Genomic DNA, 143,769 nt, shown 5'->3' with positions numbered 1-143,769 from the left:
TAATATCAAGTAATTCTGAGTCCTTGCTGTTACCAAATTGAGAATCAAAATGGAAATCAACTTTACTCTAGCAGAAAAATAATTATCCAGAGACCCCCATATTATAGAGATTATCATACTTTATTCTAAAGAAAAACAAAAGCCTTGAACTTGTCATTTCTATTAAAGTGTTCAAATTAAAAAGAACAAAATCAAACTTTTCCCAAAAAATGTATGAATAATTAACTTTGCTTACTTCTAGTCATATATTCTTGATTTTGGAAATCCTGATAAGAATTGGTAAAATTTATACTAAAATTTTATTAATGAAATGAAATCAAACTGAATATATGTTTAATATGCATGATTACTAACTAGAAAGATTCTTCACATATTTTTGCATCTGAAAATGTGTTGATTTGTTCTTTATTGATACACATTCACATGTCCGCATACAGACATGTATCTTTACATCTCTGCATATTTGTATATTGTACTACTATAGGCAAAAATTCAACTATAAGAAGGAACATATTTGAAGGAGCACATAACTTTTAGTTTCTGAAGTCACAATCAAGTTTGCAACAAACTGGAAATAATCAGCAAATAGATCTGCTCTGGAATGGAAACCAGCAATAATAAAGTTAACTATCATTTTATTAAAGGCCATCATATATTGGTCACAGTTCTGGGGACTTTAGTCATTCATTCACTTTTTTACCTATTTATTCATTTACCCACAGAATATTTGTTGAATCTCTCTGAGCCAAGAGTTATTCTAGGGCTCAGGACATATGGGGAAGAGTCTATCAGTCTTGTTAGTGCTGAGAACTGGAAGAAAAAATATAATAAACACTATGGTAAAAAAAATAGTATAACAGGGCAGAATATATAACTGGAATGTCTGACTCAGTATGTAGTAGGAGTGGATCAGTCTGTAGCAGTATGTGGTCAGCAAAGGATTCCCTGAGGAAGAAATGCTTGCACCAAGGTTTGAAAGATAAGGAAGAGGTATTAATAGAAAGGAGACCACAGATCCAGATGACTTTGAAACATGGCTTTTGTTGGTTGTGTAAGATCTGTACATAGGAAAAAATGAGATAGATTGACTATGAGTCATAAACTGGAAACTATTTGGACATCAGTTCCTAATCCACCAGTTTTGTGGATTCCCTTCTATACATGAGAATAAGCCAAGATCCTCCAACATCGCCAGAAACCTTTTGGGAAGCACTGGAATTGACAAGGTTAAAAAAAAAAAAAAAAACTTAAAAGGGATAAAAACAATAATATACATTTGAAATGTAATTCAGGTATGTACATTTTGAACATAAGAAATGGTAAATTAGGAAATAGATTCAAATGTATTTTTTGAAAATAAGGGACATCCCAGGATATATGAAGGAATACATCTGAAAGGAGAGCCAAGAAGAAAGCAAATCACAGAATGACGCTGAGGAAGGATATTTTTTAAGTTCTGAGACACTGTAAACAGCAAGTGATCTATAATAGGTTATGAATGCCATGTCTTTTCTCCTCAGTCATATACAGTTACACTTGGAAAGACATTTCGTCAGAATGCAAGTTGACAAAATGAAAAAAATATTGCATAAATATTCATCCAATTTCTTCAGAGTAGAGATATTTGAGCCTTTTAAGTCACAAATTATAAAATGTATCATAATTTTATGTCGGTAAATGTTATGTCTTTCAAGACAGGGTACGAGGATTCTGTGGGTCATAAGTTTAGCCTTGGTCTGTCTGTCCACAGGGAAGCTTGGAGCAGAGGCTGCCATGTGAGCAGAATGGATAGCCCTGCGCTCCAGCAGGTGCTGTCCTGGAAACACGGGATATAGTACTCGCGAGCAGAGATGAAAAGAACTTTAAGGATTCACTCAAGCATGCTCTCCCGCTCCCTGGCTGTAAGCCATGACTGGGACTGGCTGGGAAACAGCTGCTGGTAACAGACCTGTCTGGCAAACAGTTGAGAGATGCTTTTTTTGAGCAAAAGCTTCAAGCCACTGATATCTCTAATAGACATTGATACAAGTCCAGTTTTATTTGCTCAGTTGTGTCCAACTCTTTGTGATCTCATGGACTGTAGCCCACCAGGTTCATCTGTCCATGGAATTCTCTGGGCAAGAATACCAGAGTGGGTAGCCATTCCCTTCTCCAGGGGATCTTCCCAACCCAGGGATCAAACCCAGATCTCCTGCACTGCAGGCAGATTCTTTACCATCTGAGACACCAGGGAAGCTCTTTAGTCTCTAAAGATCCTGGCAAACGGCCTTTTACCTGGAGTAAATGAATTTGCTCTGACTTAAGTAGTGCATAAGTGTTCCAGTTCCCAACCCTAACCTCTCAATTTAACAGTAATAATAGCCTACTATAATTCTAGACACTGTTATAAATGGCTTACATACATTAAATCACTTAATCCTCACAAACCATAAGTGATAAGTATGATTGTTATCATCACCATTTTATAGATAAGGAAACTGAAGCAGGCAAAAATTAACAAATTTGCCCAAGGTCAGTTCGTCAGCTTTGATTTCCAGGACCCATACTTTGAATTCCCACATTTCATGATTCAGGTTTTCTTCTGCCTGTCTGTTGGGTGAAAAGGGGTACCTCATTGTAGTGTTTGTTTGCATTTCTCAGATAATGAGTAAGATTGACATTCTTTATATAAGAGTTGGCAGTTCTTTTTTTCTGCAAATTGACTATTCTTTTCATTAGTCCCCTTTTCTACTGGGTTGTTGATCTTTTCCTTACTGATCCATCGTATAGTCAAGATCATTTGACTTTACTTATGACTCTTGATTATGATTTTTTCCCAAGCAACATATTATTTTATGTAGTCATATTTATTGATCTTTCATAATTTCAGAATTTTATATCACACAACAAATCTTCCTTCTAAGCTTTCTTTTTTTAATTCTCCAGTGGTATCCTAGTAAGGTTTTCATTTAAGTTTTTGCATTTCGCTTTTTGACCCATCTGAAATTTATTTTGGTATGAGATATAGATTCTACTTTTCAAATGTCTACCTACTTTTTTTCCAGAACCATTTATTGAATACTCTATTTTCCCCCTATCTATTCTAGGTACCATTGCTGCTTAATAAACCATCCCTAAATTAGTTGTGTAACTAAAAAGCTGCTATATTGTGCTCACAGATTGTTTGAGTTAAGAATTCAGAAATATCAGAGCAAGAAAGGCTAATCTTTGCTCCATAATGTTTGAGGCCTCAGCTGGAAAGATGTGAGGGCTGGGGTGACTAGACAGCTGGGGCCTGGAATCATCTGAAAGTACTCTCACACATCAGTTATTAGCTGGCCATTAGCTGGGACATCAGCTGAGCTACTGGCCAAAATGCCTGTTTGTACTCTCTCCACGTGGGGACCTGGGCTTCTTCAGAATATTGTGGCTGAGTTTTGAGAACAAACTTCCTAGAAAAGCCAACTGACAGTTACTGAATTTTATGACCTGGCTTCTAAATCATGTAATGTCACTTCCACATTAGGCACAAAGCCTACTCCATGTACTGCCTAAGAAGTTAATACAAAGTTGCCCCTCTGTCTAATACAAAGGTGTATTCCTAGAGGAAATAACCCCCAAATGAAACAGGGAGTGGCAAAAACAGACCTTTGTAAAACTGTCAGTGTTCAAAAGCAGAATGAATGAAATCTAATGGACAATCAAAAAAAAAAATAGGTTCAAGGAACAGAAACACAGACTTCACCTCAGAAGTAAGGTGTCGATCACATTACACACACACACACACACACACACACACGATTGCTCCTAGTGCCTAGTGATAAGAGCACTAAGAGTATCTCTTGTTGTTTTAATACTTGGTCATTGATCCTGGGCCAGAGACAAGGTTCCCAAAACCCTAGTAAATTCCAAAGGGATAAGAATACTAGGAGTGTCTTTTGTTCTAAACAGTTAACTCTGAGTAAACTCCTGGATGGGGGCTTATCATCAGAAGGACCAAGCTGTGATTAGAAGCTTGAAATTTTCAGCCCTCCCCTCCTCACTTCTTCAGAAGGGAGAAGAGCTAGAAATGAAGTTAATAATTGATCATGGCTAATGTAAGGAAGCTGCCATAAAAATCCCAATAGTACAAAGTTTAGGGAGCTTCTAGGTGAGTGAACTCATCCATTTTTCAGATGGCACCCCACCTCTATGGGGACAGAAGTGCTCAGGATCCTCTCAGACCTCACCTTATGTATCGCTTCATCTGGTTGGCTATATGTATCTTTTATCCTATTTTTGACTAACTGGAAAACCTAAGTAAATGTTTTCCCAAGTTCTGTGAATTGATGTAGCAAATTAATCTAACCCGAGGAGGGGGCCGTGGAATCTCCAGTTCATAGCTAAGTCAGACAGAGTTTGTGGATAACCTGGGGACCAATTACTTGCAATTGACATCAAGAGTTGGGTGGATTGAGTCTTGTGGGACTGAGTCCTTAACCTGTGGGACCTGACACAGTCTCCAAATAGATAAAGTCAAAAGTTAGCTAAACTGTAGGAGACCCAGCTGGTGTCACAGAATTGTATGATACCAGAAAAGCCCATATACAACTGGCGTCATAAGTCTTGTGAGTGCAGTAGTAGTGTGAATGTAGAGGAAAAACCTAGGAGGGTGAGTGTAGGCTTTTCCTACATGAACATACAGCAGAGAAGAAGACACAGAGGGAAGACCATCATGTAAAGATGGAGGTTGGGGTTACACACCTTGAAGCCAGGGAACACCAACGATTGCCAGAAGCTTGGAAGAGGCAAGGAACATCCTTCTCTAGAGCTTTCAAAGACAGCATAGAGCTGACAATGATTGCAGACTTCTAGCCTCCCAGAACCACAAGAGAGCACATTCTTATTGTTCTACATGCCAAGTAGCTTCAGTAGTCATGTCCAACTCTTTGAAACCCCGCGGACTATAACCTGTCCATTGGATTCTCCAGGCAAAGAATACTGGAGTGGGTTACAATTCCCTTCTCCAGATCTTCCAACCCAGGGATTGATCCCACATCTCTTATGTCTCCTGCATTGGCAGGTGGTATTCCTTACCACTAGCACCACCTGGGAAGTCTCCCAAGCCATCTAGTTTATGGAACTTTGTTACAGCAGCCCAGGAAACAAACACAGCAGTTTAGACCCTATATCTAGGTTTCTGAGCATTAACGCTCACAACATCAGAGAAAAGATACAATCATTCATCCACCACCTTCAACTTTAGCTGGATCCTTATCAATCAATGTACTTGAAGACATCTCTGGTGTATCAACTCCCTGCAGACCTCCTAAAGCATCCCTCCACTGCTCACTACCACATATAAACAGCAGCTGTAGTTGCAGTTATATAGTTACAACTTGGTTATGTTTGCAGTTGCCCAATGTCATCCGCCAGGCTCTTTCTGGCTTATGTAGGGGCCATCCTTTTAATTGGTCAGTAAATTAAATGTAGGCATGATAGAGACCACTACCTAGGAATCCTTTACGTCTCTAAGGGTCACACAAATTTCTGCCATTTCTCTAGCGATGTGAAATTGTTTTACGTTCACTGTTTTGGCCAGCAGAGGCACTTTTAGAGGCTTCGGTTTAGCCTTCCCACTATGCGATAGCTCTTACCAACCGGCCAAGGAATCCAAAGGAGCATTCAGACAAATGCCAAATCTGTCCACTCCAATTATACTTTCAGGGCCTGAGGAACTAAGCACTTTGTCAATCCATAGGCCCCACACAAGACAGGCATGAGCCAGAACTCTGTTTACTGCTGGGCCAACACATGCCCCTAATTTAACTAGAGAGATCAGCATGAAGCCTCAGGTCTTTGACTTCAATATCAAGTCAGGTATTAGATTCAACAGTTCTCAGAATGTCTGGGTGTATCCTTTTTCCCAGAGTATAATTACCTAGTAAATGGCTATAGACCCCTTTCGGAAGAGAACTGGAAAGAATCATCAATGCCTCCACCTGCTGTGGTATGGCAGTGGTCCATCCTCATGGGGACACAGCCTGCCCTTGACTCTGTATAGGTCTGAAAACCAGCTCAGTTCTAGAAACTAGGCTAAGGATTGTGACATTTTATTGGGCTGTTGGCCCTCACCCTCCTAATTATCTATCCTGATTTTTTTTGTAGGTTATGTCGGACAATGCCCTTGTTGTCTGCCCAGCTATCTTCCCCTAGGAACATCATGCTCCATTAACCTTCTTCATAGCTCTTGGTGGTTCAGGCTCTTCTACTTGCTACTCCTACAATGCTCTTCATTATGATAATCACATCTCCTTCACTTCGGAAGGTTAAATTCCATCACCTGGCTTCTGTTATCTCCACGACTTTCAGGGAGTCCAGTTCTGTAGAGCTACTCCTAACCTCTAGCCCTGGCCTTCAGAAGACAACATCATTGAGCCCCACAATAACACTGGTGCCCCCTCATCAGTGCACCTATTGTGGGCTTGGTAAACTACATTCTTTTGGGCTCTCCCACAGCTGGTAGGCTTTCTGGCCTTATATAGCATTCTGGCATGCCCTCTTCTGTAAGCCTCTTGACGCCCTGCTTAACCACTTACCAGGGAGTTTTGGAATTTTTACTTCAATAAGAGTGAGCCATTATTTCCCCAAGTTTCTGAAGTCAATCCAGCAATATATTAGCATCATCCTCAGTGGACCCTCAGTGAACTGAGGTTCAGTTCAGTCGCTCAGTCGTGTCTGACTCTTTGTGACCCCATGAATTGCAGCATGCCAGGCCTCCCTGTCCATCACCAACTCCCGGAGTTCACTCAGACTCATGTCCATCGAGCCAGTGATGCCATCTAGCCATCTCATCCTTGTCATCCCCTTTTCCTCCTGCCACCAATCCCTCCCAGCATCAGAGTCTTTTCCAATGAGTCAACTCTTTGCACGAGGTGGCCAAAATACTGGGGTTTCAGCTTTAGCATCAGTCCTTCCAAAGAACACCCAGGACTGATCTCCTTTAGAATGTACTGGTTGGATCTCCTTGCAGTGCAAGGGACTTTCAAGAGTCTCCTCCAACACCACAGTTCAAAAGCGTCAATTCTTCGGTGCTCAGCTTTCTTCACAGTCCAACTCTCACATCCATACATGACCACTGGAAGAACCATAGCCTTGACTAGAAGGACCTTTGTTTTCAAAGTCATGTCTCTGCTATTGAATATGCTATTTAGGTTGGTCATAACTTTCCTTTCAAGGAGTAAGTGTCTTTTAATTTCATGGCTGCAATCACCATCTGCAGTGATTTTGGACCCAGCGTTAAATCCTGTGTCAAGAGAGGGGGATCCCTGTATTGATAAACTTATATTTTATTATATCAAATATCATACATTATATTCCATTTCACTTGATCTGGCACACTCCCAGCAGTTCTCTGCTAGAGATTGCCTGCATGCATTGACTAGATTCTATATCTCATCTGTTCAGTCCCTGTCCTTCCCTAGTGGGTCCAGCACCTCCCCAGCTGGATATCATTGTCCCCAAGTCATGACTAGTTATTGGTCTCACAGGCAGATAGCAGAGGAAGTGACTTCCTGGGGTGGACTTGTGTTTTCTCTCAAGGCCCTGATCAGCATCATCCTCAAAGTGGGAGTACTAGCCTTTAAAAAGAAAGAGTAAGGCGAATGTGATAGGGAGTTTGGGAAGGTCATGTGCACACTGCTATATTTAAAATGGATAACTAACAAGGACCTACTGGATAGCACATGGGACTCTACTCAATGTTATGTGCCAGCCTGGATGGATGTAAGGTTTGGGGGAGAATGGATTCATGTATATGTATGGCCGAGTCACTTCCCTGTTCACCTGAAACTATCACAACATTGTTAACTGGCTATACCCCAATACAAAATAAAAAGTCCAAGGTTTGCAAAAAAAAAAAAAAGGAAGAGTGAGATCATTCTGTAGTCCTGTTTTCCATCAGAGAACAAGTAGTTTTGAAAGGTAGAAAGATAAATTCTTTTGGAGTGACAGGCATGGACCCAAAGCAGAATGTAGACATATCATGTCAAAAAATTGTTATTTAATCATTCTGATTATCTCTGGGAAGAGCATGAAGCTACACTCATCACATTTTGAAGAAACAGAAGGAAAAGTCATTGCTGAGTCAGGATGCTTGTACTGTTGTCTAATTCCTAAGTCCCCTTCGCTGTTGTCTGACTCTTTTTCAACCCCATGGACAGCCCAACAGCCTCCTCTGTCTGTGGAATTTTCCAGGCAAGAATACTGGAGTGGGTTGCCATTTCCTTCTCCAGTGGATCTTCCTGACCCAGAGATTGAACACTGGTCTCCTGCATTGGCAGGCAGATTCTTTTCCACTGAGTCACCAGGGAAGCCCATGCCTGTATTACTGCTTCAGTATTGCACATACTTTTTCATGATACCATTTCTACAATGTGCTAAAGACATGCTAGGTACTTAGTTATCCATCTGTTTATGTGGAGCCCAGAGTAGTCACACAAGCTATTAAAAATAGTTGTTTCTCAGGATTTAACCTGTTTGGAAAATCTGCTTCCTAGATATATTTACTCATACAACTTCCTCTGTTAGTTGCAGATATTTTATTAGAAGATTTTTGTCTAGAGAAAGGGAAGGGGACATGTATGATTAGATTGTGCCCAATATCCATGGATCCCAAGCAGACTGCACTCAAATATGATTGTTTTGAAGGGTCTGCAGCTGTTTTTAAAGGTGGTTCACATCATTTCGTGGTGAGAAAAGGCTTTGGAATCAGAATACCTTTGTTGAAGTCCTCATTTCTCTAGTTAATGACTGGATGACCCTAGCGAAGTTATTTAACTTCTATTTGTTCTGGCTTCCACATTTTAAGAATAAGGGTAATAATACTATCTGATAATCTCAAAAAATGCTGTTTGAAATATTAATTGATTCTGAACCTGAAACACTGTAAATTTTTTTAATATAAATTTATTTATTTTACTTGGAGGTTAATTACTTTACAACATTGTATTGGTTTTGCCATACATCAACATGAATCCACCACAGGCATACATGTGTTCCCCATCCTGAACTCCCAACACTTTGTAAGTTTTAAGGGACCTCTAGGGCTGGTGATACTGTTTCTGTTGTAATTACTATGGAGTAGTTACAAACCAAAGGTGAACTGTTTATTCCTAAAGGGTGAATTTGTCTCTTTAGGGTTGGTAGTTTGTATCCTCTAAAATTCCTAGGATTTTACTTTTTAGTTTCAAACTAAATAAGTATTGGCAAACATAACTTGTAAATATTGTATGTTTTAAATTAATGTTCATTTCTAATTTCATACCATGACTCTTTGAAAACAGGCTTTTTTACTCTGAAAAAATATCTACGGGTTATAACCCCAGAGAAGGCAAACCGGTTTTTCTTAATTGTTTCAAAGGACATTCTATCCCGAGGTGATAAAGTGTAAATTTGTAGACATGTTTGAGGATCCAAAGTAAATTTCTAAATATATAGAACTGTATGCAAAAAAAATGTCCTTTTATTTCAAAGTAAAATTTGAGTTTAAATGTAAAAGTCACTGTGATTTAAAAAAAAAATAAGGTCTGTGGTGAGATAAATAGACATGCCTTTCCTCTGCCCTCCCCCAACTATAAAGAAGTTCACTTCTTTAATCACATAAGACTTGTTTGCTGCTTAATATTACTTCTTTTTGACCCATTGTGGACTATTCTTACTCCCTTGAGTCTGTAATTCCAAGATGACATCAGTTTTCAGGTAATAAGCAACATGCAAATATCCTTTCATAAGGAAGATTGTGGATATTCCCTGATCCTCTTTTCCCTAACTTGATCCCCTATTGCCTTCTTTCCAAGGATGTTTTGTTATTTTATGATATATAATTAGGCATAATAATACAAAGATATTATTATCATGAATACCTAAAGATTTTGCTGACTTTCAGCTATTCTTTGGCTGAAAGAAGTAGTAGAAAGAAGTCTCTGAAAGCTATCATCCTGTTAAAGAAACAGCTGTAATGATTCTCCTACATGTATAATCAGCTTACAATGGGAAATAAGCTCATTAAAAAATAATCACCTGGCTTGCAAAGCGTTCTGTGTTTCTAAATTTTCCACCAGTATTAGAACCGATCTATGCACAAGCTTCAAACTTGGAAACCATCCACTTTATTCCAAAAATAGCAGGCAAACTAGAATGGAAGAAAGAAAATATGCTTATCAAATGGAATTATTCCAGTTGACTGTTCCCCTTAATCAAGTCATTGGGATAGCTGCCAAATTCATTCCCTTGGATAGATCCTACACACTCCTAGTAGAACCAAAATGTCAGGAGGTTTTATAAAGTTGAACCCTCTGTAGAAAAGGAAAGTGGACAATTCCAGTAAGTCTCTACCCACCAATCCCCACCTCCAAGCCTCAGGATAACCCCTGGCAAAATCACCCATACTTCAGACCAGAAATCTTCCATGGATTATATAAGACTACTTAGATATAATTTTACACTTGGAAAATCAAATAAAAATGATTATTCTGAAATTTTAAGTTATGTTTTATTCATTTTATTCATTGGAAGGACTGATGCTGAAGCTGAAGCTCCAATACTTTGGCCACCTGATGTGAACAAACTCATTGGAAAAGACCCTGATGCTAGGAAAGATTGAAGGCAGAAGTAGAAGGGAATGACAGAGGATGAGCTGGTTGGATGGCATCACCGACTCAATGGACATGAATTTGAGCACACTCCAGGAGATGGTCATGGATAGGGAAGCCTGGTGTGCTGTAGTCCATGGGGTCTCAAAGAGTCAGACACGACTAAGTGACTGAACAACAACAATTGTTTACTTAAGGGTTTCCCTGGTGTCTCAGTGGTAAAGTATCTGCCTGCCAATAAATGCAAGAGATGCAGGTTCGATCCCTGGAGTAGGAAATGGCAATGCACTCCAGTATACTTGACTTGGAAATTCCATGGATGGAGAAGCCTGGCAGGCTACAGTCCATGGAGTCACATAAGAGTCAGACCACTTAGCAACTAAACAACAACAACTTTGTTCATTTGTTTTTCAAGAGGGACACAAATTTTAAAATGTTGAAACACTGTCCAGACTTTTTCCTCTTTTCTGTTGTTTGTGAAAATTTGCATGACTCTCATGCCAGAGCTAAGATTTGTACTGACAGTAGGTGTCAAGGAGACCACTAGCTTCCCAAAGGGCAAGAAAGAGAAATCCAGCCTCTATCACTGCTCTAGCCCAAGGCACAAATGCCTATATCTGTCCCCAGCCGCCCCTTCCCCAGTCAGCCTTCCTGTAGAAACTGCAAACCCAATACCCAAGGATCACACATGAAGCTTGAGTCGTGTGCCTGGAGAGTGAGCTGATGGAGCTCTGGGTGAGAGTTTGAACACAAGGAAGGTTGCTATCCCGGGTAGAGCAATTTTCTCTACACCAATCTCCTGGGAGAGAAGTAGGGTGGAAGAGGAGAAGGGGAAGCCTGCCCCACATTTATCAATATAGGCTTGCTTATTGCTTTTTGCTAAGTAACCAAAGAAACCAGACTTCATTACTACAACTGGAAAGTATTTTTCATGATTAATGCTTGTTAGTCTCCAACTCTTGGAATACAGCTCTGCTGGTGAGAGTGCACTAATAGTTCTCAGAAAAGCCATGAGCAAATTTGAAATCACATGTGCTGGAACAATCAAGAAATGTTAACATATACAAGTTGTGATGCTGACCTTTTCTTATGGAGAAATAAAGATGAAAATCAGTTTACCACACAGAGTAACCAGTGGGAACTGGCCCCCAAAATGATGAGTTGGCTAGCTTTCTACACCTAAGATTTACTGAATATTTACATTTCTTCTTGATCAGTGATGATTCCAGAAGGGTGAAATCTCAAGATTGTATGGTCTCTATATTCTCTAATTAAAAGTGAAATACCTACTCTACATGGATCAATCTTTCCAGGACCCTGAAGGTCCTCAGCCTTAGGAAGCAAAGATCTGGAGGTGTAAGCAAGGCTGACTGCACCTCATCTTTGTGTTCACTGACAAAGACTCTGATTTCAGAAACCAAAGCCTCCAGGTGCCAGTATCCACTACCAACCAGAAATGCTGAAATTACATATTGTGTTAGGAATGCCTTTGATTGGCTCTTATTTACCTATGTGTGTGCATGCATGCATGCATAGCCGCTTCAGTCATATCCGACTCTTTGCAACACTAGGAACTGTAGCCTGTCAGGCTCCTCTGTCCATGGAATTTTCCAAGCAAGAATACTGGGATGTGTTGCCATGCCCTCCTCCAGGGGATCTTACCAACCCAGGGATTGAACTTGAACCTCCCGTGTCTCCTGTATTCCAGTTCAGTTCAGTTCAGTTCAGTCGCTCAGTCGTGTCCGACTCTGCGACCTCATGAACCAGGAAGTCCTTATTTACCTATATCCGTATTTTATTTATCAAAATGAAAATATGATTGAGAAGGATAACAGAATATGTTTTATTAACTTTTATATCTTAATGGAGAAAGACCTATGACACTTCAGGAACTGGTTCTGATAGAAAAGGAAGCCAAAGAAGATGAGGGTTGCTGCCGCTAAGTCGTTTCAGTCGTGCGACCCCATGGACTGCAGCCTACCAGGCTCCTCCGTCCACGGGCTTTTCCAGGCAAGAGTACTGGAGTGGGGTGCCATTGCCTTCTCCAAGATGAGGGCACTGAGCATCTAAAATGACTGTGGCAAATGAGGGTGCACACAGAAGGCACTATGGACTCTGAAATCAGTTTTTGTATTTATTTGCAAGCCTCATTCTATTGAACCTATCCCTGCCAGCATTCTCCCTTCAGGATAGTATTATCCTAGATATCCAGATATTATCTGGATAAAAAAAAGACAGAAACTAATGAGTTAGGTAAACCAAATTCCTGCATCTGATGAGGCAAGTGGAACAATTTCAAACATCCCTTGGTCAACAGGAACAAAAAACTCCAGTGTAAGTAGCCAGGCATACCTGGAAAAGGTGTTATGGAATGCACACGTGGAAAAGCTCTAAGAATACACACAGCCTTGGCTTAAAATGATGATTATAGTACCAAAGTATGCAGGTTGCCCTGGTTTCTGCTGCCTTTTAGTGTTCTCTCTGCTCTCCTGAAGGCTTCCCTGGTGGCTCAGACGGTAAAGCGTCTCTCTGTAATGCAGGAGACCTGGGTTCGATCCCTGGGTTGGGAAGATCCCCTGGAGAAGGAAATGGCAGCCCACTTCAGTATTCTTGCCTGGAAAATCCCACTGACGGCGGAGCCTGGTAGACTACTGTCCACGGAGTCGCAAAGAGTTGGACACGACTGAACAACTTCACTTCACTTCACTTCTGCTCTCCTACCATCCTAGGTTATCATGCCCACACTCTGACAGCCTGTCATATCCTCCAACCCCATGACCCTTGGGTTCCTGTATTGTTTTCAGGGTTCTGTTTGCAAAAAACTGTTCTCTTACTTAATATCAGTGACAAGTTAGCCCAGGAGTTGTCACTAGACATCTAATCTACTTCTAATGTAGAATTAGGAGGTCAGAAATGTGTTTAATCTCACCAGGCCCATCAGACCATCTCAGTCCCTTATTCTTCCCACCTCATGGTCCATCATCCCACTTTGCTACCTATTTGAATCTCTCTGAATCTCTAATTTTACCATCACCACCACCATCAAGATCCTTACACCCTTTTGTATGGACACCCATTCATGTATTCCCTGGTGACTCAGAGGTTAAAGCATCTGCCTGCAATGCGGGAGACCTGGGTTCGATCCCTGGGTCAGGAAGATACCCTGGAGAAGGAAATGGCAACCCACACCAGTATTCTTGCCTGGAGAATCCCATGGACGGAGGAGCCTAGTGGGCTACAGTCCACGGGGTCGCAAAGAGTCGGACACGACTGAGTGACTTCACTTTCACTATCCATGTATCAGACAAAGAGATATTGGGGGCTTGCTACATGGCTGGCACTGGGAATGTAGCAGTGACTGAAAGTGAGACAAATCCCTGCCTTCCTGTCACTTACAGTTTCATGGAGGGAGGCTGGCAGCACAGAAAATAAATACAACATCTAGTATATTAGTAAGTGGTCAAAACTATAGATAAAAATAAGCAAGGAGAGAGATGTGGCTGCAGTTTTAACCACAGGGGCCAGGAAAGTCCTCACAAAGAAGGTGACAATTCAGTAAAGACTTGAAGGAGGAGAGGAAGAATACTTGAGGATGATTGTTGCAGGAAGCAACACGGCTACAGAAGTTGGTTGGGATTTGTTTGCTGTGGAGTTTTTAGTCAATTCATTCAAGATCAAAGGAAGTATACTGGAGGGCTCACAATCAGAGGCAGAGGCATTTTTCAGCCGTGTCACTAAGAATATTGAGGTGAGATAATGACCCACAGAATATGGGAAAGGCAATGATGAATTCTAAAAGGACACAGCTGGCTCACATCCACAGCTAGGTGTCCCCAGTGTCTAAATCACATCTCAGTAATATTGCATACAATTTCTCTGTACTAAAAGCAACTATTTAGAATACTTATTCTTTATGAGATGCTGTGACAAGTAACTGTTCCTTATATGTATTACTCCATAAAAATTTCTGATACAATCTAGTGTTATGCCATTTTATAGACGAAAAATTTGATGCTTGGAAAGTTTCACTGTGTTGCTATGTGTCACTGCCAAAGGCACAGATTTTTACTCACTCTGCAGAGGAAAGCATGGAGAACTAGTAAAATATACTCCCATCTTAGGAAGCAATATGTAGGCTAGTGTCCTTAGATCTATCTATCTGTGATATTTAATCTAGTTTATTCCCCAATAGATATCTCTGATAGATGAGGGATATACTCCTTTAAGAGCTGGGTGTAGGTCAGGGAAACTGTAGGAAATCTTGGCCTGTTCAGATTTTACAGCCCCACCAACTGGCCTGAAACCCTTGTAAAAATAGATACAGACAGGCTATCTCACTTTTTCCATATCTGAGTCCAGTTTCAACCAAGAATGTCAAAATGGTGTGCTCCAGGAAAAATCATGGAAATAAGCTAAACGAACTGGGATACTCCCAGGTACCCCGTTGTCCTGCCAGAGCTCATGCAGCCCTGCTCTTCTGGGATTTAACTTCATCTTCCTCATCTCAGGATGATAAATTCAGAAAGGTCTCCAAGAGATGCGGCAACAAGGAGAAATTCCTTTCTGCAACCTCATCAGAAAGAAGCGTGGCTCTGAGACTCCAGAAAAAGCTCCCTTGAGGATATTGGTGAATCCAAGGACACGTTGTTTACTTTCCTCGTGGCTGTGTCTCTCAGGAGCACACAGAGTGCCAAGTATCCAAACTCCCATGGTTTTTGCATAAAGATTCTCCACCTATTTCTCCCCCACTGTTTCCCTATTCTCTTATTTCATTGCCAACTACTTGAATCCATCACATTTAAATAAAGTAAATCTTTACAAGCTTGTACAATCTAGAATAGTTCTGATTTACTTATTTGCAATTTTTATGAATCTTATTAATGTTTTTTGCTTGGAATACACTGTCATTTCAGACATGTCATCTCACTTGAAGAGAAAAACATGATCATATACATGTATTTTTTAATTATATACTTAGATATGTAAGCATTTAATATTCATGTATCATTATATAAGCTATACTAATAGTCACATAGCCTGATGCCTCAAACTGTTTGAAATCTCACATTTAAGACAAATACAGTTTCAGATAAGATTATTTTTTTAAACTTGAATGAAAGTTGTGGATACAGCTGGTAAAATAGCACAGTAGTAAGATTTGAAAATTTTAAAAAAATGTTTTTTCTTTTATTTCCAAATATTTGCAGATCAAAATCCCTCTCCCAAATTCATTCTTTTAACAAATATCAATTCATTCAGCAAATACTTACTGGGTGGTTGAAATTTGCCTTGAAACCTATCACCTGCCGGGCACTAGGCTAAGCTATGGAAATAGCATGAGTAAATGAGCACCAACAAAGGTGATACCTGCCCTCCTGGAGTTTAGAGTCTAATGAAGGTGCTAATCAATTAATCACACCAACGGCATAAGTAAAAGCACATAAAGATTATGAGGGAAAGATATCCAGAGTTCACCAACAATTCAAATCATTTATATGGTAAATAACTTTTATTAATGAACTGTGCTATGATGTATATAAAGTGACTGAGAAGTACCCAAAGGGTTACTCGACTACTGCATTTAGCTGTCTAATCAACATATAAAACTCAAGGTCAAAACTAAGCTCCTTGTCTTCTCCCTAACCTTTTCTGTTTCAGTTAATGTCAACATTATCCTTTCAGTTGCTTGGGACAAATACTTTGGTGTCATCTTGACTTTTCTTTCTACTTCAATCCTTGTATCTAACCCTTTGGCAGATCTGTGCCTCTATTTTCAGAGTATTAATACATGCAGAATATGACCACTTATTCCCTCAACTGATCCCACTGACATCCAGACTGTCAGAATACAAGTGATAGTAAATCAAGCAATACCTCCTAAATGGCCTGTCTTCTACGTTTTCCTCATAAACAGTCTATTCTCAATGTGGATGATATAAAGACCCTGATCAAAGTTAAGGCAGAATGTACCCTGCTTCTGCTTAAAACATTCAAATGCCTCCTACACTCACCCATTAAATTCACAGCCCTACGTGGATCCTTGTCTCCCCTCTGACCTAACCTCCTGTGCCTCTGCTCCTCACTCCCTACACTTGAACATCCTGAGCTCCTCGCCTGTCCTCAGATGGCCAGACACATCCCTCTTCTCTCACTGCTCCCCCTGCTTGGTAATCCCCTCCTTGGAGATTTGCATGGTTCCCTCATCCCTCACCTTCCAATCTTGGCTCAAACGCCACATTTCCAGTGAGATTCACTTGCTATTCACTCTCTGTTTTACCTGGCAACCTGCCCTGGCCCACACTGCCTGTAATTCCTGATTCCTCTGAATCTGCCTCCTTTTTTTTTGTCCCAGAACTTAGCACTTGTTAACATGGATATAACTTTATTTGAAATTATACTGTTTCTTTTGTCTGTCTCTCCCATTGGAATCTAAAACTCAAAAGGGAGGGAAGTTTTGTCTTTATTCACTGATCTATCCTGAGTGGGGCTTCCCAGATAAGCTCAGTGGTAAAGAAACCTCTAATGCAAGAGACTTGAGAGACATGGGTTCAATCCTGGGTCAGGAAGATCTCCTGGAGGAGGGCATGGCAACTCACTCCAGTATTCTTGCCTGGAGAATCCCATGGATGGAGGAGCCTGGCAGGCTACAGTCCGTAGGGTCTCAAAAGTTGGATGTGACTAAGTGACTGAGCATACACATATCCTAAGTATTTAGAACTGTGCCTGGCATCTGGTACATACACTCAATAAATATTTTTCAAATAGATAAATGGAAGTCAGTAGGCAGGGTCATGTAGTTGAAGAGTGGAGGCACTGAGGAAGCAAATCTGAGTTCTAATGCTGACTACATTTTCTGGTTAAATGAGTTACTACTTACTCTGAAGGTTCAGTTCCTCTTACTATAATAATGTAAAAATAGTGTCAATATAAAAATTATGCATGAAGCACTCAGTGTGGCATGGGTTTTATAGGTGTAATAATGACTCAGATGTTCAAGCTGGATTTAGAAAAGGCAGAGGAACCAGAGATCAAATTGCCAACATCTGTTGGATCTTTGAAAAAGCAAGAGAGTTCTAGAAAAATATCTACTTCTGCTTTATTGACTAAGCCAAAGCCTTTGACTGTGTGGATCACAACAAACTGGAAAATTCTTAAAGAGATGAGAATACCAGACCACCTGACCTGTCTCTTGAGAAATCTGTATGCAGGTCAGGAAGCAACAGTAAGAACTGGACATGGAACAACAGACTGTTCAACACTCTGTTGAACAGACAGCAGGTTCCAAACAACAACAAGTTCCAAACAGGGAAAGGAGTACATCAAGGCTGTATATTGTCACCCTGCTTATTTAACTTATATGCAAAGAACATCATGAGAACGTTGGGCTGGATGAAGCACAAACTGGAATCAAGATTGCTGGGAAAAATATCAATAACCTCAGACATGCAGATGACACCACCCTTATAGCAGAAAGTGAAGAAGAACTAGAGAGCCTCTTAATGAAAGAGGAGAGTGAAAAAGTTGGCGTAAAACTCAGCATTCAGAAAACTAAGATCATGGCATCTGGCCCCATCCCTTTATGGCAAATAGATGGGGAAACAGTGGAAACAGTGACAGACTTTATTTTGGGGAGCTTCAAAATCACTGCAGATGGTGACTGCCGCCATGAAATTAAAAGACACTTACTCCTTGGAAGAAAATGACCAACCTAGACAATACATTAAAAAGCAGAGACGTTACTTTGCCAACAAAGGTCCGTCTAGTCAAAGCTATGGTTTTTCTAGTAGTCATATATGGATGTGAGAGTTGGACTATAAAGAAAGCAGAGCACCAAAGAATGGATGCTTTTGAACTGTGGTGTTGGAGAAAACTCTTGAGAGTCCTTTGCACTGCAAGGAGATCCAACCAGTCCATCCTAAAGGAAATCAGTCCTGAATATTCATTGGAAGGACTGATGTTGAAGCTGAAACTCCAATACTTTGGCCACTTCATGCGAAGAGCTGACTCATTTGCAAAGACCCTGATGCTGGGAAAGATTGAAGGCAGGAGGGGAAGGCGATGCCAGAGGATGAGATGGTTGGATGGCATCACTGACTCGAGGGACATGAGTTTGAGTGAACTCTGGGAGTTGGTGATGCACAGGGAGGCCTGGGGTGCTGCAGTCCATGAGGCAGCAAAGAGTTGGACACAACTGAGTGACTGAACTGACTGAATGAATGAATGACTGATTACAATATTTTTATTTGAAAACAATCAAGGCCCAAAGACTTAGGAAAAAACTCTGACTTTCCCCAAACTGCCTAATGTTGCTAGAGGACCTATTCCAGGAAGGGGGTTGTCACCATACCATACTGTAGTCTGAACTAGGTGTGGCAGACAGGGAAGATGTAGCAAAGCCTGTTTGTTAACTCTCTCTCTGTGGCTCACTGTCTCTGTAGGCCCAGCAAACATTTGTTTACCAAACATTTACTTCTCTATCTCCATGTGAATTTTCTTCTTCCCCTTTCTTTAAGGCCCCAAAACACTATCCCAGTATCTTCTTTTGTCCTTAGCTGAAGGCTTTCCTGGTGGCTCAGATGGTAAAGAATCTACCTATAATGCAGAAGACCTGGGTTCAATGCCTGGGTCGGGAAGATCTCTTGGAGAAGGAAGTGGCAACCCACTCCAGTATTCTTACCTGGAGAATTCCATGGACAGAGGAGCCTGATGGGTTACAGTCCATGGGGTCACAAAGAGTTGGACACAACTGAGCAACTAACACACACACATTTATTACAGGGCTTTACCATTCTGGCAAACAAATTTGGTGGGTTTTTGTCTGTCTCTCCCAATATGCATGTTATTAAACTTTTGTTTGATTTTCTCCTGTTAATCTGTCTCATATCAATTTAATTCTTAGAATAGCCAGAAGAAATTAGAAGAGTAGAGGAAAGTTTTTTCCATCCCAACCTAGATAACAACAGCAGAAAGACACACAGCGTTTCTTAAGCCATAGACACCTAAGGACAATATAATAGTCTCATGAATAGTATTCAAAGTTAAAAAACTAGAGAAAACACACCTGTTTCTCATGGCACATAGTGAAATGTTAACGAATTATAGAGAGAAAGCAGGAACAAAAATTTGTTTGATTTTGTTTTTTGGCTTTTTGGGGGGGAAAGAATGAACTTCAGACCAAGTTGTGGAACAGTGAGAAGACATAGACGCCTAAGACATGTGAGATTGTGAAATAAAAAGGAACGGTTCCCTGAGCCAGTTTATCCCCAAAGTAAAGTTTCTCCAGGGAAACTGCTTTCAAGATTTCTGAGCCACTTCAAACAAGTTGAAACATATTTTCTGAGAGACAGAAGAGGACAATAAAGCTGCTTTAGTTGTGTGCATGCTCAGTTGCTCTGTTGTGTCTGAATTTGTGACCCCTTGGCCTATAGCCTGCCAGGCTCCTCCGTCCATGGGATTCTCCAGGCAAGAATACTGGAGTGGGTTGCCATTTCCTTCTCCAGGGGATCTTCCCAATCCAGGAATTGAACCCGTGTCTCCTGCACTGGCAGGCAAATTCTTTACCACTGTGCCACCTGGGAGTAAATCGCATAAATAAAATTGTATAAGTTTGACTTGGTAACATATATGTTAAAAATCAGTCTGAAGGAGTAACGTAAGCCAAAATAATTCATGAACTACAAATTCATTCATTCATTTACTCTAAAGTCACTTACTAAGTGTTTACCATGGTCTGGGCCCTCAATAAATGTCTTTTGAATGAAAAAAAGAAAAATCCCCACCCTCATAATAAAACAACACTATTCTTTTTTGGAAGCTGCTGAATAAAGGCAATGCCATAATCAGAGCACAGCTGGATCTCCAAAAAGCATTTGACAGAGTCTTTCATAGGACACTAACAGTGGACTGAAGGGTGGAGTGTGTAGGGAGCCTCCGGGACATGATGCGGTTCAGTAGCACACTGAGTGAGCCAGGAAACTGACTTTGATCTGTCTTGTGAGAGAAATCATGCTCAGAGGGCATAGAAAGGCCACCTCCTGTGGCAGTCACCTTAGCTGGGTACTGAGTTCATTTTCAGCCACCACAACTGAAATGGAAGGAAATTCTTAATCCAAGGAAACTACAAAGATATTGAGGCGGGGGTATGTGTGCTGTGCTTAGTCACTCAGTCACGTTTAACTCTTTGAGACCCCATGGACTATATATAGCCTGCCAGGCTCCTGTGTCCATGGGGATTCTCCAGGCAAGAATACTGGAGTGGATTGCCATGCCCTCCTCCAGGGGATCTTCCCAAGCCAGGGATCTAACCCAGGTTTCCTGCATTTCAGGCGGATTCTTTACTGTCTGAGCCACCAGGAAAGCCCCAAAATACTGGAGTGCATAGCCTGTCCCTTCTCCAGGGGAACTTCCTGACCCAGGAATTCAACCGGGGCCTCCTGCTTTGCAGGTGGATACTTTACCAGCTGAGCAACCAGGGCACAGCAACTGATATCTATAAGAGCAACTGAAAAGAAAATTTCAGGTGTTTGCCCTGAGAGAAAAGAGTATTCAGGCACACATAATAGCTGCTTCTGTCTTAGAGAGGGTGCTGCAGGGTGAATGGAATTGGAGGGGAAAAGCAGAACATTTGTAGCCCATCTCTGAGTCAGGCATTTCCCCGGGGCCTTATTCACTTAATCTTCACATTTAGCATGAAAGTGCCTGATCCCTGAGGCACACACGCAACTAGCTTCTCTTCCCAAGCATGTTGGGAACACGGAAAGTCATCACTTCTGTACATCCAGTCTCATCTTCCGGGGCTTTGAGTTACTGCTTTTGTAGTAACAGATTCTCTTCGTCTGTAAAAGTTCCAAGCAGCTAAAGTCAGTGAAGATTCTAAACAGGGAACAAAAAAAAAAAAGCAAGCAAAAATAGCATTTTAGCCTGAAGGGCAAATGCTTAACCGAGAAGAGCTTCCCTGGGGGCTCAGTGGCAAAGAATCTGCTTGCCAATGCAAGAGACCTAGGTGTGATTCCCAGGTGGGGAAGATCCCCTGGAGCAGGTAACAGCAACCCACTCCAGTACTTTTGCCTGGGAAATCCCATGGACAGAGGAGCTTGGTGGGCTACAGTCCATGGGGTAGCAAAGAATTGGACATGACTGAGCTATTAAACAAAACCAGCAAAGGTAGAGAAACCACTCTAGCCATCAGAAGTGACTTTGGAATCTGAAAGAACAGAGGTTTTGTGTGCAGCTTAAAACATAACGGTAGCAGCCCAATCTCACAGAAAACTATAGACAGGTAGCCATGAGCCTGTGCCCAGGGAACTGTTGGCAGATTTCCTAAATGGGACTTTAAAACATGGAATCTGGTTTGAAAATGAGAAAAATCAGTATGCCTGGATGGGAAAATCAGCTGAATTTCTCCAGTTCAATAAACATTTATTTCTGAATCAGGCTTCTATTCCTTTAAAAACCTTGCTTACCTTCAAATTCATTTTTGTTTATAGAAACCCTCCTAAATAGCAATGTTCACAGAGAAAGGAATCCTTTCAGGGAAAGCTCAGAAAATATATGAAAAGGTTCTTTGAAAGCTATCACATTTTGAAACTGACTTGCAATGAACTGCTGCCAGGTGCAGCGATCAGGTTAAGCAGATTCAATGCTTTTTCTTTATTTTTAGTATTTAATAGTTCATTTTTTCCTGCTATCTCAAATAACCTAAATATTCTGAGCTCTCTGGTATTCCCTTTACCAGGAAACTGACAGCATTAGAAGAAATATTCTTTTTCCCTGGTAATGTTCCCAGCAGATTTCTGCACCTCTGAAGTTCTGTGGTTAAAGAACATAGATTTATAAGCATACATTTTAAGAACTACTCAAGAAAACAGACATCCAAAACATCACCTTCAGGCAACAGTAGTGCTGTTTGAAAGAGGATGGTTTGGGGTTTGGGAATAGAAAGAAGTACTTTTACCTGAAGAAATAACTGCCTAGAAGGCTCCACTGGAGGAGGTGGGATGGTCACGTTCCCCAGCGAGAAGGATTCTGGTCATAAACTCACTCCAGTCTGACCTTCTATCACCTCTCAAACCAGAATCAGGACAATCCTGAACTCCCTCACAACTGTTCTTTGCTAATGCTGAGTTTATTAAATCCTCATATGCCAGGCATTTAAGGACACAATTGAATTTAACCCTCTTGGTCTTCCCTGGTGGCTCAGATGGTAAAGAATCTGTCTGCTTTGTAGGGGACCCTGAATTCCTGGATCAGGAAGATCCCCCTGAAGAAGGGATAGTCTACCCACTCCAGTATTCTTGGGCTTCCCTGGTGGTTCAGATGGTAAAAAATTTGCCTGCAATGTGGAAGACTTGGGTTCGATCCCTGGGTTGGGAAGATCCCCTGGAGAAGGGCATGGCAACTCACTCCAGTATTCTTGCCTGGAGAATCCCCGTGGACAGAGGAGCCTGGCGGGTTCGACAGTGCATGGGGTCAAAAAGAGTCAGACACAACTGAGTGACTAAGTACAGCACAGTGACCTCTTGAAATAAGTTTTGTTTTTACTCCCATTTCAGAGAATGAGGCTTAGAAACTCTGCTTAAACAACTGGCTGATCAGTGGTAATAGGCTCAGAGCCCTAGTCCTTGACTGTTACCCTAAAATGCCTCTCTCTGACTAGTTTCTTCCATGTATGCTGGGTCTTTGGATGCCTGAATCTAATCAGCAGTGTTCTAATGAAAAGGAAAATCCCAGCCAGGCAGTGAGTTAATGGAGCCTAGAATCTCTGGCCATTAGAATCAAAAAGAACCCCTTGGCAAGAGTACCAGAGAATATCACATGTATGATCAATTATTCCAGTGGGTTCACCCCCAGCCTTGGCTTGGGAGAAGAGTTCCAGGATGGCTGCCTAAACCCCGAGAAAAAGAATCAAGTCTTCTTCTGTTCATTTTTATTTTTACTTTTTTAGGTTTCTAGGCTTTGGGAATCTGCCAGAAAAAGCTTGTGAACAGCCTTAGGAGACCTGTTTGCAGCCCCCCTGGGAGTTGTTAGCCAAGTCTCCAAATCCGCTCCTCATCAGTGAGACCTGTCCATTGGGAGTAGCTCAAAGATACTCTTTCAACCAAGATAATTAGCTTAGCAAAAGGGAGGCATTGTGGCTTGGAGAGCTCACCATTGATTACAGGTTGAGATAAAGATTGTTCTCTCCTTTTTCCCCCCTGAGACCTTGGATGGTAAAGCACTTTTGACCTTGTGCAATAGAGATCATCTTTCCCACTGAGAATACTGTAGGGAGGAATGAGAGGGAGGTAGGGAGAAGTATGTGTCCATTGTACCACTTCTTGGCTCCTCTGTTTTCCCCATCAGCCTTCACATAACCCACAGGCATGTGGCCCTCAACAGTTGCATCAGGGGAAAAATATGGCCTTCCTAAGGCCAATGATGGCCCTGAAGGGGTTCAGAATATGCCACCTCAAGGCATGCCTCTTTGACATACTGATGATTTTGAGTTGAAAGTACTTGAGAAGCAGCAGGTACAGATGAGGCCCTCTGATCTTCTCTTTCTGTCTAAAAGCACAGCATAAAATTTCCCATGATGGAGGTGCCCACCCTGCCCCAGGATGAGAACAGGCTCATCATCAGAGACCGGTATATCAACCAAACCTACTGAATTAACCTTTAGCTTCCATTAGCTCCCCCATATATTTTTGCATCCCCTGATCAGGGATTAAACCTGCATCCCCTGCTGTAGAAGTGCAGAGTCTTAACTGCTGGACTGCCAGGGAAGTCCCTGTCATTTTCCTTTTGAAGACACTCATGAACACATGAAAATATTAAATAAAAATTTTCTGCTTTTCTCCTGTGACTCTGTCTTTTATCAGTTTCAGTCCACAGACCCTAAGATGATAGAATAAAGCTTTTCCTCCCCTACAGCCCTCATGGAATGCATGGAAACATTTTCCCCCAAGTAATTTGATGATATAAGCTAATCAAAGTGATAAAATGCCTCTTTGAAGTATTTTTTATCCTTTTCTGCCTTTATGCATTCTATTCATGATCACTGAAGAAAGTTTAGATATATAGGTCAACAAAAAGAAAATAAGTAAAGTCACTCAAAATACCACTATCCAGAGATAATTATCATTAATAATTTTGTGCTGATTCTTCCAAGTCTTTTCTATTCAATATAGACATATACAAGTTAACTTTTTAAGAAAAATGAATCAAATTCTGCACATGGTTTTGTAACTTGCTTTTAGTTTAGCAACAGATCATTTCATATAAAAATTAAAATTTCTCTTATTTTACTGTCCTCCATATAGTTGAATAGACTTCCCAGGTGGCTCAGTGATAAAGAATCCGCTTGCCAGTACAAGAGACTCAGGAGACATAGGTTTGGTCCCTGAGTTGGAAAGAACCCCTGGAGGAGGAAATACTCCAGTATTCTTGCCTGGAGAATCCCATGGACAGAGGAGCCTGGTGGGCTACAGGCCATGGAGTCGGAAAGAGTCAGATGGGACCAAGCGACTAACACTTTCACACTTCACAATCCCAAAACAACCACTTAGGAAGGTGCTGAGGCTTAGGAAGCCTAAGCGACTTTTTCTGGGTACTCAGCCAGATAAACAGCAGGGGCAGAGCATAGGGCATAGTTTCTGCTTTCCTCCTCCACCCTAGCCACATGCCCCCAGACACTGGCAACAGACACTGAGTCTAAGGAAGATGTAAGGGAGTGTGCTGCTACGTTAAAAGTTACAGATTGCTGTATAGATAGATAAACATTTAGACCCACATAAACACAGGCTTATACCACGATATTTAATGTATTTTGAATTCAACCGTCTGGTGAACTCAGCTTTGAAACTCAAAACCTGCCTCCCTATGTGTCTATCTGTCCATTTATTTGGTTTCTACCACTCAGATCTATTTCTTAAATTTCACCGCATCACAAATCTTCTGGCTTCTTTTCTCTCTGTAGTCCACAGTGAAAGCTAAGGCCACCTTTCATTCATTTGTATGTATATTCACCTATGTAAGTGAACCTGCTTGATGCCTTCTGCATGACTTACCAGAACACCCTCAGTCTCAGCAGAAACACGCACACACATAGGAGCGCATGTGCATACATGCACACACTTGCACTCTGAGATCTTTTTCATTCCCTCTGGCTTCTCCAGCTTACAGATGATATCTCAATTTTTTCACTTATTCACTAACACATTATATTAAGACATTTCAAGCATACACCAGGCCCCATATCCTAACCACCTAGCTTTGACAAATCTTAACAACTTTACCTTATTTTTTTTCACTTTATTAAAGAATACAACACTAAAAATATCATGGAAGCTCCTACATATCTCTCCTTGACCCTTTCTCTCTCCCTCACTAGAAGTAACCACTAGTATGGACTACATTAAATGTGGATTACTGCTTTTATTACTTATACATATATCAGTGCTCTTTAATCTTTTGTATTATTAAAATTTCCTTCAAATGGAATTCTGGAGTATTATTCTGAAGCATTCTTTGTTCTTTCAACATTGCTTTTGAGATTTTTCTATGCTGATCCGTGTAGTCATACCTCACTGTAACTGCATTTTAGTAGGATACTGTTGTATTATACACATGTTACTATTAGTTTATACTTGCCTTTTTATGAATATCTATGTCATTTAAAAAAATTTTAATTACAAGATCTCATCTCCTGCTCCTTCAGGAAAGCTAAGCCCCTTACCTTAAGATGGGTAAACTGCCCCAGGGCTGCTGCAGCACCAGCTCACACCCTCACCACTCAGGTGTTGAGTTGTCTCTTATGTTTGGGCCCTAGGGATACATCTCTTAATTTTTGCAAGTCTGGCTACATATTTAAAGCATGTTTAGGGAATTTCCTGGCAATCCAGTGGCTAGGATTCCACGCTTTCACTGCTGAGAGCCAAGGTCCAATCACTGGTCAAGGAACTAAGAACCTGCAAGCTTCACAGCATGGCCAAAAAAAAAAAAAAAAAACCACACAGACTAAAACAAAGCATGTTTGTTGTAACTTATTCAACACATAGGTGTTACTTAGCAATGATGCTGTCTGGTTAGCTTGTCCTTATTGCCTAAAAGGAGAAGTCACATCTTTTCTCTATGATTCTCCACATTCTATTGCATGTCTTCCTCTCTGCTCCTCTTCCCCTTAAACATTCTGACCTCTTTATCACTCTAATGCATGATCATTTCCACAGATAAAATTGAAAACAATGGGCTGATGACTCACAAATCAGGAACCCAGAGTTCTCTTCTTGAGTTCCAGATCTTTATATCCAATTTTGGTTTTGTTCACTCACTCAGTTGTGTCCAACTCTTTGCAACCCCATGGACTGCAGCACACCAAGCTTCCCTATCCATAGAATTCCAAGTCCCATGTACATTTTATAAAGAAACGCTTCAAGTATGGCTGTATGTGTTAGTTGCTCAGTCATGTCCGATTCTCTTTGCCACCCCATGGACTGTAGCCCGCCAGGCTTCTCTGTCCATGGAATTCTCCAGGCCATAATACTGGAGTGGGTAGCCATTCCCTTCTTCTGAAGGGGATCTTCCTGACCCAGGGATCAAATTCAGGTCTCCTGCATTGCAGGCAGATTCTTAACTGTCTGAGAGACCAGGGAAGCCCTTCAGGTATGGTTAAGTGGTTTTAAATAGTGCTTCTTAAAGGCAAACTTCCAGGCACTTGAAAAAAAATTAGCTACGTAAAAAGATTTAGCCCCCCAGTGATCCCATTGCTTTTTGATAACCTCCATCTCAAAGTAAATTATCACAGATCATAGAGCAGAAATGTAAAAAAGCAAAAGATTAAAAAAATGGGTGAAAATACCAAGAATATATATTCAGAGGAGAAACCCATATGTGTAAAATAAGACCCATTCTACTCTTTAATTGTTATTCTTGCTCTTAGCTTCTCTTCTTTGCCGCCCACCTTCGAGAACATCTGCTTGAAGATTCACATCCTGGAAGAGTGAATCACCACATGTACAGAAACTCAGGATTGTTAGTTTCTTGGAAGTCTGGCAGGTGACTCACATTTCATAGAGTTTGCTTTAACAATTTCATTTGGAAAAAAGTTTTCATGTTTCCCCAATGCACAGACTGTTATGAAATTTAAACATAGTAAAAGAATGCATTGCTTGCTAAAGCTAAAAAGTGTCATATACTTTTTGTAGCATGAGATATTTTCCCCAAATTATGTTGTCTCTAAATTCATCATCAAGTTGTCGCTATATTCATTTCTTAACCATGACTATCTCAGCCATACGATTGCATTGATTATGGCAATGCTGTTTTAACAAATATCTCAAAACATATACAAGGTTCAAACACACCGACCTGAGTATTTGGGATGGCTAAGCTTCTCCTTTGGAAATTCTAACACTTTCATATTTGAAAATGAATCAAGTATGAGGCAAGGAGAGAGAAGAAAGCCTTCCTCAGTGATCAGTGCAAAGAAATAGAGGAAAACAATAGAAAGGGAAAGACTAGAGATCTCAAAGAAAATTAGAGACACCAAGGGAACATTTCATGCAAAGATGGGCTCAATAAAGGACAGAAATGGTAGGGACTTAACAGAAGCAGAAGATATTAAGAAGAGGTGGCAAGAATACACAGAAGAACTGTATGAAAAAGATCTTCACGACTCAGATAATCACGATGGTGTGATCACTCACTTAGAGCCAGACATCCTGGGATGTGAAATCAAGTGGACCTTAGGAAGCATCACTACGAACAAAGGTAGTGGAGGTGATGGAATTCCAGTTGAGCTATTTCAAATCCTGAAAGATGATGCTGTGAAAGTGCTGCACTAAATATACCAGCAAATTTGGAAAACTCAGCAGTGGCCACAGGACTGGAAAAGGTCAGTTTTCATTCCAATCCCAAAGAAAGGCAATGCCAAAGAATGCTCAAACTACTGCACAATTGCACTCATCTCACATGCTAGTAAAGTAATGCTCAAAATTCTCCAAGCCAGGCTTCAGCAATATGTAAACCATGAACTTTCAGATGTTCAAGCTGGTTTTAGAAAAGGCAGAGGATCCAGAGATCAAATGGCCAACATTCACTGGATCATCAAAAAATCAAGAGAGTTCCAGAAAAACATCTATTTCTGCTTTATTGACTATGCCAAAGCCTTTCACTGTGTGGATCACGATAAACTGTGGGAAATTCTGAAAGAGATGGGAATACCAGATCACCTGACCTGCCTCTTGAGAAACCTGTATGCAAGTCAGGAAGCAACAGTTATAAGTGGACATGGAACGACAGACAGGTTCCAAATATGACAAGGAGTACGTCAAGGCTGTATATTGTCACCCTGCTTATTTAACTTCTCTGCAGAGTACATCATGAGAAACGCTGGGCTGGAGGGAGCACAAGCTGGAATCAAGATTGCCAGGAGAAATAACAATAACTTCAGATATGCAGATGACACGACCCTTATGGCAGAAAGTGAAGAAGAACTACAGAGCCTCTTGATGAAAGTGAAAGAGGAGAGTGAAAAAGTTGGCTTAAAACTCAACGTTCAGAAAATGAAGATCATGGCATCTGGTCCCATCACTTCATGGGAAATAGATGGGGAAACAGTAGAAACAGTGTCAGACTTTTTTTTTTTTTTTGGCTCCAAAATCACTGCAGATGCTGACTGCAGCCATGAAATTAAAAGACACTTACTCCTTGGAAGGAAAGTTATGACCAACCTAGACAGCATACTGAAAGGCAGAGACATTACTTTGCCAACAAAGGTCCGTCTAGTCAAGGTTATGGTTTTTCCAGTGGTCATGTATGGATGTGAGAGTTGGACTATAAAGAAAGCTGAGCACTGAACAGTTGATGCTTTTGAACTGTGGTGTTGGAGAAGACTCTTGAGAGTCCCTTGGACTGCAAGGAGATCCAGCCAGTCCATCCGAAAGGAAATCAGTCCTGGGTGTTCATTGGTAGGACTGATGTTGAAGCTGAAACTCCAATACTTTGTCCACCTGATGCAAAGAGCTGACTCATTTGCAAAGACCCTAATGCTGGGAAAAATTGAGGGCAGGAGAAGGAGATGACAGAGGATGAGATGGTTGGATGGTATCACCGACTCAATGGCCATGGGTTTGGGTGGACTCCGGGAGTTGGTGATGGACAGGGAGGCCTGGCGTGCTACAATTCATGGGGTCACAAAGAGTTGGACGCGACTGAGCGACTGAACTGAATGAAGATATTATTATATATTACAGTCCCAATTAACAAAGAGAGAATTCTTTGTATGTTGAATACTCCTGAATTCTCAGTGAATTGGGAGGTTTGGTTTTGTCTGAATTTCTTTGTATTCCTGAAGTCTCCGAGTGGAATTCTTTGACTTAGGCCATTTTCTGGGCAGCGAGGGTTATGGTGAGCACTGCAACACAGTGACAAGTAAGCTTACCTATTTAATGTCCCAGAGGCCATAAATAATTAGACTGCTCTTTGGAAAACTTCCAAAGGGATTGCTTTCTACCCCTTAGAAGAGTCAAATGTTTCCACTGTGTAAAATCACATTTATTTCATAGTATACAAAGAGAAGTAATAAAACATTGTATGTAGAGCACTCAGCTCGCATACAATAGGAGACAAATAATCAATACACAGAATAGAGCCTAATACAAGCAGCACTAGAAGGATATGCAACCAGATAATAGGAGCCGTTTGCTCTGCTTGGTAAAATTGCATGTATTATCTCTTCTACCTTATTTATTTAATATTGGAGTATAGCTGATTAACAATGTTGTGATAGTTTCGGGTGAACAGCAAAGGGACTCAGCCATACATATATGTGGATCCATTCTCCCTCAAACTTCCCTCCCATCCAAGCTGCCACATAACACTGAGCAGAGTTTCCTATGCTATACATAGGTTCTTGTTGGTTATCTTTTCTAAATATAGCAGTATCATGCATTATTTCTTTTCTTTGTCTGCATTTCTTTGTTTACAGTAAGCATTTATAGATTTATAACAAGTAAAATTAGTCATTTTTAGTTTTTAAGATAATATTTTAAATTCAGTGTAAGTGTTTATTAATTCATCTCTCTTTACACCTGGGGTCGCACAGAGTCAGACACAACTGAAATGACTTAGCAGCAGCAGCAGCTTTACACCTGAAGTTTTCCTGTTAACTGGATGGTCCAAAATACCCATTTGCAAAATGGCTCCTAATTCTCCACTCAGAGTTTAACAAGTGTTTAAATTTTTATTAGTGACATGCAGATAGATTCACAAAGCATATACGAAAGAATATACTTTCTCACCTAAGAAAGTAGTCCTTCTTTGCTTCAACATTCTAAGTTGAAGGAAAAGTATTAATAGCAGATAACCTAATAGTCATAATAACATTTTCAATTAAGAGATGACTCACTGCCTGAAAGTCTAAGTAACCCAGATATGCCTCAAATTCTGTGATGGCTTCTGTTCTCACCCTGGGCCTACTCTAAAACTCAACTCAACTCTTTACTGCATTCCCCCAAAAATTCAACACTAAATTTCAATCATAAGTAATGTTAATTTTAATGAAGATTTTTAGGGGAAATGAAGAAAGGAAATTACATCACATATCATCAAAAAAAACTTGGCAAAATTTTATCTTCACTGTTTGCCCCCAACACTCCCTCCTGTCAATCAAAAAAATCCACTCTACTGTCTTAAATCCAGCTTTTGGGTTGTTCCAAGCAATACCCTGCACCATCAATAGCCCTTCCCACTGCAATAAAAAAATAGCAATAGTTACTTAGCACCAGTTAAGTCCAGTTTGTGAGTGTTTTATGTTCCATTTCAGGCAGTTTATCAAAATATTCACCCAATAAACAAGTATGTATGTGTAGTGGTGGTGAAGGTAGTGAAATTTTGTAGCTAAGAGAATATTTCTACCAGATGGATAAATATACAAAATCTTTATATATCCATAATCACATATGAATAAATATACAATATGAAAGTCAATTCTGCTCTCAGCCTGTCCTTGTCCCAAGCTTTGGCTTCTGACAAGAAAGAGCCAGCCAACGCTGGAGCCCTTGGTGACAGGACTGGGGCTCCTTGACTAAGTTCCCTCCCTCTACATGGGAGCCTTCTGTGTACCCTCTCAGAAAGCACATTTCAGTGGTTTCTGAGAACACACGGAGTCTCCCAATGTGAAGTGTTTTGTAAGAAAACTTTTTTAGAAACCTAAAAAAGTTTTTTGTCTATACTTGTATAACACACTTGGCTAATCAAGATGCATTTTTAATTGGAAACACACAGCAAACTTTGACTTTCCTTCGACATTCACGTGTCCTATTAGTGTATAAGCTATATATAGCATGAAGTTAGGCCGACATGCCTTGATAGCTGTCATAAATCCAAATTCAAACTTTTTCCAACTATTTACACCGTCACTCAGCAACCATTTAGTAGTCGTCCAATTACTGTTTCCAAGTATGTGGGCTCTGGCTTGTAAAGTCAGAGTGGGGAAAGAGGAAAACGCAGCCTACAAAGTTTCCATCAAAGAAGTCTAAACTCCAGACGCGTCTTGAGTCACTCTGACTCTACTTGGTTAATGAAATTCTATGGAAAGTTTTTCTACTCGCTGGCAATACTAAAACCTCCAGACCACTGGTTTCCAGCCTTATGGTACGCTGTGCTGTTTTTCCCTAATTGCTTTTTGAAACATAAGCTTGTAATTCTTCCACTTTCGTCCTTGCTGTTTTGGGTGGTTTCAAGTTTTATGCTCACATGTTATGTAAGTTATTCTTATTTTCAAATAAAGACAATTACTACTTTAGGTTTTAATAGCTGACTTTATCATTTGCTGCTGAGTCTCAAAATCTGCGTGACCCACTCTGTCTGTGGTGGCCACAGTCCATGGTTACTCCAGACATACCTAATGAATACAACTTTCCTGTAACATATCTGTGAAGGAGGAGAGCATCTTAGCCCTGGATAGCCTTCAACTCTCCCTTTGCTTGTCCTCCCCCTATCCCTGTTATCATCAACATCTTATCCTCCAAACTTTACCCACATCTCAATCATCTATCATTTCTTGAGATATTAGAAAAAAATAAAAAATTGAGTGAGCTAATCTCTTAGGAATACATACAATTCAAAAGGGGCACAAAGATTTCAGGTGAATTTAGCAAATCTCTGATTGGACTAGTTCAGATCCCAGAAGGAAAACATTTCCGGGCAGGGCCCTTAAAACCAGTTGGTTTCATCCTGTTGGCTACCATATGCTCTTCCGAGGGGACGTCACACTGGACTGAGGGCAGCACTCCAAATTCTCTGAACCTCACTTGCTTCATCTGTACCTTCTCTCAGAGTTAAACAGAAGAATAGGATTGTGTAAATATAAATAAGTAATGTTTTATGAGTGCATGTGAGAACTGGTGAAATCTGAATAAGATCAGTGGGCTAGTTAACAGTATCATACAATGGCATTTTCTAGTCATACAAGATGTTACCACTGGGGGAAGCTGAGTAAAGATATACTGGACTCCTGTACTATTTTTTGAACTTCTTGTGAGTCTATAATTATTTCAAAATTAGTTTTGTGTGTGTGAAAAAAGTGAGAAAGGATTTTAAAGTCTTCCTAGAAAGGTACAATATATTCAAGGAATATTTAACTTTTACTTGTCTCATTTCCAGTATCTTTTATGTTCCTAAGTGCTGTGTGCATCATTTTAAAGTAGTAACTGAGGGGAACCCTCCTACACTGTTGGTGGGAATGCAAACTAGTACAGCCACTATGGAGAACAGTGTGGAGATTCCTTAAAAAATTGCAAATAGAACTACCTTATGACCCAGCAATCCCATTGCTGGGCATACACACCAAGGAAACCAGAATTGAAAGAGACACATGTACCCCAATGTTCATCGCAGCATTGTTTATAATAGCCAGGACATGGAAACAACCTAGATGTCCATCAGCAGATGATTGGATAAGAAAGCTGTGGTACATATACACAATGGAGTATTACTCAGCCATTAAAAAGAATACATTTGAATCAGTTCTGATGAGATGGATGAAACTGGAGCCAATTATACAGAGTGAAGTAAGCCAGAAAGAAAAACACCAATACAGTATACTAACACATATATATGGAATTTAGAAAGATGGCAATGATGACCCTGTATGCAGGATAGCAAAAAAGACACAGATGTGTATAACGGACTTTTGGACTCAGTGGGAGAGGGAGAGGGTGAGATGACTTGGGAGAATGGCATTGAAACATGATAATATCATGTAAGAATCGAATTGCCAGTCTATGTCCGATGCAGGATATGGCACGCTTGGGGCTGGTACGCGGGGATGACTCAGAGAGATGTTGTGGGGAGGGGGGGTGCGAGGGGGGTTCAGGTTTGGGAATGCATGTACACCCGTGGTGGATTCATGTCAATGTATGGCAAAACCAATACAGAATTGTAAAGTAAAATAAAAAATAAATAAATTTTTTAAAAAAATAAATAAAAAATCAATATATAAAAAAATAAAATAAAAGTATTGTACCACCAAAAAAAATAAATAAATAAATAAAATAAAGTAGTAACTACCTCCCCCATAAAACTCATTTAGCAAGAAATATCTTTAATTCCCCCCCAATTTTTTTTAACAAGCATTAATGTGATTTTTCTCTTTTGCTTATTCTGAGCACAAGCCATGGTCTTGATTTGCCCAAATGTGGATACAGATGAAGTGGAGAAATTAATGTTTTGCCTTCTTTTATCAAATACCAAAAGAAAGACTGGTGTTTTGATATTCAAATATAGGACTTTGCACAAAGACAACTAGACTTTTCCCACAGATTATTATTTGAGGAAACAATTATCTAAATTCCTTGATCTCCTCTTTAACATATTCAGGGATTGGCTTGACTGCCAAAACATAGAGTTTTCACTGGGGAAGTTTCAAAAGGAGAGAAGATGCTCCTTCTTGGTCTCAGTGGAATGCAGAAAGGAGGAGAAAAAGAAAGAGTAGAAGGAGCAGATGTATCAGTTTTTATATCTCTGGCAGCCCAAAACATATTATGTTCATGAGGAAATAACATGGGGTAAAGGCATGGTCTTGCATTTTGAACTTGGGGAAGAAGCTTTCCTGAGCCAATGTAGGGCTCAGTATAGACACTGAGCAGAGTAGTAGGCAGATGGAACCCCTCAGGGCTAACCATGTGGGAGAGGAAATCCCACAATGGGGTAGAAGACGATTTCAGGGCCAGCCAGATAGGAGGGTGTGGTGAAAGACTCGGAGGCTGAGGTGTCTACGCCAAATTAATGGACCTTGAGTTCACCACTGGTAGATTTCCAGTTTGGAGACCAATAGGTCAGTTTCATGAAAGGCAGAAAGGAATTTACTGCCAAGGCCAGAAGTTGCCAGCCAGCACACTCTCACAGAAATAGGAGGTCAGGAATCTCTTCCCACCAGGTCACAAATTCCACTTCTTCTTTTAAATCTGGACATCAACCAAGAGAGAAAAAGAGGGAAGATGCTATATGAGAGCTAAATATTTTCATCCCAGAGTGTCTGAACACTGGGTTTCCCAGGTGGGCCTAGTGGTGAAGAATCTGCCTGCCAGTGCAGGAGACACAAGGGACATAGGTTCGATCTCTGGGTAGGAAGATCCCCTGGAGTAGGAAAAGGCTACCTACTCCGGTATTTTTGTCTGGAAAATCTCATGGACAGAGGAGCCTGGCAGATTACAGTCCATGGGATTGCAAAGAGCTGGACACTACTGAGCACACAGGCTTTAAACAGGATTAGACTGTGGGTTAATTTTTTTTTTCCCTATCAGCCAGCATATGATGACTCGTCTGCACACCTGAATATAATATAGTTAGTTGTGAGTTAAATTTTTTTAGTCTATTGTCCATGTGTCTTGTAAGCTACAGACACTTTACGGGGTACCTGGGAAGCTAGAGAAAAGAAGAAAGATTAAAAGTGAGCAGAATTTGTCCTCTCTCAGATTCAGATATATGGCAGGACAAATCAAATTATTATACCCTTACTTCTAAAGTCTGAGTATAGTTTAGTGTAGCCAAAGCTCTTAGTGTTTTTCTAGCACAAGCTTAAAAGGGCCAGAGAAGTTTAACTTAGCATTGATTGAGCCCTTATCAATCAAACACATTGGTTGTTACTGGCACAAAGATGAGTAAGATCCATTTTCTTAAATTGCTAACAAACATATAAGTAAATCATTGTGATAAATATATACACTAAAATTGCTTTAAAGATGATGCCAACAGAAGTTTTGAAGTTAAGATCTATCAGAACAGAGCAAAGATCCTTTAGCCAGTCTTTCACCAACACTCTAGTTGACAATGTAACTGAATCTTAATAGTGTGTTTAATACTACCATCTATAGTGGTTAAAAGAATTATGTTTTAAAATTTGCCATTGTTTTTCATGGTCATTAAAATGTATTTTTTCCTACAGTCTCACTTTTAAGACTAAATTCTTTCACATTGGGATCCATAGGCTTGCTATAATTTTCAGAGCAAATGTCAACCTATAAAATAATCACTTTTCTAAGCATATTTCATGTGTTATAACATTTAATCCTTACAACAGGCATTAAATTATCTCATGTTATCAATAAAAATGAAGCACACAGAGTTCTCACAATATGATACAAGAGTCCACCTTTAATGACTTTTTCTTCCCTATTCTTTTCCTAAAGCACTTGGCAGGTCTTTCCATGAAGCACCAGTTAATACTAATTGTCTTTGTTGTTCCACATTTACCAAAGTGTGTTCTTTAAAACACTAGAACTATGTGCATAGGCTGCTGGTACTTTTTATTTTAATTACAGTTAAAGTTTCTGTTTTAAATGAAACAAATCCTTGGAGCTTTGGTGTGCTAATGTGCACTGTATATATTTCCAATGGACATAGCAGCGTTTGGTGCTTTCTAAACATATAGACCATGTTATAATGGAACTTCCCAGGTCTATTAGTTTTCTCTAGAGAAATAGAACTAATGAGATATAAAAATATCTATAATATATATGAAACATATATAATAAGATTTATTGATTTTAAGGAATCGGGTCACACAATTATAGAGGCTGGCAAGTCTAAAATCTTCAGAATGAGCCAACACCTGTAGAAGAACCAATATACAGTCCAAGTCTGAAGAGCTGATATTGTGGATGAAGTCTTAAGGCAGCTTCTAAACTCCCTCTTGCTTGAGGACATCAGACTTTTGTACTATTCAGTCCATCAGCTGATTGGATGAGGCCCACCACATTATGAAGAGTAGTCTGCTTTTCTCAAAGTCCATTGATTTAAATGGATCAAAAACACCTTTACAGAAAAACCCAGAATAGACTCAGGAAAGCTAATGCATAAAACTAACTGTCACCCTTGCAGATTAGGATTCTGCAGAAGTCACTTTAGAAAACATTGTCCTGGCTGGATTATCAACTCCTGAAAGGTGAGACGTGGGTCTTTAAATTTTTATATCTTTCAATTTCTTGATTAATTGATAGCAAAAGATTGTAATAATGGTAAACAGAATGAACACTGTGCTTAGAATCAAAAAACATGGAGTCCACTCTGGCTCAGCATTCTAGTAACTGTGGTCTTGAGGAAACAATTCAACTTCCGCTCCCATCAGGCTTGTTGTATGTGAACTGGGAGTAAGCATAACTGTTTAAAATTACATGAGAAGATATGTGAAAGTGTTTGGAACATACTCTTATGAATTTAAAAATGTTTCATAAATTAAACAATTAAAACACCATGACAAATAACTACATGACAATATCAAATTATATCTCTGAAAATCAATATACTGCATGGGTTTTTTTGTTATTAATATTCATTCATCTTGCTTTTTAGCCAAAAATGAAACACTTCATGCTATTTTAGTGTTACCAAAAAGGGGTGTGGGTTAAAACATATAAAATTGTCAATGTTTAGCAATTTTTGAGTTAAAAGAATGGCAATTTCCTTTGGCTTATCCTAATACCCAGGTGGGCTTCCCAGGTGGCACTAGTGGTAAAGAACTGTCTGCCAGTGTAGGAGACACACATCTTCCTGGGTTGGGAAGATCCCCTGGAAGAGGAAATGGCAATCCACTGCAGTATTCTTGCCTGGAAGAATTTCATGGACAAAGGAGCCTGGCGGGCTACTGTCCAGGGGGTCGCAGTGAGTTGGACACCACTGAGCAACTCAGTATAGCACAGCACAATACTGTAATATGAATAGGTGGTAAAATGCAGGTTATACTTGAGGTTTTGGCTCACAGACTTGTTACTGCTAACTGGAACTTGATAGACCCCATTCATTATTGTCTCTGCTTACAAGAAGGTTTTGTTCTGAGGCAGAATGACTCAGATTATCAAAAAGAACCACAAGAAAAAACTTTTGATCACTTTTTTGAATTGGCTGCAACTTTTAAAAAAATCTCCTTTATCCAGTTTTTTATTCTGTTGTGTATCTCAGAAAACAGTTTGAGAGGCCTGGGGGGACCAGATACTTTTCTTACTAGTCATGCTGGCTTCCCATTGTTAATTGAAAAAAAAATTATTGGAGTATAGTTGCTTTACAATATTGTGTTACCTACTGCTCCTTGAACACACCAGGCACATGACTTCACAGCTTCCCCCATCTATCTGCCTGCCTAATACCTCATCTCCCCCAAGTCTCTATCAGACCTCACTTTCTCAAGGAGGCTTACCCTAACCACCCCATTTATTACTTTTAGCAAACTATCCTCCACATTTTCGCAACACGTTGTCCTGGTCCTTTTTTATTCTGCCTTTTTTTTTTAAAATCTATAGCCTTAATCTAACATATAATTTAATTTTCTTATTTGTTGTATCTATTTTTTTTATTGTTTTTCTTCCTCTCTATAAGCTTCTCAAGAGTAGGAATTTGTCGATTTTGTTCACTGATTATCCAAAGCTGTAGAACAATGTCTGGAACCTAGCAGGAGTGCAATAAACATTAGTTAAATAAATAGGTTTGATGAGAAGACCCGAAATAGGCAAGACATGTGGTTTAATGACTAGGAAAAAGTAGTTGTTTCCGGAATCAAGGGACAACAAGAGAGGCAGACATTTAGTATCAGAGTCATTGAATAAAGATTTGATTCTAAATTTTTGTTCTTAATTTCTGGAAAACTCTTACATGCTATAAGAGCATGAAGTCACAATCTGAGGGGATAATTGATGATGAAATCATCAGAATAAGCCCATTTTCTGAGATGAGATCTAGACAGATCAGGAGGTAATATATGAATCTATTTCCAAAGTCAGTTGACTGGAGTCACTGTGGACAATATTTCCGGTTTTTTCTGTATCCTAGAGTAACAGGATTAACTGTGCCATCTTCCTTTTCTTTTGCCCTTAAATTGCTAATGTGGCTATAACTTATGAAAGTATTCTTGGACCTAACCAGTGAATAAGGACTGTAATAGAGGCAGACCAAATTTAAAGATCAGGGCAACCACAAACCATGATGGAGAAGCTATGAATGTGACTAACTCATTCTGGCAGGAAATATAAGAGTCAGCCCTCCAAATCACAGGGCAAAGGTCAACCTGGACACCAATTCACAAATGTGAGTCATTGAAACTGTACCTAAGCCTAAGTGAAGCAGAAGCAATTGCCCGGTTCATTCAAAAAGAGTGCTTTCTGTGCAACTGAGAGAGGATGATCCTACCATGGTAGAGCCTCTGTTGCATGTATTCTAGATATGGAAAGATATTAAACCCCTACAATGACTATGAGGTAGGTACGAAAAACTCCCTTTTTACAGAAGAGAAAACTAAGAAAGCTTTTCTTTGTTTAAGAAACTTGTAGGTTTAAGAAAGCTGCTCCAGGTCACACAGCTGGGAAACCAAAATTTAAACCTTGATGTCTGTAACTTAGGAATGCATAGTCTGTTATCAACTCGATACCACCTCATAACACAACGGAGAAGAGATTCCTTGAAAGACTATTATAAACAAACTTTGCAATAACACATTAAATAGAGAAGACACTGCAAATCATTAGGCAAAATATCTTAATTTTAGAAATAGGAAAAATTGTTTAAGGTCTTTGTTTATTCCTTAGAGATATAGAACATTATTTTTTATTGGGTCCCTGGTGGTTCAGACAGTAAGGAATCTGCCTGCAATGCAGGAGACTCAGGTTCAATCCCTGGAGAAGGGAATGGCTACCCACTCCAGTATTCTTGCCTGGAGAACCCCATGGACAGAGGAGCCTGATGGGCTACAGTCCATGAGGTCACAAAAAGTCAGACATGACTAGCAAAGCATACACATTCTTTAGTGGAGTGAGCCATGTAAGGTGGACTAGCTGGCCTCTTTAGATTTCTTCTACACCTATAACATCTTTAATTTTACACATTGAGAAACATAGTATCCTAGGATAACTGAACCAGCCTAAGTGTAAGTCTGGTGTGGTAATTTACTAGTTGTTATTCAGCTATGTTTATAATGTGGGTTTGGGACAATTCAGAATTACATGAATCTTCTGTCATTGAAAGGCTGAGGTTTGTTCCTGTCTGGAAGTTTGTACGAGCGTGAGTCCACTGATTGAGGGAGAGATTGTGGTCTGCCAAGAGTCCTGTGTAAAAAGGAAGTAGTTTCTTCTAACAGCCTTGTTTGTGTTTTTGAAAACTGTTTCAGTTTATGTCCTGTCTCCATTCCCAGGCCCAGCCCTCTCAAAGTAAACAGATGACAAGCCATGGTGGTAGGGTCGTGGTGATGCAGAGGTGGGGATGGAGGTGGAGGAAGGAAAGAGATTTCCCTAGGGCAAGAAGATTTTAAAGGAACTCATATGTAGTTGGGAAATAACCTCAAGTGCCAAAACCAGATGGGATTTATAAAATCAAGATCAGTCAAATCTGTAAGTGTAAATATAGGCTGCTAGAAACTTCATGTATTTATTCTAAATGCTCAAACACTGGATATTCTTACACTAAACTCCAGCTAAATTAATAGCTGAAGATGAATTCTTGGCACATACATAGGTGCACCACCTCATCCTGTTTATCTCCACCCCTCTGTTTCTACTTGTCCAGAAAACTCACTTGTTTCTGATGCTTTATGGAAGAATAGACCCTGAGCTCCCTTAATTCAAACTGTGTCACTAAAAACCCTGAGAGGTTACAAAGAAGGAAAGAAAGAGAGAGGAAGGGAAAAAGAAAGAAAGAAAAATAAGGAGGAAGAGAGAAAGGCATTGAGAAAATAAATTTCCAGAATCCTAACTAAATCTGGAAAATAAGCCAAACTTTAAAATTTTCCTTCTTTCCAAGTCTGCTCCCAAGACCTTAGCTGACCCCACTTGAGTTAGAATTTCTCTTCTGCAAACAAGAATTAATTGCAATCCTTGATTCAGTAACATTGGAACCCCCAAAAAGGTCCCTCTTATATGCCTGTCTACCAAAATACATATAATTTAAAATAGCAGTAATATGAGGTTCCTCTATTTAAAAGCAAGCAATTCTGTAGTATTAAGGTATCAATTATATACAAAGGACTTGTCAAAAATTGAGTTGTTCACGTTTCCATGTTGGCAGAATAAAAAAGAAAGACAACTGCATCATCTGGGAGATGATATAGCTCAATTGTGCAAAAGTCAAAAAATAACTGGAAGACTTGGGGTGATGATTGGTCATGAATACTAACACGGATCATGACTATACCCACCTCCTGCTGCTGCTGTGTCCAACTCTGTGCAACCCCATAGACGGCAGCCCACCAGGCTTCCACATCCCTGGGATTCTCCAGGCAAGAACACTGGAGTGGGTTGCCATTTCCTTCTCCAGTGCATGAAAGTGAAAAGTGAAAGTGAAGTCGCTCAGTCGTGTCCAACTCTTAGCGACCCCGGGGACTGCAGCCTACCAGGTTCCACCGTCCATGGATTTTCCAGGCAAGAGTGGGGTACCATTGCCTTCTCCATCTAAGGCTCCATTAATTCTCAGCTACACATTGTGGGTATCAATTTGTAATATGTCAAGGCATTTATTGAAATACAAAGTAGCCATTTCCTGACTTATTCCAATAAGTTAAACTTTCTGTAGAAAGTTTTAAAATCCTTAAAACATAAGTATTTACCTGAAAGCTTTGAAATTCCCCTGAGAAAAAAAATCTGATTCTGAACCAAAGTAATGTGGATTGACATTTCCCCAAATGCCATGTTCAAATACTACATTCAAAGGAAAGCTATGTCCAGGTGTCATGAATTAATAGAATTTGTTATAATCATTGGTTGATGTGACTACGTGTGATTTTAATATATTTATAATATAGTTTATATGTAAAATAGTTATATATGTAGTTAAATAGATGGGGAAACAGTGGAAACAGTGTCAGATTTTATTTTGGGGGGCTCCAAAATCACTGCAGATGGTGATTGCAGCCATGAAATTAAAAGACGCTTACTCCTTGGAAAGAAAGTTATGACCAACCTAGATAGCATATTCAAAAGCAGAGACATTACTTTGCCAACTAAGGTCCCTCTAGTCAAGGCTATGGTTTTTCCAGTAGTCATGTATGGATGTGAGAGTTGGACTGTGAAGAAAGCTGAATGCTGAAGAATTGATGCTTTTGAATTGTGGTGTTGGAGAAGGCTCTTGAGAGTCCCTTGGACTGCAAGGAGACCCAACCAGTGCATTCTGAAGGAGATCAGCCCTGGGTGTTCTTTGGAAGGAATGATGCTAAAGCTGAAACTCCAGTACTTTGGCCACCTCATGCGAAGAGTTGACTCATTGGAGAAGACTTTGATGCTGGGAGGGATTGGGGGCAGGAGGAGAAGGGGACAGCCGAGGATGAGATGGCTGGATGGCATCACGGACTCAATGGACGCAACTCTGAGTGAACTCCGGGAGTTGGTGATGGACAAGGAGGCCTGGCGTGCTGCTATTCATGGAGTCACAAAGAGTCGGACACGACTGAGTGACTGAACTGAACTGAACTGAACTGAAATAGTATATATGTGTGCATGTAGTTTGGATAGTGTTACAATGAGTATGTGCTTTTTATGATTTAGAAAAAATAAATCTTTGCTTTTCTGATGGAGGAAAACTACATCTCCTGGTTCAGATTTTGATGTACCAATTTAGGAATTAAAGTTGTGCCAATATAGTACTTCTATTTAAAAAAAAAAAGCTGCCATATACACGCTTACCAACTTCTAGAACTTTTTACAGAAGATACACTTTGAACAAAATTACACGTGGATTCCCTAATGGCTCCCCTGGTGGCTCAGGTGGTTAAGAACCTGCCCGCCATGCAGGAGACCCAGATTCAGTCCCTGGGTCCATAAGATCCCCTGGAGAATGGAATGGCAACCCACTCCAGTATTCTTGCCGGGAGAATCCCATGGACAGAGGAGCCTGGCAAGCCACAGTCCAGAGGGTCGCAAACAGTCAGACACTAACATATAACACATAACACATATACATGTGGATTAAGTTATTCAATGCAGTATATTTGTAACTACAAAATATTGGAAACAATTAAAGGCTCTCACATAGGGGATTGACTTAATTAACTATGGTAGTCAACTGATCTTTGACAAAGGAGTGAAGGCAATACAGTGGAGCAAAGCTACACATGGTAGCTTTGCAAATGGTGCTAGAACAAGTGGACATCAAAGTGCAAAGAAAAAAAATTAATCTAGACAGAGACCTTACATCTTTCACAAAATCAGCCCCAAATAGATCATAGACATAAATATAAAATACAAAATTATAAACTCCTAGCACAGAGCATAGCAGAAACCTAGATGACCTTGGGTGTGGTGTTCAGATACAACACCAAAGGCGTGATCCATGAAAGAATAATGTATCTATACTGAAGGGGGAAAAATTAATCCTAGTCATTTTGGGACACAGAATCTGATTATAAATTCTAAGTCTAGAGACACAAAGAACCGAAAACCTTTCTTAAATTCTACTTAGTAGATTTTTTTCTCTCAATGGTATTGGTTAGCAATTCCTTCATTCCTTGTATTGTAAGATTGAGCAATGAGTAAAAATATTGATAATGTAGTGTTGGGAAACAAGTTTCTCACTATTGGAGAAGGAAGATACTATTATGAAATGAGGAGTTAGAAAGGACCATGTAGTATTGAATGGTCATTGAACTCATTGCATTTTGTATGTGTAATTATAAACATAAATAGACACAGACAGAGATGTAGCTATAGATAGTACTTTTGTTGACTAAAGGAGCCTAGATACAGTGATGCTCCAAAATTAATTAAGACACCAGCACTGAATAAATAGAACCAGTGCTCCTTGGAGAAATGGCTGATTTCAGAGTTAGCACAGGTCATACAAGACGAGCCTAAAACATTTATTTTTACCAAAAAGTAAAGAAGTTCTTAAAAAATAATGACATGTCAAAAGGACATAAGAGCCTACTTATAGGCACTTACACAGGTCAAGTCTGAGGGCAATTTGAGTACCAAAATAAACAATGATTCAGTGTATTTTAATCAGTTGGAGTAAGAAAGAATCCATGAGTCTCTACAGATAAAAAAATAAATAAATAAAAAATAAGAAGGGAACTCTTTTCCTTACAGTAGAAAGCCAATAAATGTAGGGGGAACAATGGCAGTTTTTAAAATCACCCTTTGGAACTGTCATAGTAAAAATTGAATCAAGGAAGAATTATTATTGGATACTAAAGACAGGTAAAAATTTAACAGGTAAAAATTTAAACAGGATACTTCTGGTTCTCAACTATCTCACCACAAATAACTCCCAATTTATAAGGAGTAAACACTCTCTTTGCAGAAGGAAAACCTAGTGAACACCAACGTAAACACGGGACCAAATTTGGCCTCAGTAGTAATGGTAAAGTTGAACACCTTGTGGTCCCAGAAATGAAGCACTGAGCACGCTATCACTGATGTAAAAAAAGTGAAAGTCACTCCGTCATGTCCAACTCTTTGTGACCCCATACACTCCATGGAATTCTCCAGGCCAGAATACTAGAGTGAGTAGCCGTTCCCTTTTCCAGGGGAACGTCCCAATCCAGGGATCGAACCCAGACCCAGGTCTCCCACATTGCAGGCAGATTCTTTACTAGGGAAGCCCACCACCGATGTAGCATTTGCCAAAAATACAAAACATTATGAGGAAATCATAAAATCCAAACTGAGGAACAGCCTACAAAATAAATTGACTCTTCAAAATGTTAACATTACTTGGTAGGGGCTGAGGAAATGTTGTACCAAAGAGGAAAGAAAACTTAATGCAATGCATGATTCTGTTTGGGGGCGGGGGCAGGGGGTGGTCACAGAAAACAAAATGTTTTAAAGGACATAACTGAAGATGAGAAAAAAACTAGATTTGATCTGGAAACTAAAAAATGATATTGTATCATCATTTAACTTCCTGACTGGTTGTACGAATGTCCTTGATCTTAGGAGATACACCCTGAACTTTTGCTGCATAAATGGGCATGATGACTCCAATGTACTCTCAGAAAGTTCAGGGGGAAAATTAAAGCTATCCATAAATATACATAGTGAGAATATTAACAATTAGTAAAGATGGGTGGAAGTTATACAGAGTTCTTCATGCTATTCTTACAACCTGTGTCTTTCAAATTCTTTCTAAATAAATATTTCTTTTAATGCAACTAACTGTATTTTTTACATTTTTACAAACAAGTTCATTATAAAAACTAGGCTACATACTGAAAGTTATAAATTAGCAATTGTAAATCTCTTGTAATTCCATAAATTGTTAACTCACTGTCTTTCCATCAGAATGATTTTACACATACATATATCTTTTTAATGAGATGATACCAATAAAAGCACATTACACAATCTCTGTGCAAAAATATGTGATTTTAATGTTTCTCTTTGTGAAATTTTTATTTCTGTGTTGAGCACCCATTTAATCTGATACTGAAAACAATTTAATTACTTTAAGAGAAATTCAGAAGTAATGAGGGCATCCAGAGTTTAAATGCAGTTCATCATTAAACCATCCTTCACTTGTCTTGCCACAAAGTGGGGTCTAAATTCCAGGTGGTCTTATCTGGTTTATAGGCCACGGTGGGGCAGGGGACCACTGATTGGGGGAATTCTGTGTATATACAGGGCATCAACATGTTTGACTGACACTTAGCTGGAAATAATTTCCATCTTTTTGTCTTGTCTTTCAGCCTCTCTATATTGTACATTTTAAATCCAACTCTTTATGTGCCTTTAATAAAAATCCAATGACCCTAAGCTAACATTTAACTTTTAGCTATAATGAATTCAGTTAAAGTCATTATAGTAATAGTCTGACTTTTTGAAGTTCAGGCCACAAGATTTTTTGTCACCAACAAAGCCTGTATCCCTTGGATGACCTGATGTATATATATCAGAAAGGAGTCTAGAACATTGCCAGTCTGCAAATCCTAAAATCTGACCAATACTATTACCTACCAAATGAATACTGGGATCTCTTTGCTTAATAATCACATTTAACAGCAAAATTCTGTAAAGTAATTATCCTTCAATAAAAAACAAATAAATTTTTAAAAATCACATTTTGAAAAATTAAAGAGATACATATGTATAAAGTAAGCTTTTTTTTAAATTTTTGGCACTGTCAAATGGCACAAAATAAAAATTTTATCTCCATCTCTCAGTATTAATTTGTGCCACCCTGGCTTAAGACATAAATCAAGGGTTGACAAATTGCAGTCCATGGACCAACTCTAGACCCCATCTGTTTTTGTAAATAAAGTTTTAGTGAAACACAGTTACTCCAATTCCTTTTATGTATCATCTGTGACCACTTCCTTGATGTATTAACAGAGTTGAGTAGTTGCAACATTCTGTATGGCCTAAGAAGTTTTATTATCCAGCTCTTAAAGAGATTGGCTTAGACGGTAAAGAATATGCCTGCTATGCAGAGTTCAACCCCTGGGTTGGGGAGATCCCCTGGAGAAGGAAATGGCAACCCACTCCAGTATTCTTGCCTGAAGAATCCCACGGACAGAGGAGCCTATAGTCCATGGGATCACAAAGAGTTGGACACAACAAAGAAACTAACACTTTCACTTAAAGAGAAGTTTTGCCAGTTCCTTAAAAATGATAAAGGCTTCCCTGGTGGCTCAGAGGTTAAAGAGTCTGCCTCCAATGTGGGAGACCTGGGTTCGACCCCTGGGTTGAGAAGATCCCCTGGATAAGGAAATGGCAACCCACTCCAGTATTCTTGCCTGGAGAATCCCATGTCCACAGGGTCGCAAAGAGTCAGACACAACTGAACAACTTCACCTTCACCTAAAAATGATAGCATACTATACATGCTATTCTACCATTCTTTGTTCTTCATTTAACAATAGCCATACTGTCATCAATATATAGACCAACTTCTTTGTTTATAGCAGTGGAATCACATTCCATTGTTTGTTTAAATAAACTCCATAATTTGCTCACCTGGGCTTACCATTAGCTCACATGGTACTAATGGTAAAATAAAGAACTCGCCTGTCAGTGTAGGAAACATGAGATGTGAGTTCATTCCCTGGGTTGGGAAGATCCCCTGGAGTAGCAAATGGCAACCCACTCCAGTATTCTTGCCTGGAGAATCTCATGGACAGACTGGGCTAGTCTATAGTGTCGCAAACAGTCGGACACAACTGAAGCAACTTAGCATGCATGAACATAATTTGCTCAACAAGACTTTTAGGTTATTTTCTGGTCTTTGTATGGAGAAGGAAATGGCAAGCCACTCCAGTATTTTTGCTTGGGAAATCTCATGGACATAGGAGCCAGGCGGGCTACTGTCTATGAGGTCACAAGAGTTGGACATGACTTAACAACTTAACCATCACTACCACTTGGTCTTCGTAAAAGATGATACTTTCATGCATTTGTGCAAAGTATATCTGTTGGCACCACTTTTACAAATGAAATTATTGAATGAAGGCAATGTGTATTTTTTTTTATTTTAATACATATTGCCTGATTGCTAAGTGTAAAAAGTTTTATAACAAAACTGATGTAGAATTGATTCGGTTCAAAAGTGAGACCTACTTCTCATACTCTGCTTTCTATTTAGATAATGTTGGGAAGAGAAAGATAGCCAAGGATTATAAATGAGATAATAAAGAAGGAATAACATAGCACAGTCTGTGCAAACTGTGTAACTTTAAAACATTATATTTTATAGAAATGAAAAAGAGAAAGGAATAATTAAAATTACACAATACAGCTTTTAATGGAGTTAAGGAAAATAGAGAATTTTATTTTATGGTCTTCAACGGGAAAAAAATCATTCACAATTTGCCAAAGTTGTTTTATATATTACGTTAAATAACAGTTTCAAATACAGGCAAATATGTCTTTAGTTGCAAAATTTCAGAGACAGGCTGTGCTTTTTCCTGATAAAAGTCAAGTCCAGTAAGAAGTTCCACATCACGCACGCGGGCATTATGTTCATTGAATCTTTCTTCAACCCAAAGAGATTCTGATTTATTTTCCTGAAACAGAAAAGCAAAAGATTATTTTCCCTGGAGCATGGTTTTTAATTAACAGAAAATTCTTTTATTACTTAGAAGTTGTCCCTTTTTCCTGTGTTTTTTTTTGTTTGCTTGTTTTTTTCTGAGGTATATTGACTTACAACATTATATTAGCTTAAAATGTCCAACTCATTGATTCGATATTTGTTCTTATGGTTTTTATTGCCTTAAATCTTAATTTGATAGAGCTAAATTTTGCTGTATATTAACATAAAAAGAAAAACAAAAGTACAAGCTATACAATAGCAAATACAGACTGCCATAAAGTAGAGCCACTTTTATATTTACTTCAGATATAACTTTTTTAAAGAAATGAAACATTAAAGATGAGGTCAAGTCTTACTCAGAGGAAATCACTGTCATGAGTCAGTGTGAATCCAGTCTGTGTTTTTTTTAACTTTTACTGAACATCAGTATTAAATATATAGCATTGATTTATGTTTTCAAATTTATATAAATGATATAAATGAGATTCTATACTTTTTCATTCAGTTTTATGTTTGTAATCTATTCATAGTGAAATATCTAAATCTAGTTAAAATCATCTATTTTTAGCTATGAGTTGTGGCAGCTCAGTTTATACATTCATTGACATATTGATAGTATTTTTGGCATTATAAATAATAGTGTCATGAATAAATCGGCACATGTCTTCTATGTTTAAGAACACGAGTTTCTAGGATATATAACTGAAATTGCTGGGTCATAGAGTATATGCAACTTTAATTTTACTAAATAGTAAACCTAACACTCCTCAAAGAGTTGGACATGACTGAGTGACTGAACTGAACTGAACACTCTTCAAAGTGTATATAACAATTTAGACTTCCACTGACAGTGGAGGATAATCCCCATTTCCCCACATCCTTGCCAAACCATGTTGCAAAATAGTACTTTATCCATGTTTAAAGTTTATTACTCTGAGTATTATTGAGTGTCTTTTCAGATATTTCTTGGCCATTTGACTTTCAGTAGGTTTTTAACTAAATATAAAAAATAGTATATTGAAAAAAATATAAATAGCATAGTAAAAGAATTTTACCATAAATACTATACATATATATATGTATAGTAAACTTATGGTTTAGTTCAATAATTTGGAGCCATGGATTGCTATGAAATTCCTTATTCTTTATTTTTGACTTTTCTGACAGTCATATGAAGTTGCTAAATTTCTAGCTATTTTTTAAAGTAAGAAAGTTACAAGTTCGTTAATTAGATGAGTCTGCATGGATAACTTTCAATTAACTTTAGCATACTTGTTCACTTGTTTTTTAAATATGCAGGTTTAAAATAGGCAGCTACTATTTGAGCCAGAGGAAATATAAGAGGAAATCACTGTTTCAAACCTCTAAAGTATTTTTCCAGGTAAGATTCATGAGGTGAGCTATTGTTTGTTAAATAAATATGTGACGTGCTAATTTTAATGCATATTTCTAATGGAAATCAAATTCAGTCTTTTCTTCCTGCCTTCACTCTTTAGGGCTTCCCCCACAGCTCAGTTTGTAAAGAATCTGCCTGTAATGCAGGAGACCCTGGTTTGATTCCTGGATCAGGAAGATCCCCTGGAGAAGCAAAAGGCTACTTACTCCAGTATTCTGGCCTGGAGAATTCCATGGACTGTATAATCCATGGGGTGGCAAAGAGTTGGACATGACTGAATGACTTTCATTTCATTTTTTCATGTTTTAGCAACATTGAATGGTTTTGATCACTTTTCCCATAAAGTTTTCTCCCATTTGGCTTTTATTATTCTATTTTTCTCCTGGCTTATTTGGTATCCATCTAACTGAATGCTTAGTGAACACCTGACAATCTTTTGTAAAACTGCAAAAAATGTTCTTAAAGAACAACATAATTATACCTAGGCAGGGGTAATACTCAAGCTATTTCATATCAGAAATGAAATGGTTGGTTCACCAGCACCAACCAATCTGAACAGCATTCAGCTATAGACAACTGCTCTAGTGTACCAAGGCATCCCAAAAGAACAGAAGCCGTGTGTATATTAAGTTTCTATGAACCATATTTAAATATATGCTTTTGATCATTTACATAACCCATTTATTAATCTATATGTATTACACCTATTACATAAATAGAAATATTGTATACACCCCAAATAAAACTCAATTTGTAAGTTTTTTGAGGTGATATCAGTTCCAGTGTTTTTCTCTCCTAACTATTTCCTTATTCACTTATATATAGTCTGGTCATTGCTGGCATCACACTAATGAAACCATCTAGACGAGGATCACCTAACTTAGTGGGATTTTTATAGCCCTTTCGCTTAGCTGTTTTGAAAGTTCCTTCTTTATCTTCCATAGCTCTGCTCCCTTATCCAATGACACCTTCTGTTTCCTCAGCTTACTTCAGTTTTTTGCTGTCTTGGAAGAACAGACATCTGATCTTTGGGCCTCCTCTCTCTACTTTCTTCTGTTTGGCAATTTCATTTCACTCCTGTGATTTAATACAAAATCTATCTCTATAATTCTGATCTCCTCTAAATTCCATACCTGTATTGTCTTATCCCCAATTCTATTTACAATACAATTGTATACCCCCAATTACATTTCCACGCTTCCCTGCTGGCTCAGATGGTAAAGAATCTGCCTACAATGCAGGAGACCTTGGCTCGATCCCTGGGTCAGAAAGATCCCCAAGAGAAGGGAATGGCAACCCACTCCAGTATTTGGCCTGGAGAATCCCATGGACAGAGAAGCCTGGCTGGCTACAGTCCACAGGATTGCAAAGAACTGGACACGAGTGAACTACTAAGCATACACACAATTACATTTCCAACATATACTAAGTTAAAACACAGATAGTCACGTGGACTTACAGCAACATTCTCATTATCTGACAGAAATTTAATAATACAAAGTTAAGGGAAAAAAGAAAAAGGAGGAAGAGGGAAGAAATGATGGAAGAACAAAGGAAGAAAGAAAATAAGAATCAAGTTCTCTACATCAAGTGTGCAGTGGAATTGTGAATCTACCATTTCTACAAATGGTGTCAGTTGCCTCAAACCTCTTGTAGTGTGAGTACCTCCACAGACTCAGTGATTAGAATATTTAAAAAGGCAGAATTTTCATATAGTATGACCCTTAAAGCAAGCTAACTATTTCACAATTTCACAATTAAAGCACAATTACTTGTTCTAATACTAGTGGAAGTGTTGGTGGATTCTACATCACTCAAACAGTGAAGAATCTGTCTGCAATTCAGGAGACCCAGGTTCTATCCCTGGGTCAGGAAGATCCCCTGGAGAAGAGAATGGCAACCCACTCCAATATTCTTGCCTGAAGAATTCCATGGACAGATGAGCCTGGTGGGCAACAGTCTATGGGGTTACAAAGAGTCAGACATAACTGAGTGACTAACGCTTTAACTTTCTTTTCAAGGTATAGCTTGTGTAGGTACTGTACTTTCTTGGTGATTTGATTCTATGTGATTTTATCTGTATACAAGATTTCACTTTATATTGACTTTAGAATGTAACTCCTTCATGAAATGTGATTTCTTTATAATGACTGCCATTTGCTTACTGTTTATTGAGAATTCTTAGGAGTCTATATGAAATGTTTAATTTTCACAACAACATCATTAGGGGGTGAATTGTTTCATACATTTGAAGAAAGTGACACTCAGCTGTTTCCCCAAAGAAGCTAGATCAGTAAATGAACTCAGATATTCAACTCCAAAACCCATGCATTTGCATCCTATTCTCTACTGTAGCCTCTTAGGTATTCAACTCGTTTCTCAATTGAAGGACCACAAACAACAAATATATCTTTCTCAAAACAACTGATCCTTTTCCGTATTTCTTGGCCAGTCACACCTAAATTTTCAGTTACCTGACTTTATCGTCCTGTCTTTCCCTCCTTCATATCAAATTGACAGTCACATGTATCAATGTCACAGCCTCTCTTATAATCTTAGCTTGTTTCATATTCAACATGTTATGCCTCATAGTTCTGTTTATCCAATGTCATGCCCTGATTACTATCCTGTCAATTCTTTAAAGTCTTGGAATATGTCCAGCTTATTGGTCTTCATGTCTTAGTCAATAGAAATGATGCCTTATTAATTTTGAGATCGTCTCCACTGTGGATGCAGAGGAAAAGCTTTGTACCATTTGTGCTTTACCTTGAAGTGTAGGTGGAATTTTTAACAGATTGAAGAGAAAGGCATTCTAGAAGAGAGAAGCTCATGAGCAAGGACATGGAGGTAGGGAAAACCAAGAGCTGGTCAAGTAATTTCAAGAACTTCAGTTGGCCTGGAAGTTGGGTCTGCAAAGTCAACTGAGGGTAAATTGTGAAAAGCCTTAAGTACAGGCTGGGAGATTTTTGTTGTTTTGGTACAGTACTTTTATTCAGGCTTCCCTGGTGGCTTAGAGGTTAAAGCATCCACCTGGAATGTGGGAGACCTGGGTTTGATCCCTGGGTCGGGAAGATCCCCTGGAGAAGGAAAATGGCAACCCACTCCAGTACTCTTGCCTGGAGAATCCCATGGAGGGAGGAGCCTGGTAGGCTACAGTCCATGGGGTCGCAAAGAGTCAGACATGACTGAGCGACTTCACTTTCACTTTACTCAGTGTATATAGATAATCAAAGTTTGCAGATGAGAAAATAGTCGTAATGAAAAGCTAAATTTTAAGATGAGGAACTTAGTCATGGTATACAGAGGTAAAGGTGAAAAGGACAGGAGACAATGAAACTACTTAAAATTCATTTTTAAAAGTCCTAATAGAAGGTAATTAGGGCCTAAACTAGGGATAGCAAATAGTTTCTTCTTTGCACACCCATTATGAGTGGCTACCTAGAACCTCTATGATAAAGAACTATTTACTCCTGATTGAGTGGAAAAGAGTATCATACCAAGAGTATCAGTCACAAAAGTCTGCCACTAGAAGAAGTGCATAATAATTGCTTCCCCTTGTCTCAACTAAATAAACTTCTGACAAGACAAATAGGAAGAGTTTCAACTATACAACATCTCCTGATAGCTTCTTGTTTGGAAACTCTTCATGGTTCTAGGACTGTGAGTGATCCATTGCTTGGCCTCTGACCTTTGCCCTCCATTTCTAGTCAGTGAAAGCAACCATCAAACACTCAAGTTCAAACCCTATCTTCAAGACTCAGCTAGAATGTTGCTTTCCTTACCAGAAAGTATTTCTCCTTTGAAATACCTGTCCCTCTTTGTGCCACTTATTTTTCTTTTCTCTATTTGACTAGGCTTCTTAGTGCTAGACTCTGAGCCTTTTTTTTTTTTTTTGCTATAATTCATATCTGATTTATTTGTATATTGCCCAGAGTACATAGCATGGTGAAGGCAGTTACATGTTCAATGCCTGAAAGAATAGAGAAGAATCTCAACCTGGCCTAGAACTTAAGCTTTAATCCATCCCTAATAGCCCATGGGATTTTCCATGTGAATGCCCATTTCTACAAATCAGACATGCCTACTCTTAATTATCCTACCTACCTGCCAAAATAGTTCTCATTCCTAACTTCCCTTTCTTTTTCCTAATTGTCTACATTTAAAATCTCTGATTCAGCTTTGACTCTCCATTTTCCTTTGGCTCTTGCATCCAGGCAGTTACCAAGTCCCTCCCTTCATTATCTCCATGGAAAAGTCTTTCTAATCTTTTCACTCTGTTCAAATGATGCCCATCTTTTAGGGCCTTACTTCCACCTCAGTTTATATAACCATTTTTGATTATCCCAGCTAGATGTGTTTTGAATCTGAAACAGTATATCCTTATAACAGTATTTGGCAATGAATCCCAACTTTGTAGTGTCTCTTACTTTCTAATTTTTAAAATAATTCTTATATGATCAACTAACCCATTAGTGTGTGTGCATCACATTTACATATATAATTTACATATCTAAGTTATGTATGAACTCCTTGAGGGCAGAAACAATATATTCCTCCCTGGTGCATTCTAAAAAGTATCTGTCATGGTACTGTGCAGTTACAAGGTATTCAATATATTTGTTGAATGACTTCAGTAAAGACCAATTACCAGGATGCATATTTTTTCTATGAAGAACATATATGAAGTCAAAGTAAATATTTACATGTAATTTGCCTTGATCCACAAGATTTTGAAGTGGCCTAGTACATGATATTAAACAAGGAATGTCATTTGAACCAACTTATTTTGTAAATATATGTATATATTTAGGAAAATATATATATATACATAATATATATATTTTCAGACCTCACGTTTCAAGTTGATGGGATTTTTATATTTATGTATTCACTTAAGAAGCATTAATTTCGTGCCACCATTGGGACAGAACCTTAAGATATGCATTCAGAATAAAAGATTAATAAGCTACAACCCTTCCCTTATTAGTAAATGTGAGTAAATATATCTAAACAAAATATATATGACAAGCATATATAAACACATGTTCATGTAAGCATATGCATATTTACATTAATATTTAAATATTCATGTTTAAATTAATGTTAATTACATAGAGATCAGTAGTCTAAGGGAAAGTTCAAAAATGATGTCACATTTAGTACGACTCTAACCTAGGAAACACTTAAAATATGTACTGTAGTCAGAACCACCTTATGAAAGCCCAAATGAGCTCTGATGAATCATTTTCTCTGGGCCCAGGGCCTCTCTGGGGGCATACTCACAGGACAACTTTCCACATTGGTAGGTCGATGAGGGATGACAAAGGGTAAGACGTCCAACCACCCAGTGCAGGCATCAGGGGTTTGGCTCTGATTTTTACAACTAGTCAACACCACAAAGTAGTGCGTTGGAATGGGAACACTGGTGTTGACTGCATAACTAAAAGCATAATTGAAAACATTTGATGTTATTGTACTTTTGCTTCTGAAGATTATGTGTCCATATATATATATTTTAAAGAAACACCAAGGTAAAATTATAGCTAAAGAAAGTAAATAAATAGAAAATGTAAAATCTTATCACACATTTTTAAACCTTATTGAGCCAGAATCAAGATTTACAGAAGTCCAAGCTTGGTCATTCTACCATGGAAAATATTAGAATACAAAGAAAAGCAGAGCATGATATTCTGCCTCCCAGTTTTGTTGACTTTATACTTTCTAGTGACATTTCCTAATAGAGCAAGGGCTGGGAATGAAGGATCTGGGATTCCAAGACTAGCTGCACACTTCTACTAGACATTGGATGTGTACTAATCCTCTAATATTCTATGACTTTCTAAGTTTCCTCAACTTTAACATGGAGGTGATCCTGTGGTACCATTTTCACAGCATAGACAGGGATAAATTCATACAAATGATCTGACAGCCCTTTAGTCTCAGATAACAAACATAAAAGTGCCTTTAAAAGTTTCAAGTGCCAAATAAAAGTAAGCTATTAGTGTGAGTCCACTAAAAGGAAAATGAACTGGTATAAGTATGGTATAACTGGTATAACTATGTTACTGTGATTTAGAATCAGAGCTAGACTGCCTGGGTTCTGGCTTTACTACTTAGCTATGGAACTTACACAAGTTTCTTAACCTCTCTGTGCTTCAGTTTCTTATTCTAAATGGGAGCTAATGGAATCTAACATGAGGATCTTTCTCAGATTAAATAAAGTATCTGTAAATGCTTAGAAGAGTACCTAGCATGGAGTAAAGTGCTATCAAAGCATTTGCTAGAATTATTAAATGGAGAAAGACAGGATCAATAAACACTGACATAAGGACAAGGCAAAAAAAAATTAAAAGGTGACAAGCTTACTTAGTGGTCATAAATGTTATCTTATCAGAAGGTATAAGTAGAGATCATTGTTTTACACAGTCTAGGCTTAGACATTACCATAGTTTAGTACAGTCTATTTTGATAATAGAAAAATCATGGATGACACTTCAACTCTCTGTTCCTGTGACCTGGATTCAGGAGTAATTCTTAGTAATCTACATGACTAGGTTTAGTACAAAAATATATAGCTTAGTTTATAAAGACAGTTGTAAATATAAAGTTTATAAAGATAAACAGGACTAGTTTTCTACAGGAGACCTATAATCTCTCCTGGAAGATACTTTCATGAATCATCCACTGTTTGAAATATTAGGCAATATTTTGAATAGTCACTTCTTGATTTTTTTATTTATTGCTGAACTGGTTCTCTACTTTCTGATAGCACAGTGAGCATTCCCTACTTTCTTAGCTGTGACAAAACTATGTTTTCCTTTCTTGTTAGTTTAGAAATTTTCCAAATAAAAAATTTGCTAAACCTTTCCTGGACATTTTTTTCTTTGCCTGTTGGTTTAAGTCTTTACTATATAAAATTTTTGTGAATTCTTTTGATAGACTAGTTGAAAATAGTCAACAATTATATCTCTACATAAATATGTTATATAATAGAATACTGAGTTTTAATTTAAAATATTTAGGTTTCCCCTTATGATACCCTATTGCTAAAACAAAATGTCCATTTGGTTTCAAATTACTTACTCTGCAATTTCATCTGGAGCATCAAAATGGCCATCATAATCATAATCGAATACTGGTCCACTAACCACATTGACTCCATTTCTTTCCATGGCATATTTTACAAGGAGAACACTATGGAAGTAATTCCACATGGCTAAAAATAAAGGAATAAAGTGCTTAAAATATCTACCTTTATTGAACATGGAAATATTTTCTATTATAAACAGGTACATTTAAATAGCATCCAATTCTACTTCAGTACTTGTCAGTGGTCATTGAGGAATTCTGCAAAACAGTCTAAGCAGCAAAACTAAATAGCCACATCCATGGTAGGTATTGTTGTTGATGTAGTTGCAGTCTTGAAATTATAGTTAAATATGTCTCCGAAGGCCTTTCGAGGGCTGAACTGCTTTGGAGTCAGTATTAAACAATGATCAGAACATACATACTGCCTCTTTAATTATGACTCAGGACGAACACATTTCATTTACTTATGGTGAGTGTCAGAAAAATTTTATTTTGTATGGAAATAATATATTTTCATTATTATATACAATTGTATATATATAAATACAAATGTGTGCATTTTTTTAAAGTTTTATTTTGTGATTATCTCTTTACAGTAAAATTAGGATTAAAATATTATCAAATTTCTAGCAACAAGTCACCCAAAGTTCAAGTAAGGTGAACAGAATTTATGTTAAATATCCTTCCTGTTTCAATACTTAAAACATAAGAACAAAATGACTAGTAACATAAACAAATTTCAGTTAAGGATGTGTCTAGTTCAGAAATTCAAAGAGTCACCAAAATTAATAATCTAAGTTTATACTTACTTTTGAATGCTTCATACATAGGGACCAAATTACTTGTAATTAAAGCATCATATTGACTATTGGAAGTTCTATTGTTTGCTGCAAAACAAATAAATCTTATTAACTCTAGCTACAAAGGAATATATAGCATTCTATATAATAGGCCTATTACTATTACATATTAATGTAAATTTATTAACACACAAAACACAGAGTCACAAAGCACTCTCTGGTAGATGTCATTCATAATTCAGGCAGTCTTATGCATCTGATACCTTGCAGATGGTCGGTGACCCTCAAGAAGATATGTCCATGTCCTATCGTCCCATCACCTCAGAAGGTGATAGGTAGAAAAATAGTGTCTTCACAAATGTAATTAAATTAAGGCTTCAAGATAAGATTATACTGAATTTACAAAGAAAGTGAATGTTTTAGTTGCTCAGTTGGGCCCAACTCTTTGGGACCCACGGATTGTAGCCCACCAGGCTCCTCTGTCCATGGAATTCCCTAGGCTTTGTAATTGGCTTTGAAGACTCAGGGACATGACGTCTAGCAGAGTGTGTGCTGGGTGTGTGTACTCTGGACCCAGAATCCTGGGGTTGGAATCCCAGCTCTGCTGCCCACCAGCTGACCCACTTGGGCAATATGCTATGTCCCTCTGTGCTTCATTTGTCTCATAGCATCTCTCGCTGAAATATTGAGAGGATTTAAATTCCTGCAAGCCTATGAGTGCTTCTTATAACACTATTTGTATTTAAACTGCACTTGGCTACCTTAACTAATACTCTATTGAAAGGCCAATGTATGGGTACCGAAAGGCAAAGAGAAGCAAGATTTTCTGGCTTTTTTCTTTAAGATTTCAGATACTGTTCACAGTCCTCAGATCCTCTATAACTTTTCTACTTTTTAAATTAAACTCTGAAAGTTGGAAGGTCAATAAACATTATCTTCTTTTCAGAGAAAAATAAGAATTTGCCCAGAATGGAATTGCTAACAGAATTTGTAATGAAAAATTAGAAGGGAGTTTCATTCTAGCCTTGATATTTTTTGAGACAAGCTGTTTAGCTTTTAATTTCATTTCCTTATCAAGGCAAACATTTATAAATCAACCAATATCTTAAGGCTTAACAGACACTATTTTGTGGGTCAATTTAAAAATTTTTGTGGATCAAATGTTGCAGCTATTTCAGATTTGTCCTAGGGTTTACGTACATTTGATGGAGCTCTAATTGTCTCTAGAGATTATAGTAAGATACATCAGTTTATTATCCTAATTCTGTTAGGAATTTTGCATCAGTGAATATTTGCTTTCATTCAGCCTTTTCTCCCCCACTGTAAGCCTCAGAATCTCTGAATTATAAATCTCTAAAGTGACCTCTTTGGTTATGGCTTCCAGAAAACTGAAGCCAAATATCTGGAGAAAACCCTTTCCCAGAAGTTAAAATTGTTGAAAATCTCTTGAGTAAATTAAGGAAATGACAACCCTTGCTGAACAGAGAAGAGATTTGAGTTTTAGAAAAAATCACACCAGCTTTTGCATGTTCCCAAGAGAAAAACTTTCTGAAAAAATATTTCAAGTTCATTCAGCTGCTTAATCCGCAGTTTAAAGCTGTTGGGTATACAGCATGAGCAAAAGGCCCAAATTCCAGGCTAATTTGTCTTCATACTCACAGCTGCATTCTCCATGCAAGCCTTAGCTTGGTCAGTCAGCAGGAAAAAAAATTGTTTTTTTAAACGCTTGTGTCCTTCTCCAAAGAGACTTCAGTTTTAAAATTAAACTTAAACCTGCCGAACTCTCTGAACATCTGGGCCAGATCAGAGCTGATGTGTGGTTCCCAGTGCAAAATTTATTAGTTTTTATTATAGCTGTTGCACTGCTCCAGGCTGGCCCACAACCACTGGAAACCTCCTGGGCAGCTAGTTTAGCCCAAGCAGGTAGTTTTGGTGGGGAGCATATGTTTAAGGCACATGCCCACATCCAGCTGATGAGGGCTTTCTAAGCTGCTGCTCTAAAAAAGAGTTATACAAACCAGGAGGATAGAGGAAGCCGTGGGTGATATTCTTGTCTGCTAAAGAGAAGGAACAATTCTGGCTCTCAGAAGGAGCCACCCTGACATCAGCCCGCAGACAGTCTGGGACAGTGGGAGGAAGAGGCGATGTGTCTCCCTGTTGAAAGAGAGAAGAGAAGAAAAAAATGACGCCCACGTGTGGCTCACCCATCCCCTTATATGGTTTGTAACTTCCCTAGAATGTTTTTCACTTAACCTTTTCCTATTTTCTTAGTGAATCAGGTCTACGCAAGCGATGGAAATGGATGTCTTCAGCAATGTTTTCTTCTGTGGTTCCCTTCTGGTTAGGGACACAGGGAGGGCAAATCAAATACACTTTGGAAAGGATTATTTGCAGAATAAAACCTGAACTGAGTACAGAGAAGTAATGAGAGCTACTGCTAAACATCCAAATCCTTTTTGGGATCTAACTTTTAGGTGGTAATTTATATTGTGCTTGCAATTAAAAATTTAAAATAAATATAAACAATTTATTTTAAAAATATAGATAGAATGAAGAATAGTATTCTTCAGTTGAACAAGAACTTCTAGTGTTACCTAAGATTAACTTAAAGAAGCTATAGTTGTATGAATTTACTTAATTGTGAACTTTAATAAATTTGTAGCTATGCTTTATTGATTATGAAATATAAGAATTTTTTTTTATTTTCTTTGCAACTTTATTTAAAGAATGACACAATAATTTATTTACTAGCTGGTATCCTATAAATGTGCCATCTAAGTACTTAAGGTGATATAGTATTATATAATCATATTTTGATTAGCATATAATTATGAGTATATAACATTTTGCTATTCATTTAAATTTTTCAGAGATTTTGATTCATAAGCTCTCTATTGCCCACTGCATACTTATTTCTTAAAAAATTATTTTGCAATTTATAAAAGAGAAGATTAAATTAAATTAGAATGTTCTTCCTCTATTCACTATATTGTGTTAAAAGCAAAAATTAGCTATGCTGTCTAACGAGGGGGTTGCAAGAGTTGGACACAACTCAGTGACTAAATCACGACTACCTCTAAAACATATGTGGTGATTATTTTATAATATAGGCATATATCAAATCATCACATTGTACACATTATATGTCAATTATATCTCAATAAAGTTGGGGAAAAATAAATAAAATGCACAAGATCAGTTAACAAAGGAAAAGGCAAGTTACACTGTATGTTATCCCCAAGATGAGATGTAGAACAGATGGGAGATGATGAGGGGAAGGACAAGTGGAGAAAGTACCCCTAACATACTGCAGTACTCCAGTTGGAAAAAACTATACAGAAGTTGAGTAAATTTCTCTACTTGATTGTACACAAACATTTATCTTTGCTTCCTTCTGAAATCCTACTAAAAGAACAGTAATAATAAAGACACATGAGAGGTTAAAATTTTTTCAGAAACAGGAAGTTAAAGAAACATATTTGTTTACTACTGTAACCTTGACTTGGTAAGCCAGTGAACATTGACAACCAACAGCCTGTGGTTGGGGAAAGCCCAAAGAAGCTGATTCTTACTGTAGAACTCCAGAAGTGTAGAACTTGGGAGTCTCCTAACGACAGGGGATGTGTGTAAAGTTGGAAAGAAGAGGATAGGTTGAAAGTCTGTAAAAGAGGCCAGACAGAATGTTTGCTCACTGGAGAGGTTGAACCAGAAGGACAACCAGGCTAAAGCACATGTACACAGCAATGGGATTAAATTTAAAAATCTATGTACTGAATGGTAAGATTCCCTCCTGTCTCATTGTCCCTGGGTATGTTGATTCAGATTAGAAGTGTCCTTTCTTTGGAAAACAAACCAGCCTGAAAAGAAAATTAGATACAGTTGAGAGTCTCCAACAAGATGTCTGGTCCTCCTAATTCATCTATAGTGAAGCCTATCGGCTGGCAAGCCCCAGCCCTGTAGCTTAGTGTCTCACCCCTAAAACATGAGCTGACAGCCAAGGACCATCAGATATGTTCCTTGGGGTTGGGAAGAGGAACCAAGAAGAAAAACAGACAATGCAGAGAGTGAAAGAAAACTCTCTTCTTAGCTAGATGAGTGTCTATACGGTATCATAAAGAAAGAGCAGAAAGCATTTTTAAAGGAAGGAGATAACAGAAAGAGCTCTTGGGATTTAAAAATATGACAGCAGAAATAAAATTCTCAATAAGCTCTAGAAAATGAAATTGCAGCTATTTCTCAAAAAGTCAATTAAAAACAAGAGATAGAAAAAAGGGAGAAGCATATACAAACATTAGACGTCTAATATCATATTAATTTTGAAGAAAACATATTTCTAAAATTCTAAAGCTATTCCATAATTATGCGTATTATTTAGAATAAAAACATTTTGAAATGCACATTTGAGATGAAGTCTCAAATATATATCTTCCCTTCTTCCTTTCTTAGGAAGCTCCTCAGTGATATAGCCATCAAAACAAGGAGTAGATTAAGAAATATGAAGGTATTTGTTTTAGATACAGTATATCCACTCTCACCATTTATTTCATTGTCCTGCTGGTGATGGACACTAGAATGCTAAAAGCATTTGTTCATATTCTTTCAAAAACATAAATTGAATAATTCTGAATGACCAGGTTTCTTTGCTTGGTAGAAAGGGGCACATAAAGATGTTGCAGGGACTTCCCTGGTGGTTCAATGGTTAAGACTTCATGCTTCCATTGCAGGGGGCAGGGGTTCAGTTTCTGGTGAAGGAGGTTCTGCATGCCACTAGGTATGGCCAAAAAAAGATGTTGCAAAGTGAGAGAACCAGGGAGACTTACAGCTAACCCAGTAAACCATATGGACACCCAGAATATTGAGTTGATGTTTCATCCTGCCATCTTTTCTGAGTTCCTTAGAGTTTTTTTAAGTCAGAGGATAGAAAGTCAGGAAAACAATAAATAGAACTCAGACACTCAGATGAAATCTGAACTCTCTAGCTCTCAAAATTCTTCAAGGGAAGTAGATGATGAACACAGACAGGAAAGTGAGATACTTTCTGGTCGGGCATGAAGACAAAGCAGAACTTAAAAAGGGATAAAATTATTTTTATTGAAATTATAAACTCTCCTTATCTGTAGGCTGAATGTCAAAGCTAAAACATATTTATAGGAAGATGGAAGAACTGCTATCTTGCTTTATGGTAAGAATAACAATTATACATGTTTTAAAATTATTTTTCTGGTCATATCATTTTTTTATCTATAGGGAAAAATATTTATTACAGTTCAAAAAAAATCTTTTGCAATACACAACAATGTCCCTAGTTTTTAAAGACTCACAAAACATATTTGGGTCATAACTTATAATATCAGTCCTAACAAGCTTTAGAAACAAAAAAGGCTTTGTAAAAATTCCATCATTTGAAATTTATACATATGTATACACGTGTACATATATGTATATATATATATCCTTCTCCCTATGTATAGGCAGAGGGAGATATCTTTCAAAGTGTGCTTGATTTTCTTCTCTGAAAAAGCCCTTTGACTTCATATTCAATTTCTGAATTGTATATGCTAAATAATAATTATAATTTTTGCTATTATTTAAAATTTTCTACCTAGCAACAACAACAACAAAAACCACTTTACATCTTCCTGCTGAGGAAGCACAAAAGCAAAATCCTTATACAGTCTGATCAACCTTAACAGTTTTGAAGCAATTGCTCTAGGACCTTGATTTCAAATCACAACTACTTCCCCAAAACTCTTCTGAGATAATAACAACAACAATTAGAAAACCCACCAAAGCCACAGAAAAACAAAAGCTCCATAAAACTTAAAAACACAAGCCAATTGGGTCCACGCTCCAAAAAGTGCTTATTTAAAGTCTGATTTTTCAAACACAGAGCTGATTTACAACATTTTTTATGTGAATCTCAAAACATCCTTGTATGTAATTTTCTTGAACCACAACATACTAACAGAGTAATTTCTGAATTAGAAAGCAGAAAATTGCTAGAATTCCATCCTGTCACATGGAGGGAGAAATACACAAGCAGTTCTGTGGGACCAGTGAAAGGACAGGAACTTTGGGTAACAAAGACGCTTGTTTTAAAACAATAACAAAAAAAGAATTGTACTAAACTCCTAGTCTGAGCCCACTTAAAATCTCTCTGCCTCTGGTTTCCGCTAAAGCTCATATAAATTCAGGAATGCAAGACAGCAGGGGAAAGTATTAGAAACATAAACATTCCCCTTACCAGCACATAATCCCAGGTACCTAGATTTTTCAAAAGAGAATTGACTAGTAAAACTGGCCATGAACATACTGCCCCTCTCAAAATCAAAAACAAACAGAAATTTGTTTTAAGGAATGAATAACTTCATATTTGTTTCATAATATGCTTCACAGTATGTTCACTGTATAAAAATCACAAATAACTGAACACTGTGCCTGTTAAGAAATTGATGTTGCCATTAACCATACATGAGAACTCAGGTAACTTTGTAAAATATTTGCCCACATTGGAAAACAACATGAGTGCTTGTCTACCACTGGCCACAATTAAACCATTGTCAGCAGGAGAGCTGGCTTTGAGAACACATAAAGCCTTAATTAGTTGTGGGAAAACATGCTTATTTTTCTCCAAAACTCTTGAATTGGAACAAGAAGAGTAAATAAACTGGATACCACCGATCACTTCCTTTCCATAAAAAGAGATGGAATATCTGTACCCTTAGCAAAGAACAGTAATAAGTAGGGGTTTGTCATCAGAATCTTTGTATCTAAAATACCAATTTTTGCTACAAAAATAGCTTCCTGATTATTTACCTTTGTGGTTGGGAGTACTGCTTTCTCTTTAGCTCTTTAAAAATAATGGTTGGGATTAATTTATCCAGTGTATTCACTTAGTAAACATTTACTGGGCAGCTGTATGGTCCTGGGGAATGCCTTAAATAAAACCATTCCTGCCATGAATGAGTGCTTGGGTTGATTTTTGGCAGATTGATTTTTACTTTTATTTATTTTTCCCTAATTGTTAATGAGGTTCAATTGCTTGGTCCATATCTTTTGCCCATTTATTAAGTAAGATGCTAGTGATTCTCTTGTTTATAGGCAGAAATTTACAGCCTGTTCTGGATCCTAATTACTATTCTGTATACTCATCACTTACGGTGGTGCTTTAGTCACTAAGCAGGTCCAAGTGCTTGTGACCCCATGGACTGTGGCCTGCCAGGCTCCTCGATTTCCTAGGCAAGAATACTGGAGTGGGTTGCCATTTCCTTCTCCTGTATACTCATCATTTGTTTCTTATATGAAATGCAAATCCATCCATAACTTATTTTTTGCCACACATTAATGTAAATTAATCAATTTCCTTTGAATTATTTTAGTTTTTGTTGTTGTTCTATGTACTAAGAATTCCTTCCTTATCGTAAAGCCATAGAGATATACACAAGAGAAAATATGGGTTTGCTGTTCACATCTGGGTCTATAATTTCACCAGTAATTTAATTTTGTATATGATGTCAAGTAAGGAGCTGAGATTTTTTTTTTTCCTATGGAAGCCAATTGTCCCAGTGACATTAATTGAAAAGGAGTTTGCCAAATAGTAAAAAAGAACAGAGGACTGAAACAATTGGATTCTCAACTTCAATCTGGAGAGACCTGACCCCTATTATATACATATAAGTCTAGCCTGACTTCTTAGAGCGCTAAACCCTATAGGAGAAAATTACCTTTTATTCACATTATGTTTATTGTACCTACCATGGTACACAACAGATAGTATAGTATTTTAAAGTAATCAAATAAATAACAAAACCTTTTATAAATAAATTACCATCACCTCTTAGGTGCACCCACCAATACTTGGGAAATACCAAATGAAACGTGTGCCTCTGTACTTCCTGTTGCTTCTCTTTGAAATCTTTTTTCGGCTTGCCATACCAGGTGGCCAACTGGCCTGTAAACACTCTACTTTCTTCAAGCAAAACACCAAGTATCCCTCTTTTGCACTCATGTAGCACCTGCAAGTACTTGTAAGTAAAACCTGGGACACTGTCTTACAAGCCACAGGCCCAGTGGGTTCCTTTTGGTATCTCTACTGGAAATCAAAATTCAGCATTTAAAATGTCAAAGAACTACAAATTGGGTCATTTGTAGTGATGTGGATGAAACTAGAGTCTGTCAAACACGGTAAAGTAAGTTAGAAAGAGAAAAGTGAATACCAGATCTTAACATATATGTGGAATCTAGAAGAATGAAACTGATGAACCTATCTGCAGGGCAGGAATAGAGAGAGACGCAGATGTAGAGAACAGCTTGTGGACCCAGCAGGAGGAGAGGGTGGCGTGAATTGAGAAGGCAGCACTGATACATACACACCAGCATGCGTAAAACAGGCAGCTAGCTGGAAGTTGCTGCACAGCACAGGGAGCTCAGCTCAGTGCGCTCTGATGAGAGAAGGGTGGGATGTGGGCTGGGCGGGAGGTTCAAGAAGGAGGGGATGTACGCACACACATGGCTGATTCACATTGTTGTACAGCAGAAACTGACACAACATTGTAAAGCAATTATAGTCCAATTTTTAAAATAAATTAAAAAATAGTATCACTCTGAAAGAAAAACCAAACAAGCTACAATTTCTTTCCAGCCTCTGTGGACCAATGGACATGGGAACTTACTGGTTTAGGGACCGTATATGAGCTCCAAAGCGGCATCCTGAGAGTTTTGTCAAATCCACTGACATATTCCTTGTGATAAAGGAGACAGGGCTCCTTGTTCTTCTGTATAAGCCTGGGCCTCCCAAATGGCAAATTTAGTTTCTCTGTTGCTGTTACTAAAATAAAAATAACATAAAATAAAAATGTGAAATTAGCAAATGTTTCTATTGCACAGCCTGGCTCTGAGCTTTTGGCTCAGATGGTAAAGAATCTGCCTGCAATGCAGGAAACCCAGGTTTAATATCTGGGTCAGGAAGATACCCAGGAGAAGGGAATGGCAACCCATTGCAGTATATAATTGTTGCCTGGAGAATTCCATGGACAGAGGAGCCTGGCAGTCTACAGTCCATGGGGTCTATGCATAGAAACCATTCATCTCTGATGGATTACTATTTTCCAGGTACTCTGAACACGACTGAGTGACTTCACTTTCACTTTTCACTTTCATGCATTGGAGAAGGAAATGGCAACCCACTCCAGTGTTCTTGCCTGGAGAATCCTAGGGACAGGGGAGCCTGGTGGGCTGCTGTCTATGGGGTCACACAGAGTCAGACACGACTGAAGCGACTTAGCAGCAGCAGCTGGTAACTCTTTTACTTATTTAACCTCTTTGAGTCTAACAACAACCCTATGAGGTAGGTGTTATTATTCCATTCTACAAATTATGAAACTAAGGCTTAGATAAATTACTTAGCTAAACAGCTAACAGTTCACAAGACATACTTGAAGAGATAAAGCCTTAAAATTAAAAGCACATACTTATAACAAAGATTAATCACTTTACTTATTGTCCTAGGAAAGAAATTGGAATTTTATTAAAAGTATGTCCTAATGTATTTATTCTTTTTTGTTTGCCATTATAATCTAGATTTCGTCAAGCACTGATGGCTAAAAATCCTGCAAAGTATTTATGCCATGGAATAACAGTAGATTATAAGATTATCAAAATAGCCAACATATTTCCTGAACTTTTACTGTGTGAAAAGCACTATTCTAAGTACAGACATATGTTAACTCATTTAATCTTCATAACAGGTCTAAAAATAGGTATTTCCATTTTACAAATGACAAAACAGGCCTAGAGAGTTTGGTACAAGAATACTTAAAAGATAACATGTTGACAATGGTTAATAATACAGTATTTTGCATTTGAAACTGACTGAAAGCAAACTTTTAAAATCCTCATTACAAGAAAAACAATTATAACTGTGTATGGGGACAGATGTTAAATAGACTTATTGTGATGGTCATTTCACAATAAATACAAATATCAAATCATTATATTGTATACCTGAAACTGCTATAATGTTATATATCAATTATATCACAATTAAAAAAAATTTTAAGTAAAAAATAAAAGGGATAACAGGTAATAATTACATTACTTCAGACCAGACACTTCTAAATTCTTTCTACCCATCTGCTCTTTTCATCTTTACAGTTACATGAGATGAGTACTATTTTTATAGATGAGAAGTCTGAGATACAGACAGGTTAAGTAATCTGGCCCAGGTTACACAGTTGGCAAGCAGTAGACACAGGACTTGAACCCAGGCAAGTTGTCTTTTCACATCTAAAAAAGTGAATAGAGGACTATAGGTGATGCATAGCCATTTCAATGAGTCTGTCCCATCCCTGGAACCATTGTAACTACTGTGTGCTTGTGATGTTGTGATTAGATCTGTGGCATTTTCCCCTCCTGTGTATTGACAATAAAATCTTCATGGTCGAAAGAGACCGCAAGCTTATTTCAGAGAAGCCCCGAAAAGACAAATATGATGTTTTGTTAGGGCTAAACAACAAAGATTTAATATAGTTTCTATTGACTTACTTTCATCTTGGGTGAGATTTAGCATTTGATTCACACGTTCAAGGTCAGAATTCTGCAAGATAATGTGGGAGATGGGGAAGAAGTGAATCAAAGTAACAACATATGTTTTACAAGGTATCAAGATTATTTCTGTAGTAATCGCATAAATGTTTAACTACTGAACAAAAAAGTCAGACTAACTTGAGTTTAAATACCAGTTATTTCACTAACTTAAAGATACGGATATATTACTATTCGCAGGAATATATTTTTTGTGTGGGAGGTTGCAAAGAAAAAATTGATAAGGCTGATCATTTTGACTATGATTGGAATCAACTACTAAGCTGGGATGACAACATCCCAGGGCTTCTCACGTTTTAATATATGTGCATGCAACTCCCTTGAGGGTCTTGCTTCAACGCAAATTTTGGTTCGGTGTATCCCTGAGCTCAGTAGGGCCTGAGATTCTGAACCTCCAGTCAGCTTGCAAGTGATGTAGATGTTGATCCTGGGACCACACTTTGAGCAGGAAGGGAACTTCCTTACAGAGAACTTGTGTTTTCCAGTCAGATAGACTGAGCTTCTATGGCACTGGACAGTTCACCTAACTTTTCAGAGGCCTCTTTATCTCTAAAAATGCTTCATAACATTTATTATCATTACTTTAAATAGTGGTTCTACTGAGGTTATCTGGAGCAGTAGGAAACCCACACCCTTACTCTGATCTTCAGTGTAGATTAGAATTTTTGCAGGAAGCTTAGATTTTTGTCCCTTTAAATCATTTTTGGTTGGTAATTTATTTATGCCCTTATTTCTGTGATATAATGTTATTTTGAGGATTAGAGAATGGAAAGTCTTCCCTGTCCCCTGAATGTAAGACACAGTTCTTACCTGAGGCAGCAACTGATGACTTAGCTTTACAACCACCCTTGGAACTTGGCATCAAGTGTACCTTGACATTAGTTTGAGCTTGATAGACTCCTGATAACTGCACTCCAACTCCATTCTGAAATCCCAGCCCCACCCATGTGCTCCAATTCCTGCAGAGGTGTAGGGGCTTTCTCCTTGTATTTTGAGTTCCTATTCTGATTGCTAGCCTTTGGGAAATCCCTCTTAGCACTGGAATCTCACCTTGTTGAGAGTCTCCAGGAATCTGAAATGCTACTCTTGAACTAGTTTTGGCACTTGACCACTAAAAAGACCTTCCCAGTGCTGACTGTCAACCAGTGTCCAAGCATTGATCAAATACCTCCCACTGAAAATGCTAGACTTCCTGCTGATCAGACTCTACACCACCTACTCTAGTGGGTGTGTCTGATGCTAGATCTCAGTCCTTGGCCCCTCTAGGTATTATTGTTCTGAAATAACCAAGTTTGACCATATGATTCTTAAGCTGTAGGAGAGGTATTTTATGAGGGAAATCAAAGAGAGCCCCAGGATTCCACTGTTTTGAATGATCAGGGACAGTTAGCCCACCATGGAGTGACAATTGCAAAATAGTGCTTTCCAGTTTACCAAACATACTCAAAAACTTAATCTTGCAATGTATTTCTTATTTCCAGATAAGGTTCAGAGAAACCACATACTCATTTAGTAAATATCTGAGCTAAATTAGAAACCTGGTTGTTAGCTACCCTGGTTATAGATGAGCTTGCCCTTTACACTCTTATGGATCCATAAAGTTATTACTTACATTTTGTAGTCTGGGGCATGAACATGCTAGAGTATCTGTGGGCAATGGAGCAGTAAAGCCACAAACAGAAAACTTTGACAATTCCTCTGCATGGGATGGTTTATAAAAAGGCACCTTCAGAAGATGGTTTAAACTACCATGGGTACCATTGTTTGGTGCTGGTTGAATGTGTAGCAGATCTGTTTAAAAAATAAATTCAAAGGAGTTTTAAATTAGAAGGCAGCAACATCTATGCAGAAGATGATAGAAAGCAAACACCTGCTATTTACTTCAATAAATTCTGCTGTATATGCCATTTGGTTTACCAGCTTTCCCTTTCCTTCCCAATTTACCTACCTTGTCTTTCTAGAAAATAGGAACAAAAAAAAAAAAAGAAAAGAAAAGAAAATAGGAACAGTTGCTCTAAATGAGCCACAGGAATATTCATGAACTGTTTCTGTTCCTCCAGAGAAAAGTACCTTTGCTTAAATGGTCACTTTATGCCTTAAGCATATCATGGTTTTCTAGCATAAAAAGCTCTGAGAAGGCAATGGCACCCCACTCCAGTGTTCTTGCCTGGAGAATCCCAGGGATGAGGGAACCTGATGGGCTGCCGTCTATGGGGTCACACAGAGTCGGACACGACTGAAGCGACTTAGCAGCAGCAGCAGCAGCAGCATAAAAAGCCATACTTTTGGTAAGAACAATTTTGTGTGCTTAGTCGCTCAGTTGTGTCCAACTCTTTGCGACCCCATGAATGGCAGCCCATCAGGCTCCTCTGTCCATGAGATTCTCCAGGCAAGAGTACTGGAGTGAGTTGCCATTTCCTTCTCCAGGGGATGTTCCTGACCCAGGGATTGAACCCAGATTGAATCTTCATTGCAGGCGCATTCCTTAACTTCTGAGCCACCCTTTTAGTAAAAACAAGTTTAAAGAAGTTAAATAATTTATAATATTACCTGTAGTATATTTACTTAGTTATAGGAAAGTTCTCTAAGTACAGATAACTTTTAAAGTAATAAACAGGTGAACTCTGCTTAAAATAATTTTTCCTATAAAAACAGAACATACAAAGCTTGCACCAACATACCCTTGTACGTGGCTCCTGCTGAGGCCCCCAAAGAGATCTCTCCTAGAACTGCCATCCTCTCTTTTCCCTTTTAAACCCTCCCTGAAAAGGGCCGGCAGCTCTGACCACAAACTCAGCCTTGGGAACCAAGAATTTAACTTGTTAAGGGTACAACACATTCTTTTTAAATGGCTAGTTTTTGGTATCTAAGTCACATTCAATTACCACAAGCCAGTGGCAAGATTAAAAGTGACAATTGGGAGCAAATTTATGTTAACAAATTCCTAACGTGAAAGGTGAAATTGCAGCTTATTCATTGTCTTGCTAAGTGATGTGTGGTCTGAGGTAAGCATACCAGCAGGAAGGTGGGTTAGATTCCCCAAACTCTGGTTCTTTAAGGTTTTTAACATTGAGTGTAATAAGTGCTGATCCAAACAGGACTTTTTTTTTTAACCTCCTTTTATTCCAGAAGCTTTCTGTCTGTAATCACAAGAAAATACTTCTGTTTTTAGGTGTGTTATTCATGTTTTGAGAAGTTGGAAGTGTAATTTTATTTATCTAAGTTCTATTAAATTTTCATATAGTAACTAACAGAAAAGCTGGTCTCCCAAGGTCTGTTGTCGTTTAGTTGCTCAATCGTGTCTGACTCTTGTGACCTCATGGACTGTAGCCTGCTAGGCTCCTCTGTCCATGGGATTCTGCCGGCAAAAATACCGGAGTGGGTCACCATTTCCTTCTCCACTCCCAAGGTCTAGTGTTTATCATTACTTAAAAAAAACCTCACACTTATAGCTGAATAATTCTGATTAATAAATATTTCTCCCTCATCTTCTTCTACTTTCTGTCTTCTTAAGGCAAAGCATCTACTTCTAGGATATCACCTAGAAGTGATATCAGCATATCACCAACTTCGAAATTCATATTTTTGAAACTCAGTTCACATTTGATTGTTGAATTTATATACTTACCACATAATAGGTTATAGACTTCAATATTGTCAAATGGTTCAACTTCTGTCTTCTGTTTAAAGCTGGGTCCATGTGCCAAAAAGATAGCCTAGGTATTAAAAGTCCGGTTATTAAATGCCATGTAAACTCAAAAACAGATAAGAGACATGATTTAACAACTCTTCTATTCATATCTTATTCCTCTATAAGGAATGCTTTCCATATTTTTTTTTTGCTGTATATTTTTTATTGAAGTATAGTTGCTGTACAATATTATATGTTACAGGTGTACAATGGAGTGATCACAATTTTCTATATTCCATTTATAGTTATCATAAATATTGGCTGCTTTCCAGATTTGAAAATGATTTTTGCATCATTTCTACCTATGATATTGTACTAAGTGCAATCAAGCATAAACTAAACTGTGTTTACTTCTAAATCCACCTACTTCCATAGCATCTCCTATGTCAACAGACCAGGAGAATACAAGTAATAGTGGACAATCAATGCCAGCATAGTTCTACAATATCTGGATAATAGAAATTAGAAATTCATCACACAAATCATATATTCTTTTTATACTCCTTTCATATCATCATTCATATATATTACTACTACGTGACAAAAAAATGTTGAAATTTCTAAGCATTGAATTTTTGTACAACTTATATTTGCTCACTGATTTCTCAAATACATCTCTCATTTACTTCTAGGATGAAGAGACCTAAATAATTTTATTTATGTTTAGCTGATTTTGTGTGTTAGTCACTCAGTCATGTCCAACTCTTTGCGACCCCGTGGATTGTAGCCTGCCAGGCTCCTCTGTCCATGGGATTCTCCAGGCAAGAATATGGGAGTGGGTTGCCATTTCCTGCTCTAATTAAAGGTGACTTAATTACATTATGTCTAACAGATCTAACTGTTTTAGAATATAAATAACTAGAAGAACAGAATCAAACATGGGTAAGCAATTATTTTCAGGTGACAGGAATACAAATATACACATATATTTTCCCAAGATAATCAGCAAAGCATATTGCTTTGTTATGCCAATTCTCTATATCCACGTGTTAGAATGAAAATTTCACAAGGGCAGAGGTCTTTATCTGTGTTGTTCACAAATGTATTCAAGAGTCCTGAACATTGTCTGCCACAAAGTAGGTGCTCAATAAATATTTGTTTTAAAAAAGGTAATAAGTTGTTACCTCCATGCTCTTAAACTCATTGTCATAACCATGGTTGCCTCCTCCACAGTTTGAATACGCTCTATTCCTATAAAAAAATATTATTACACTGTGATCAGTCTATTTTGATATCAGACCTTATTGCAAACTGAGCTTTCTAGGTTTTGATGTGGTTTCTGCTTTTATATAAGTAAAATTTTCTGTCAACAGTAGCATAGCATTAATATATTTATTTTCATGCTCAAATTCACAGCCACAGAGGAACAAAGAGAATGGTACGAGAGAAGGAAGGAGAATTCCAGCATCTATAAATAGAATTCAAAAATTGACTCTTAAACATTAAGAGAAAGATAAAGTCACATATTTTTTAAAAAAATTGTCTTCAGGCTTACTTGAATGTTTACACAGCCATGTCTGTGTGATTAAGATTAATTTCATTAATATATTTCTTTAAGCACTTCAGTACTTTAAAAATATATCTTTGGAACTGGAGGAAAATATCAATTCCTATATAATGGCTGGTATGTCTAGGGAAATAATATGAAATATGGATAGAGAAAACTCAGGGTAAGTGAATTATAACATTTGAGTAGGAAAAGCCAGTATATTCTTTAAATTCAGAGTTTATATTTAACTTTTGGGATTTTATTCCATAGGAGGTTGTTCTATTACTCAAAAGACTTTTAAAAGTCAATTTATTTGTATTTTGCTTACATTTTCACATTTTAATCTTTGAATTGAGCAATATTAGCAATTTTATATGCAGTTTTCATACTTGAAAATAAAATGGTGATAAATGAACCAAAATTATTTAAAGCAGTAAAGGATGAGATGAATGGCATCACTAATTTAACAGACATGAACTTGGGTAAACTCTGGGAGACAGCGAGGGACAGGGAAGCCTGGTGAGCTGCAGTCCAAGGGGTTGCAAAGAGACATGACTTAGCAACTGAACAACAGTTTTATACTGGTTCAAATTAAGTGTGCATGTTGAGTTGCTTAAGTCATGTCTGACTCTGAGAGCCTATGGACTGTAGCCTGACAGGCTCCTCTCTCCAAGAGCTTCTCCAGGCAAGAATCCTGGAGTGGGTTGCCATGCCCTCCTCCAGGGGATCTTCCTGACCCAGGGATTGAACCCTGGTCTCATTATGTCTCCTGCACAGGCAGGTGGTTTCTTTACTACTAGCGCTACCTGCAAAGCCCTCAAAGTAGGCCCCCAAAGGAAAATGTTGACTATATCCAAACTTGGGCCTTAAAAGACTTCTCTCATTTGCCTCTCCCTACCCCATGGGCAAACACACACACACACACTCACATATACAGTGTTTTGGTTATTTACATTGTAGCCTTAAGAAGAGGCTTTACTTTAGTGTCTTAAAAATACTCAACTTTTTAAAAATTCATAACTGATTCTCACTCATCTTAAATAAAAAATAAAAATAAATCTCAAAATAAAAAATAAATCTCAACAGTGACCAGGTCACACTCAACTCTACCCAAATGAGGGAAGAAAGGAGAAACTAAATACTACCCAGAATGGAGAAAATAAAAGAAGTCCTATTTTAAATGGGGTTTAAGTTCGTTACTGTAAGGTGCCAGCTCATGTCATCTTAATTCTAATAAAATTGTTGGTAGAAGGTAAAACTTGTTTTAAAAAATGTTTTTATCCTTATTGAATAGATATTTGGTTTTCCTAAGATTATTGGAACTATTTGATTGAGGTAAATTCAGTTTTAAATTCTGTGTGGCAAGTTAGAGTATTCATTAATGAAAGAAAGAAAAGGTCTTTTGAACCAAGTCATTGATAAAATTTTCTAAAATTGATCCTTTATTTTTCTGTTTTCAGAAAAAAAAAATCTAGTTTTTGTTTGTTTGTTTTTATAGTTCCAACTCCTAATCCAACTCCATTAGAAAAACATTAGTATTACAAAACTGCATTTGGAAGCAAAAGACAAAAATAGTGTTTGAAAAACTCTATTTTCTATGGTTTTCCAAATGAAAACTTTAGAAATTTGTTCTCCTAATTACTCATGTTCAAGTGTTCCAAACACTAATTTGGCTCTGGAAATTACATATGGAAAAATGGAAGCTGGCACTTGGAAAAGATGAAATGATTTTATCTTTCAAAATTTAGCTCAAATTCCAAGTACTATCTAAAATCTCTTGGAACAAATTCTCTTTTCTCTTCTCTGTGTTTAATTAATAATGTCAAAATCAAGGCCCCATTTCTCTGCCACAGCTGGATAACAACAAAGATGGACGATGAGCAAGACCTCTCCTGATACCCAATTAGTTACCAAGTCCTATCTTTCTCTGCCATATCTGTCACTTTTCCTTCGCTTTTCTTTTCTCCTCTCACTGCTCTGTGCTATGATGGATCTGACCTTAACTGGTTATCCTGACTCTGAACTTCAGAATCTTCCATGTAACGCACACATACACACACACACCCAAATGTATTTAACACTATATATCCCTACTGGAAGTGAAAACATGTGTTTTAATGAGTACAAATGTGAGACAGAATAAAATGAGCCAGTAACTTCCTGGAAAATCTAAGTCATAAGTTCACCATACATATTTGCCCAGTAGTGTGCTAACTGACTAGTTTTACCATCCCCCATGGCTCCACAGCTTCCCATGGGGCTGTCATCATGCTCAAGAATGGGTTATGACCTGGGGTGGCTCAGGTAGTAAAGCATTTGCCTGCAATGTGAGAGACTTTGGTAGGGTCTCTGGGTCAGGAAGATCCTCTGGAGAAGGGAATGGCTCCCACTCCAGTTTTCTTGCCTGGAGAATTCCATGGACAGAGGAGCCTGGTGGGCTAGTAGAGTCCATGGGGTCGAAAAGAGTCAAACACGACAGAGCGACTAACATTTTCACTTTCACTTTTCTAGCTGGCCTCCGTGCTACTCACTTGACCATCCTCTTCCTTAGCGCAGCTGCAGTGAGCACTCTGAAATGCAAATCCCAATCTCTTCACCTTGAGCCACCTTCTATCTCCGAGTGCTCTCCTACTTTCTTCACAGTCACATTCCTTAGTCGTGACAAATAAGGACCTTTGTGCAGAGATTTAAGGGCCTAGATCTGATAGATAGAGTGACTCATGAACTATGGATGGAGGTTTGTGACATTGTACAGGAGACAAAGATCAAGACCATCCCCATGGAAAGGAAATGCAAAAAAGCAAAATGGCTGTCTGGGGAGGCCTTACAAATAGCTGTGAAAAGAAGAGAAGTGAAAAGCAAAGGAGAAAAGGAAGGATATAAGCATCTGAATGCAGAGTTCCAAAGAATAACAAGAAGAGATAAGAAAGCCTTCCTCAGAGATCAGTGCAAAGAAATAGAGGAAAACAACAGAATGGGAAAGACTAGAGATCTCGTCAAGAAAATTAGAGATACCCAGGGAACATTTCATGCAAAGATGGGCTCGATAAAGGACAGAAATGGTCTGGACCTAACAGAAGCAGAAGCTATTAAGAAGAGGTGGCAAGAATACACAGAAGAACTGTACCAAAAAGATCTTCATGACCAAGATAATCACGATGGTGTGATCACTCACCTAGAGCCAGACATCCTGCAATGTGAAATCAAGTGGGCCTTAGGAAGCATCACTACAAACAAATCTAGTGGAGGTGATAGAATTCCAGTTGAGCTATTTCAAATCCTGAAAGATGATGCTGTGAAAGTGCTACACTCAATATGTCAGCAAATTTGGAAAACTCAGCAGTGGCCGCAGGACTGGAAAAGGTCAGTTTTCATTTCAATCCCGAAGAAAGGCAATGCCAAAGAATGCTCAAACTACCACACAACTGCACTCATCTCACATGCTTGCAAAGTAATGCTCAAAATTCTCCAAGCCAGGCTTCAGCAATGCTTGAACCGTGAACTTCCAGATGTTCAAGCTCATTTTAGAAAAGGCAGAGGAACCAGAGATCAAATTGCCAACATCTGCTAGATCATCTAAAAAGCAAGAGAATTCCAGAAAAAGATCTATTTCTGCTTTATTGACTATGCCAAAGCCTTTGACTGTGTGGATCACAATAAACTATGGAAAATTCTGAAAGAGATGGGAATACCAGACCACCTGACCTGCCTCTTGAGAAACCTATATGCAGGTCAGGAAGCAACAGTTAGAAATGGACATGGAACAACAGACTGGTTCCAAATGGGAAAAGGAGTACGTCAAGGCTGTGTACTGTCACCCTGCTTATTTAACTTCTATGCAGAGTACATCATGAGAAACGCTGGGCTGGAAGAAGCACAAACTGGAATCAAGATTGCGGGGAGAAATATCAATCACCTCAGATATGCAGATGACACAACCCTTATGGCAAAAAGTGAAGGGGAGCTAAAAAGCCTCTTTATGAAAGTGAAAAAGTTGGCTTAAAGCTCAACATTCAGAAAACGAAGATCATGGCATCTGGTCCCATCACTTCATGGGAAATGGATGTGAGAGTTGGACTGTGAAGAAAGCTGAGCGCCTTCCTTCTGCCTGGAAACCTGACACTATCTTTCTACCTTCCTTTGTCCCAGAGCTCCTACTAGCTTAAAAAAAAATAAAGTACTCCACTGCTCTGAGCTGAGCAATCAGAGAAAGAAGCACCTCTGAGAAGTCACAAGCTGCCAGTGCTCAAGGCTTGGCAAGCAGATGAGTGCCTTCCAGCAAGGAAACTAGGTCCATCTCCTCCTGTAAACACAGCCTGTTAAGGCTTGTTGAGCTGAGCAAGGGTTAGATTTCCTCTCTCACTCATCTTCTGGGCTGAGTGTCTCTGTACAATGCTCAGATTGACAACTGCCTGGGCAGACCTGCTGTGTCACAGCATGTAGCCTAACCCATCCTGAGTCTTTAAAACCTAGAGCAGAAGTCAAGCTCTCCAGAAAGTGTTCTCTGACATTCTCTGGCATTTGCACCTGCAGTGTGAAATCACTCTTTTTGTTTCCTTGTGCCTTGTCCTTGATCCCATTGCAACAGTTGCTACATCTGATTATAATTGTTGCCATCCTCTCTGCCTGGGTGACTGTCCTTAGTGGGGACTGTGTCTATCTCCACTGTGAGAAAGGTGCCTGGACTTACTGATAATTTGTCAGTTTTCATTCATAAAATAAAAAGCTATTATTCATGTTATCTAAAAGGGAACTTTCACATTACTTCAACTAGTTTCAAATAACTGAGTTCCTCCAAATTAGTAAAATCTAACACATTTTTAAAAGGGCAAAATAAGGAGGAGAAGGAGCAAAATAGATTATATTAAATGATGAAATTTGCTGTAATTTTCAACAATGGAATCTAATCTACTTATCAAATATTGAACATTATAACTAAAGATGACATATTTTAACTTAGAAAACAGGTAGCCTGAGCTTCATGTGTTAAGAGCTGGAGATAAAATAACCCCAAGATCTAATCAAGTGAGACTTCCCTGTTGCTCTGTTTAGGGCTTTGGTCAACAATTCCTCTGATGTAAGTTAGTTTATTTTGTGTTCACATAGCAAGAGAATAGTCAAACCAGGTTCATGATGTGTTGCAGCTGAGAAAATGAAGCCTTGAAATATTAATATGTCCAAGTTCTCACAACTTGAACTCTGGGGCTGCTGCTCTGTTTACATCTCACTGCTTCAGAAGGAAATGGCAACCCACTCCAGTGTTCTTGCCTGGAGAATCCCAGGGACGGGGGAGCCTGGTGGGCTGCCGTCTATGGGGTCACACAGAGTCGAACACAACTGAAGTGACTTAGCAGCAGCAGCAGCTTGCTAGTAAATGCACAAAGCTCACAATTTGCGACTGAGTAATAAAGACTGAAACCCAGAGGTATTACTGTGGCTGGACTCTCCTTGCAGAGCCCATAGTCTATGCTGTCAAACCCATGGGCACTTTCTCATGTTGTACTATTAGTCTCCTAATTCATATCCTTATACCATTTGATCTCATATCCTTAACAGTAAATATTTGGAGAACTCACATTTATATATTACAGACCCACACTACTAAAAACTTATAATCTAACAGAAGTAAAGCTTAATCATGTTCATATATTTTAATCTTTTTTTTTAGAGAATGCTGTCCTAATACACAGGACAGCCCACTGAGCTGAAGGGGCTCAAACTTCAAGAAGAAAGGCTAGTGCCATCTAGTGGCGCTATGTTAAACTGCACTCTCTCTGGCCGAGTGGTGCTCTGCTTGGCTTTCCTGTTACCTCAGAAAATAGACTCTAGTACATCTTCAGTTCCTCATTCTGTACACATTTATATTAGACCCCAACTTCTTCTCTTCCTTCATCTCCTCTTCCTTTATTAAACGTATCTTTCAGCTACTGTGCCTTTATTTTCCTCTGTATTATGTAACATACAAATAAGATAGGCCAGAAAACATAATATGGACCTGATTCCACTTATATCCACTTACACATATGGAAAAAATACTGTAATAAAATACAAAAAAATAGGGACTGTGAGATAGGGAATGTAAAAGGGAATGTAAACTACCAGATAGGGTGTATTTATTTGTGTACTGGCTTATTATCAGACTTCTCCACTTGACGAGGAGGGCAGGAATTATTTCTGTATCCCAAAAGCCTAGAACAAGGTTTGGTACACACAGAGAAAGCACAGGTAAAATTCTGCCGAATCAATTAATTAATTTGTTATTTGGGGATGGAATTATGGTTTATATTTTCTGAAAACAGATGTATTTTGCAGATGCTCAATAATCAATGTGAATCACAATTGTAACTAGAAAAAAAAAGTTATAACTAATTGGTTAGCTTGGCCTTACAGACATAAGCATGCTCTTTCAGAGAAACCACAAAGATGACAAAGATCTTAGAGAGCCATCTAATCAGTTACTCATTATCAGCCTGTGAGACAACTAAAATCATTTTTGTATCCTGTCTGCCACCTAACGGAGACCAGAGTGGAGACTGAGAATGTGCTGGTACCAATAATTTCTGTAACAATTGATAAATAGTCAGCCTTCTTCCTCATTCTTATCTACATTGTGAATGCTAAGGCTGGCAACCTAGTAACAGTCATTTCATATACAGAAGTGCTAGATAACATATAAAAGATCAAGAAATTGTCATACTCAGGAAGATTCATGTGATCATAATAACAGGATAAGGTCAAGGAAATTTATTATGGAAGATGATTGTTAAAAGTATTACGAGAAACATTAGACACACAAACCTCACAGCTAGCCACTGTCGATCCACCAAAAGATTGACTTTGTCAATTCTGACATGTTTGGCAAAATGTAAGCGTTTTGGCAAATCAGGACTCAAATAGGGCTTGAAATGCTGATCAGGTTTTCGGCACTGAAAAAGAGGTAAATTATTTCTTCTTGTCATCTATAAAATAGGCAAACTATGCACAAATGTAATGGATTTCCAAAGCCTGTGTTATCAAATCCCTTTGCACCTCTGGGATTATTAGGCATTTGCCCTTCCTCAACTCACCAACAGGACTTCTTAAGGGAAAACAACATGTGGATTTAGAGTCGGTATATTAAAAATTCACTACATCGCCCCTCCATCAGCATGGGTACACTACATGTAAACCCTCACTAGCAGGGGTAAGATGACCCCTCATGCTTATTCAAGATCAGGATATTAGGTGTAAGAGAAAAAAGGAGTGATTAACATGAAGGCCTTTCTGCTTAAGCAGTCATTCCTACTTCAAATTTGCAGTGTGTCCCAGGTTATAGTAACTATTCTTTCCCTAGTGTTTCTTTATCTTCAATCACTCACATTTTATTCTGCTTTTACTATAATTACATATTACCTATATGTAAATAAATCTAGCCCCACCCCAAGCAATGGTTAACCTATGAATCTGTATAAATAGATGTATATTTGCAAATATACTTTAAACACAGAATTATTAAAACCACTAACACTCTCCAGAAGTGGTGAACTTCACCTTGAAAAATCCCAATTGCTTTAAGCTATCTAGAATTTGCCCTGCTTTTACAACCTGAGATGCAAGAGCCAATTAAAAGCAGTTTCAATTGTACTTAAAGAAATGACTGCTCTTAACTATATAAAAAGATCTATAAAATCCATGATTTGCTATTTCCTGATATTAAATCATACAAAAATGTGAAAAATGATGTTGCCCAAAACTCATTAGCCTAGATCCTTTGAATGAAACATCAGCCCACTCAATTTAGAAGTCAGTGAAACTGGTACCAAAACAAATTTCCTATAGTGGTGTCAATTTCAAAATAAAAACAGCTAAAATAAAAGCAACTGACAGGAATATTAAAAATTATTGACTGAGGTTTAAGAAATAAATTACAAATGGCTTGGACTGGAAAATACGGAATACAATTTTCTTGAAACCCAGATTAAAGACATTACATTAATCTAGATATATGTATTAGGAGACAGTATACTTACACTGAGGTTCCTAACAATTTCTTCAGAATTAACTGTTTGAAAAGAAAAACAAGTCATATTACAATTGAAACTTGACAACTATAAAATTTAAATAATTCAGGTGAATTGACATAGCTTATTAATAACTATGATCTGGTACAATTAAATAAAAAGTATTTTAAGCAAAGAATTATTTTAGTATTTAAGAATAGAGTGGAATATATTTTAACCTAACAATATTAGATATTACCATAGACTTTATCAACAGAGTGTACTTAAACATGGGAGTTTCTTATTTACTTCTGTGTGGTCTTCCCAAGAAGTCAGAAGAGGGGGCCTGGTAATACTTGAATTCTCAGAATTAGGGGCCTATATTATTTGCTTTTAGTTTTACCATTATTTTTCTATTTGGGCATCTTCATACTCACAGGTAAAAAAATCATTAGGTATGTTACGAGTCCTGATGCGGGGAGCAGGTCCTTCAAACATGTAGAAGTTTATACTGGAAAAATAATCAGTCATATATTCCAGTTTGTCACAATAGGTCTGTTCCATTCCTGAATTAAAAAAAAAAATGTCCACTGAATGTATAAGATGGTAACAATTGGTTGTCTCTGATCAGGTCAAACAGCAGATATTTTATGTTACATATATCAAACCAAGTTTTTGAGAAGCGTTACAGTTTACCCAATTACTTCATTCTAAATGGCAGGCTTTGAAAATCTTGTTAGTAGAAGAGAAGAATCAGGTTTATAAGAAAGAATGGATAGGAATTATAAACAGATCATCTGTTCAATGTAGATCAGTTAATTTTGAAAATGTTCTCTATAGAGAGCTAATCTATAAAATTTGATTTGTACATAAGGCAAGATGAAATACTTTCAAATCTCAAAGATAGTATGCATTTTTATAAAACAATAAAATAAGTAGGAGAACAAAGTTTAAAGAATATTTATTTTTCATAAAGGTCTTATTTAAATTTATATGAGCAGCATATGTTCCTAAAAAGATTGGGTAGTGAACTCTTTTTTTTATTTGAAGATTTTTCAGACTCAGTCCAAACTTTTCTTTGTATTATTTTTATTTACTTCATTATTTTTATGTTTTATAATTTCTTTTAACAAGATATGTATTAAAACATTTCCCTTAACTTTAGAACAATTAGAAACTCTTTAATTACTGTTTCACATCATCTTGATGTCCTAAGATATATACAGAAGTTCTACAGACGTGCTCCTTTTCATCTTCTTGTCCCTCTAGGCCACCCCATCTAGAAAAGGTCCACCTCTCCTTTATGTACTTCCTCACACACCACATTGAGGAAACTGCTCGGCATTGAGTTAGCACTTTAAAAATATCTGTTGAATGAATGAGTACTTTAAAAATGAGATTGCAGAGGGCGTGGCCGCATCTCACTTCCTTAAACATTCAAGTTAACTGAAATGGAGAGCTAACCTCAAGTAGAGAAATGTGGAGTGCTAGGACTTTAGAGAAGTCTATTCACATGATTTAGAAAACCATGCGGAACATCGCAAAGTTGAAGTCAACACAGTCAATTGAAGGCAATCTAAATGAAAGAATCATTTACTGGAAAAAAGGGCACTTTTTGTGATTGAATAACAGCCCAACTGTATCCCTGGAGAGTTCTAACTCCATTTTTACAGAAAATGAAATGTATGGATACATTTTTCAGAATGATTGTTAGAATAATTAAACTTAAAGTATAAATTTTAGTCCTCTAGTCATCACAGACTACCATTCTTAGTGCATTCAAGAGCTTCTAGGTCTAGAAATACAGACTCTAAAATTCCTTATTATATTTGTGTGCTCCCCAAAGTGATAAGATAGAATCAATGATAAAATATGATTTTAAAAAAGCATACCATGGTCAGCCAAAAGGATTATATTGACACAATTGACTAAGTTTCTCTGCTTTAGGCCTTCCATTAACAATCCAAAAGTGTTATCTACCAACTGTAAGGCTTGAATTACCTAAGGACAAAAAATTGGAGTTAAGATCGTCTTCATGAGTTAAGGCTTAATTACTTAAGTTATTATCTAACAGAGTAAAAATTAAATACATTTCCTTCTCCAAAATTGTTGGATTTTGAATAGGATATCAGAGCCCAGCACCCATGCTACATGTACAAAAGACCAATTCCTTATATTCCTATAGACAAAAAAATATTAAAGCATTTTCCATAAGACAGAAGACTGGTCAATAAATATCTGAGAAAAAGTATTCAACATCAACAAACATTATTCAGCTGCAAATACTTTCCTGATAGAGTCCAATGCTGGGTAGAAGAGTCCGTAGACACTTCCATAGGAGCCCAAATGGTTACCCATGTTCTAGAGCCCAAATGGTTACCCATGTTCTAGAAGGCTGTATGACAATGTGTAGCCAGAGAGTTAGAAAGGGGTGTAAGTTGTAACCTAATAATACTGTTCCTGGGTGTTTATCTGAAGTAAACAGAGTGCAAATGGAGATTTACATGCAAGGCCAGTCATCACATTATTTACAATTTAAATACAAGAAAAAAATTATGCCACATCCATCAGTGGGCATACTCAATAGCCACTAAAATATATACATATATATTTTAAAAATACCATAAGAAAACAATCACAATACAATGGTACATAGAAAATGTTAAAATCAAACTGTATACACACTGATACATATTGCATAATGCAATTTTGTTTTCAAACATGTTTAGCATTTCATAGTAAAAGCACACGAACAGAAAACCAAGATAAAATATATCAAGGTACTGTTAACAGTGGTTGTCTCTGAATAGTGAATTGGAGTTCATTTTTATTTTGTTTGTATTCTTTCATGATTTTAGATTTTTCTATACTTTATCAATATAGTACATTGAATTGACTTAAGATTTAAGTGAATAAATTTGTAACTAACATGACTTCATTATTTTTTTCAGTAAATAGAATGTATAATAGCAATGGATTGGGAAACTGATTGCTTTTTATTTTTGAGAAAGAATTTTACAAGCCAATTACTATTAGTGCACTATCTAATGAAATCTAATTCTCTCAGTAAATATTCATGGATGGTGCTATTGGAATTTCCAGTTATAGAGACCAGGAAACTTGGGGTTTAACTTAAAGATCTAGAACAAGTTAATGTTTCTCCATCTGTTTTGCCTCTTCTTAAATTTCACATGAGGCTTAGTCTTAATCCTTCTGTTCTCCTGCTTCACTCTTTCTTTCTTTTGGACATCTCTACTTCTATGACTGTCTATATGCTGCCAAGCAGTCTGATCTTCATCTCCTTTGAGCTCTAAATCCACATTCAGTTGCCTTCTGGACATCTCCATTTAGACATCACAGGCATCCCAATTACAAAATAATGTCCTCTAAGAAGATCCCCTTCAGTGGCCTTACTGGAATGAACCTGCCTGCTTATGCTAGAAATCTGAAACTGTCCTACCCCATCACCTGTCTCACACAAAGTCATATTAAGTCTATCTCTTAATCTCAAACACATCTTCCATCCACAATGGCTGTCACTATCATAGTCCAAGTCACTACCATCTCTTTCCTGAAACGTTGCAAAGTCTAACTCATCTCTCCCTACTTTCCCTTGCTTCCTCTAACCCATTCCTCTTACACAGTAAAAGTGGTATTTAAATTCACGTAGATCTGATCAGGTCCTTCCCTGATTAAAATTCCTCAATATTTTCATTGCACATTTTATGGCCTAGAAGAACTTGCAAGATTTGGTGCCTGCCTCCTGTTATAGGTTTTCCCTTAGCCCTCTCCCCTAGTTTATAGTGCTCAGACATTAGTGAGAGATGGTTCTCCTTCGGCGATCCACACAGCACCTGGCATAGAGCAGTACATGGTAGGAGGTAGCTGCTATTATTATTTTTACCATCATCATATTGTCTATGTGTCTAGCCACCTGTCCATTTGTCTGTCCATCCATTGCTCATTTTATGCGTTCTTCTAATGTGCTCAGTTCCTCCCTTAATCAGGCCATTTGTAAACTTTTTTTCCCTTTTGTTATTCAGAGAACTTTGTAACCAGCCTTAACCCAGACTACGTTAACCCCTCAAGATCTCTCAGGAAATCCTGATCCGTTCCTTTGAAGCACTTGTCCAAATTATACTCAAAATTTATTTGGATACTGAACTGTAAGGAAGAAAAAGATATGGTGCCTAATGTCAGCCATAGGGATCAGACAAATGCAGATTAGAGCTGTTGTTTAGTCGCTAAGTCGTTCTGACTCTTTGTGACTCCATGGACTGTAGCCCACCAGGCTCCTCAGTTCATGGAATTTTCCAGGAAAGAATACTGGAATGGGTTGCCACTTCCTACTCCAGGGGATCTTCCTGACTCAGGGATAGAACCCGGGTCTCTTGGTTGTCAGGTGGGTTCTTTACCACTGAGCCACCTTGGAAGCCTCAGATTAGTGTATTCCCTCTCAAATAAAATCAAACATGGATAACAATTAAAATGGAACAGAAGAAATGGTGAATAAGTTTTAGATAGTTACTAAGCCTCTTAGAGAGCACAAACAGAACCTTTTGCTCATCAGGACCCAGGAGAAAGGAGCAGTGACCCCACAAGAGACTGACCCAGACTTGCCTGTGAGTGTCCAGGAGACTCCAGCAGAGGTGTGGGTCAGCGGTGGCCCGATGCAGGGTTGGGGGCACTGAGTGTAGCAGTGCCTGCATGGGACCTTTTGAAGGAGGTCACCATTATCTTCATTACCTCCACCATAGTTTGGCCCCAGGTAAATAAGAGGGAGGGAAAACAGCCCCACCCATCAACAGAAAATTTGATTAAAGATTTACTGAGTATGGCCCTGCACATCAGAACAACAACAAATTTCCCCTTCAATCAGTCTCTCCCATCAGGAAGCTTCCATAAGCCTCTTTCCTTCTCTATCAGAAGGCAGACAGACTGAAAACCACAACCACAGAAAACTAACCAATCTGGTCACATGGACCACAGCTTTGTCTAACTCAGTGAAAATAGGAGTCATGCCGTGTAGGGTCACGCAAGACAAACAGGTTATGATGGAGTGTTCTGACAAAACGTGGTCCACTGGAGAAGGGAATGGCAAACCACTTCAGAATTCTTGTCTTGTGAACCCCATGAACAGTATGAAAAGGCAAAAAGATAGGACACTGAAAGATGAACTCCCCAGGTTGGTAGGTGCCCAATATGCTACTGGAGATCAGTGGAGAAATAACTTCAGAAAGAATGAAGAGACAGAGCCAAAGCGAAAACAACACCCAGTTGTGGATGTGACTGTTGATGGAAGTAAAGTCTGATGCTGTAAAGAGCATTATTTCATAGACACCTGGAATGTTAGGTCCATGAATCAAGGCAAATTGGAAGTGGTCAAACAGGAGATGGCAAGAGTAACATCAATATTTTAGGAATCAGTGAACTAAAATGGACTGGAATGGGTGAATTTAACTCAGATGACCATTATATCTACTACTATGGGCAATAATCCCTTGGAAGAAATAGAGTAGCCATCATAGTCAACAAAAGAGTCCAAAATGCAGTACTTGGATGCAATCTCAAAAATGACAGAATGATCTCTGTTAGTTTCCAAGGCAAACCATTCAATATCACAGTTATCCAAGCCTATGCCCCAACCAGTAATGCTGAAGAAGCTGAATTTGAATGGTTCTATGAGGACTTACAAGACCTTCTAAAACTATCACCCAAAACAGATGTCCTTTTCATTATAGGGGACTGGAATGCAAAAGTAGGAAGTCAAGAATACCTGGAGTAACAGGCAAATTTGGCCTTGGAGTACAGAATGAAGCAGGGCAAAGGTTAACAGAGTTTTGCCAAGAGAACACACTGGTCATAGCAAACACCCTTTTCCAACAACAACAAGAGAAGACTCTACACATGGACATCACCAGATGGTCAACACCAAAATCAGATTGATTATATTCTCTGTAGCCAAAGATGGAGAAGCTCTATACAGTCAACAAAAACAAGACCAGGAGCTGATTGTGGCTCAGATCATGAACTCTTTATTGCCAAATTCAGACTGAAATTGAAGAAAGTAGGGAAAACCAATAGACCATTCAGGTATGACCTAAATCAAATCCCTTATGATTATATAGTGGAAGTGAGAAATAGATTCAAGGGATTAGATCTGGTAGAGAGCCTGAAGAAATATGGACAGATGTTTGTAACACTGTACAGGAGGCAGGGATCAAGACCATCCCCAAGGAAAAGAAATGCAAAAAGGCAAAATGGTTGTCTGAGGAGGCCTTACAAATAGCTGTGAAAAGAAGAGAAGTGAAAGACAAAAGAAAAAAGGAAAGATATACCCATTAGAATGTAGAGTTCCAAAGAATAGCATGGAGAGATAAGAAAGCCTTCCTCAGTGATCAGTGCAAAGAAATAAAGGAAAACAATAGAATGGGAAAGACTAGACATCTCTTTAAGAAAATTAGATACACCAAGGGAACATTTCCTCAAAGATGGGCACAATAAAGAACAGAAATGGTATGGACCTAACAGAAGCAGAAGATATTAAGAAGAGGTGGTAAGAAAACACAGAAGAACTATACAAAAAAAGATTTTCATGACCCAGATAATCATGATGGTGTGATCACTCACCTAGGGCCAGACATCCTGGAATGTGAAGTCAAGTGGGCCTTAGGAAGCATCACTACAAACAAAGGTAGTGGAGGTGATGGAATTCCAGTTGAGCTATTTCAAATCCTAAAAGATGATGCTGTGAAAGTGCTACACTCAATATGTCAGCAAATGTGGAAAACTCAGCAGTGGCCACAGGACTAGAAAAGATCAGTTTTCATTTCAATCCTAAAGAAAGGCAATGCCAAAGAATCCTCAAACTAGCACACAATTGTACTCATCTTACACGCTAGTAAACTAATGTACTTCAACAGTACATGAACTGTGAACATCCTGATGTTCAAGCTGGATTTAGAAAAGGCAGAGGAACCAGAAATCAAATTGCCAACATATGTTGGATCATTGAAAAAGCAAGAGAGTTCCAGAAAAACATTTACTTCTGCTTTATTGACTAAGCTAAAGCCTTTGATTGTGTGGATCACAATAAACTGTGGAAAACTCTTCAAGAGATGGGAATACCAGACCACCTGATCTGCCTCCTCAGAAATCTGTATGCAGGTCAGGAAGCAACAGTTAGAAGTGGACATGGAACAACAGACTGGTTCCAAATAGGAAAAGGAGTATGTCAAGGCTGTACATTGTCACCCTGCTTATTTAACTTCCATGCAGAGTACATCATGAAAAATGCTGGGCTGGATGAAGCACAAGCTGGAATCAAGATTTCAGAAGAAATATCAGTAACCTCAGTTATGCAGATGACACCACCCTTGTGGCAGAAAGCGAGGAAGAACTAGAAAGCCTTTTGAGGAAAGTGAAAGAGGAGAGTAAAAAGTTGTCTTAAAACTCAACATTCAGAAAACTAAGATCATAGCATCTAGTCCCATCACTTCATGGGAAATAGATGGGGAAACAGTGGAAACAGTGTCAGACTTTATTTTGGGGGGCTCCAAGATCACTGCAGATAGTACTGCACCCATGAAGTTAAAAGACGCTTACTCCTTGGAAGAAAAGTTATGACCAACCTAGATAACATATTCAAAAGCAGAGACATTACTTTGCCAACAAAGGTCTGTCTAGTTTAAGCTATGGTTTTTCCAGTAGTCATGTATGGATGTGAGAGTTGGACTATCAGGAAAGCTGAATGCTGAAGAATCAATGCTTTGAGCTGTGGTGTTGGAGAAGACTCTTGAAAGTCCCTTGGACTTCAAGGAGATCCAACCAATCCATCCTAAGGGAAATCAGTTCTGAATATTCTTTGCAAGGACTGATGTCGAAACTGAATCTCCAATACTTTGGCTACCTGATGTGAAGAACTGAGTCATTTGAAAAGACCCTGATGCTGGGAAAGATTGAAGGCAGGAAGAGAAGAGGACACCAGAGGATGAGATGGTTGGATGGCATCACTGACTCAATGGACATGAGCTTGAGTAAACTCCTGGAGTTCGTGATGGACAGGGAAGCCTGGTGTGCTGCAGTCCATGGGGTCACAAAGAGTCAGACTTGCCTGAGGGACTGAACTGAACTGAAGCCATTCACTCTTAGAATAACCTGATTAAGTTTTGAATTCTGTGAGTCAAGGGTGGCGTAGAAATATAAAAGAGGACTAATAGGTTCCATGGGCTTTCCTGGTGGCTCAGTGGTAAAGAATCTATCAGGCAAGGTAGGAGATGCAACAAATGTGGATTCAATCCTTGGGTCAGGAAGAGACCCTGGAGTAGGAAATCACAACCCACTCTACTCTTCTTGCCTGGGAAATCCTATGGACAGAGGAGCCTGGCAAGCTACAGTCCATGGGGTCGCAAAAGAATCAGACACAGCTGAGCAACTAAAAAAACAATGGGTTCAAGGTGGTCAGACTTGAGTGCGGCTTGTATTAGAAATCATTTTGATTTAATGAGAAGGAAAAAGAAGGTTATTTCTAACCAGCAGCTAAGTCACACTAGCAGAATAAACACATTTGCATTCCAACTGAGGACAACCATGATGTGATTCTCCATGGGGTGGGGAGATACCATACTCATGGGACCTTTGCACCTCTACATTGTGTCTAAGACAATGCAGGCTCGAGTGGGATTTAGAAGAGAATCAGCTTGTTTAAAAAGTCATACTTAAGGACTATATTTCTGTAGTAAATACAAAATGGTTTAGATAATGAAGAGACAAGTATTGAAGAGTCTATGTCAGTTGTAATGGGGGTTTAGACAGGGAATAACTCTGCCTGATCAATAATATATCGTCTAATTATAATGAATTCTTAGGGAACTGTGCTTTGATAGACAGCTGGACAGTTCACAATGGACTTTCAGGTGACATGGCTTGAAATGGGGTACATTAACATATTGACACACAGGATCTAGCCTTGATGTTCTTCTTACATGAAGTAACAACACAGCATCTAAGTATTCAATAAATGTTATCAAATTAATCAAGATGTGGTTAATAAGACAGATATTCTTTTCAGACTTTTAACTATTTTATGGCTGATAAAGCAGATTATTTTTTATATTTTTAACTATTTATGTCTTCTTATATATATATCACATATACTTGTATTCAGTAGAAATTAAAGAATAGCATTTCATATTGTGGGTGAAGGTCAGATGATTTTACTTTTGTTTAAAAAAGAAAAACTTACTCCGGCACTGACTGGTCCATAACTGTGTCCTGCAGAATCAGGTTGTTCCACGTATATGGTGTAAAAATCGGGTCTAAGGGTAAAATCGAAACAGAGAGAGACGTTACCCATTTGAAATAAAGGTACATGATGGATCTGGCAGACTTGTGGATCTGGAACTTTGTGGCAGCTTTCTCCTCTTTTCCTCTAGTCTTGCCTTGTCTTCCTGGAGAAGGCAATGGCTACCCACTCCAGTATTCTGCCCTGGAGAATTCCATGGACTGTACAGTCCATGGGGTCACAAAGAGTTGGACACAATGGAGTGACTTTCACTTTCACCTCCTTCTCTTCATCCAGGCCCAGTGGTTCCACTTGGCCTTGGCAAGAACAGTGGTCCAGCAGGAAGTAAACAAGACCTTCCAGGATGTAAGCACTGGTCTGACTCAGTTCTGAAAAATCTGTCTTGTTCTTGCGGTTAAGGCCTCTCTTGATGTGCTTTAGCCCTTTGTGTTTCCTGGTTTATGACTTTTTACTGACCTTTTGTTCTGCCACACAAGTTCTTTCTTTAAATGCCTCGTTTTAGGAACAATTCTTGAAAAATGCCCATAAAAAGGAAATGCCAAGTTTTGTTTTGTTTTGTTTTGTTTTTCCCCAAAATAGTCATTTAAAGTAAAGAAATACTTTCACTTTATTCCCACAGATAACCCGCTGAGCCAGCACTTCCCTGACACTAAGTATTACCTTTTAGCTTTGGGTAGGTCCAGCCACTTTAACAATGTAAAGATCCTCTCTTCATATGTGACACTTCTGAAATGAAAAGTAAAAATAATTTTAAAAAATTCACTAACTCAAGAAGAACTTCGTTATATTCCTACTCAAGAAGACAGATTGATGTTTTCGGATGTTTCTTTGGTGTTCATATACTATAAGAACACTGAAAGGGATTTAATATTACTCGAAGAGATTCCTGTTTTCAACACCTATACAGAGATACTTGTGCCTTGATATAAATTGTGTGTTGCTGTCTTTCCTTCTCATTCATCTCTCCTTCACTGTTACTCCAATTAAAATTAAACTGTTTTACATTAGTTACTATTCATCCATTCAATTTGCTTATTTTTGTTCACTTCATTCATTTGTGCAGTTATGTGTACTATCGTCAGCCACAATTTTGTTCCTTTTAAATGGAATTTATCAGTGAGAAAACCAAAGATGCTTTCCTTCCTAGAGGTCATATTAGAGTCAAGGAAGACAAACAATAAATAGGCCTTTTGTTGTCCTTCAGTTGCTAAATTGTGTCAGACTCTTTGTGACCCCATGAACACCAGGCTTTGTGACCCCATGAATGCAGGGAAGCACACCAGGCTTCCCTGTCCTTTACTGTCTCCCTAGGTTTGCTCAGACTCATGTACTTTGAGTCAGTGTTGCCCATAAATAAATTACATAGTGTATTAAAAGGTGATAAATGCTATGGGGAAAAAAAAGGAAGATGAGAACCAGAATAAGGGGCACTGGAGAAACTCAAGTGGGAGGATTTGAATTTGAAATCTTACTGTGATCAGGCTAAGATGATATTGAGAAGGTAATTTTTGAGCAACAGCCAGAAGGTGAAGGAGCGGGCTATGCAGATAAATGGAGTCAGATTATATGGGGCAGAAGAACAGCCTTTGCAGAGGCCCTGCAGTGGAAGTAAGCTTGGTGTCCTGGTGTACTGGGGTCACCAAAAAGGTCAGTATGGCTTGAGAAGGGTGAGGAAAACCCAGGAAAAGGGTAAGAAAGGAGTCTGAGAGGCAAGGGGATAGCAGGGCCACTACCAACCAGGACTTGTTGGCTTTATTCTGTACAAAACTGAGAGCCTTGAAAGTGAGGGGTGCAAAACAGTGTCATATTCAGACTTGTCTTTTTTAAATAATTATTCTGGCTGATTAATTGAGAATAGATTACAAGAAACAGACATAGAAAGAGGGAGATGTGTCAAAAGGCAACTGAGGTAATACAGGCAAAAGAGGATGACAGCTCAAACCAGTGTTGGTGCTGGAAGTAATCAAAAATTCTCAGACTGCATATATCTTGAATTAGAGGCATAAGCATTTACTGACAAACTGGATAAGAGATGTAAGAGGGAGGAATCAACATTGACTTCAAGATTTTTGGCCTAAATAACTGGAAAAATAAAATTGCCATTATGATTAAGACCAAACAAACAAACAAAAAATTCAAATCTTTCCTGCCTAGATAGGATTACATTTGCAGGTGTTTTCCTACCCGTTGTATCTTTTATATATGGAAGGAAAGGTGCCATTTATAGCCACATCCGATCCTGGCCAAAAGTAAGTACCAGCTTTTAAACCTTGATACATTGCTGTCAGCCAGATCTATAAGAAGAGAAAATTTTAAATAAGTGGAGGTCAAGAAAATAATCAGTTTGAGTAGAAATGGCGCTATTTATGAGAAACTGAACAATATTAAACCATTACAAAATGTATTTAATCATTAAAAGGTGTTGAAATTATTTTGAATTTGTCCTTGCAGCAGTTTTAAAAAGTTAGTATCTAGGTATCCATTTCAAAAATCAAAAAACATAGGAAAGCAATAAGAAAGATCATTTTTCAAATTAGTAAAATTGTACAGTTCTTCTCTCCCTTTTAAAGATTTATAAAATAGAATGAGTTAAAAAGTTAACAGATAATCTTTCTGAGTAACTTCCAGGTTGATATAATTCAACATCCAAGTCTCAAGGCAACTTAGGTGAACAATTATATACATTGAAAAGATTCAAATCATAATTATAAATAGTGCTGAAACACCTTCCCACCCTTAGCTCTGAGAAATTAAAAAGACAACGTAAAACTCAGAGTGGAGAGAGAAGAGTTATCCATTGTCACGTGGGGAAATGGAGAATGACACCTACTGGTTGCCCCTGCCACCAAGCTGGATTATCTTTCTCCTTTGAAGAAAGTGAAAAATTCTTGTTGAGGTTTATATCATACATATTATTGTCAATGATGCCATGTGATTCTGGATATAACCCCTAAAATGATAATTTCAGAAAAAAAGATTTAAGATAAAGTAATACATTAACAAAACATGCATTTAAATTGAACTAGCATAAGACCTATAATTTTTATTTGAAAAGAAGTCATATACCTTTCAATATAAAACCCCTAGATCTGAACCCAAATACCAAATACATGTATTATTATTATTACATATATACCAGTTCCACCATGGTCCATAGCTGCAAATGAATGATGTTAGGAAGATGATTTGTGTTAATGGTTTTAATGTAACTCTTAAATAACTGCTAATTATAGATTCTATATTACAATAATGATTAGACACTTGTTTATTGGCAATAAGAGCAAGATATTTGTTACATAGAAGCTATTAAGTATCAGATGTTGGCCAATGGGTTAAAATGTGTTATCAGCACTCTAGAAGGAAGCCTGTCAAGTTTCTGTGCTTCTTCCTGTCATTCATCCATCAATCCAGTCATTCATTCAGTCCAGTCACAAAGACTCGTTCAATCATTCCACACATTTTCACTGAATGTCTATGATACCATAGGCAATTATAACTACATTTAGATAGACTTTTAGGGTCATTATTTCAGAACATTACTATATATATATGAATATGGATACATGCACATATATAGAATAGTAATAGCACTTATGCATAATCCCTTATTTATATAGACATATGGTGGTGCTAGTGGAAAAAAAACTTCCACCTGCCAATGCAAAAGATGTAAGAGATGTGGGTTCAATCCTGAGTGAGGAAGATCCCCTGAAGTAGGAAATGGCAACCCACTCGAGTATTCTTGCCTGGAAAATTCCACAGATAGAGGAGCCTGGCAGGCTGTAGTCCATGGTGTTGCAAGAGTTGGACATGACTTAGCGACTAAACCACAACATACATATATGTATGAGCACACACACATATATGTATTATATATTATGTATGTAGACTTACACGTGTGTGTGTGAGTGCGGGTGCATGCGCTCAGTTGCTCAGTCGTGAGACCTGGGTTTGATCCCTGGGTCAAGAAGATCCTCTGGAGAAGGGAATGGCAACCCACTCCAGTATTCTTGCTTGGGAAATCCCATGAACAGAGGAGCCAGGGGGTCTACAGTCCACGGGGTTGCAAACAGTCAGACACGATTGAGCAACTAACACACAGTAATAAAAGACTAAATGCAAAGTAGTAAAAATGTAATATTCTTTGGCAAGAAAGGTTGAGGCAGAGGACTCCTTAAGATGTGCCCTGAATCTATAAATATTAAAAAACTCAATCTTCCTTTGAGTTCATTTTGATCATTTCATGTACGTCTTCTCGTACACTGAGGAGAATTCATTGCTTAGAGATATAGCCAGTTTGAATTCAACTATGAAATAAGAGACTTCACCAAATTAAATATAATTTTTAAAACTAGATAAGAAAGAGATTCTGCACATCAAAGTGGCTGTCTGCATACATAGCCTACCATTCCCACAGACCTTCAGATAAATGGGGGCTAATCAAAAGACAAGAGTAGAGGGTATTTCCCATTTCCTAGAGGCTATCTTGGCCTGTCACAGTGATAAATGAGCTGAACACTGGGACACTCATTCATAGATAACATCTCATAGCCCTGGATTGGCCTCATACTCAGACATTCCTTCCCAGCCTGAATTAAGCTGTGATCGCTACCACACATGATCCTGAATCTGTGGCTTGGCCAGCTCCTGCCTCAGCATGTCTGGTGTGGTCAGTTGCCCATCTGGGGTCTGTCAGTCTTGCCACTGGACCAAGCACTTACCGTGACAATGGTATAATGATTTGGGAAGGTTTTGGTCGGATAGGCAGGTCTCAGGTATTGTGAATGAACTCCACATGTTTCTGCAACAAAGGATAGTGAGAAATTAAGACGTTGTTACTTCCTCAGAAGTTGTTTGAATAACTAAAATTATGAACATGAAAGTTTCCCAGAGAAATAGAAAACTAACTAGGGGGTGAATTGCAGATAGAAAGAGGTTAAAATTCTGATGCTTAAAATTCCTCTGTTTCAAGTAATGACAGTTTTCAGGAGAGGAGAGTGTTAAGTCAAGTATCAGGAAAATTTTTCTGTGAAGAGCCAGATAATAAATAAATAGGCTTTGAGCAAATGGCATGGCTCTATTATAACAAAACTTTATTTGTAGACATCAAGACAAAGAAATTTCATGTAATTTCTTTTGCCTGGCACAAGGTGTTCTTTTTCCCCCCCAACCATTTAAGAATGAAAACAATTCTTAGCATTAGCAGACCATAGGGATAAGCAGAGTGGGCCAGATTTGGCCCAAAGGCCCAGACTGCTGACACCTGAGCTTAAAAGACCCTAAACTTTTAACACAGTGCCAGTTGTATTTGCTTTTCTGTTCCGCTCTTTCTGACCTGGCTCATTAAAGTAAAATTTTCTATATAATATTTGCTTCCCAATATAACAAAAGCCAACACAACTATCTAGATAACTGAAAAGGAATTTGACTTGTGTGAATGCACAAGCCCATGCCATGTAGTAACGTTTACAAAATTAACTTTCCACCTTATTGTTTTCAGTACAATTTCCATTTGATCAGCAAAGTTTCCTGTGCTCTGTTTTCCACAAAGCATGGCATTAATTTTGCTTTCAGTTATTTTGTTGTTTTCATCTGTGCTATAACCTTGCTCAAGAAGGTCAGAATCACTAAGGCACATTGCTATTTCCTCTGCAAGAGTGAAGTATGAGACATTTTCTGTACCAAAATCCTATCACCTCTAATTCTAAAAGAGAACTTCACCTCTAGAGATTCTATTTAGGTTAAAACAAAAGGTGCAAATGATTGTTGTCCAGAAAGCAACAAACTTTGCATCTGCAAATAATAAAGTTTTTCTCAAATAGGCTTGGAGTTGGTCTCCTTCCCAGCCAGGAAACCAGTATTTCCAATATGATCCAGGAATTTCCTCCTTCAGAATCTTCTTGGATCCAATATCAAGTCTACTAAATAGGACTCTGGTGGGGATAGTGAGGGTTGAAAGGTGGAGGGAAACGAGCTAAAAAAAAAAAAACAAACCTATATTTCTTGCAAGTCCCTCAAGTGGTTCTGATGTACTTGAACCTGAAGCTTGCTCCAGATCATAATGTATAATCAAAGATTAAAATAACCATTTTTTTTTAGTCAGTACCACCAACAAATAAGCCTTGTCCTCAAATAGACAAAGATATATTTAATATTGTTATGAAATCATATGATAAGAAATATAAAATGAGATTTAATCTACTGACATAATTAGAAGAATTTAAGTGGAAAAGACAATCATACAATAAAGAGAGATATAAAGTTTCTGCTTTTATTTCCCTGAAGCATGTATAATGTGTTCAAATTCTTAAATGTGTCTAAAGGCACAGAGCATAAAATAAAAAGCAAACTAAGTTACCAGTGATGTGAAAACATGACACTTTCCTAGTCTTAAACAGGACATCTACAAATCTGTGGACTATCTACAGATTCAATCTACTATTTTTGACCACCTGCCTTTGAACAAGAGCTATTAGAGAATAGCTCATCATAAGCAAGACCTACCATCATTTCTTCCTGATCTTAATTACTTAAATTATGACTGATCAGAGTAATTTTGGAAGGACGCACAATAAATAGAATAAAAATAATAAAGAAGAGTTGCTTCTGTAGAGAAAAAGTAGGAAGATCAGGAAAGAATCTGTTGTAACTTTCAATATCATTTTTTTAAGTTTATTATTTGCATATTTTGTTCCTTAAAAAACATCTTTTTAAAAAGAAAGTAAACCAAAAATTTGAAAACATATATGGAATAAATATATACCCATGGTAACTATAAACTGTAATAAGGAATAGAAGACTGAATGGATGAGTAGATAAAATAGGTGAAGAATGTACAGATGCAGCAAAAACACTTCAAGGAAAGGAGTTCATAGCCGTAAACAGCTACATTAAATCAAGAAGAAATTTCAAACAAACAATCTAGCTTTATACCTTAAGGAACTAGAAAAAGAACAAGCAAACTCCAAAGTCAGCGAAAAAGAAAAAAACAATAAAGATTATAGCAGAAATAAGTGAAACAGAGAAGAGAAAAGCAATTTTAAAAATCAACAAAATTAAAGTAGGTTTTTTGAAAAGATAACATTGACAAAACTTTAGCTACATTAGGAAAAAGAGAAGACTCAAATCAGTAAAGTCAGAAGCCAACACTACAGAAATAAAAAGGATTATAAGAGACTATTATGAACAAACGTAAAGAGTCTCCCCACAATACAGGAGCCCTGGGTTCAATCCCTGGGTCAGGAAGATCCCCTGGAGAAGGAAACAGTAACCCATTCCGGTATGCTTGCCTGGAATATTCCATGGACACAGGAGCCTGGTGGGCTGCACAGTTGATAGGGTCACAAAGAGGTGGACATGACTGAGTGACTAACACTTCTAATGCTTCTCTAGTCTGAATTATGAAGAAATAGAAAATCTGAACCGACCAATAACAAGTAATGGAAAACTTCCTAACAGAAAAGCCCAAGATGGCTTCCCAGGTTAATTTTACCTGATATTTAAAGAAGCCTATCCTTTCTGCAGAAGATCTTCCTGACCCAGGAATTGAACTGGGGCCTCCTGTATTTCAGGCAGATTCTTTACCAACTGAGCTGTCAGGAAAGCCCTTTAGAGATGGATTAATGCCAATATTAATGCGCCGGTAAGGAGATACCCCTCATCCAAGGTAAGGAGCAGCGGCTGTGCTTTGCTGGAGCAGCCGTGAAGAGATACCCCAGGTCCAAGGTAAGAGAAACCCAAGAAAGATGGTAGGTGTTGCAAGAGGGCATCAGAGGGCAGACACACTGAAACCATACTCACAGAAAACTAGTCAATCTAATCACACTATACCACAGCCTTGTCTAACTCAATGAAATCAAGCCATGCCTGCGGGACAACCCTAGACGGGCGGGTCATGGTGGAGAGGTCTGACAGAATGTGGTCCACTGGAGAAGGGAATGGCAAGCCACTTCAGTATTCTTGCCTTGAGAACCCCATGAACAGTATGAAAAGGCAAAATGATAGGATACCAAAAGAGGAACTCCCCAGGTCATTAGGTGCCCAATATGCTACTGGAGATCAGTGGAGAAGTAACTCCAGAAAGAATGAAGGGATGGAGCCAAAACAAAAACAATACCCAGTTGTGCATGTGGCTGGTGATAGAAGCAAGATACGATGCTGTAAAGAGCAATATTGCATAGGAACCTGGAATGTCAGGTCCATGAATCAAGGCAAATTGGAAGTGGTCAAACAAGAGATGGCAAGGGTGAACATCGACATTCTAGGAATCAGTGAACTAAAATGGACTGGAATGAGTAAATTTAACTCAGATGACCATTATATCTACTATTGCGGGCAGGAATCCCTCAGAAAAAATGGAGTAGCCATCATGGTATACAAAAGAGTCCAAAATGCAGTACTTGGATGCAATCTCAAAAATGACAGAATGATCTCTGTTCGTCTCCAAGGTAAACCATTCAATATCACAGTTATCCAAGTCTATGCCCCAACCAGTAATGCTGAAGAAGCTGAAGTTGAATGGTTCTATGAAGACCTACAAGACCTTTTAGAACTAACACACAAAAAAGATGTCCTTTTCATTATAGGGGACTGGAATGCAAAAGTAGGAAGTCAAGAAACACCTGGAGTAACAGGCAAATTTGGCCTTGGAATGCAGAATGAATCAGGGCAAAGACTAATAGTTTTGCCAAGATAATGCACTGGTCATAGCAAACACCCTCTTCCAACAACACAAGAGAAGACTCTACACATGGACATCACCAGATAGTCAACACCAAAATCAGATTGATTATATTCTCTGCAGCCAAAGGTGGAGAAGCTGTATACTATAGTCAACAAAAACAAGACCAGGAGCTGACTGTGGCTCAGATCATGAACTCCTTATTACCAAATTCAGACTTAAATTGAAGAAAGTAGGGAAAACCGCTAGACCATTCAGGTATGACCTAAATCAAATCCCTTATGATTTTACAGTGGAAGTGAGAAATAGATTTAAGGGCCTAGATCTGATAGATAGAGTGCCTGATGAACTATGGAATGAGGTTCGTGACATTGTACAGGAGACAGGGATCAAGACCATCCCCATGGAAAAGAAATGCAAAAAAGCAAAATGGCTGTCTGGGGAGGCCTTACAAATAGCTGTGAAAAGAAGAGAGGCAAAAAGCAAAGGAGAAAAGCAAAGATATAAGCATCTGAATGCAGAGTTCCAAAGAATAGAAAGAAGAGATAAGAAAGCCTTCTTCAGCGATCAATGCAAAGAAATTGAGGAAAACAACAGAATAGGAAAGACTAGAGATCTCTTCAAGAAAATTAGAGATACCAAGGGAATATTTCATGCAAAGATGGGCTTGATAAAGGACAGAAATGGTCTGGACCTAACAGAAGCAGAAGATATTAAGAAGAGATGGCAAGAATACACGGAAGAACTGTACAAAAAAGATCTTCACGACCCGGATAATCATGATGATGTGATCACTAATCTAGAGCCAGACATCTTGGAATGTGAAGTCAAGTGGGCCTTAGAAAGCATCACTATGAACAAAGCTAGTGGAGGTGATGGAATTCCAGTGGAGCTGTTTCAAATCCTGAAAGATGATGCTGTGAACGTGCTGCACTCAATATGCCAGCAAATTTGGAAAACTCAGCAGTGGCCATAGGACTGGAAAAGGGTCAGTTTTCATTCCAATCCCAAAGAAAGGCAATGCCAAAGAATGCTCAGACTACCGCACAATTGCACTCATCTCACATGCTAGTAAAGTAATACTCAAAATTCTCCAAGCCAGGCTTCAGCAATATGTGAACCGTGAACTCCCTGATGTTCAAGGTGGTTTTAGAAAAGGCAGAGGAACCAGAGATCAAATTGCCAACATCTGCTGGATCATGGAAAAAGCAAGAGAGTTCCAGAAAAAGATCTATTTCTGCTTAATGACTATGCCAAAGCCTTTGACTGTGTGGATCACAATAAACTGTGGAAAATTCTGAAAGAGATGGGAATACCAGACCACCTGACCTGCCTCTTGAGAAATCTGTATGCAGGTCAGGAAGCAACAGTTAGAACTGGACATGGAACAACAGACTGGTTCCAAATAGGAAAAGGAGTACATCAAGGCTGTATATTGTCACCCTGCTTATTTAACTTCTATGCAGAGTACATCATGAGAAACGCTGGGCTGGAAGAAACACAAGCTGGAATCAAGATTGCTGGGAGAAATATCAATAACCTCAGATATGCAGATGACACCACCCTTATGGCAGAAAGTGAAGAGGAGCTAAAAAGCCTCTTGATGAAAGTGAAAGAGGAGAGTGAAAATGTTGGCTTAAAGCTCAACATTCAGAAAACGAAGATCATGGCATCTGGTCCCATCACTTCATGGGAAATAGATGGGGAAACAGTGGAAACAGTCAGACTTTATTTTTGGGGCCTCCAAAATCAGTGCAGATGATTGGTGACTGCAGCCATGAAATTAAAAGATGCTTACTTCTTGGAAGAAAAGTTATGAGCAATCTAGATAGTATATTCAAAAGCAGAGACATTACTTTGCCGACTAAGGTCCGTCTAGTCAAGGCTATGGTTTTTCCTGTGGTCATGTATGGATGTGAGAGTTAGACTGTGAAGAAGGCTGAGCACCGAAGAATTGATGCTTTTGAATTGTGGTGTTGGAGAAGACTCTTGAGAGTCCCTTAGACTGCAAGGAGATCCAACCAGTCTATTCTGAAGGAGATCAACCCTGGGATTTCGTTGGAAGGAATGATGCTGAAGCTGAAACTCCAGTACTTTGGCCACCTCATGCGAAGAGTTGACTCATTGGAAAGGACTCTGATGCTGGGAGGGATTTGGGGGCAGGAGGAGAACGGGATGACCGAGGATGAGATGGTTGGATGGCATCACTGACTCAATGGACATGAATCTGAGTGAACTCCGGGAGATGGTGATGGACAGGGAGGCCTGGCGTGCTGCGATTCATGGGGTCGCAAAGAGTCGGACACAACTGAGCGACTGAACTGAATTGAATGCCAATATTTAAAGAAGGAAAGTGAAAAGTGAAAGTGAAATTTGCTCAGTCATATCTGACTCTTTGCCACCCTGTGGGCTATACAATCCATGGAATTCTCCAGGCCAAAATACTGGAGAGGGTAGCCTTTCCAGGGAATCTTCCCAACTCAGGGGTCAAACTCAAGTTTCCTCTCCCACATTGCAGGTGGATTCTTTACCAACTGAGCCACCAGGGAAGCCCAAGAATACTAGAGTGGGTAGCCTATCCTTTCTCTGGGGGATCTTCCTGACACAGGAATCAAACCGGGTCTCCTGCATCACAGGCAGATTCTTTACCAGCTGAGCTATCAGGGAAGCCCTTTAAAGAAGGATTAATGCCAATTCTCAAACTTTGCCAAAAAACAAACAAACAAAGAGGAGAGAATATGCTAAGATTCATTTTATGAGATTACATTACCCTGGTGGGTGATGGACAGGGAGGCCTGGCGTGCTGCAATTCATGGGGTCGCAAAGAGTCAGATACGACTGAGCGACTGAACTGACCTGAACTGATACCAAAGCAAGATAAAGATACTAAAGAAAAAGAAAATTACAGGCCAATACCTTCATGAATTTAGACCAAAAAAATTCAACAAAATACTAGTAAGACAAATTCAACAGCACATTATAAGGATCATACACCAAAGTCAAGTGAGATTTATCCCTGGGATACAAGGATAGTTACTACTAGTCTTCTCATAACCCCAGTTTCACATCTAAGTTTCCAAGAAATCTGACTTCCAGTTCAAGATAAATTACTTCTATCTCACTTGACAGTTTGCTGATCCTGGACCTTCTTTTGTCTGTTCTCATCCACAATGAGACAAGAAAATGTTCTCACTAGCGTCCCTGACCCTGTGGTAGTCACTGGTATATCTCATGGCACTGTGGTATTAGACCATGCTCAGTCTCCAGGCAGTTTGATGGGACACTGGAGATGAAGTCCTAGACTTCCTTAAAGTGATGCCTTCTGTCACATACCTCATCTCAAGCCTACCATTCTCTGGAGATCCTAATCCTAACTCTTTTACCACATCTACTCTTAATTGGGCTTCCTAGAAACGAAGAGCCCATTTTGCCTTGGTGATGTCTTCACACATTAAAAAGACTATTAAACTATTAAAAAATAGTATAAATCTTCAAAAGAGAAGACTCTCAGTGGCCCAGTATTTCACTGGTGTCCTTTCCAAGTTTCTGTGGGATGAACAAATCAAATAATTCCACTTCTAAAGGGGTTTGATTCAGCCTCATTAGATAAATTCCCTTTGGGACCCAGGTTTTGCTATCTAGACTACTAGAGGAAATACAGATAAGGAAATAGAAACTGAGTGTTGTTAATTACTTTCCAGGACACAGTGACTCAGCAGCAATTGACAAATCCTGAATTTGGAAGCAGTTCTGTCAGAGACCCAACCTCTTAATCTGTTAGCTTAAGATCTGCCTCAAAGAGTGAGGGGGAGGCTGAAGAGACAAAGCCCTTTGTGTTGCAGGGGAAAGTAATTTATCTTTCTACAGTCAAGGAATGTTAGTGCTGGAATTAGCAGTAGAAATAATTAGGTCTAATCTTCTCATTTGCATACTGTAAAATTTTTCATACTGCTCTGGGAGTTGGTGACGGACAGGGAGGCCTGGCGTGCTGCAGTCCCTGGGGTCGAAAAGAGTCAGACATAACTGAGCAACTGAACTGAATCCTCTCATTTTACAAATGATGAATCTAAGGTCCAGAAAAGGTGATCAGCTTAGAGTCAAACAGCTTTTTAAAAAAATAATTTGGAGGAAAATAAAACTGTCATAAAATTTGAGGACCATGGAGGTAAAAGAGGGCCTAACAAAAGGAGGAAGTAAGAGAGGAATTGCAGAGCACTGAACAGTGTGGGCCCTGGAGCCAACCCTCTGATATTTCTTAGCTTTATGTCCTTGGCTATTCTATTCCTCTTTTTATTTTTTAAGTTTTATTTCATAATGGAGTATAGTTTATTTACAACGTTGTGTTAGTTTCAAGTGTACATAAAGTGATTCAGTTGCACGTGTATCTATTCTCTCTCAGATTTTTTTTTCCTAAATACAGGTAATTACTCCATTCCTCTCTATTATTAACTTTATAAAATTATGCCCTAACACAAAAATACAACATCATGATAAAGAAGACAATAAAAATGACAATTATAGTAATAACTTAAAACCATCCAAGGTACACTATATAGTCTAGTGGTATTTCTATTAGGTGGGAAGAGAGCATTTTACAGATGTAGAGACTGGGGCACCAACAGGGGAAGTAAACTTGCTAGTAAGAGGTGGAGCCAGGTTCCAGGCATCTTGATTGCAGAACTGGACAGAGATACTGGACTTTTCACCTATGGTTGTTGTTGTTTAGTTGCTAAGTTGTGTCCAACTCTTTGTGACCCCATGACTGTAGTCCACCAGGTTCCTCTGCCCATGGGATTTCCCAAGCAAGAACACTGGAGTGGAATGCCATTGCCTTCTCCAGGGGATCTTCCCAAACCAGGGTTCAAACTCGCATCTCTTGCATTGGCAGGCAAATTCTTTACCACTGAGCCACCAGGGAAGCCCCTTCACCTATGGGAGCCTTGGTATATGCTGGTCTGTCTGGTCTCCTCAGGTTCCTTCAGGTTCCTCTTCTTACTGGTCATACCCACCTTGCTAAAACCTAGAACCTAGATATGATAAGCACCATTTTTGAGACATTATCTAGGAACAGATTTTCATACAGCAGAAGTTATATTCAATTATAAAATAAACAAAAAGATGAGCATGCTGCAAAAAAAAGAAGGAGGAGCCAACAAGTATAAAATAGATATCAATAGTAAAGTCATCAAAACTCTTGAGAGGAGCTGGGCTGAGACAAATAACTAACATTAAAGGTCAAAAAGAAAGCTGCACTATTTAGAGATTAACTAACTAGTTAATCTGTCATCCATATACATCTGATCGTAGGAGGCTTACTCAGTTTATTGATGTTAGGTATTAGAGTACTCCATGTCTGTAAGTATTCAGCTCTAAATCCATCCATGGAAAACAAAATAACTGGTGGCAGGTCAAACCTGAAAATGGAAAACAAAAATTTAGACCAGTATTTTAATTTTTTCAAAAAGACTCTTTTCTGTACTACTTACAATTCTCTAAATTTGAGAATGCTAAGAAAGTACATCAGAAATAGTTCTAAGTTTTCCTTTTTCTTTTAAAATATTATTTCCCTTTATAATCAGTGTTTCCAGTACATTGTTAACCCATATAAAAATGTACAATTTTTTTAATATGGATACATTTTTTTAAATTTAATTTTATTATTATTATTATTTTAAATGTACAATTTTTTAAAGGTGTTAACATAAATTATCTGGGTCTTTCAACTTGGGAATCTACCTTCTTTTGAGTTCTAGAGTTTAAACAATTTTGGCTAACTTTATTTCCATTTGCTCCTTGTCACTGGCTATCTGTGACACTCAAGTATACCATGTAAGAAATTTGTCTAGCCCTGAGCATTTACAATGAACAGGCAGTGAGCTGTGGAGAAAAATCAGGGGCTTCGGCCTCAGAAAGACTTGAAATCTATTCTCTTCACTAAGAAAACATCAACAGAAATGGAATTCTATATTGTAGACCTTTCACAGTTCTGGCTTTGGCTAAATATCCAAAAGCAATGATTCCTGAGTTCAATGCTCACACTCAAAATTATATGTTACAATTATTCTACCACTTTTTGGATACAACTATTGTGATTGTGATATGGAATTCATGAACTCTGAAACTTATGTTTTATTATTGTAAAATTCTACATTTTTGAACTTTCAGCATATTAGTATTAACTTCCAAAGTATTACAATCTCATTTTAGATGAGTATGTAAGTTACAATAATGAAAGGTAACTTTGGGTTATAGCCAGTGACTATCTTTTTTTCCGTCTAATTTTTTTTTCACTTCTAAAGTTGTATTTGTATTTTATACACACGCAATTAAAGATGTATAGCTTCATAATTCTTTTCCATACTGAACGCCATTGTGTAGCCATCACCCAGATTACAAAACAGAATATTACTTAGAATCTTTCCCTCATGCTCTCATCTAGTCAAAAACTTCTGCAAACCACACCTCACTAAGATGATCAATGTCTTGACTTCTAACAGCATAGATTAGCTGTGTCTATTTTTGTACTTAGATTTATATGCAACAGAATCATACAAGGTGTATTCCACTGTGTCTAGCTACTTTTACTTAACATTATGCTTGAGGTCCACCCATAATTTTGCATATGGCTGTAGATCACTCATTCTCATGGCTGTCCAGAAGTCCAGTGAATGAATAAACTACAACTGATTCATCCTGTTGATGGGCATTTGGATACTTTCCAGTTTAGGGCTATTATGAATAACAGCTATGAACACAGTAACTTTGTTTTGAATTTTAAACATAGTGCATGCAAATAAGAATGGCAAAGAAATTTTCAACTCTGTGCTCAAGCAGTTTATCTATACTTTTGAATAAGAATATATGTTTCCAAGGAATTTGGTTAGAATACGTCTTTAAAAATTCTGATAAATGCCCAGTATTATCATAAAGAAAATTTTAAATGCTGTTATCAGCTAAAAACAAAAATATTTTCAGTTTCTCTCAATATGTTTGAGTAGAGCTTAAAAAAAATATTAGCATAGCCATCTATTTGCACATTATAAAGGAAATTGTGAGGAGAGTCTGGACGATGTCCATTTGGTTTCCCAGAATATGCATTTACTGAAGAGTAATCCATTTAACAACAGACTGGTTCCAAATAGGAAAAGGAGTACGTCAAGGCTGTATATTGTCACCCTGCTTATTTAACTTCTATGCAGAGTACATCATGAGAAACACTAGGCTGGAAGAAGCACAAGCCGGAATCAAGATTGCCGGGAGAAATATCAATAACCTCAGATATGCAGATGACACCACCCTTATGGCAGAAAGTGAAGAGGAACTAAAAAGCTTCTTGATAAAAGTGAAAGAGGAGAGTGAAAAAGTTGGCTTAAAGTTCAACATTCAGAAAACGAAGATCATGGCATCTGGTCCCATCACTTCATGGAAAATAGATGGGGAAACAGTGGAAACAGTGTCAGACTTTATTTTTTTGGGCTCCAAAATCACTGCAGATGGTGATTGCAGCCATGAAATTAAAAGATGCTTACTCCTTGGAAGAAAAGTTATGACCTACCTAGACAGCATATTCAAAAGCAGAGACATTACTTTGCCAACAAAGGGTCTGTCTAGTCAAGGCTATGGCTTTTCCAGTGGTCATGTATGGATGTGAGAGCTGGACTATGAAGAAAGCTGAGCACCAAAGAATTGATGCTTTTGAACTGTGGTGTTGGAGAAGACTCTTGCGAGTCCCTTGGACTGCAAGGAGATCCAACCAGTCCATTCTGAAGGAAATCAGCCCTGGGATTTCTTTGAAGGGAATGATGCTGACGCTGAAACTCCAGTACTTTGGCCACCTCATGTGAAGAGTTGACTCATTGGAAAAGACTCTGATGCTGGGAGGGATTTGGGGGCAGGAGGAGAAAGGGATGACCAAGGATGAGATGGCTGGATGGCATCACTGACTCGATGGACGTGAGTCTGAGTGAACTCCGGGAGTTGGTGTTAGACAGGGAGGCCTGGTGTGCTGCGATTCATGGGGTCGCAAAGAGTAGGACACGGAGCAACTGAACTGAACTGAACTGAAGCTATTTAACAAGTACCTGAGATGGACTTTGTGTTAGATGGGCTTCCCCGATAGCTCAGCTGGTAAAGTATCCACCTGCCATGTGGGAGACCTGAGTTCAATCCCTGGGGTGAGAAGATCCCTTGGAGAAGGGAAAGGCTACCCACTCCAGTGTTCTAGCCTGGAGAATTCAAGGACTGTTTAGTCCATGGGGTCACAAAGAGTCAGACATGACTGAGCAAGTTTCACTTCATTTCACTTGTGCTAAAAAAGTGAAAGTGAAAGTTAAGTCACTCAGTCCTGTCCAACTCTTTTGCAACCCCATGGACTACAGCCCACCAGGCTCCCCCATCCATGGGATTTTCCAGACAAGAGTACTGGAGTGGGTTGCCATTTCCTTCTCCAGGGGATCTTCCCAACCCAGGGATCTCCTGCATTGCAAGCAGATGCTTTACTGTCTGAGTCACCAGGGAACTTGTCACCTGTGCTAGAAACTGAGAATAAAGGCATTAAGGAAGTATAGCCTTTAACTGTGTGTGTGTGCTTAGTCGCTCAGTTGTGTCTGACTCTTTGAGACCCCATGGACTGTAGCACACCAGGCTCCTCTGTCTGGATTCTCCAGGCAAAAATACTTGGCGTGGGTTGCCATTCTCTTCTCCAGGGGATCTTCTCGACCCAGGGATCAAATCCAGTCTCCTGCATTGCAGGCAGATTCTTTATCATCTGAGGCACCAGGGAAGCCCCACAGCCTTTATATAGGGGATGAAATTAAGAAGTAAACAGAAGTGATTAAGGATTAGATGTAGGTACAGGAAGCTACTCAAGTACATAGATTCAGTCTTGGTAAGGTGAGAGCAGGCTCTCCAGGGGGTATGACATGTGAACTGACCCATAAAGAACAAACAAATGATATGAAAAGAGAAAGGGACAAATGTTTCACTCAGAGAAAACACACTGTGCAAAAGCCCAGGTGAGATAAACAATGCATGCAATAACATTTATGAGTCTCAGAAACACTGGGTTAAGCAAACAATAAAAGAAGACAAACAGACAAAAAAGAAAACAAAAGGCAGACTTAAAAGGATATGTGGTATGAGTATATTTACATAAAATTCTAAACCATGAATCTATGGTGATGAACAATATGAAAAGATATGACACTGAAAGATGAACTCCCCAGGTTGGTAGGTGCCCAATATGCTACTGGAGAACAGTGGAGAAATAACTCCAGAAAGAATGAAGAGACAGAGCCAAAGCGAAAACAACACCCCATTGTGGATTTCCGATGCTGTAAAGAACAATATTGCATAGGAACCTAGTCTATGAATCAAGGTAAATTGAAAGTGGTCAAACAGGAGATGGCAAGAGTGAGTATTGACATTTTAGGAATCAGCGAACTAAAACAGACTGGAATGGGCGAATTTAACTCAGATGACCATTATATCTACTACTGTGGGCAAGAATCCCTTAGGAGAAACGGAGTAGCCTTCATAGTCAACAAAAGAGTCCAAAATGTATTACTTGGATGCAGTCTCAAAAACGACAGAATGATCTCTGTTAGTTTCCAAGGCAAACCATTCAATATCACAATAATCCAAGTCTATGCCCCAACCAGTAATGCTAAAGGAACTGAAGTTGAATGGTTCTATGAAGACTTACAAGACCTTCTAGAACCAGCACCCAAAAGAGATGTCCTTTTTATTTCAGGGGACTGGAATGCAAAAGCAGAAGTCAAGAGATACCTGGAGTAACAGGCAAGTCTGACCTTGGAGTACAAAGTGAAGCAGGGCAAAGGCTAACAGCGTTTTGCCAAGAGAATGCACTGATTATAGAAAACACCCTCTTCCAACAACACAGGGATGACTCTACATATGGACATCACCAGATGGTCAATACCAAAATCAGACTGATTATATTCTCTGCAGCCAAAGATGGAGAAGCTCTATACAATCAGCAAAAACTGTGGTGCTGGAGAAGACTCTTGAGAGTCCCTTGGATTGTAAGGAGATCAAACCAGTCAATCATAAAGGAAATCAGTCCTGAATATTCACTGGAAGGACTGATGCTGAAGCTGAAGCTCCAATACTTTGGCCACCTGATCTGAAGAGCTGACTCATTGGAAAAACCCCTGATGCTGGGAAAGACTGAAGGCAGAAGGAGAAGGGGATGACAGAGTGTGAGATGGTTGGATGGCATCATTGACTCGATGGACATGAATTTGAGCAGGCTCCAGGAGTTGGTAATGGACAAGGAAGCCTGGCGTGCTGCAGTCCATGGGGTCGTAAAGAGTCAGACACGACTGAGCAACTGAACTGAATTGAACTGTTGGTGATGAAAATCAGAAAAGAGACATCTTTCTGGGACATGGAAATATTCTATATATTGGAAATATTCTATATCTGTGGGTTACATGGGTTTCTGAATTTCTAAAAATTATACTGAAGTGTGAATACTTCAATGTATAAGAACTACATCTCAAAAAATAAAAACAGAAAATTTGGACTGTTTACAGTGTGTAGAAAACAATCATCCAAGAATTTAAGTGACATATTGCAATTTGTGTTCAGTTCAGTTCAGTTGCTCAGTTGTGTCTGACTCTTTGTGACCCCATGGACTGCAGCATGCCAGGCCTCCCTGTCCATCACCAACTCCTGGAGTTTAGTCAGTCTCATATCTATTGAGCCAGTGATGCCATCCAACCATCTCATCCTCTGCCATCCCCTTTTCCTCCTGCCTTTAATCTTTCCCAGCAACAGGGTCTTTTCCAATGAGTCAGTTCTTTGCATCAGGTGGCCACAGTATTGGAGTTTCAGCTTCAACATCAGTCCTTCCAATGAATATTCAGGACTGATTTCCTTTAGGATGGACTGGTTGGATCTCCTTGCTGTCCAAGGGACTCTCAAGAGTCTTCTCCAACACCATAGTTCAAAAGCATCAATTCTTTGGCACTCAGCTTTCTTTATAGTCCAACTCTCAAAGTCATTAGCACAATTCTGATTTTAAAATTTATGTTTATAAATATGGCATCAAAATAATCTTGCAGCTTAAAAACAGGGTCATACATCTATGCAATCAGGATGTTGATTTTCTTCTCACATGAAATCTTCTGAACTTGGCACTATTATTATTGCCATTATTATTATTACTATTACTCTGATTTTATAGATAAAGTTTAGGGAAGTTACTAAGGCAAAGTCCTACAGGAAATCAGGACCCAAACTGAAGTCTTTTTTTTATTATTCTAAATTCTTTACTGTTCTACCTAGAAACTTCTGAAGAGGATAGCTGGATCTGGTATAAACCAAAGTAACATGATATACAAATAGACACATTATCTGCACACATTTTTTTAAATGAAGTAATATTATCTAAAAATGTCTCCATCAATTCTTTCTATAGCCTGATAGTATTTTCTCTTTCTTTTGTCTCGTTATCATGTTCCCACTGCTTGGGCCAGAAGAGTGAAGAAGATGAAGGGCAGAAAGGAATACCAGAGGCAAAGGGGAAATCCACCTTGACTGCGAGGAGACATGGGGCATACTTCCAGGGCTGGACCAAGTCCAGGAGCAGCCATCATAAACATGGGAAGGGGTTCATGGGAAGGTGGGGTGAGGTGTGATGCCTCACGTGTTCATCACCCATGCCCACCTGACAGAGTTTTTCTCATCCATTCTCCAAGGTCCACCTTGCACAGTGAGGCCTTCCATGGACAATTCTCTTCCCTTTCCCTCAGTGAGAATAAATCTGAGAGGCCAGGATGACAATGGAAAAAGAGTTTGGGCTAATGTCATTTAGATCTAAATTCTAGTTCTGATTTTTATAGGACCTTGGGATGTAACTACAGATACTTCAACCATTTTTTAAGTCATTGTTGTAAGATAATAACTTAATACAAGTTGCTTTGTAAACAATAAAGCAAACCAAAGTGGGTTGTGAGTTGGAAGCTACAAGGAAGCTAATCTTTTGTTAATTGTTTTGTTTTCAAATGTAAACATGGTGGAGGAAATTTCATCCTGCCTTGACTACATTTCCATGTGCCATCTATTAAAGAAGGATAAACACAGCCATGTCTGTCTCACCCTTCTGGGCACTGAGGCTGCTGGGCTGCACTGCACTCTTCTTCCACCCATGGGGTTTCTCCTGAAAAGCATAAGATCAACATCTTTAGACAAGAAAAGAGAAACCAACATTCAATGGATATGATCTTTCCAAATGACTTAATTCATGCTACCGCAATGACGAAATTCATACAGAACGTGTTAAATGTTAGTACACATGTTGGCAAGGTCAGTGCCTGTAACGATTTGCACAGATCAGTAATCTATACTAACAAGATCAAGAAGCCCATCTTTACAAGAAAACAGAAGGAATTCTTTTAGCTGGAAAGGGACAATTTCTTCTTTCTTTTTTTTTTTTTCCCAAGTGTTTTTTTTCCCTCAAAGATAATGCTTTCCCAACCACTAGGAAAAAATGAGCTTAATAAATGAAAGTGTTAATCACTCAGTTGTGTCTGGCTCTTTGCAACCCCATGGACTGTAGTCCACCAGGTTCCTCTGTCCATGGGGTTTCGCAGGAAAGAATATGGGAATGAACTGCCACTCCCTTCTCCAGGGGATCTTCCCAACCCAGGGATCAAACCTGGGTTTCCTGAACTGCAGGCAAATTCTTCACCAACTGAGCTACCAATTGACATAGGTATATAGTTTAAAGAAAAATGAAAAGAAAGCAAGAATAAAGGAGAAATAACCAAGGAGAATAATTGATATTGATATTAAATGGGAAAAATTGAACCAATTTTTAATATCATAACTTAAAAATTCTCACTCCATGGATGTTTCTGTTTATAGAACATTTCAGCTCATTAATGAAGTAGAAATGATCTAATATGAGTGCCATCATTTGCAACTCCTAACGGACTATAGTCCATGGGTCACAAAGAGTTGGACACAACTTAGCAACTCAGCACACATGCAATGGAGCCATGCAATCATCATACATGCCTAACATGACCAAAATAACCCCAAACAGACAGATATGGCTCTTGATGGAAGTAACACCACTACTTGTGAAGAATGCATGATAGATAGATAGACAGATAGGTAGACACTTGAATCTGAACAGTCCTCTAATTCTAACTACCAGTTTTCAGGAAATATGGGAGAAGACAAAATGCTTAAGTCACAGAAGATCCAATCTACAAATCCCAGACTGGAAAATTCTACAGAATAAATGACTCCTTTATCCAAAATGTGAATTGCAGGAGAGGAAGTAAAGGAAGGAAGAACCTACTTTTAAAGGACTTGAAATATATCAGCCAATTGAAATGTCTGAAATCTCTTTGGGTCCTACTTGAAACAAATATTTTTTAATATCATGAAACAGAAAAATCTGAACACAGATAATAAATATTATAATTTCTGAAGACATTTTTAGATATATTGATGGTATTCTAATTTTGTTAAATGTTCATCTTTTTTAGATACATGCTAAAAATTATTTACAGATGAATGATATTAACATTAGGATTTCCTTTGATGTAATCTAAAATTTTGAAAGCTAAGTTGGGGGTATTTTATTAAGAAAAAGCTCCAAAACTTGAAAATGAGCAAAAGGAGAACTGATAATTAGACTTCATTTTAATGTCATGCTGGTAATTATTATAATCTTAAAAACCCCTCTCTGGATTGCCTAATTGCCTAGAAGTATATACCTTTATCTAGCTTATCTTTTAGTATTTATTTTACACCTTAGTAAGGATAGCATTTTGGAAGAGGAAATGGCAAACCACTCCAGTGTGCTTGCTGAGAAAATCCTATGGACAGCGGAGCCTAGTGGAGCCTGGTGGGCTAAAGTTCGTGGGGTGGCAAAGAGTCGGACAGGACTGAGTGACTGAGTACACACACAAGGATTCATTTAATCAGTAGAAAACTAATAACAGTGTAACTGATTCTTGTCTGATAGCAAGTAAATTGTAACACAGCAAATCATTTGTGTCCCACCAAAAATTATCTCTTTAGTGATTTTGTTCCAACACGCTTTCAGTTCTATGTATACTTAGTCTCTGAGCCTCTGAACCAGCTTAAGACTCCAGTCGGCTATCTCCTTAAAGAGTTAATGACTCTTTGATATATTTGCTTTGTATTTATTAGAGTCATATTTTTATCTTTTTGAAAATTTCACTGTGTCAGCATGAGACAAGGTTGGTCATGAGTTGATCATTGCTGAAGAAAGGTGACGGACCTATGGTAAAAACATACCGTTCTCTTCCATCTATACATTAGAAATTAATCTTTTTTCAAAATTCTAAACTTAAAATATAAAAGTAACTAGCTGGTTTCTTGCACAAAAAATTATTCAAATTCCCTCCAACTCCTGCCTGGAGACACAATTTGGCAAGAATCATTTACATCTGTGAAGTGCTGAATTCTTAGAGTGAGAAAACACCTTTGTTTAAAAAATAAACTGAAATGATTCAGGGAACACTATCAAAGTAATTAATTAGTGGTAATGGTAAACTTCAACATTGCCTGTAACAATCGCTTTTGTTTTTGCTAAATTCAAAAAACACTGTGCAATGAATTCAGTGAGAAAATTTACCACATGACCAGAGAATCACTATTGAGATAAAAAATTAAGAGTTATAAAATTAGGGTAGAAGGCAGGAGACTACAAAGGTCAGAGGCAGTATGGTCAGTGAACTTATTAGAGAAACAAGCAAACTGGAAACTATACTTGCTTTGTGAATTTAGATGGATTTTTAATGACACAATATTCACTGTTAAGTACCAATTATTATTTAAAAACAGACTTACCATTTGGAGCTTTTACTTTCCTTTCTGATTGCCCTTCTTAGCTGATTTTCAATTATATTTTGCATAAAAACTGATTTGTCCATTAGTGCAAAACCTATTTTCAACTAAGGGATAATAATGTTTCTACTATAACATTTTCTTCCTATTTAAAAAAATCAAAATTCAATTTAATCTTTTTTGTCTAAAGATATTACACATGTTGATTATGAGAAAAAGGTTGACAGCAATTGCTTCAGCAAAACTTGAAGCAATTTTGTTGCTAAATAAATGTATGTGTGCATTTTTCTTAAGTCTCATCAGATATTCAGAGAAATTGGTGATTTTTTAAAAATCTGCACCCCTAAAGTAGCAAAGCAAGTGAAATCAAGCATTGATAAACCTGGATTCTCATCTTGGCTCTGCATGACCTCTTGCCAGTCCTAAATCAGCCATTAAACCAACCACTCAGGACATAGTTGTTTCAACAATCCTATTGGTTTAACCAACTGCTATTTGGGCCAGAGAATCTTGTTTGCGATGTTTTAACTTTAGGATCTGCCATCCCATGTCTCAAACCACAAGGATGTCTACCATAGTCATTGGACTGAAAAAGATCTTGTTCTACAGACAACGTGGAACGTTGAGTTTTTTCTTCTATAATATCTAGGCTATGAGCTCATTTTCTCTATCATACACAAAACACATTTCTTCTCACAGTAAACACATTGTGTCTTTTCTTCCACACAGGGTGGCTAAAAATTCTTTAACTGGTTGTGATATTTGCAGCCTAGGCCAGCTCTAGGGTCATGGAACTCATGGAGGCAAAGGGGCAACACCTGCTTACCTTGGCAAACACTCTTATAGTCAACACAGCAGTCTTTCCTCTGTATACAGTCATCTGAACAAGAGCAAAGGCTGGATTCCAATCTGGTCTCCCCACAGCGAAATTTATTGCATGTCCATATTTGAGCTGAAGAATTACACATTTCAGTTTTGAGCATACAACTTCTTTTAAGCATCCAATACCAAAAATATAAACTTCATGCATTTCTTCTTGTATTATCATACAGTCAAATTCTTAGTTTATCTGCATCCACAAATGAAAATACATAATACAAATAAGGGGCAATCCACCGCTTTTCCTCTTTGGGCATGGGTGGCAGAGAGGAATGTAGCTTTATCAGCTGTGTTTCTGGTCTACCTATCAGGTACACCTCTGAGTTTGGAGAAACTGAACACCTGTCCTATTCCCACCCAAGGATAGGAGAACTACCAGCCTTGAGTGACCATTTCCACCCAAGAGCAGCCTGCCCAGCCTGATCTAAGGACCGACATCAAGGAAGAGGCAGTGATAACAGAAGTAACAGGAACATGGTCAGGTCTGTAAGAACACAGGCAGCCAGGGTACATTCCAGCTGACAGCGAATGGTAGATCAGCTCCCCAACGTGCCTCTGGTATTTTTCCAAGATAAACACTTAATGTGAGATCAGTTTCAGTAAATCTAGAGGAGATTGCTTCCTAAAGGGCTACCTGCCAGGAAATGGTGATTGGCATTAATGTCAGCCCTATGATCAGACAAATGCATTGGCTAGGTGACAGCTGTATGTTTCAGTCATGCAGTGCTCTTCATTCTTCATTATATATTATGTACTTAGAAAGAAAAGATTTTTAATAATGAATCAAAGGGAATAGAGAGCTTATCCATACTGGGTTATCCTCTACCTCAAGCCCTTTTCAGAATAATGTAAGGAACTCTACTTTTCTAATCTTCATTATCATTAAACCACTAGACACACCACCACCACTTTCCTTGACTTCCTAGAAAATTAGATATTGCAAACTAAGCTGTCTCTTCCACCTCAAGAACAATGTTTCTCCTAATTAAAATAAATAAATTTTAAAAAAAGAACAATGTTTCTCAAGGTGTGTTCTATGGAGTACTGGTATCAGAATCACCAAGAATCACCAGCTTTCTATAGGAGTCATGCTCTCCAAGAATCACTAAAAATGAAATTAAATAAGATGACAACCCATAGGAAAACTTGCCTTTGAAATGTGTATAATTTGACAGTATTTTATCTGCTGGAAACTGTTATTCCTCAACCTCAACTAAACAAAGTGTGAATTCTATCTTTAGAATACCAAAAAAGAGGACAGGCTAATACTAGATCCTGAATACAAGGTATTATGGGCTGAATTGTGTCCCTTCCCAAAAATGCTGAAGTCTTAACTCTCTTCCCCCATTACTACGAATGTGACCTTATTTAGAAAAGATTCTTTGCAGACAAATTAAAATGAGGTCATTAGCGTGGGTCCCAACCCAGTGTGACTGGTATTCTTCTTGTAACAAGAGGAAATTTGGACATGAACACATGCAGAGGGAAGACTGTGAAGAAACGGGGAGAAGGTCATCTGAAGATAAGGGCAGATTTTTGAGTTTTGCTGCTACAAGACAAGGAACACCAAGGATGGCCAGCAACGTACCAAAACCTAGAAAAGAGGCAAGGAATGGATTCTCCCTCATAATTTTGGAATGAACCAACCCTGCCAACACTTAGAACTTGGACTTCTAGTTTCCAGGACTTCTGTGGCTTAAGCCACTCAGTATGTGGGACTTTGTTATGTCAGTCCAAGCAAACTATTAACACTCAAGTGTCTGGCGAACATTTGCACATGCATTCATGATCACACAACCAACATGCTAATAAACTTGCTCTCAGAGTTCGTACTTGATTGCACACAGGTGTCTTCAAAGTCCCAGCAGCAGTCGCCTCGGCCTTTACATCCCGCATCACAGCGGCAGCCTTCTAGTCCTTTATGTGAAGCGTCAAAGCATTTTTTTCTGCAGCTGCCTGTAGGGAGAAGGGATTAGGCAATCAGTGCTCAGCAGTTATCCAATGTCTCAAAGTTTGATGTTGGAAGCACAAGAAGTACCCAGCACAGATTAGAACAGAAAAATAGATAAGTTTTATTGCATTACCTGACTCATGAGTGCAAAGTGATAAATAATGAGTAATACATAAAAATTGGTTTCTCCCCAGGACTCCAGAGAAGTCCCAGACTCAAAGACACCAGAGGCCATTAGGAGAGGGTAGGAGGGACAGAGGCTAAACGTAGTGAAACTGGTTGAAAGTCTGGACCCCACCTCCCACTTCAGAATAGAAGGCTCATAATTTGGAAGAAATTGGGAGGAGTTGCTCTCATCACAGAGGCAGCAGACATGGAGGACAGCCATAATGAGAAAAAAGGATGAACAAGTCTTACTCTTCATTGGAACAGATGGTCACCAGACTTTTGAGTATAGCAGGATAGCATCCAACATGAAGGATCAGGACAAACAAGAGAAAAAGGGAAAATTTTGAAGAGGAAATAATGCAAGGAGTAGAAGAGTTAAACACACACACACACGCAGTTGATTGAGATGCTCAGAAAAGATATCACATTCATGAAATAAGAAGTAAACGAATTTTAAAAAGGCAAATCATGTTCAGGGTGCTCTTGGAAATAAAAAACGTGAGAGCAGTAATGAAAAATTCAGTGGAGGGGTATGGTAGGCAGAATTATGGCTCTCAGGAAGGTTCTCCCCCCTAATCCTCGAGTCTATGAATATATTGCCTTACATGGTAAAGGGGCTTTGCAGATGTAATTGAGTCTACTACTTAGTTGACCCTGAAACAGGGAGGTAGTACTGAAAAGTGAAAACAAAGAAAATAAAAATGATATTGTTAAAGAAATCATAATAATATTTCCCAGAATTGAAGAGCAAATATTATTACATCAAAATTGTTCACCACATTTTCACAGCAAAACTCATACCAAGGGATCAACAGGGTTAGAGAGATCTGGAAAGCTTCCAGAGAAAGAGCAGGAGAAATATATAAAGGATCTTAAGTCAGAATGATATCAGAAAAGCAACACTGGGAGAGGGCATAGGTCAAATGACATGTTGGATACATGCAATAAGTAGATAGGTGCATAAGAATAGGTGCATGCATAGCAATTAGATAGCAACAAAGTTTAGTAAGAAAGTAAGGGGAAAGGTTTATATACCATTTACATAAAATGTCTTTCCATTTTTACATTCCTTCTGCTCCTTTGAAACATTTTCTGCACTTAGCCTTCAGGATACAGCAATCACCTGGCTTCCCTCCCACATTCCTGTCCACTCTTTCCTTTAAGGCTAGCATACCCTGGTCACATTGCTTTAAATCCCACATATGATGCTGGTATTCACCGTGTTGTATGTGCAGTCAGACCTTCCCTGAATGCCAGCCTTATATATCCAACTACTTTTTGACTTTTCTACTTGGATATCTAGTAGATACTTCAAATTTCACGTATCCAAAACTGAGTTCCTGATTATTCCTCCCAAACCAACTCCTTTTACAGTCTTATCCAATCTCAATTATGGAAATTCCATATCAGGAGTTCATGTTGAAACCCTGAGGTCATTCTTGACTATTCTATTTCTTACTCCATATTCAACCTGTTGATACAGTCTATCTACTACATCAAAAGATCTCCAGATCCAAATACTTCTTCCCAGTTAAATGCTACCACCCTGGTCCAAGACATATGGCTCTTCTATATCATTGCAATAATTTTCTAACTTGTCTCTCTACTTCTAGTATCACTCGGGCATTTATTCAGCAACCTGAGTGACCACATAGAGAAGGATACAGGGGGCGGTCCTAAGATGGCAGAGGAATAGGATGGGGAGACCACTTTCTCCCCCACAAATTCATCAAAAGAACATTTGAATGCTGAGTATATTCCACAAAACAACTTCTGAATGCCTGCAGAGGACATCAGGCACCCAGAAAAGCAGCCCATTGTCTTCGAAAGGAGGTAGGAAAAAATATAAAAGATAAAAAGAGACAAAGGAGGTAGGGATGGAGCTCCATCCCAGGAAGGGACTCTTAAAAAAGAGAGAAGTTTCCAAACACTAGGAAACACTCTCACTGCCGAGTCTGTGGCAAGCCTTGGAACCACAGAGGGCAACATAACTGGGAGGAAAAATAAATAAATAACTAAAACCCACAGATTGCGTGCCCAACGGTAACTCCCCCAGCGGAGAAGCAGCACAGATGCCTGTATATGCCCCTAGCAAGTGGGGGCTGGGCAGGGAGGCACGGGCTGCATTGCTTAGAGTAAGGACAGGGCCTGAATGCCCCGAGGGCAATCTGAGGAAACTAACTTGGGATAGCAAACCAGACTGTGGGATAGCTACCACGTGAAAAGCCCTAACCTAAGACACCATTAGGCCCGCTCACAGAACAAAGGACTGAGCAGACCTAGGCGAGCCCATTCCCCTGCCTGGTGACAGGCAGGCGAGGGCAGCCAGAGCTGGAAGAGGGCAATCGCAGCCCCAGAGAGGCATTATCTACCAAACTACAAGCAGGCTTAGTTGCTAACCAAGACTTCTTGGGATTCTGGACGGTCAACATCTGCCTAAGAAGGTGCGCCAGTTGTACACCCAGAAAACCAAGCGGCAGGGATGGGGGAGATGATAAGTCACAGCAACCGTGCTCACCAAACACCTGGCCACCTGAGCTGCTCGGACCTGGGAAGGGCACAATACACAGGCCCAATTGAATCTGCACCTCTGAGGACTACCCAAGTACCTGAACCTGAGCAGCTTAGACCTGGGAAGTGCATGCAACCCAGGGCCTGTCTCAGACAGTTCCTGGCAGAGCAACCTAGAGCCTAAGCAGCATAGACAGAGAAAGCACACATGCCATGAGCAGGGGCAAACCCAGTGTGGCCAAGACACTGTGAGCAAGCGCCAGTGTTATTCGTTTGCAGCGTCCCTCCCTCCACAGCACGACTGAACGAGTGAGCCTAAAAAAGTGTCCACCACTGCCCCCTGTGTCAGGGCGGGAATTAGACACTGAAGAGACCAGCAAACAGAAGCTAAAACTGAGGGAACCTCCTTGGAAGTGACAGGTGCAATAGATTAAAACTCTGTAGTTAGTACCAACTACATAGGCAGGGGCCTACAGATCTTGAGAAATATAAGCCGGATCAAGGAACTATCCAAAAATGAACTGACCCCACACTGCCCACAACAATGCCAGAGAAAATCCTAGACGTATTTTTACTATTTTTACTATCATTCTTTAATTTTTCTTTATTTTTTAAGTCCTCTATTACTCCTTTAATTTTCATTTTTATAACCTACTATTACTTTGCAAAAAAAAAAAGACTATTTTTTAAAGCAAACTTCATATATATATATATATTATAATTCTTGTGACTTTATTTTCTTTTTTTCTTTAATATTGTATTTTTGAAAATCCCAACCTCTACTCTAGATTTTTAATCTTTGCTTTATAGTATTTGTTATCAATTTTGCACATTTAAGAACCCAATCTTCATTACCCATTTTTACTTGGGAGCGAGATCACTGGCCTGATTGCTTTCTCCCACTTTGGACTCTCCTTTTTCTCCACCAGGTCGCCTCTATCTCCTCCCTCCCTCTTCTCTTCTCTACCCAACTCTGTGAATCTCTGTGTGTTCCCAACTGTGGAGAACACTTAGGGAACTGATTACTGGGTGAATCTGTCTCTCTCCTTTTGATTCCCCCCTTTTATCTTCCTGGCCACCTCCGTCTCCTTCCTTCCTCTTCTCTTCTCTTCTCTGTGTAACTCCATGAACATCGCTGAGGGATCCAGAATGTGGAGAGCACATGGGAAGTGATTACTGACTAGCTTGCTCTCTCCTCTTTTGATTCCACCTCATCTCATCCTGGTCACCTCTATCCCCCTCCTCCCTCTTCTCTTCTCCATGTAACTCTGTGTACGTCTCTGGGTGTCTCTCACTGTGGAGAAACTTTTCATCATTAATCTAGATGTTTTATCATCAGTGCTGTATAGATGGAGAAGTCTTGAGACTACTGTAAAAATAAGACTGAAAACCAGAAGCAGGAGGCTTAAGTCCAAATCCTGAGAACACCAGAGAACTCCTGACTCTAGAGAACATTAATCTACAGGTGCTCATCAAACGCCTCCATACCTACACTGAAACCAAGCACCACCAAGGGCCAACAAGTTCCAGAGCAAGACATACCACACAAATTCTCCAGCAACACAGGAACACAGCCCTGAGCTTCAATATACAGGCTGCCCAAAGTCACTCCAAACCCGTTGACATCTCATAACTCATTACTGGACACTTCATTGCACTCCAGAGAGAAGAAACCCAGCTCCACCCACCACAACACAAGCTTCCCTAACCAGGAAACCTTGACAAACCACCCATAGAACCCCACCCACAGAACCCCACCCACAGTGAGGAAACTCAACAATAAAGAGAACTCCACAAACTGCCAGAATACAGAAAGGTCACCCCAAACTCAGCAATATAAACAAGATGAAGACACAGAGAAATACCCAGCAGGTAAAGGAACAGGATAAATGCCCACCAAACCAAACAAAAGAGGAAGAAATAGGGAATCTACCTGAGAAAGAATTCTGAATAATGATAGTGAAAATGATCCAAAATCTTGAAAACAAAATGTAATCACAGATAAACAGCCTGGAGACAAGGATTGAGAAGATGCAAGAAAGGTTTAACAAGGACCTAGAAGAAATAAAAAAGAGTCAATATATAATGAATAATGCAATAAATGATATAAAAAACACTGGAGGGAACCAACAGTAGAATAATGGAGGCAGAAGATAGGATTAGTGAGGTAGAAGATAGACTGGTAGAAATAAATGAATCAGAGAGGAAAAAAGAAAAACAAATTAAAAGAAATGAGGACAATCTCAGAGACCTCCAGGACAGTGTTAAATGCCCCAACATTCAAATCATAGGAGTCAGAGAAGAAGAAGACAAAAAGAAAGACCATGAGAAAATATTTGAGGAGATAATAGTTGATACCTTCCCTAAAGTGGGGAAGGAAATAGTCATCCAAGTCCAAGAAACCCAGAGAGTCCCAAACAGGATAAACCCAAGGTGAAACACCCCAAGACACATATTAATCACATTAACAAAGATCAAACACAAAGAACAAATATTAAAAGAAGCAAGGGAAAAACAACAAATAACACACAAGGGGATTCCCATAAGGATAACAGCTGATCTTTCAATAGAATCTCTTCAGACCAGGAGGGAATGTCAGGACATACTGAAAGTGATGAAAGAAAATAACCTACAGCCCAGATTACTGTACCCAGCAAGGATCTCATTCAAATATGAAGGAGAAATCAAAAGCTTTACAGACAAGCAAAAGCTGAGAGAATTCAGCACCACCAAACCAGCTCTCCAACAAATGCTAAAGGATCTTCTCTAGACAGGAAACACAAAAATGGTGTATAAACTCGAACCCAAAACAATAAAGTAAATGGCAACGGGATCATACTTATCAATAATTACCTTGAACATATATGGGTTGAATGCCCCAACCAAAAGACAAAGACTGGCTGAATAGATACAGAAACAAGACGCCTATATATGTTGTCTACAGGAGACCCACTTCAAAACAAGGGACACATACAGACTGAAAGTGAAGGGCTGGAAAAAGATATTCCATGCAAATAGAGACCAAAAGAAAGCAGGAGTAGCAATACTCATATCAGATAAAATAGACTTTAAAAAAAAGGCTGTGAAAGAGACAAAGAAGGACACTATATAATGATCAAAGGATCAATCCAAGAAGAAGATACAACAGTTATAAATATATATGCACCCAACATAGGAGCACCACAATATGTAAGACAAATAAAGCCTCCTGATGAAAGTGAAAAAGGAGAGTGAAAAAGTTGGCTTAAAGCTCAACATTCAGAAAATGAAGATCATGGCATCTGGTCCCATCACTTCATGGGAAATAGATGGGGAAACAGTGGAAACAGTGTTAGACTTTATTTTGGGGGGCTCCAAAATCACTGCAGATGGTGACTGCAGCCATGAAATTAAAAGACACTTACTCCTTGGAAGAAAAGTTATGACTAACCTAGATAGTATATTCAAAAGCAGAGACATTACTCTGCCGACCTAGGTCCACCTAGTCAAGGCTATGGTTTTTCCTGTGGTCATGTATGGATGTGAGAGTTGGACTGTGAAGAAGGCTGAGCACCGAAGAATTGATGCTTTTGAACTGTGGTGTTGGAGAAGACTCTTGAGGGTCCCTTGGACTGCAAGGAGATCCAACCAGTCCATTCTGAAGGAGATCAGTCCTGGGATTTCTTTGGAAGGAATGATGCTAAAGCTGAAGCTCCAGTACTTTGGACACGTCATGTGAAGAGTTGACTCATTGGAAAAGACTCTGATGCTGGGAGGGATTGGGGGCAGGAGGAGAAAGGGACGACCGAGGATGAGATGGCTGGATGGCATCACGGACTTGATGGACGCGAGTCTGAGTGAACTCTGGGAGATGGTGATGGACAGGGAGGCCTGGCGTGCTGCGATTCATGGGGTTGCAAAGAGTTGGACACGACTGAGCGACTGAACTGAACTCAACTGAACTGAGGAAAGGGGAAATTAAAAAACACAATAATAGCAGGAGAATTTAATACCCCACTCACACCTATGGATAGATCAACTAAACAGAAAATTAAAAAGGAAATACAAAGTTTAAATGACACAATAGACCAGTTAGACCTAATTGATATCTATAGGACATTTCACCCCAAAACAATGAATTTCACCTTTTTCTTAAGTGCACATGGAACCTTCTGCAGGATAGATCACATCCTGGGCCATAAATCTAGCCTTGGTAAATTCAAAAAAATTGAAATCATTCCAAGCATGTTTTCTGACCACAATGCAGTAAGAGTAGATGTCAATTACACGAGAAAAATATTAAAAATTCCAATATATGGAGGCTGAACAACACGCTGCTGAATAACCAACAAATCACAGAAGAAATCAAAGAGGAAATCAAAATATGCATAGAAACGAATGAAAATGAAAACACAACAACCCAAAACCTGTGGGACACTGTAAAAGCAGTGCTAAGGGGAAGGTTCATAGCAACACAGGCACACCTCAAGAAACAAGAAAAAAGTCAAATAAATAACCTAACTCTACACTAAAGCTACTAGAAAAGGAAGAAATGAAGAACCCCAGGGTTAGTAGAAGGAAAGAAATCTTAAAAATTAGGGCAGAAATAAATGCAAAAGAAACAAAAGAGACCATAGCAAAAATCAACAAAGCCAAAAGCTGGTTCTTTCAGAGGATAAATAAAATTTGACAAACCATTAACCAGACTCATCAAGAAACAAAAGGAGAAAAATCAAATCAATAAAATTAGAAATGAAAATGGAGAGATCACAACAGACAACACAGAAATACAAAGGATCATAAGAGACTACTATGAGCAATTATCAACTGATACTACTATCAGCCAATAAAATGGACAACTTGGAAGAAAGGGACAAATTGTTAGAAAAGTACAACTTTCCAAAACTGAATCAGGAAGAAATAGAAAATCTTAACAGATCCAGCACAAGCACAGAAATTGAAACTGTAATCAGAAATCTTCCAGAAAACAAAAGCCCAGGTCCAGACAGCTTCACAGCTGAATTCTACCAAAAATTTAGAGAAGAGCTAAAACCTATCCTACTCAAACTCTTCCAGAAAATTGCAGAGGAAGGTAAACTTCCAAACTCATTCTATGAGGCCACCATCACCCTAATACCAAAGCCTGACAAAGATGCCACACACACACAAAAAAAAAAACCTACAGGCCAATATCACTGATGAACACAGATGCAAACAAAATTCTAGCAATCAGAATCCAACAACACATTAAAAAGATCATACATCATGACCAAGTGGGCTTTATCCCAGGGATGCAAGGATTCTTCAATATCCACAAATCAATCAATATAATACAACACATTAACAAATTGAAAAATAAAAGCCATATGATTATCTCAATAGATGTAGAGAAAGCCTTTGACAAAATTCAACATCCGTTTATGATAAAAACTCTCCAGAAAGCAGGAATAGAAGGAACATACCTCAACATAATAAAAGCTATATATGACAAACCCACAGCTAACATTATCCTCAGTGGTGAAAAACTGAAAGCATTTCCCCTAAAGTCAGGAACAAGACAAGGGTGCCCACTCTCACCATTACTATTCAACATAGTTTTGAAAGTTTTGGCCACAGAAATCAGAGCAGAAAAAGAAATAAAAGGAATCCAGATTGGAAAAGAAGAAGTAAAACTCTCACTGTTTGTTGATGACACGATCCTCTACATAGAAAACCCTAAAGACAGTATGGTACTGGCACAAAGACAGAAATATAGATCAATGGAACAAAATAGAAAGCCCAGAGATAAATCCACGCACCTATGGACACCTTATCTTTGACAAAGGAGGCAAGAATATACAATGGAGAAAAGACAATCTCTTTAACAAGTGGTGCTGGGGAAACTGGTCAACCATTTGTAAAAGAATGAAACTAGAACACTTTCTAACACCATACACAAAAATAAACTCAAAATGGATTAAAGATCTAAACATAAGACCAGAAACTATAAAACTCCTAGAGGAGAACATAGGGACAGCACTCTCCAACATACATCACAGCAGGATCCTCTATGACCCATCTCCCAGAATATTGGAAATAAAAGCAAAAATAAACAAATGGGACCTAATTAAAATCAAAAGCTTCTGCACAACAAAGGAAACTAAAAGCAAGGTGAAAAGACAGCCTTCAGAATGGGAGAAAATAATAGCAAATGAAGCAACTGAAAAAGAACTAATCTCAAAAATATACAAGCAATTCCTGCAGCTCAATTCCAGAAAAATAAACGACCCAATCAAAAAATGGGCCAAAGAACTAAACAGACATTTCTCCAAAGAAGACATACAGATGGCTAACAAACACATGAAAAGATGCTCAACATTACTCATTATCAGAGAAATGCAAATCAAAATCACAATGATGTACCATTTCACGCCAGTCAGAATGGCTGCTATCCAAAAATCTACAAACAATAGATGCTGGAGAGGGTGTGGAGAAAAGGGAACCTTTCTACACTGTTGGTGGGAATGTAAATTAGTACAGGCACTATGGAGAACAGTGTGGAGATTCTTAAAAAGCTGGAAATAGAACTGCCTTATGACCCAGCAATCCCATTGCTGGGCATACACCCCAAGGAAAGCAGAAATGAAAGAGAGACGTGTACCCCAATGTTCACTGCAGCACTGTTTATAATAGCCAGGACATGGAAGCAACCTAGATGTCCATCAGCAGATGAATGGATAAGAAAGCAGTGGTACATATACACAATGGAGTATTACTCAGTCATTAAAAAGAATACATTTGAATCAGTTTTAGTGAGGTGGATGAAACTGGAACCTATTATACCGAGTGAAGTAAGCCAGAAAGAAAAACACCAATACAGTATACTAATGCATATATGTGGTATTTAGAAAGATGGTAATGATAACCCTGTATGCAAAACAGCAAAAGAGACACACATGTATAGAAGAGTCTTTTGGACTCTGTGGGAGAGGGAGAGGGTGGGATGATTTGAGAAAATGGCATTGAAACATGTATAATATCATATGTGAAATGAAAATAATAATAAAAAAGAAACTACAAACCTTTTAAAACTAAAAAGAAAAAAAAGAAACACAAACAACAGCATGTCATTCTTTTACTCAAAACCTCCAATCAATCCCCATCACACTCAATGAAAGCTGAAGCCCATATTTTGACCTACCAACCCCTCTATGATCTGACTTTTTGGTTGATCTCATTTTATGACTACCCTCCCTCTGGTCCTCTTAGTTCTAGCTCACTGATCTCCTGTTATTCTTTAAATAGAACATGCCAGGCAAGAATAGCACTTGCTATTTTCTCATGCTTAAAACGTTCTTGCCAAAAATCCTTGTTTCTTCCTCACTTCCTTTAGCTCTTTACTCAAAAGTTATTATATACTTTTTACCTTCCCTGACTCTATATTTCATGTTCCCCTTTTCAGTTTTATTTATTCCTTAGCACTTTCTCTATCATAATATATATAATATATATATTGCATATTTTTTTCCTGTCTGTATTCCATGCTAGAATGTAAACTCTCTGAAGGATTTTTGTCTGTTTCTTGTATCACTATATCCCCAGTAATTAGAATAGCACTGAGTACAGAGTCAGTGCTTATTTGTTGAAAACAAGTAAAAAAAATGATGTGCACAAAAAAATGATAAAATTGTCATTCAAACTAGAAAAACTAGTTTAAAAACTCACACTTGAAAAAAATACTGCCTATGAAAAGTAGGTCAATTAGAGCAGAGAATGGTGAAAATGATCAAGAGTTGGGGATTATGAAACAAGAGTTGTGGTGGAAGAGTGAGGGGGTGACTATGTTAAGGATGCTGGCAAAGAGGGATTGGTGTTAAATGCCAATCCCCTGGGCAAGAGGGTGAGGGGAAGGATGGCATATAAGCCCTGAGGGACCAAGATGAAAGGAAGAGAATGAGGAGCAATGACTCTGGGGAGCCTGTCAAGAGCGGTACTAACATAAGGAAGGGATGGAAAGAGCTGGATTAATTGGAGATTTTGTTCAGAGATTACTATTGCCTTTTGCAATTAAGTTATGTGATCTGTGGGAGGAAATAACCAAGAACTGATGCCCACTTGTATGCACTAACATCAGAATAATACCACCAAAATGGCCTGCCAACATCTGCTAGACCTAGAACTGGTAGTGCAGCTCAGACACACAGCAGCAAACTGACCAGAAAAGATAGGCATTTTCCAGTCAGTGCCCGTCTCTCAGTTCCACTGTATTCCCATGTGACACTAGGGGAGCTGGGTGTCTGTAAATTAACTGAAAACATATTGAAAAATTGCCAGTTAACATCACCAAGGGTCTCCCAATGAAGAAGCAATAAGACTTTCTCCACTGGAGTCAAATTAGAAGCTGATCAACCAAATTAAAAAGGAGAATAAATTCTCTAACATTTGACCTCATACTGAGAGAGTCATTTTCTAGGCAGGTTGATAAAAAGTCTAGGCGTCCCCAAGGAGAGAGGGGTCTGGAGTGCTCAAGGAGGAATAAAGGACAAACTTCTTTGCTCTCTACATTCCTTAGGATTACATAACAATAATGTATCTTGCTTGAGGACAGTCGCTGGAAAAAACTTTCTGGCTAATCCTATTATCTTAAAATGTAAATTACAGGAGTAGGTCTAGTGAGGTCTTAACAACCTCCAGACATTGTTTTGATTCAAAGAGTTGACTCATTGGAAAGGACTGTGATGCTGGGAGCAATTGGGGGCAGGAGGAAAAGGGGACGATAGAGGATGAGATGGCTGGATGGCATCACTGACTCGATGGACGTAAGTCTGAATGAACTCTGGGGGTTGGTGATGGACAGGGAGGCCTGGAGTACTGTGATTCATGGGGTCGCAAAGAGTCGGACACGACTGAGCTACTGAACTGAACTGAACTGAACTGAACTGAATAACTAATTAGAGAGTATATAATTCCATTGCTAACACTAGCAAGGGGGTACTCTTTTTGCCCCCTTCTGATGTCTATGTCAGAAGCTTTCTCTATCTCCTTTATACTTTAATAAAATTTTGTTACACAAAGCTCTGAGCGATCAAGCCTCATCTCTGGCCCTGGACTGAATTCTTCTCCTCCAGAGGCCAAGAATCCCAGCATCTTCTCATGTGTCAGCAACAACCTTTCAATACTTTCCCTGAGTAAAAGTGTCTAAACAACACATAGCAAGATTATAGTAAATACACATAAAGTGCATTTATAGAGTCACTTATAAATGGTTTATTTACTCTTACATACTAACAGGATATGGCAAAAGACATGTGAGGTGTTTTGATATTTTGAACCATGAATTTATTTTTTCTTTGCTTCTTATGACAAAAATAATAATAATAATTGTGAAGCTCTTACTGTGCACTCTATTTCAAGAAAGTGGCACTGCTTAACCAAGAAATAACTAGATTTCAAGGATAGGGTAATATTACCATGATGTCAAGTACAAATGTGGTGGCTAGAGGTCCTGGGAGTGAAGCCACTAAGACTTTCAAGGCTGAGTTTATCATCTGGTATTAATGATAGAGTAGGAGTAGGGAGAGAAGGAACCTTTGATCCAGTTACCAAAGTCCTCTAGAAAGGTGATGAAAAGTTAGTGGGGAAAAACTGGAATGATATGAACTTCAAATAAAGAAGGGAGATGAGGTCAAAGGGGAAAGTCCAGAAGTGCCAATGGATAGCGCTAATCACACAAAAATGGGGTATGGGAGAAAAAGGAGCCTAGCAGGGGGAGAGCTATATGTAGGAGAGAGGAGGCAAGTCCAAGTTCTAATAGTGAATGTGAGGAGAAAGAAGGAAAAAAAAATTCTGAGGAAATGCTGAGAGGTGTACCTTGCTCTTCTTGTCGTCTGAGTCCAGCCACCAGGCCTAAGGCAACTGACACAGCCACCAACAAAATGAGAAGGACCTGTTATAAAATTTTTAAAAATGTGACCTTTACAATTGCATTAAAATATACAAAAATCCAGATACCCCTTCTCTCCCAGTGATTGTTAAGGGAGCACAGTGTTCTAGCTTTTCATAATACCAGAATTTTAAAATACCATTGATTACAGATTTTAAATTCAAATACATTAATCCCAGTTGGTTTAACCCCAAATTGAGTTAAAGTAAAAACAAAACCAAGGGGGCCAATTATCTTTGCACATTTTCCTTTCTTAACTAGATACATGTTTGGAGATCATTTTCCTTTCTTAACTAGATACATGTTTGGAGATCATTTATTTAAATGATTCATTTATTTTAGTTACTCAGTCCTGTCCAACTCTTGGCAATCCCGTGGACTGTAGCCTAACAGGCTCCTCTTTCCAAGGAATTCTACAAGCAAGAATACTGGAGTAGGTTGCCATTCCCTTCTCCAGAGGATTTTCCCAACTCAGGGATCAAACCTTGGTCTCCTGCATTGTAGGCAGATTCTTTACCTTCTGAGCCACAAAGGAAGCCTTATTTATTTAAAAGTATCCCAAAACTCTGAAATCATGAACTACCTCGTTTCCAGGAAACAGGGTTTTGATCATGAGAAAATAGTGAAGATATTTCAGTTCAATTCAGTTGAGTCGCTCAGTTGTGTCTGACTTTGCGGCCCCATGAACCGCAGCATGCCAGGCCTCCCTGTCCACCACCAACTCCCGAGTCCACCCAAATCCATGTCAACTAAGTCGGTGATGCCATCTAACCATCTTATCCTCTGTTGTCCCCTTCTCCTCCTGCCCTCAATCTTTCCCAGCATCAGGGTATTTTCCAGTGAGTTAGCTCTTTGCATCAGGTAACTAAAGTATTGGAGTTTCAGCTTCAACATCAGTCCTTTCGATGAACACCCAGGACTGATCTCCTTTAAGATGGACTGGTTGGATCTCCTTGCAGTCCAAGGGACTCTCAAGAGTCTTCTCCAACACCACAGTTCAAAAGCATCAATTCTTCAGCGCTCAGCTTTCTTTATAGTCCAACTCTCACATCCATACATGACCACTGGAAAAACCATAGCCTTGACTAGACAGACCTTTGTTGACAAAGTAATGTCTCTGCTTTTTAATATGCTCTCTAGGTTGGTCATAACTTTCCTCCCAAGGAGTAAGCGTCTTTTAATTTCATGGCTGCAGTCACCATCTGCAGTGATTTTGGAACCCAGAAAATAAGGTCAGCCACTGTTTCCACTCTTTCCACTCTTTCCCCTCTTTCCCCATCTATTTCCCATGAAGTGAGGAATTGGGGGCAGGAGCAGAAGGGGACGACGGAGGATGAGATGGCTGGATGGCATCATTGACTCGATGGACATGAATTTCAGTGAACTCTGGGAGTTGGTGATGGACAGGGAGGCCTGGAGTGCTGCAATTCATGGGGTTGCAAAGCGTCGGACGTGACTGAGCAACTGAACTGAACTGAACTGAACTGATGGGACCAGATGCCATGATCTTAGTTTTCTGAATGCTGAGCTTTAAGCCAACTTTTTCACTCTCCTCTGAATATATTTAACATATAAAAATATAATCTCCAAACTATTAACTAGCAAGTTACCTGCTTTGATCTACATGGCAAACAAATGTTTTAGGGTAATCTGGAAGTCACTGACTAAAGATTGTGTATATAATTGTTATCACCATGCTGACAAAGCTCTTCAGTGTAATGGACTTCATACTATGACTGAAGTTAAACTGTGATATAAATTAAAGAGAATTCTTTTCACTGACCTCTTTCCCCATCAAGTCCAATGATAAGTATCCTGGATGATAGAGCTTGAACACACGTTTACTTAAGTAATTAATTAGGTACACAGATTACTTATATCAACTACAAAATAGCATCCCTGGTGGCTCAGACAATAAAGAATCTGCCTGCAATGCGGGAGACCTAGGTTTGATCCCCAGATTGCGAAGATTCCCCTGGGGAAGGAAATAGCAGCCCACTCCAGCATTCCGGCCTGGAGAATTTCATGGACAGAGGAGCCTGATGGGCTACAGTCTGCAGGAATCACAAAGGCTGAGCAACTAACACTTACACTTTCACAAACTGGCACTTGCCACGAGCATTGCCAGCGACTGAACGACGAGGGCATGTGCCATCTGACTCTGTGGGAGGGCGAACCCTGTGCTGCCGAAGCTGTTGACCTTTAACACCCCCTGAGGGAGTTCAGGGCGGAGTGAGGCACTCCGTGCTCCAGAGAATCTGGTGGAGCAGGTCTTTAGATACCTAGCTATTTTCAGAAACTGATTTCAGGATTCTAATCCCTGCATCTCTTCATATTTAGATGAGTTCCTTACACTAACAGAAAATCTTTTGTAAAATGATTGCTTAATAGCACTGAACTTCTCCTTCCTTTCATGAAGGTGAAAGAGGAGAGTGAAAAAGCTGGCTTAAACTCAACATTCAAAAAAACTAGGATCATGACATTTGGCCCCATCACTTCATGGCAAATGGGGAAAAAGTGGAAACAGTGAGAGATTTTATTTTCTTGGGCTCCAAAATCACTGCAGATGGTGACTGCAGCCATGAGACTAAAGGACATTTAGAAGAAAAGCTATGACAAACCTAGACAGCATATTAAAAAGCAGAGATATTACATTGCTGACAAAAGTCCTCATAGTCAAAGCTATGGTTTTTCCAGTAGTCATACTGCTTGGAAGAAAAGCTGTGATAAACTTAGCATATTAAAAAGCAGAGACATCACTTTGCTGACAAAGGTCCATAAGTCAAAGCTATGTCACGTATGGATGTGAGAGTTGGACCATAAAGAAGGCTGAGTGCTCAAAAATTGATGCTATCAAACAGTGATGCTGGAGAAGACTCTTGAAGAATCCCTTGGACAGCAAGGAAATCAAACCAGTCAATCCTAAAGGAAATCAGCCCTGAATATTCATTGGAAGGACTGTCACTGAAGCTGAAGCTCCAATACCTTGGCCATCTGATGCGAAGCACAGACTCATTGGAAAAAAACCCTGATGCTGGAAAAGACAGGAGAAGGGGGCAACAGAGGATGAGATGGTGGATGGTATCACCAACTCAAACTCAGACATAAGTTTTAGAAAACTCAGAGATGTAGAAGAACAGGAAAGCCTGGCATGCTGCAGTACATGGGGTAGCAAAGAATTGGACTTGACTAAGCGACTGAATAACAACAACCCCCTTCACCAAAATCTTTTATATTGACTTTCCCCCACTGCCTCTTTGGAGCTATCTCTCAGAGCTATCTGAGGTTCTTTCTACTGGGCTGCAGCCCTCATTTTGTACCAAATAAAACTTACCTTGCAACTCTCAAGTTGTGTTTTCTTAGTTGAAATTAGGAAAGTATTTTATGAAATTTGTTATTTTTTTAAAACTCACTTTAATGAAAGAAAAAAACCAGTATCAAAATTTGCTTTTGATAATAAAGACCCTACATAAGGTATAGATTTGTTTGTTTGTTTGCCTTTTGGGAATCAGCTAAAAATTAACACATCTACCTTTTAAAATGGAAGTGAATTCAAAGATGGGGAAATGTGTTAAATACTATGAAAACAATTCTCATATGAAGTTTCAAAGTTAGCCCAAGGTCAGTGACCTCCAACAGGTGTTCATTCAGTAGAGAAGACGAAGAAGAAAAGTGAACATAAACAGTTATTAAATAACACCATTAACACTTTCCCCCTTATTTTCATTCTCAAAAGCCGCAGATTTAGATTAAGCCTAAAATGTTACAAAGCAAAAATGCACCGGGACACTTTCCTATGATGAACCTCAGGAGTCAGAGTCAGCTACATTTTAGTTTACACCTTATTTTTGGTTCTTTTACCATTCAAACTTGCTGGAAAAATAAGCGACATCTAGCGACTCCACTTTCACTTTTCACTTTCATGCATTGGAGAAGGAAATGGCAAGCCACTCCAGTGTTCTTGCCTGGAGAATCCCAGGGACAGAAGAGCCTGACGGGCTGCCGTCTATGGGGCCGCACAGAGTCGGACCCAACTGAAGCGACTTAGCAGCAGCAGAAGCAGCAGCAGCTGTCTCTTGTTGTTGCTGTAGCTGTCGTTAAGACTATCAGTCATGTCTGACTCTTCGTGACCCCATGGACTGTAGCCTGCCAGGCTCCTCTGTCAATGAGATTCTCCAGGCAAAAATACTGGAGTGGGTTGCCATTTTCTCTTCTCGACCCAGGGATCGAACCCAAGTCTCCTGTATCTCCGGTACTGGCAGGTGAATTTACCACTGAGCCACCTGGGAAGCCTCAAGGGTAAGAAGGGTCATTTTCAATCTCGTATAATCATGACTCTAACTATGTAACTCTGAACAAGTTTCTTGATATTAAGGTGCAAATATATCTTAAACTATCTTATGCTATCTACAAATTGTAGAGGGGAGTACTCTGAACTCCAAAAATTACTGAGAAACCAACATTTGATTTTAGCTTGACTGAATAAAGAATGCTAGAAACACAGGTACATTTTAAATTTCTTAATACAACTTTTACTAAAATCTAGAAATAGTACGGTTGAAACTATGATTTTAAAATATTGAGCTTCTATTTATGTGTACTGATAAACCATTAAAAGGATACAAAGAAGGGAAATATATGATGAACAAGATTTGCTCTCAAGGAATTGATAATTCCCTAAATTTATAAGATAGGATAAGTATGATAAATGGCATAAGAGCTAAAAGTTCCCAGAATAAAAAATGTCAAAATTCCCAGAAAAAAAAAAAAAGGGATATCTTGAGAGTTCCCTTAGTTATAGTTATTGAGCTCAATACTTACACACATTGTTTCACTCACACCTCCAAACAATGCTTGCATGAAAGAGAAAATGGTGATGGCATTAAGTAAAGTTGGGAATCTAGGAGAAAACTGCAGCAGAATAGTTGTGAGAAAATCATGCAACTGATTTTCACTGTAAGGTAGATGCTGGAGGAAGGGCAAGAAGGCACTTGCTAACTTAGGACTGAAACTCAGTCAGAGGTGAGAACCAGCGGCTTATGCGGAATTCTTGGTAGAGAATACACTCTTAAATCCATGAATAAGGTTAGAGTCCCTAAAGAAAAGATCTTCACACAGTGTTTGGTGAAATGCCCAAAGAGAAGAAAGATAAATAAACAAATAATTTAGATAAGGAGAAAAGTGATAAAAACAGGAATTTCAATGTCATCATGAAAGCAAGGGGAGAGAATTCAAAATGAGAAATTACTCCACAATATCTGTGTACTGTTGTTATGGAGACTTAGCAGGGAGAAGGACAGGGGAGAAGGAAGGACTTTTGAGGAGGCAACTTCAGTGCAGTAAAAAAAAAAAAAAAAAAAAAACCTAAATCCAGAGAATAAAAAACGGTTGGCTGGTGAGAAAACTGAGGCAATGAAGAGAGTTGGAAGTTCGATGGTAAAAAAGAAAAGACAATGTAATAAAATCAAGGAAAGTTTTTGTTTTAGGACAGGGGAGATCTTATGAAACAAAAGAACAAGAAAGAGAAAACAGGCGAAAGAGACCATCCCTAGGAGTGAAGTTAAATGGCACAAAATCAAGAATTGAAAAAATAATTAGACACTGATTTTCATTCCTCACCCTCTGGTCTTAACATACTGAGGCACAAAGGTGACTTGGGAGATAATTATAATTATAATCATGGTAAAATCAGTGCTGCTAAGTATTTTGCTACAGATCCCAGTTTTTTAGATTGACCAAATATTAATTTGTTGCTATGCAAATTTCTTATTTGCAAAATGTAATTTAAATCCTTCACTTTGCTTTAGAGTTGTCGTCAGGGATAAACTGAACACAGTTACTTAAAACTTCTTATTTAAATAGCAACACAAACAAATACAATCTTAGAGTCATACCCGTACCTTTTGCCACAAACTACAAAGGTGAAAATATTAAAATGTACTTACAATACAAATTATTTTGTACTTCTTAACAGTCTTTCTCTTAACAGTTCCTTCCGTTGATAAACTCAGTGTAGATTGCATTGTTCTGTTAGCTAAATAAACCTGTTCTACCAGAAGACAGTAGACTGATTTTCCTTTTTCTAGTCTGGTAAAGAGAAACTGCATGAATTGCATCACTGTGACTGGCTTTTAAATGTTTGGAAAGAGCACAGCTCTTTAATGATTGGATAGTTAAGACAGTAAAAAAAGCTGTAATAACAATAGTGTCGTGAAAGTTCATTTCCTGTACACTGTAGACAACTGTTCTTTTCGTCCTTTGAAAAAATCTAATTCAGGGTCTTGTGGATTTCTTTCCATGGACCACAATGAACCACCAGGTCTTTAGAAATTCAGAAATGCACAAAACCACATTTGAATATCTTTGGCAAATGGGTCTCTGTACTGGGTAAACTTTGAATTGCCCAAAGTAGCTCTTTAATTTTAATTTTTAAGTTATGAAGCCCAGGCTCCACATTGATTGAATTAAAATCTTCTGGAGTTTTGACAAAGGAAGCAGTATATTTAAATATCCTTCCTAGTGATTTTTTTTTTAATGTAGCCAAGATTAGTCTAAACACTTTGCTTTGAGTCCTATATGCACTTTTGAATTCTCTCCTGAAAACATTCACTCTGGATTCTAATCAAACTTGCCAATTGTACATGTGTGTGTGCTAAGTCGCTTCAGTTGTGTCCGATTCTGTGCAACCCTATGGACCATAGCCCTCCAGGCTCCTCTGTCCCTGCAATTCTCCAGGCAAGAATACTAGAGTGGTTGCCATGCCTTTCTCCAGGGGATCTTCCTGGCCCAGGGATAAAACCCCTGTCTCTTATGTCTCCCACACTGGCAGGCAGGTTCTTTACAACTGATGCCACCTGGGAAGCCCCTACAGATAAAGCTAAGAGACCTGAGGGACTTGGTCATCTGCTCAGGTCACCTTGGTGAGTGAGCTCTCAGAAGTAGGATTCTGCCAGGTTCTCAGATTCCCATAGCAAGGTATTTTGTCATTATTGTTGTGCTATGACATACTTATTATATAAGAGAAAGATTAAGCCTACATCACAATTTGTCTCAAAAGCAAGATATTCCTAGGACTATAAATCCTATTCCTAGGACTTATGTACTCACCTAGTAATATAAGCCTTTGTTTTTTTTCTGGGTTTCTGGGGCTTCCCTGGTGGCTCAATCAATAAAGAATCTGCCTGCAATGCAGGAGACCTGAGTTCGATCCCTGGGTTGGGAAGATTCCCTGGAGGAGGGCATAGTAAGCCATAGTAAGTATTCTTGCCTGGGAAATGCCATGGACAGAGGAACCTGGCAGGCTGCAGTCCATGGTGTCACAAGGAGTTGGACACAACTGAGTGACTAAGTACATTTGCACTTAAGACTATCTAGTCTCTTTGAGTCTGGTTCTCAGTGCTCCCACCTTTATCTTCCTCTGTTACAGTTTGCTTTGTATGTCAGCTTGGCTAGGCTATGGTAACCAGTTGTTTAATCTCCCACACTGCCAGAACACCCATTGTCCCTTCTTTCTCTCTTGTTTCTCAAGCCCTTTCAACCTTGAGAACACAAGAAAAGACCAGACAAGGAAGTCAGGAGACCTCTGATAAAGTCTTACGTCTGTTTCAAAGTAAAAGACTCGGCATTGGATTCTTCATTTTGTAAGTTGATCTCAGATTATCTCCGTGCCTATAACTGTCGGATATTATAATAGAGAAATATCTTAGGTCTTCAGAGCTTGACAGAAGTAAGCCTCAGAGAATCTATCTGGGGCATGTACAGGTGTGTACAGTAGAGATATTGGCATTGCCTAACCGCCAGTCATATTTTCTGTTATAACATTTCCCCTAACTGAATCGTAAGCTCCAATCTCTTTTGAGTCTCTCAAGTCCTGGAAACTTCCTAACAGTTCTTCTAAGCACTGGACATCAGCCAAACCCACATCTTCCATGCAGTTTAGACTTTGGACTAGACTGCCTGTGTCATCTGAACCTGCACTAACTTACTTGAATCTTGTATGCGTGCACGCGTGCCTGCTTAGTCATATCTGACTCTTTGCACCCCATGGACTGTAGCCCACCAGGCTTCTCTTTCCTTGGAACTGGAAGTCTCACTATTCTTTCTCCCTTCATTCTAGAATAATCTCCACCTTCTGGATTATGAAAACTTCACTCTGTATGTTCTAATGCCTAGAATCCTCGTATTCTAGAAGGCAGCTACCACTACATCCCCCATCAATCATAAATAATTTTTAAATTTTACAAGGTCCCTGCATGCACAGAATTCTGGGAATTTTCTAAAATCACAGTAAGCACCCTGGTTAGTGTGTTGGGAAAGCCCCAGGGGCCTGCCAACATCAACTGCCCTTCCTGGTTCTCCCACCTGAGCTTGGGTGGCAGTTGGACAAGCAGGACTGGGAAGGTTCAGAGAAACTAGATACACTGAGTGTGGTGGAGGTGAGGTTTATATTAGACTCAGGTCCAACAACAGGAAAAGGTCCATCAAGATAGGGAGACTTCAAATAAAATAATAGCAGGGATGGATGGGCAGTTGGCCAAATTCAAGGAGGGCTTATTACGAAAAAATGCAGGAAAAGGCTAACCATATAGGCAAATGGTTTAGGAAGTACAGATGCTAGCTTGCCCTTGGCAAGTGGAGTTCTAAAACTGGAGCTGAATCTAGAACAAGCTGTTCAGGTGGGAGTGGTGTTAGCAATGCCAAGCCAGGGCTAAGGGACAGCAGCATATAGGAAGGGACAAGGTGAAATCTCACCATGGAGTATAGGACCCAAGTTCTTGAAACGGAAATATTAATATAGTGACTGGGTTACTAGATCTCCAAAAAATGACTTAAAAAGTAGAATCCATACTCATGGACTGATAGTATTTTGCATACCTATGTGTATGATAGGAGAAGGCAATGGCAACCCACTTCAGTGCTCTTGCCTGGAAAATCCCATGGGCAGAGAAGCCTAGTAGGCTGCAGTCCATGAGGTTGCTACAAGTCGGACACAACTGAGTGACTTCACTGTTTTCACTTTCATACACTGGAAAAGGAAATGGCAACCCACTCCAGTGTTCTTGCCTGGAGAATCCCAGGGATGGGGGAGCCTGGTGGGCTGCCATCTATGGGGTCGCACAGAGTCGGACACGACTGAAGTGACTTAGCAGCATGTGTATGATAAATTGCTTTTCAAGATGAAATACATAAAATCTCATGAAGAGTCAGCACAGATGAATATTGGAGATGAGAGTGAAAGTGTAGTTGCTCAGTTGTGTCCAGCTGTGACTCCACAGACTGTAGCCGCTAGGCTCTTCTGTCCATGGAACTCTCCAGGCAAGACTATTGGAGTGGGTAGCCAATCTCTTCTCCAGGGAATCTTCCTGACCCAGCGATTAAACCCAGGTATCCTGCATGGTATGAAGATTCTTTACCATCTGAGTGACCAGGTAGAACAATTCTGAACCTCAATTAAATAAAATATTATCCTCCAACCCAAGAGAGGAAAAGCTCTATTTTATTTTCAATTTTATCAATAAAAAATTGTGAATTTTGTTTCCTCTTTTACTATATAAGTGCACACATCTTTGATTTCATGCATATACCTACATAATACCTTTGGTTATGCATCTTGGACCACAAAGCTTAAAATATTCACTAACTGGTCCTCTGCAGTTCCAAAGTCTGGCACTAATGTACTTAACCATAGAAACCCATCACTTGAACAATTATATTCATAGTCTTATCAGTTGACTTCACAGTGAATAACAAAAAAACTAAAGTTTTAAATTCTGGACAACACAATAAACACTCTTGGTCTGAGTTAAAGTACCATTTGAATCAAAGCCTCTATAAACAGATAAAATGATCCAGGACATGAGAATAGGCTATAAGGATCAGAATTCTTCAGTCTGTAAAATCTATGTGGTATGATTAAAAGAATAATAAATTTGGAGTCAAAAATTAGTCTGTGGCAAAAGAAAGAAGAAATTAAAAGGTTTGAATTGGAAAAATTGAAATGTGAGTCTTTTGGAAATGAAATTTGGAGGCAGAGAGTAATAGGATAAAAGATTTGCTTTGGGAATATTTTCCTGGTTCTAGAGAATGGACTAGAGTGAGTAGAGATGAAGCCAGAAAAGGCCAGGTAGGTATAGCTGTCACAGACCCAGTGCGATGAAGTCAGAGGAAGGCTATGGAAGTGAATATGTGCCGGGTTTGAAAAATATGAAGGCTGAGCTTGGGGACTGATTCTAAACCTAGACACTCAAAGAAGAGTGGGATCATGAGCAGAGAGAGAGCCATCAGGACAGCAGGCTAGTTCTCTGGAAAGATGACAAACTAGGTTTTAGACCTAACAAAGTTGTGTTATTTATAGAACACATATTGAAATCTTCAGCATCAAAAGTAAAGAAAAAAATATATTTTAATAAAAAGAAGGGTAAGAATGCCTCTACTGTATTTTTTTAAAATATTACTTTATAATAAATAGTGTGTGCGTGCTTAGTCACTCAGTTGTGTCCAACTCTGCAAGCCCATGGATTGCTGCTCACTGGGTTCCGCTGTCCATGGAATTTTCCAAGCAGGAATACTGGAGAGGGTTGCCATTTCCTTCTCCAGGGGATCTTCACCTGCATTAACCCAGGGATTAAACCTGCATCTCCTGCATTAGCAGGCAGATTCTTTACGACTAAGCCATCTGGGAAGCCCCATATAGTAAGTATTATAACACAAATGTCAGATAGCCAACATTGATACTTAGGATACATATAAGTTTTCTGTGGCTTTGTAGCAAACTAGGCCACATAATTTGCTAGCAAATTTTAGGCCACAGTATCATAAACTTAGTGGCCTAAAACAGCACAGATTTATTATTTTACAGTCCTCTTGGTTTAAAGTTCAAATGGGCTAAGTTCAAGATGTCAGATGGGCTGGATTCCTTTCTGGAGCCTCCAGGAGGCAATCTGTTCTATTGCCTTTTCTAGCTTTCAGGAGTCGCCTACACTCCTTGGGTCCCCTTTCTTCACTTTCTAGTCCAAAAACTTTGCATCTTCCTGACCATTCTTCCTTAGTTATATCTCCTATTGACTCTTCTCTTCAGTTTATCTATTCTGCTGTGAAGGGCCCTTGGATTACACTGGTCCTACCCAGATAATCCAGGATAGCCTCCTTATTTGAGGGTTTGCAGATTAGCAATCTTAATTCCATCTGTAAATTTCATTTCTCTTTGCTATGTAATTTAACATATCTTCAAGGGCTGCGGATTAGGACATTGACATTCTGCCTACCATAGGCAAAAATACTTTTATACTTTGATGAAATAAAATGTATGTTTTAAGGAAGCACAAGAAAAAAGTAAATCTAAAATTCTCTCTCTGTGCTTTTTTGGACCTCCTCCCTCCCTAATGTGCAGTGTTTATCTGCAATACATATCAACAGAGCTCCTCAAAGAGGGGCATCCCTGCTCAAATGTGAAGGTCAGTTGTTTTTTTGTTTTGTTTTCCTTTATTGTGATGCTAGCACTGTACCTTCTTAAAGAATAACCTTCTTTCTTAGCTCTGTAGGGGTCATTGTGAATTCCTGCGCACTATGTATCCTTGGTGAACATTCTGATGTTTTATAGTCTCTCAGTCATACTCAACTCATTGCAACCCCATGGTCTGCAGCACGCCAGGCTTCCCTGTCCTTCACCATCTCCCAGAGTTTGTTCAAAATCATGTCCATTGAGTCAGTGATACCATTGAACCATATCATCTCTGTCATCCTTCTCCTCCTACCCTCAAACTTTCCCAGCATCAGGGTCTTTTCCAATGAGTCAACTCTTCCCATTAGATGGCCAAAGTATTGGAGCTTCATCTTCAGCATCAATCTTTCCAATGAATATTCAGAGTTGATTTCCTTTAGAATTGACTGGTTTGATCTCCTTGCAGTCCAAGGAACTCTCAAGTGTCTTCTCCAGCACCACATTTTGATGTATGATCCTTTGTCTTGAAAATGTATATGGCTGTGTCTTTAGTTTCTAACAGGCAGAACAGTTCTCAGAGCTGTCCAGCTTATAATCCTCAGTTTGGCTCAAATAAAATTCCCTTTTTTTACTTTCTTTACTTGATAGGTAATTGCATTTTTGTCAACACTTTCTTGGCATAATTGGCAGAACATCAAAAATACCCACAGAGGACACCTGGAGTCCACCCTGAACCAGTGCTTGGTCCCAGCATGGGCCATTTGAGTCCTACCCTCTTCTTGGTATTCCTAAAGTGCTTTGGTGAGTTCTTCTGATATCTGAACATCATTGCTTTAAATGTCCTGAATTGTACTCTAGCTGTTTTTCTTGGGATTTGGAGTCTTAAGGGGCTACCAGTACATTTCCTAGGCAGAGACCTAGGATGATCTTTGGAGTAAACTGGCTGACTGCCCTTTCATAAAATTTGGTTTAGGGGTTACACTGAATTTAGGTACGATGGGGTGGGAGGTAGGAGGGAGGTTCAAGAGGAAGGGGACATATGATTACCTATGGTTGATTCATGTTGATACAGGGCAGAAACGTATATAATGTTGTAAAGTAGTTATCCTCCAATTAAAAATAAATTTAAATGCATAAATAATGAATGAATTTTAATTTTAAAGGTGAAATGATGTAAAACTGTAACTTGGTTTACTTTTCTGTTGAGAAGACAAAGTTTTCTTGAAATATTCATCTGCTTTTGGTAACAGATTTATAAAGCCTCTTTACCAGTAACTTTTCTCACTTGCCCTTGAAATCTTATTGTCATTTTGTTTCTATGAATAAGCATGGCTTCACACTGACATGATTCTCCTTGGCCAAATGTTTAAAACCTTTTGTTCTCCTGACAATCTTTCTAAAATCAAATTCATGAAATCCTTTTGACCTCCAGCTAACTTCAGGATGCTTCAGAGGGCTCTTGTATATCCCAAAGAAAGACATTAAGCTAATTAAACTTATCTGGTATATAAAATTACATGGGGAACACTGCCAAATGAGTAATAATACATTTTCTTAAGTTGTATAGGTAAATATTATTAATATAAAGCCTCTAGAAATCATATGAAGTTGCTAAAATTTGAAGAGTTCTGGAATATTGTCAGTGCTAATACTAGTTATTATATTAAAATATTGTATGTCACAGAAATTGCCACTTTCCTTAATAATTGCCTTGTAGTCAGGTCTTTAACCATGCTTTTTAAGTCTTTTTCATTTATAGACAGTTACTGTCTTATTCTGATGCTTGTGGATGACTTGTTTTCATGCTCCAAAACTAAATTAGACTTCGTAGCAGGTATGAGGGATATTTAAGATGGAATACTAAAGAAATAAGAACAGGGTTTCCTTTAACTGATTATATCTTACACTCAGTTGAGTCTCTTCTAAACTCTACCACGTTCAGCACAATTCTGTAAGCCAACAAACTTCTCATGAACTACTCTTGCTTTCTGCCCTTCATATCACCTTGGTTGGATGTAATAACATTAATCTTGCAAATTTGCTTCCAGCATCACAAGAAGCAAACAGCTGTGGCTCCAATTTGTTAACCGATTATCTTGTTGCCCCAGGAATGATTTACAAGAAACTCCTATTGATAAGGGTGATCTAACCAGATCTACAGATGGGTCTTAATTGACACGCAAGGTCATTAAAAAGCTGCAAATGCAATAATATCCACAAGGAATGTAATTATAAACTTTTATTTACCAGAAACAAAGTCGGTAGAACAAGTCACATGAATTGTCTTTGCTCTAGCTTGTCAACTAAAGATCAGGTGAAGTGAAGGGAAGTGAAAGTCGTTCAGTCATGTTTGACTCTTAGTGACCCCAAGGACTATACAGTCCATGGAATTCTTTAGTCCAAAATACTTGCGTGCATAGCCATACCCTTTTCCAGGGGATCTTGTTAATCCAGGGATCGAACCCAGGTCTCCCACATCACAGGCAGATTCTTTACCCGCTGAGCCACCAGGGAAAGTGAAAGTGAAGTCACTCAGTCCTGTCTGGCTCTGCAACCCCATGGACTGTTTCCCACCAGGCTCCTCCATTCATGGGATTTTCCAGGCAAGAGTACTGGAGTGGGTTGCCATTTGCTTCTCCAGGGGAATCTTCCCAACCAAGGAATCAAATTGAGGTCTTCTGCTTTGCAGGCAGATCCTTTACCAGCGGTGCTAACATGAAAACCCCTGGTAAGGTAACAAGGTCATGTAACAAGAATTCATAATGAGGTCAGTATACTGTTGAAGTGCTAATAAAACAATGAGGTTTTTAACCTCTTCAGGACAATCTACTTTTTAAAAAAGGTTGTACAGCTATTAATTGTTGTACAGTTATTAATTGTTATTCAATTGCCAAAACACTTAACAATTATTAAAACGACAGGGCATTCCAAGCCTGACACTGGGGAAACTAAAGGA

The 143,769-nt window shown here is 38.7% G+C and overlaps 1 protein-coding gene across 1 annotated transcript; it reads right to left on the bottom strand.

Annotated features, from left to right (window-relative positions):
• Window positions 1-47,793: 47,793 nt before the first annotated feature.
• ENPP3 (ectonucleotide pyrophosphatase/phosphodiesterase 3) lies at window positions 47,794-135,463 on the bottom strand. Its single transcript, XM_040239220.1, has 25 exons — window positions 135,319-135,463; window positions 129,301-129,376; window positions 116,676-116,798; window positions 114,790-114,915; window positions 111,234-111,294; window positions 104,427-104,524; window positions 95,152-95,231; window positions 93,261-93,380; window positions 92,615-92,724; window positions 91,091-91,156; window positions 90,371-90,443; window positions 83,019-83,127; window positions 81,564-81,692; window positions 81,157-81,188; window positions 79,946-80,073; window positions 72,783-72,849; window positions 71,596-71,683; window positions 69,580-69,758; window positions 67,908-67,959; window positions 66,038-66,192; window positions 59,384-59,519; window positions 57,375-57,452; window positions 56,560-56,692; window positions 54,760-54,916; window positions 47,794-48,054 (listed from the first exon to the last, which is right to left on the bottom strand). The coding sequence occupies exons 1-25, from the start codon at window positions 135,394-135,396 to the stop codon at window positions 47,884-47,886; spliced, it is 2,625 nt and encodes an 874-aa protein (XP_040095154.1). The 5' UTR covers window positions 135,397-135,463; the 3' UTR covers window positions 47,794-47,883.
• Between the last annotated feature and the right edge of the window lie 8,306 nt (window positions 135,464-143,769).

The sequence above is a fragment of the Oryx dammah genome, unplaced genomic scaffold (genome assembly GCF_014754425.2).
Source record: "Oryx dammah isolate SB20612 unplaced genomic scaffold, SCBI_Odam_1.1 HiC_scaffold_4, whole genome shotgun sequence".
NCBI lineage: Eukaryota > Metazoa > Chordata > Mammalia > Artiodactyla > Bovidae > Oryx > Oryx dammah.
The sequence above is the reverse complement of the archived record's forward strand: the minus strand, read 5'-3'. Positions and strand labels throughout refer to the sequence as shown.

Excerpts from the sequence above, each read along its gene's own strand:
- ENPP3 (XM_040239220.1), bottom strand. The coding sequence starts at position 135,396 with ATGCAATCTACACTGAGTTTATCAACGGAAGGAACTGTTAAGAGAAAG. Across the intron at positions 116,799-129,300 it reads CAGACGACAAGAAGAGCAAG|GCAGCTGCAGAAAAAAATGC; the intron begins GTACACCTCTCA and ends TTCTCCCTACAG. Across the intron at positions 114,916-116,675 it reads AGACACCTGTGTGCAATCAA|CTCAAATATGGACATGCAAT; the intron begins GTACGAACTCTG and ends GTAATTCTTCAG.